The following is a 144179-nucleotide window of genomic DNA, read 5'->3' on the forward strand; positions in this document are numbered from 1 at the left end:
TGGATGGATGGATGGATAGATGGATAGCCTGTTGAACTTTTTCAGTCCAATTCATCAAAGGACATCCAGTCTAAAACAAGTAAACATCAAAATGAGTATTAATAATGTTTCGCTTTTACCAAAATCACATCTTCACTGTCGCTGGCGAGTCTTCCACCACTGACACTTTGTTATTTTTTTCTAAGTTTAAAGCTGCGATTCCTCTTCCTAGTCTTATAGGCTTTGTAGAATTTAGTCATGTCTGACAGCATAGGAATTGCGAACACGGTAGAAATAATAATAATCGCAACGGTTCCCATCGACACCGACGATGTTCGTCCTTCGTACACGCTCTTAAGTCGGCTCTGGTACATGACCGTAGACTTCTTTAAGACTGTAAGATTATCGATGATCTCATTCACTTGTGCAGTAAGTTCTGATTCGGTGAGCTTCTGAGTGTAAGAGGAATTTGGTGCCTCACTGCACGGGCAATAATTAGGTGGGATTGGAGACAGATCGCATTCGGGTAGACCATTTACGTTGGCAGCGTTGGACTGAAGGCCTGATATGACCGAAGCATTGCACCCTGTTAACACGCCGTATATTAGTGTGTCGGCTTTCCTTGCAAGATTGTGCTTTACGATTCCTGCAGCTCCAATTAATGTGTTAATGTGGCATCTACTATATGCGGTGTCTACGAGGTAAGAGACACATGCAGAGTTGTCATAACAGAACTCAGCACAATCCCACGTCAGATTGTTAAATGAAACTGGCTCATTTCTTTTCAGCATAGCTGGAGCGCTTTGCCAGTCAAACCCATGATAAAGTTCGACATTGATCCTGCCATTACTTTTCAAACATACATAAGGATACTTTTCGTTGCAGTCGGATGCCACGAACTTTTTATTTCTGAAATCGCGCGTGTCCATCTGTACTAGCGCGCACATTTCTGAGGCGTGGTATTGGCCGATATGGTCGACACCGTCAAACATCCTACATTGTCCAGATTTCTTTTCATACCATGCGTCAACGTGAAAATATGGGCGAAAGCGACCGTCCCAAAACGTCACCGGACCTGATACGCCGTAATCTTCAAGAGCAGAAAGTATATGATTGTACTTTTTCCACATTATATTTTCCGTGTAGATTCCTAAAGGATATCCGTTTTCTTTACAAGCGGCTTCGGCCTCATGCCGTGACAAATTCTGCTTGAGAATTATTCCAAGTTTATACTGACCATGTACGGAACATCCGGTCACATTCACGAAATCTTCAACGAGTGTTTGATTTGTTAATCGAATGATCTGTGCACGACAAGAAAAACTATGCAAAAAGCAGAACATTGCTTTAAGGAGAAAAACTTGTGTCTGAAATTCTCCCATTTTTCTTGATGCACACACCTCTGTTGTCACTATTTCTTTCAAAGCAGTTTCAATCCATTTGTCTGTCGCTAGCCTCTCCAACCGGAATCGTGTCTCAATATGTAAACAATGTTATAATTGGGGAAATCACATCTATCGACTTACAAATAATACCTTTTTAAATTTCAGATCTATTTTTATCTGTCTAATTGATTTGCGCATGAAAGTCATTATCTCAAGACAAAAGAACACTTCTATTATGCGTTGAACCATAGAAACGAACGATTTTTGTTGACAGTTCTGCGTGTCATGTGAATGTACATCCTTAACCTATTTATGCCTAGTGGACTCTCCCATCCTTCTAAATTGGATAAATTTATTTCCAAAATTAGGGATGTCTGGTACATTTATTTCTATATTTAGAATATTTCTTACAGAAATTCCTTTAAGCAAACAGCGCAGACCCTGATGAGACGCCGCATCATGCGGCGTCTCAGAAGGGTATACGCTGTTTGCAAAGGCCTTTTTTCTAGACGCTAGGCATAAATGGGTTAAATATACGTCTATTAAATATTTTCACGATGTTAAATTTATTCGCGGAATGTTTTTATTGTCGAAATAATTTATTTTACTTGTTATTTTGTTTCAAGTTTCATTATTCAGTTTTCGTCTATGAAAATCGTCCGTGAAGTTTACGCGAAGTTTAAAAGAGAAGTTAAAACATTTAGATACATCTATGAAAATTGGATAGTTATGCTTGAAAATTGGTCAATATTAAGTATATACTTTCATTTAAATCTAACTGTCTTTTTTGAAATTGCGAACGAAAACAACCCAGCAGAGCAAATATCGTCTGAAATTCACCGTGCAAACATGTGTTATGACTTTTAATTATTGATATTGCTTTGTGTTACCACGGACTCTAGATGAGACAATATGCTCCGTTGTGTTACCTACATGTATATGCCAAAGTTGTTAAGTTGAATTATTTCATGGAAATTGATTGATGGCTGTAAAACTATCGAAAATATTTGAGTTCAAACCCCTTTTACTTTTATTATATATGACTTTGTTCTTTTTGCATTTTAGGTCCAAACACGACATATTTTACCAACACTACACCGTTGCAGCCACGTTTTTTTCATACTCCATGATTCAGTGTTTACAATAGATGTAAATGGTGCTCTGTCGTGTGGCTTGAACGACAAAGCAAGATACGAAAAAAGTCTTAGCTTTTCTAACAAAAAACGTGTCAATATCGGCAGTAGGGATACTTTATGGAATGCGAAACGGCGCGACTATAATTTTCTTAAACGATATAATATCAAACATGCAGATTCAATATTAAGTATGTATCCAAACTTGAAATGTTCGATGTATGCACGTTTCAAACACTAATAAAATGGCATAGATTGTTGTTAATACTTTTAATGGTGTCCTTTTGCATAGAAACCGGTTACCAGGATTATATAAACACACATATATATATATATATATATATATATATATATATATATATATATATATATATATATATATATATATATATATATATATCTATATATATATATATATATATATCTATATATATTTATATTTATATATATATATTATATATATATATATATATATTCATTCCTTTGTTTGTATTTAAATCAGTCAATATCGTATTCAGAACTTGTTGTTGAGTCTAGTTATATACAACAAACAACAACAACAACAACATTTATTTCAGCAAATAAAGCTTATACAAGCTCTTAGCCTACACATATACATTTTATATATACAAGTAATACAAGTCATGGCAGATGTGGATTAAGTGTTAAATTGAACACATGGTGTTAGTGCAAAAAATATATAATATATTCGTTTGAAAAAAATATATTCAACATTGACAACAATGTAATGTTAAGAAGTACAGTATTCATTCATTGAAAATTAAGTTAGTATCCAGCAACAAGTTATAGAAATAATTAAAAATCAAATTACATTGTATTTCAATACGAGGATTATGGTTATAGTTATTTATAAAAAATAACAATTTCTGAAAGTTTATATAATATCATAAATTATTAATAGCTTAGCCGTTAAAAAAATCAAAATGAAACAACAAGTTGAGCTGAAACAAATTAGCATTGTTTATAATATTATTTTCTATAAAGTCATGGACCTGACTAACGTTTGCCGCGTTGAACATACGATTGAACCACTCTGGATCAGCAGACGATTTATGTCATAAATCAATCTTACGGAGGAATCTGAGATAGCCGATGTATCACGATTGCCTATCTTACGGAGGAATCCGAGATAGCCGATGTATCACGATTGACGATTGAACGAGTAGCGGTGATCTGACTTATATGTTAATAATTGCTTATGCTGCCACAAGTTATATCTTTGCAGATCTGGAATAATTTATAAAAAATTCTTTATATTTAATAAAAAGCATTTCCATAATCGTCATAATTTCACGTTATCTAAAGTGCTTTCAATTTTAACCGAAAGATGAAAAAGAAAATAATTAATGAATCAGCAAATAGAAAAAGTAGTCTTTAATTTGATCAGCAATACATGGCTTGTTAAGGGACTTGTTAATAGATTTTCACATTTTATGAAAGTCATGCAATGAATTTGCTAACAAAACTGTTATGTTTGATTACAGTTAAATGCTTGAAATAATTTTAAGTAATAATAACAAGAAATTAAGTAGAGAAATTGTGCTTTTGTATGAAATCTCTTGAAGCAAAATATCCCGCGCTACCACGTCACAACGCATGCTATTTAATGTGGAGGGTAATTAAACGCTACAAACATTTAAACGCTTTTCTATGTTTCCTCTTTAGTTTAAACATATTAAATGGTTCAGAACAATACATTATAATAGTCATGTGTATAATAAGAAGTAATTAAACCTTTCATGGATAAGAAGACAAGCATCTTCGATGCTTATTTTAGTTCTCTTCCATGCTGGAGTTACAATAAAAAAATGCAATATGGATTCAAAGTGTATAAACCAATTGTATCATACCCGGGTGTTGCAATGTGATTGTCATGGCGAAATGAATATTTGGCATACGTGCGTTGCTAGAAAGGTAAATTATTTTCCTTTTTTGTCATTATGATGGTCTTCAAACAGTTATTAATATTCATATTTGAATGCATATTTCATAGGCATGCTGTTATGCATTGTATGTATTGAAAAAAGGAAGAAATGCGTTACTGATCACCGAACATCTCGTCAAATTGTTATGATCTAGTTTTGAAATATTTGTTGTACTGGCGTTTTAACAAATAACAAGAACTATTTAAAAATTAGATGTTAGATTAAGAATGTGCACTTTCGATCAGTACCACGTATTTTTGTAGGGGTTCTTTCTTACACCAGATATATGCATTTAATACTACAGTACACACGTGTGCTTCTACTTCTGTATAAATTCTTGCATAAACTGAATCGATCACTTGTATGATTATAGCGATTATGTATCAATTATTGGGATTTTCAATATGTGATTGAGGTTAACATTTTATTATTTCGTCCTCCTAAATGTTTTAAACAACTACTAAACAGTTCCATTCACTTCATTGATTAGATATGTTAAACACTGACGGTTAGTCTTGGTAAGAAAAAACGTTAGAATGTGTTATCTATAAATAGAAAGCTGGCACACACATGCATGTTCAAGTGTTGGTTAATAAAAGTGAAGAGACTGTGGAGATTTTGTAATACTCTTTTCGGTTTAAGAAATATAATTTGCAGGTATTTCTGTCCATTATTTATTTTAAATTTAATTTAGCTGAAACGTCATTCTAATAATATGCATTCATGATATAGCCACTGTTGCATGGCCTATAGTAATACGGGATTTCAGTTATTTGCACACGTAAGTGTACATTATATTAATGTGCCTATGTTTTGGAAAATAATTCAAATTCTAAATCATCCAAAATCAAGGTTACCCTTTCATTATAAAGTTGAATTCTAAATCATCAAACATCATGGTTACCCTTTCATTTTAAAGTTGAAGAAAATATCGTTTCTTGTTTCTCTCTCAGGTCAAACGTAATTTAACACAGATTGCCAGTACGAACAGTTTATGCTACTGCTGGTGGTGTTGCTGTTGCTAATGATGATACCAACTTTACTGATGATAACGATGATGGTGATCATCATGATGGGAGTGATAGTAATGATTATTGTGGTGATTTATATTAAATCTCTGCATTTCTTGGGAAACATTAATATAGAACTAAATTATTGTTATTTTACAGAAACATGGCGTACGAGTCAATAGAAGTTTTCGGCTTGGACGGTAGTTTTGCTATGGTAAATAGCACGTCAATCCCTATAAAAACTATCTCTGCTGAAACACCACTTGACACGAGTGAAAACATGTCCCCCATCAGCCAACCAAAGGACAGCAATAACAATGTGCTGGACATGAGTTACAACGAAGATGTATCTGGAATAAGTTTAAGCTCTTCTGTTAACCATTTTTGTGACATATGTGAATATTCGACCAATCAATGATAAAAAAATCTGCAAAATCGGCATAGATTTATCGCAATAATTGATACAGAATGCATATAATGTAATCGCAATCAATGATACAGCATCGCTGCAATATATGATACAGTCATTTTAAAAACCATCTTGTTTATTTTGTCCAATATCTTAGTATATCCAAAATGCAGATAGATTATATGTATCATAACAGTTATTTGACTAAAATTGCAATATATTACAAACAAAAATATGTATATTTCGAAACAGATTTCGGACAAAAAAGGATATTTTGACATAGAGTAACATGTGTTTTCCAGTTTTCTTCGGTGATTTTCAATGTTTTCATAAACAACAACTTCTTCGAAGCGGATTTATACGTTCTCAAGGGAAACTTCATTCTCTACGACATCTAAAGTACAGAGTTTACTTACTTGTTTGCAGTATTAATCCATTGATTTGTATCAAAATTAACAGCGGTATGTAAATATTGCCGTTACGCCATGGCAATCACATCGCAACATCCGGGTATGATAGAATTTGTTTATACACTGTGAATCAGTGGTAGAAGAAATAAAATTTTACGAATGAAATTAAAAAATTAATATAGCAGCACAGTCGTAAAAATGTGCGAAAATGATAATTACATATAATATTATGTTTATATCTTTTTTTAAAAGGTTAATTGGTATTTACAATGTGCAATTTAGGCCTAAATTTTGTGTTGAAAAATGCATGTTCTTTTATGAAAGCTCTTACAATGAATAGATAAAGTGTAGTATATAGTGTAATAGTTTGTTTATTTTTATTCCCCCGGATCGAATGATCTGGGGTATATTGTTTTTGGCCTGTCTGTCTGCCATTGTATGTGTCTGTCATTGTATGTGTGTGTCCCAAAACTTTAACCTTGGTCATATTACTTTTGCAATATTGAAGATAGCAACTTGATATTTGGCATGCATGTGTATCTCATGGAGCTGCATATTTTGAGTGGTGAAAGGTCAAGGTCATCTTTCAAGGTCAAAGGTCATTTTTTCTAAAATAGCTGCCATGCGGCTTCAAAACGCAGTAGGGAGTATTGTGTTTCACAAACACAGCTATTGTTTATTTACCTAAAATACATTATTGTGCCAACTGGTTAAAGACAGTTGTTTATTTTCCTGTCTGTTAAGATTCCCTTCCTTTCAGTTGCAATAAGGTTGTATATGTACATTCTTTTTAAAACTAAGCTTCATATTTTAATCACAAGTGGAGTTTGTGTGAATTTTCTATAAAATCATAAGACATTATAATCAATGTCATTTTCCTACTTGATGTTTTTGCAAAATCTCATCTCTGTAGACAATACAATTTAAATGACATAGGTACATAGAGGATATTTGTTGGATTCGGTGGAATATCGAATTTATTTCACGAGTGATCATAGAAAACAATATTTTATATGATCACGAGTGAAATAAAATCGATATTCCATCGAATTCAACAAATTTTCTTTTTATTTTATGCTTTTTTGACCGTTTATTTACATTGTCAATGAGTTTAACTGGATAATTTCGATGGATTAATGACGTCATTTCGTCAAAAAAATGACGTCATTTCACAGTAAAACAGTGAAAAATATCGATATTTGTCGCTGTTATTTTTCACTGTTTAAAACAGTGGAATACCAATTTTATTTCACTGATATTTCTCTATAAACCACCGGAAAGCATAAAATAAGTGTTTGTATTTTTTGTGGCCCCTCGATGGCCAATATTAAAACATCGAACTTCATTTCCTGTGAATGTAATATTGAATAGATTCAAAGAGCGAACAACTGCTGTGCCTTCAGTGCTTTGATTAAAGGGGACTTTAAACAGAGTTTGGCATGTATTGAATTTTATAATTAAATGCTTTATATTGATAAAAGTAAAAATTGGATCTAAAAAGCTCTAGTAAAAATAAGCTTACAATAAAAGGAAGAAAAAGTAACCCTCAACTGGGCTCGAACCACTGACCCCTGGAGTAAAAGTCTATCGCTTAGACCAATCGGCCATCCTTGCTCATACTAGTCTATGATTGGTGTATTTTACTTAATATAAGAAATCATCGTTGTGTCACAAAATTTAACGACAACAACAATACTCTCCAAATTATTAAAATTTAAATGTTTCGCGTTGCAACGCTTTATATTTTTCAGGTTTTTAAATCTTCAAAAGATGCATATAATGGATATTTTAGAGCATGGTAAATGATCAGTATTACTGTTTCCTCACAAATATCATAACTACAACACAATTGAGTGAATCTGAAATAATAAAAAAAAAGTTGTCAATTTACCAAAACGTGAAAAGATCCCTTAAATACTTCTACGCAACTATACTTCTACAACTTCTTCAATATTACTGCAACTAATACTGCAACAACTACCACATCTACAAATACCTTGTACAACTACTAAAGCTACTATAACAATTTCAACTACAAATGGCGCGGCAGAGGCCGACGCGTATCCCCACGCCGCAAGCTACCATGTGTTTAAGTTTCAAGGTTCTAGTGATGATAGTGAAAAAGGAGATAGTGGCCTGGACGGACGGAGAAAAAAGGCAATTTTTGGTGGGTATGGTCTATGTGGGCGGGGCCCTGGGTTGGAAAATGTGACTTGGATTTTAATTATGCTGAAATAGCTCGGGATCTTGACCACCAAACTGGCTTAGATTTTAATTAGGTTGAAATAGCTCAGGATCTTGACCACCAAACTGGCTTGGATTTTAATAAGGCTGAATCGCTTGGGGTGTTGACCACAAAACTGGCTTAGATTTTAATATATGCTGAAATAGCTCGGTATCTTGACCACCATACTGGCTTGGATTTTAATGATAATGAAATAGCTTGGGATCTTGTTCACCAAACTGGCATGTATTTTGAAAATGCTGAAATAGCCCGGGGTCTTGGCCGCCAATATGTATTGGGTTTTAATAATACTGAAATAGCTTGGGATCTTGACCACCAAACTGGCTTGGATTTGAATTATACTGAAATAGTCTGGGGTCAGGCCACCAATCTGGCTTGGATTTTAATTATGCTGAAATAGCTCGGGGTCTTGACCACCAAACTGGCTTTGATTTAAATTATGCTGATATAGCTTGGGGTCTTGGCCGCTAATCTGGCTTGGATTTTAATTATGCTGAAATAGCTCGGGATCTTGACCGCCAATCTGGCTTGGATTTTAATTATGCCGGAATAGCTCGGGGTTTTGACATCCAAAATGGCTTGGGTTTCAATAATGCTAAAATAGCTTGGGATCTTGACCACCAAACTGGCTTGAATTTTAATTCTGCTGAAATAGCTTGGGGTATTGACTGCCAATATGGCTTGGATTTTTATATGGGCCGAAATAGCTCGGGATCTTGACCACCAAACTGGCTTGGATTTTAATTATGCTAAAATCGCTAGGGGTCTTGACCGCCAATCTGGTTTGGATTTGCTGAAATAGCACTGGATCTTGACTACTGAACTGGCTTGGATTTTAATTATGCTGAAATAGCTCGGGGTCTTGACCGCCAATCTGGATTGGATTTAATTATGCTGAAATAGCTCAGTATCTTGACCACCAAACTGGCTTGGATTTTAATAAGCTTTGATTTAAATTATGCTGAAATAGCTTGTAGTCTTGACCACAAAATGGCTCAGATTTTAATTATGCTGGAATAGCTTGCGGTCTTGACCGCCAAAATGGCTTGGGTTTTAATAATACTGAAATAGCTTGGGATCTTGACCACCAAACCGGCTTGGATTTAAATTATGCTGAAATAGTTACGGGTCTTGGCCGCCAATCTGGCTTGGATTTTAATTATGCTAAAATAGCTTGGGGTCTTGACCGCCAATCTGGCTTGGATTTTAATTATGCCGGAATAGCTCAGGGTCTTCACATCCAAAATGGCTTGGGTTTCAATAATGCTGAAATAGATTGGGATCTTGACCACCAAACTGGCTTGGATTTTAATTATGCTGAAATAGCTTGGGGTCTTGACTGCCAATCTGGCTTGGATTTTAATTATGAATAAGCTCGGGGTCTTGACAGCCAATCTTGCTTTGATTTTAATTATGCTGAAGTAGCTCGGGATCTTGACCATGAGATATTCCGTATTAATTTGAAGTCAATTGATGAATAAATGAAGAAGATATGTTAAAACAATTTTTTGGGTGGGCGTGGTCTATGTGGGCGGGGCACCCCAGGGTTGGTAATGGGGCCATGCATAGTTGAGATTGACCGTATTGTCATAAGAGAGTCTCAGTATTTATTTGAAGTTAATAAGTGAAGAAATGAAGAAGTTAATGTAAAATAACCTTAAAAAAATGAGTGAAAATCTCTGACCCGACCCCACCCCAACCCCCATAACTTTGGACCCAGGGGTTAAATTCCAACTAGTGAAAAGTCGCACATATGCTCATAGCTACCATATGTGTAAGTTTCAAGGATCTAGTGCTAATAGTGTAGGAGGAGATAGTGGCCAGGACGGACAGACAGACGGCGGAGATAACCACAATATCCCCACGCTTTTCAAAAAGGGTGGGGATAATTTCTTTTGGAAAATGGCCATTCTCTAAGCAGGAAAAAAAAGTACTACTATTACTACTACTACTACTACTACTACTACTACTACTACTACTACTTAGTGTTTTTCCCAGGCCATTTTAGCGTGGCAAAAAGCCACGCCGCCCTCCCGGATCGCCACTCTGTCCTTTTCAAAGGCAAATTTCGCCACGCGCCCTTCTTTTCAAAGGCAAATTTCGCCACGCGCCCTTATCGATAACATCTTTATTGCCTTACGATCTAACTTGGTCCGCAAAATCAGCTTCCTTGACTGTCTGTGACGCTCCGACTGTGCTTGATTTAATCGAAAAACGTCAACGTCTAATCGATTACATTAATTTATAGGTAGTCAAACTGACTGCTCCAAAGCTGTGAATTAGTCATGCGTGAATAACCCCGTGTCAGTATCAATCGATAATGCCGGAGACTATGTTATACCAAGCGCACTTTTTGGTCGTTAATGTGTACTCCTCCAAAATCATTACTTCGGAGACTTTTGATGAAAAACTCGATGTTATTCTCGTGGCAATTGTGCATTGCATGCATTATTCAGTTATATCAAACATATATTTTTACGCATAATTACATTTAAAATCACAAACAAATTTATTCTTTATCGTTTTTGTCTTTAAGATAAGTAGATCTAATTATTAAAATAATTACTGAGACGTATACTAATTTAACAAAATGCGAATCGCGTATACGATTTAACGTTGCTATGCGCTCCTCTCGCTTACATCATTTGACATTTTATCCTAAAGTTAGAACGTTATCAGAGGAAAGTCTTAAAACAAATACAAGGTCTACCAGAACGAACATCAACATCAGCCTTATACATACTCATCGGTGGAAAACCAATTGAACTCCTACTAGACAGGAATTATTTGGCTCTGTTTATGAATATTGCACGTCTACCGGAATCTGTTGAATATAAAATCCTCAGACGACAGCTGCTCATGGCAGAACAAGATAGTAAAACACTCGCATCAAACGCCAGAAAAATTTTGGAAAAATACAATTTACCAACTCCCAAAGAGCTTTTAGAGGAGGTCCCAACAAAAGATAAATGGAAGAAAATGTTCAAAAAAGCTTCGAATGACTACTGGGAAAACACTTGGCGACAAGAACTGGCCACCCAATCCACTATGAAGTATTTACAGGTTCAACACCCAGTGGTTGACAATCCACACAACCTGTGGAAGTCCACTTGCCCAAAGCAACATGAAGTACAACGTGCTGAAATTAAAGCTCGGCTAATCACTGGTACCTTCATCCTTCAAACTAATGCTATGAAGTTCAACAAGAGCGAAGTGTCAGCAACCTGCAAACTGTGTGGATCAGATGATGAAACAAGGGAACACCTACTGGGGAGCTGCTCGGCCCTTAGCCAAATCAGAGAAGAAAACTTAACACGATTGAATGTAATTCTATCAAATGACAACATATTCACAACTATCACACAAGATTCTGGTATGTTAATTCAGATTATTCTTGACTGTACCCACTCATCGCTAAAGGACCACGTCATATTGTCACGAGATCAAGAGACAGACATAGAAAGATGGTCCCAAGCCTACTGCGAAAGACTCATCACGCACAGAGCTCAAATAATAAGTAGCAAATAATGGGTATCCAAACGGTACATAATATCCCCTTGAATAATATAACATAATTATAATGGTCCTCTCGCGTTTTTCGTTTTTTCGATACTATGTACTAGACCTAGTTAACTAAATTGATGGCCGACCGCGTTTTTCGCTGTTTTTCTTGTAAATACTACTCTGGTTATGCGCACCAGTTAACGTTGAAAAAGTTACGCTTGAAAAAGCTGAAAATTATGTGTGAATGAATGGAAAAACCCATCCTCTACAGGGGAGTGCCCCCATGCCAAAGGGAGGAAAATCCACGAAACATGGCGGACTATACAGAATTAAATTGTGACTCGGCAAAATGGCAAATAACGTCGTAAACGATCGAATTAACGATGGAGATTATACATTAAGATGAAATGTCTGTGATAATCAACGATGCATAAAAATGTTTTAGATAGCAACAACATTATTTATTTATTTGTAATCTACTCGGTGCATGTATCCGTATGTCACGGAAACGAGTGTTTGCATATTGTAAGCGATCAATTTACTCGCAATGTTATTTTAAACATCTGTCAAGATTATTGTTAGAAAATGGGATAAGACAAACATGGTTTCATTTATATGTTAGTGGATCTGTGTATAATCAGATTCATATGCATATATTGCTTTATTATGTTTGTCGTGCTGTACAGTTGATTGAAACAGCATGGAACTTAAATGTACATTGCAAGGTAAATATATTAATATAAATCATAGTAAGTTAAATACCTCTATTACCAATAAATGTGCTTGTTTATATGTTATTTTTTCCACAACTGCTTCTGATGCGATTACATGTTTCCCCGTAATTCAGGTATTCCGGGAACGTTTTTGCCCTTTTATGCCTAAACTGCGCGCTAAAATGCCCTTTTTGAAAGTAATGCGCCATGCCCCTTTGCCCTCCTGGGAAAAACACTACTACTACTACTACTACTACTACTACTACTACTACTACTACTACTAAGTTCTACTACTACTACTACTACTACTACTACTACTACTACTACTACTACTACTACTACTACTACTACTACTACTACTACATTACTACTACTACTACTACTACTACTACTACTACTACTTCTACTACTACTACTACTACTACTACTACTACTACTACTACTACTACTACTTAATTCTACTTAATTCTACTACTACTTACATACTACTACTACTACTACTACTACTATACTACTACTACAACTACTACTAATTGTTGTTTTTCTTACGTGCGTTCATCAAGCCTCCGTGGCCCAATGGATAAGGCACCGGCCTCCTAAGCCGGGGATTGCGGGTTCGAGTCCCGCCGGAGGTTGTCTTTTTTTAGCTGGAAATCGTATGATATACTTGTTTGTTCACCACTGAAAATATTCGAACGCATGTAAAAATTTGCGTTGTGTTCGAAGGAAATACTGCCCTTTGTTAAAAAACAGATACTTGCTCAATTCCTAGTAGATTTTGCCTGCGATTTTTTTTATAATTCCTACATAATAATTATTGCCAATTGCTACAGCGATTGTTGTTAATGTTTTGCGTTTTCGTTAGCTTTAATAACATATTGTTATTGTGTATTTAATTACATATAAAAACATATGTGCGCAAATCTTACTAAATTCCCCATGTACGATTTCCGTCAAACGTTTACGGAATAATCACCAAGGGTTTTAAAAGCGCGTTGCCGACGTTTTACGTTCGCGTTATTTTTAAAGGGGCCTTTTCACAGATTTTGGCATTTTTTAACTTATTCATTAAGTGCTTTATATTGATAAATGTAAACATTGGATCGTAAAAGCTCCAGTAAAAAATCAAGAATAAAATTTAAAAAAGGAAAAGAACATTGCCCGGAGCAGGTTTCGAACCAGTGACCCCTAGAGTCCTGCCAGAGTCCTGAAGTAAAAACGCTTTAGCCTACTGAGCTATTCCGCCAAGTACACTTACTACAAGTATTTTATACCTTATATAAGCAATCTTCGTAGTTTCACAAAATTTAACGACAAAAACAGAACTCTCCAAATTATTCAATCGTTTCGCGTTGCAACGCTTTATAATTTTTAGGTTTTAAAATCGTCAAAAGATGCATATAATCGCTATATTAGACCATGGTAAATGTTCAGTATTACTGTTTCCTCACAAATATCATAACTAAAACGAAAATTTGCGAATCTGAAACAACTTTTTTCAATTTTGTCAATTTACCAAAGCGTGAAAAGATCCCTTTAAGGCGTATTGCCATACCTTTTAAAATACATACAGCAGATTTCTTTTGACAATCTTCTTAAATTTTGAATGACATTTTCTTTAAATTTTACAGAATAATTATCCCCAATGCTACATTTATCGAAGTACCATTCACATTAAAATGATCCGTGTAATCAACCTGTCACATCAGGTGTCCCCCAGGGCTCTGTTCTCGGCCCTCTCCTCTTCTTGCTCTACATAAACGATCTGCCAGAAAACTTAGTGTCACAGGTCCGGTTATTTGCTGATGACACTGCTGTCTACATCACGGTCAACAATCCCACTGAACAAAATACCCTGCAAGAAGATCTAGATCGGCTACAAAAATGGGAACACACTTGGGATATGGAATTTAATCCTTCCAAGTGTACGGTTATGAACATCACCAGGTCAAAACGTCCCTACAAATCCACTTACACACTCCACGGTCATATTCTAGAAACAGTTAGTGATGCTAAATACTTGGGTGTTAGCATCACATCTGACCTCAGCTGGAATAAACACATAAACCAGGTTACTGCAACAGCCAGTCAAACACTAAACTTCATCAAACGAAACATTCCCATAAAACACCCACGCATTAGAGAATTTGCCTTCAAAACCCTGGTCCGCCCACAACTTGAGTATAGTAGCTCAGTGTGGAGCCCACACACACAACACAACATAAACAAGATCGAGATGGTCCAACGCAGGGCCGCTCGATGGGTTACAAATGATTACTCATATCACAACAGTGTCACACACATGCTAGACAAATTAGGGTGGCGTTCACTCGAGGACAGAAGGTATGACTCCCGGCTACTGATGTTCTATAAAATTGTCCACGGACTGGTTGCTGTACCAATGCCTCCCTATGTCACTCCTCCGACCCGGCTCACTAGACATTTGCACCCTCTTTCATTCAGACAAATCCCTACTCCAAGCAACTACTATAAATTCTCCTTCTATCCAGCCACTATTGTCTTATGGAACTCTCTACCAGCCAATATTGTACAGGCACCTACCCTGGACCAGTTTAGGCTGGGGGTGACCAAACTAGACCACAGTTTCTAAGCAGGTTGGCTGTTTTTAACCTTTTATCTGTATATTCCTTCTTTTAACTAACACTATCACCTTTGTTTCTATGTCTCACAAATACATTTTGTATTACTTTTATCTCCTATACACTTCTTCCTTAATTTCCTAGCACTGACACGCACCTGCTTGTAATGCTAATTGTTGGCGACTAGCAGTATATATAGATAAACCTGATGATCAGTTTGACAGTTAATCTATATCTTGAACCAACCCCTAAAGTCTGCGATTGATGCGGAAGTTGACAAATTTTCCCAGCATGCTTAAATAAAAACACGAACATTAGCCTAAAGAATGTGCTGTACTTCGTAATTGCAGTTTTCTTAGTTGTTTACTTTTAGGGCATTGTCTGAATTATGACATTGCTACGAGGTTTACAAGGCATTTATTGAGAGATATTTACGTGAGTCTCAATTTTGTCTGAGTTCACAGAGCTGCACAATGGCTTTTGTACTCGTATGCATACACTTCCTTTGTTGTTGTTACAATTTCTTTGTTATGATTGCCCAAAGTCAGTGCAAAACACGTAAACAAATTAATTACATATATGTTATTACATTTAAGGGGATTATATTATATACACTACAAAGTGCGTTTTCTTTGTCCACATTTACATTTATTTCATGCTTATCAATTACGGAATCAATAAACGAAAGTAATTAATTATCAATTAAAATACTTTTTTGTTCAAATTATGATGACTAACATTTTATATTAATAACTAAGATTTAGTTGGCCTTTTATTAAATAATTTTTATTATTAGGCACGATACTATGAGGAGGGCAGATACTATGAAAGTAAGGGATGTGCTTTTTTTTTGTAAGAGTCATCATTTTCATTCTTTTTTTCAAACGTCAACAAAAAGGAGTAAGAAGCAACACTTGAACATCTTATGACATCATACAAGATACAAATGAAGTCACTATATTACATGTGTTATGTGGTATTAAACAATTTTGAATGCATCAACCTTTATCAGATGGGGTGTTATTTCATTAACCAAGGTTAAAACTCTCTTATACTTTGGGTTCATATGGATAAGTCAAGATGTCGGACATAAATTACTTAATTAGAATGTTTAGACAGCGTGTTATCAATTGCTGTATGCTAAACTGGTACCCTTCTGTTGAACATTTGAGTAGATGTAGGCACTTTAAAAGTCTTTTAAACATTGAGAAATCCTTGTCATTAGACATTCATTTCAAATACCGTGCAGCCATGTCCAGGTTTAGATTATCAAATCATAAATTAAATATTGAACTCAGTAGACATAGTGGTATATTGAAAAAAACAACGTATATGTAGTTATTGTCTACAAAATTTATACACATTAGTTATTGATTGTGAATTTCAGGCCTTTTTTAAATGCCATAAATATGAAGATGTTAGAAATTCATATTTCTTTAACTGGTAAACACATGGTACTGATCCTCAAGATTTCTATGTACTGATGTCATCTCAGGATGCGGATATTGTTAGGAAAGTCTCTCTTTATGTGTACCACTTGATGTTATTGATGTCTCATGAACATTGAAATTTGACACAACTCAAACTCTTACAACTGTATTAATCACATGTATTTTGGGCCAGAGGACTTTATTTACAAATAAAGAATTCTGTTAAAAAAAAAGTAAAAAATTAACGATAATGGGATCAAAATATTTACCAGGAATAAAACACTACTAACACTAGTATACTGTCTTTTTTATCAGAACCATTTATTGTCGTTTTGGTGGCAGCATTTCATGTTCAGTTGGAAAAGCACTTGTCTAGTATGCAAGGGTCCTGGAGCCGTATTCACCAATAATAGAAATATTCTTAGGCTTAGACTCAGACTTAACAAAGACAGACTCAGAATTTGTATTCACGAAACGAAAATAAACTTGACTTATGTAAGTACACTTACACCTATGACGTTATAAAAATAACTCTTCAAATTGTAGAGGATACTGTAAACTAGAATTCAAACATGCATAAATCTAGTTTATTTGAAAGAATTGAAACTTTTAAAAATATCAATAGCGTTTGGAGGCTATATATATCAATGTTTGTAAACAAAAACAGAACGCTAGCTAACTGAACGGATGACCACTAAAATGTTTTTTTCTTTCACATACCGGCTATGGCTCCAAGCCCTTGCTTCACACGGGCGGCCTCTATTCCAGTCGGGAACTTGACGAAGTCCGCCACTTTTGCGGCCAATATAGCACTGACCTGTGCACAGACCCTACAAACTGTAGCCTGTGACAGACCAGTGCTGTCAGCCACGGTGAGCTTCAGGTCCCCGCTAGCAACGTACCGCAGGTAGATGCACACCGATAGTGCCACGAAGATCGGCAAACTTCGATTTGTGTGTCTCTCTATGTCAAAGCAAATTTCGCATATGAATTGGAGAGTGTCTCTCGTAAAATGAAACCGCTTGTAAAGTTTGACATCTCTGTATATTTCTAGCGGATTTGTACGATCTAAAAACACTCTCCACTTGCAAGCGCCGATTATTTTTACACCGACGTAGATTTCTATGGGCAGCGGCCATGTTGGTTTAGCTACGTGCTTAGAACGTTACGTCGCGACTACACGTACGTAAGTCTACAAATTGTAGACTCAGAATTTTAGACTCAGGCTTATGAGTCTGAGTTTAAAACTGGGATGATTTCAGTTTCATGAATTAACTTTTTTAAAACTGAGTCTTAGTCTGAAACTAAGCGTAAGTCTAAAAAATAGACTTACGGATATTGGTGAATACGGCGCCTGGGTTTGAGTGCCATTTTAATATGATGGTTAAACTAATATGCTTATGGTGGTTTTATAAGCTAGCTCAGTTGTTAATAAAAAAAAATCGCAGACCACTGTAGTGTCAAGCAGTTCAAAAACAAAAACAGCAACATGACAACAGTAGTTAATTCAGGTCATTAAAATACAACTACGACCAGTTTTTACATACTTGTAAGTTATTTGCAATTACTAGCATGAATACATGTCCTTTGTACTGGTAAGTACTGAAGCATTTACCACTTAGATACGTATTTTGACGCATTTGTAGTTCCTTAGAAAGTTACATTTAATTTAAGAACTTTCATTCTTGATTCAAGTTTTAAAGGCTTTGTTTCCAACACTTAGATACTAATGAGCAGCAAACAGCATAAAACCTGAACAGGCTGCAAGAAACTCGCAGGCTGTTCTGCTTTTATGCTGGTTGCAAAGGGCATTTTCACTTTGGTTCTTATACGGGAAAGGATTAAATAATAATGTTACTTGTACAGAGCGTGTAATCATTATATATGAAGCTTTAATGCTGCACATAATATTTTATTGCATTGGCAACTTATTTGAGAAATTTTCACCTCATTATAAATTTCAGGTGAATCGTTCAAACACTTTCCGGAAAAGGGCCAGAATTTACCATAATTATGATATTCTGATCTTAGGGCAGACACATGTGACCATTCATGGGCATAACTTTAAATTTAACAATTCTTATTTCAGATTTATCAATAGATACCAATAGAGGCACCACCATGAAATTCAGCCCATGTTAAAAGTTTTGCTATCAAAACATGGGCAGCTCTTCCTCGAAATTCCGCAAGCATCTTCAGACTGGGGATGAAGTGGCAGCCCTTAAGGTCTACAATGACCACAGTGACCTCCGTAAGGGGCTGGACCCTAATTCTTCCTACGGGGACAACCACCAGCATGAGACACCCCTGCATCTGGCAGCAAGGCATGGCATGAAGAGTTTGCTGAGGTATAGTTCAGGGCTCTTTTCAATCTTTGTGAAGAACAGGTTTTGGGCATGTGGCCAATTCACTGAAACACTATCAATACTATCATAATCATTTTTCATCACTTTGCCAAAAAAGAATCTGATATAATATATATATTTTTTTTGTCAAAGTGATTACAATATGTTGTTTTATCACATATTGATAGCATTGCAGTGAATTGGCCATGTGCCCAACACCTGTGTTGTAAAGCAGCCTTGGCCCTCTCATTTAGTGAAAAAATGTATCGCAAGCTGTTCAAAACTGTGAAAAAAATGAGTCTTGATTTGTTTTAAACTGTAAAAAATTGTGGTGCAAACTTCATAAAATTGTGAAAATTTCAGTCGCAAGCTTAAACTAAAAATGGCGTGGCAGAGTCCAACACGTATCCCCACACCACATCTTTGACCCAGGGGCGCCCCAGGGTTGGTAATGGGGCCATGCATAGTTGAGATTGACCGAATTGTCATAAGAGAAGTTCAGTATCAATTAGAAGTGAATCAGTGTAAACATGAAGAAGTTATAGTAAAAGGCAATTTTTGGTGGGTGTCGCCTATGTGGGCGGGGCGCACCAGGGTTGGTTAAGGGGGCCATGGATACCGTAGGTTTCCACGTATAGCGCGCTCCCATGTATAGCGCGCAGGCTGTTTTTTTAATGCAAAAATGGAACAAAAATATTTAAAGACAATAAAACCACCAAATCAAACCGAAAATGGCCGCCATTTTACTATTGCACAATCCAATAATCCGGGACATTGGAAAACTTAATTAAGCATTCAAAATAGGAAGCGTCATTATGATTAGGAGCATGGGTTGCATAGCACTAAACTTTTCTGACAATTTTGTAATTTTCTAGCAAAAGATTAACAGTCCACGTGCATTTCGTGAAAAACGTGAGAAAATAAGAATTAGTGTACATCGTGTGATTTTTCCTCGGGGAAAGCATGGGCATTACAGGTAAATTTGAATGTCGCATGGGAGACAGGGATACAATTGTTGAGGTACACCACTGTTGAACGTTCAATATTTATACACACAAAATGCAAGTGTCAATTAGTGTCTCAAATGTCAATTAGCGTCTTAACAAGTTGTGGCACATATTACTCAATAACATCTGCCAATTACGAAGTGCAAAATGACCCCCTTTCACACCTACCGTTACCCGCAAAAAAGACCTCATTCGCATCTACCCTTGCCTGCTCTCCGGAATGTCGACAACAATCCCCATCGGAATTCATCAATAAAGAAGTGTAAAAACACATACAAAGAAATGTCCGCAAGTTTATTCAAACAAATTTATTTTTGACCAAAACTTTTTCTACCGCATTCGTATCTACCATTAGCGACTTCTTGTTGTTTCGCCAATGGCCCCTCAGTCTTTACGATTATAGGGTGGTAGTTTTCTGGAAAAAACATGGCAGCCATTTTGATTATTTACGATTACACAACATATTTTTTACCAATTTAGCAGCCAGGATAGCGTTGTATCAATGTATAGCCCGCACCAGCTTTTTAATTTGAATTTTGGAGGTAAAACACTGCGCGCTATACGTGGAAACCTACGGTAGTTGAGATTGACCATATTGTCATAAGAGAGGTTCAGTATCAATTTGAAGTGAATCAGTGTAAACATGAAGAAATTATAGTAAAGGGCAATTTTGGGTGGGTGTTGCCTATGTGGGCAGGGCGCCCCAGGGTTGGTAAAGGGGCCATGCATAGTTGAGATTGACCGTATTGTCATAAGAGAGTCTCAGTATTTATTTGAAGTTAATTAGTGAAGAAATGAAGAAGTTAATGTAAAATAACCTTAAAAAAATGAGTGAAAATCTCTGACCCGACCCCACCCCAACCCCCATAACTTTGGACCCAGGGGTTAAATTCCAACTAGTGAAAAGTCGCACATATGCTCATAGCTACCATATGTGTAAGTTTCAAGGATCTAGTGCTAATAGTGTAGGAGGAGATAGTGGCCAGGACGGACGGACAGACAGACGGCGGAGATAACCACAATATCCCCACGCTTTTCAAAAAGGGTGGGGATAATTTCTTTTGGAAAATGGCCATTCTCTAAGCAGGAAAAAAATCCTTTTAAGTTTAACTGTCGTTGCCACATGTGTTTGAACCCTTAACCTCTCAGATACAAACTAAATGTTTATAGTTCTTTAGAAAATCCAATTTAATTTGAGATCTTTCTTAATAGTTTCATGTTTTAAAGGCTTCATTTCAAACCCAATGGTACTGATGAGCGGAAAACAGAAAACCTGAACAAATTACGCTGGCCGTTCTGGTTTTTTGGTGGTTGCATATTGCCATTTTCACTTTACTTCGAAGCTGAAAAGGGTTAAAAAGCTACGTTAAATGTCATTTTGAATAGCAAGATTATTAAATATGGTGCACGTTTTTATTTGAATGATGTCTGTTAAGGAAGCTTGTAAATTTGGAAGGATTATAATTATTAAAATACTAAGTAAATATAATAGTAGTAATCAATACAGCTGCATATTTATGCCCCCCTTCAAAGAAGAGGGGGTATATTGCTTTGCTCATGTCGGTCGGTCGGTCTGTCGGTCGGTCCGTCCACCAGGTGGTTGTCAGATGATAACTCAAGAACGCTTGGGCCTAGGATCATGAAACTTCATAGGTACATTGATCATGACTTGCAGATGACCCCTATTGATTTTGAGGTAACTAGGTCAAAGGTCAAGGTCACGGTGACCCGAAATAGTAAAATGATTTTCGGATGATAACTCAAGCACGCTTTTGCTTAGGATCATGACACTTCATAGGTACATTGATCGTGACTCTCAGATGACCCCTATTGATTTTTAGGTCACTAGGTCAAAGGTCAAGGTCACAGTGACAAAAACGTATTTACACAATGGCTGCCACTACAACGGACAGCCGATATGGGGGGCATGCATGTTTTACAAACAGCCCTTGCCATATTTTTAACAGTTTGCTTATCATGAGAATTGCTGCTGAGTCATTGAACGCAAGTCCTTATTGTAGGTAATAACCTGATGTAATTGGCTAAATTACACTGTTTTTGGATGTTAATAATAACTTTTTGCTTTATGCCCACATTGTTTGGTTGAATGTTGGTTTCTTCAAACCCACTACATTTTTCCTCTATTCTAGCATGCTGTGAATTAAAAAAAACAACAGTTGTGTACTGAAACTTTTGAAGTTATTAAATGATCAAAACCAAAGCCTTTGGGGTAAAATAGCTCAATCAGCCTAAAAATGTATTGTCATTTCTATCATGATAGGAACATAAATAAGCAAAATATATTATACATGTACAATCAGTGATTCAAGCTAAATGTGAAGAATGGAAAATAGATTTCATGGCTAATGCAGTCCATTGGTATTTTGTTCTCTAGGATATTTCTTTTTGAACATGGCGGAAACCCTAACAAGACCAATGGCAAAAAGGAGACAGCGCTTCACTGCGTGTGCATGGAAAAACACCACCAGTACTTTCCTGTGCAGCGGCGCAGGCTAGAGTGCCTTAGCATGATCCTCCAGTGGAAAGGGGCGGAGCTAAAAGACGGTGTGGTCGAGAAAGTGGATTTGTCCGCCCTTGACGAGGTAACAAGTTGGTACTGTGTCTACAGAATACAAGACAAATATTTAAGACACCTTCTGGCCTGAATACATTTGCGTAAAGTGTTGTACCAAATAAGCTGCACTCTCAAAACGGGGCTCAATACATGTGCATAAAGTGTTGTACCAAATAAGCTGTTCTCTGAAAACGGGGCTCAATGCATGTGCGTAAAGTGTTGTACCAAATAAGCTGCTCTCTGAAAACGGGGCTCAATGCATGTGCGTAAAGTGTTGTACCAAATAAGCTGCTCTCTGAAAACGGGGCTCAATACATTTGCGTAAAGTGTTGTACCAAATAAGCTGCACTCTGAAAACGGGGCTCAATACATGTGCATAAAGTGTTGTACCAAATAAGCTGTTCTCTGAAAACGGGGCTCAATACATGTGTGTAAAGTGTTGTACCAAATAAGCTGCTCTCTGAAAACGGGGCTCAATACATGTGTGTAAATTGTTGTACCAAATAAGCTGCTCTTTGAAAACGGGGCTCAATACATGTGCGAAAAGTCTTGTACCAAATAACTGCTCTTTGAAAACGGAGCTCAATACATTTGCGTAAAGTATTGTACCAAATAAGCTGCTCTCTGAAAACTGGGCTCAATACATGTGCATAAAGTGTTGTACCAAATAAGCTGTTCTCTGAAAACGGGGCTCAATACATTTGTGAAAAGTGTTGTACCAAATAAGCTGCGCTCTGAAAACGGAGCTCAATACATTTGCGTAAAGTGTTGTACCAAATAAGCTGCTCTCTGAAATCGAGGATCAATACATTTGCGTAAAGTGTTGTACCAAATAAGCTGCACTCTGAAAACGGGGCTCAATACATGTGCGTAGTGTTGTACCAAATAAGCTGCTCTCTGAAAACGGGGCTCAATACATTTGCGTAAAGTGTTGTACCAAATAAGCTGCACTCTGAAAACGGGGCTCAATACATGTGCATAAAGTGTTGCCCAAATAAGCTGCGCTCTGAAAACGGGGCTCAATACATTTGCGTAGTGTTGTACCAAATAAGCTGCTCTCTGAAAACAGGGCTCAATACATTTGCGTAAAGTGTTGTACCAAATAAGCTGCTCTCTGAAAACGGGGCTCAATACATGTGCACAAAGTGTTGTACCAAATAAGCTGTTCTCTGAAAACGGGGCTCAATACATTTGCGTAGTGTTGTACCAAATAAGCTGCTCTCTGAAAACAGGGCTCAATACATTTGCGTAAAGTGTTGTACCAAATAAGCTGCTCTCTGAAAACGGGGCTCAATACATGTGCATAAAGTGTTGTACCAAATAAGCTGCTCTCTGAAAACGGGGCTCAATACATTTGCATAAAGTGTTGTACCAAATAAGCTGCTCTCTGAAAACGAGGCTCAATACATTTGCGTAAAGTGTTGTACCAAATAAGTTGCTCTCTGAAAATGGGGCTCAATACATGTGCGTTAAGTGTTGTACCAAATAAGCTGCTCTCTGAAAACAGGGCTCAATACATTTGCGTAAAGTGTTGTACCAAATAAGTTGCTCTCTGAAAACGGGGCTCAATACATTTGCGTAAAGTGTTGTACCAAATAAGTTGCTCTCTGAAAATGGGGCTCAATACATGTGCGTTAAGTGTTGTACCAAATAAGCTGCTCTCTGAAAACAGGGCTCAATACATTTGCGTAAAGTGTTGTACCAAATAAGCTGCTCTCTGAAAACGGGGCTTAATACATTTGCGTAAAGTGTTGTACCAAATAAGCTGCGCTCTGAAAATGGAGCTCAATACATTTGCGTAAAGTGTTGTACCAAATAAGCTGCTCTCTGAAAATGGGGCTCAATACATTTGCGTAAAGTGTTGTACCAAATAAGCTGCTCTCTGAAAACGGGGCTCAATACATGTGCGTCAAGTGTTGTACCAAATAAGCTGCTCTCTGAAAACGGAGCTCAATACATTTGCGTAAAGTGTTGTACCAAATAAGCTGCTCTCTGAAAACTGGGCTCAATACATGTGCATAAAGTGTTGTACCAAATAAGCTGTTCTCTGAAAACGGGGCTCAATACATTTGCGTAAAGTGTTGTACCAAATAAGCTGCGCTCTGAAAACGGGGCTCAGTACATTTGCGTAAAGTGTTGTACCAAATAAGCTGCTCTCTGAAAACGAGGCTCAATACATGTGCGTAAAGTGTTGTACCAAATAAGCTGCACTCTGAAAACGGGGCTCAATACATGTGCGTAGTGTTGTACCAAATAAGCTGCTCTCTGAAAACGGGGCTCAATACATTTGCGTAAAGTGTTGTACCAAATAAGCTGCACTCTGAAAATGGGGCTCAATACATGTGCATAAAGTGTTGTACCAAATAAGCTGCTCTCTGAAAATGGGGCTCAATACATGTGAATAAAGTGTTGACCAAATAAGCTGCGCTCTGAAAACGGGGCTCAATACATTTGCGTAGTGTTGTACCAAATAAGCTGCTCTCTGAAAACAGGGCTCAATACATTTGCGGAAAGTGTTGTACCAAATAAGCTGCTCTCTGAAAACGGGGCTCAATACATTTGCGTAAAGTGTTGTACCAAATAAGCTGCTCTCTGAAAACGGGGCTCAATACATTTGTGTAAAGTGTTGTACCAAATAAGCTGTGCTCTGAAAACGGAGCTCAATACATTTGCGTAAAGTGTTGTACCAAATAAGCTGCACTCTGAAAACGGGGCTCCATACATTTGCGTAAAGTGTTGTACCAAATAAGCTGCACTTTGAAAACGGGGCTCAATACATTTGCGTAAAGTGTTGTACCAAATAAGCTGCTCTCTGAAAACGAGGCTCAATACATTTGCGTGAAGTGTTGTACCAAATAAGCTGCACTCTGAAAACGGAGCTCAATACATTTGCGTAAAGTGTTGTACCAAATAAGCTGCACTCTGAAAACGGGGCTCAATACATGTGCATAAAGTGTTGTACCAAATAAGCTGCACTCTGAAAACAGGGCTCAATACATTTGCGTAAAGTGTTGTACCAAATAAGCTGCTCTCTGAAACCGGGGCTCAATACATTTGCGTAAAGTGTTGTACCAAATAAGCTGCTCTCTGAAAACGGGGATCAATACATGTGAATAAAGTGTTGACCAACTAAGCTGCGCTCTGAAAACGGGGCTCAATACATTTGCGTAGTGTTGTACCAAATAAGCTGCTCTCTGAAAACGAGGCTCAATACATTTGCGTAAAGTGTTGTACCAAATAAGCTGCACTCTGAAATTGGGGCTCAATACATTTGCGTAAAGTGTTGTAACAAATAAGCTGCACTCTGAAAACGGGGCTCAATACATGTGCGTAGTGTTGTACCAAATAAGCTGCTCTCTGAAAACGGGGCTCAATATATTTGCATAAAGTGTTGTACCAAATAAGCTGCGCTCTGAAAACGGGGCTCAATACATTTGTGTAAAGTGTTGTACCAAATAAGCTGTTCTCTGAAAACGGGGCTCAATACATGTGAATAAAGTGTTGACCAAATAAGCTGCGCTCTGAAAACGGGACTCAATACATTTGCGTAGTGTTGTACCAAATAAGCTGCTCTCTGAAAACAGGGCTCAATACATTTGCGGGAAGTGTTGTATCAAATAAGCTGCTCTCTGAAAACGGGGCTCAATACATTTGCGTAAAGTGTTGTACCAAATAAGCTGCTCTCTGAAAACGGGGCTCAATACATTTGTGTAAAGTGTTGTACCAAATAAGCTGCGCTCTGAAAACGGAGCTCAATACATTTGTGTAAAGTGTTGTACCAAATAAGCTGCACTCTGAAAACGGGGATCAATACATGTGCATAAAGTGTTGTACCAAATAAGCTGCTCTCTGAAAACGGGGCTCAATACATTTGCGTAAAGTGTTGTACCAAATAAGCTGCACTCTGAAAACGGGGCTCCATACATTTGCGTAAAGTGTTGTACCAAATAAGCTGCACTCTGAAAACGGGGCTCCATACATTTGCGTAAAGTGTTGTATCAAATAAGCTGCTCTCTGAAAACGGGGCTCAATACATTTGCGTAAAGTGTCATCCAAGATTAGCCTTTGAAGTCCGCACAGGCTTATCAGGGACGAAACTCTCCATCTAAAATGAATTATTGTTAAGAAGAGACTTGTTTTAAAAAGAAAAATACTACAGTCCAACCCCTCTTAAGCAGCCAGTCAAGGGAAACAGCCAAATTGGCTGCTTAAGCGGGGTGGCCTCTTAATAGGGGGTTGGGTCATAGGGAGTCTGGAAACAGTTGTGAATCAGTTATGCGTGAATAACTCCCGTGTCACTATAAATCGATAATTTAATCGGTTTATTGCAGCTTTGAATACCTACCGCACGAAATGGTCCCGACAGTGATCTCCTTCACGATAAAATCGTGGACAGTTACTTAAGAGACTGATAATAGCAACAGGGTGTAATCCTCCTGGTAATCGTGCTTTTCATGCATAATATTATAAAAACATTTTTTTCGCCGCATAAAGGGTTTTATGAATATTAATATTGAAATCATTGTAAATATAAAACAAATATAGATGTTTTGTTTTATTCCCAAATGAGAATAATAATTTGTAATCCGAAACACACTCCCGATTGTTTACTGTTAACGAGACGTTTACAAATTCTAGCATCGTGTATTTCCTTTGTCCCTACAAAAGCGCGCGAAAATTATGCACCAATGTACAATGTCACGCCATACCCATGGTTCGAAAGCATGCGTGTATTGATTTTTGGATAAAAACTTTGTAGCGCAGATAACATGTAGATAAGTTGATTTCGGTTAAAAGTTTTGCTGTTCTTTTTAACTTTTAATTAGCCGATAATTGTCATAAATGTGTGCTTGAAATAGTATGAGCTACAACTAATAAATTATAAATTAAGAATCTCCTTTCCAGTAATAATAGGTGATATTCGCACGTTCGGAAACAAGAAGATCAAACGGTCGCATATTGCTTTTAACCCGATAATCCGCCGCTAATTAATTGCAATTTGCAAACTGGCTGTCAAAATGTTCATCACACATCATGCTTCAGTACTACAGAGCCTAAACCGCAGACTGGAAGTACGTATCAATTTTTTCGCCGTTGCGTCTGTGTTATTTTGCCAATGTACATGACTGACTTACTTGCGCGTGACCACTCATATGGGGGGAATTTAACATTTGGGATGCAAAATTGCTGGCCGCTGGCCGGAGAAACGGGGTTACCGCTTAAGAGGGGTGCATTATATAGTGTTTATCGACGGTCGCGGCACAGACCGGCCGCTTACACGGGGTGACCGGCGATGAGGGGTGACCGGAAGTAGGGGTTGGACTGTATACAAGTGGAAAGTGTCCCACCTGAATAATCTGAGATGACACTATGCATTTGCATTAAGTTCCATTTTCCTAGACTGGGGCTAAAATATTTTGTTAAGTTTCAATTATGTCTATTCTAGTTTAGCAACATGGCTCTGTGCTGTTACAGGTTCATACAAGCCCAGTTTTGTATTTTTAATCCTTTCTTGAAAGTAAAACATGTCATGGCAAATTTGCTCTTTGTCACACACAGTCCATGTTTTATTATCTCAACATAAATTATTGGCCAAATTTAAAGAGATACCAGTATATAACACTTAGAATAAATAAAAGTCACATGACACCAAAAGACTCAAATATTGTGTTCATTTTGATGAAAAGGAAAAAGGTAAATATAATCTGAAATTGTGAATATCTGTTTCAACTCTTTGAAATTGTGAATATCTGTTTCAACTCTTTGAAATTGTGAATATCTGTTTCAACTCTTTGAAATTGTGAATATCTGTTTCAACTCTTTGAAATTGTGAATACTGTTGCAACTCTTTGAAATTGTGAATATCTGTTTCAACTCTTTGAAATTGTGAATATCTGTTGCAACTCTTTGAAATTGTGAATATTTGTTTCAATTCTTTGAAATTGTGAATATCTGTTTCAGCTCTTTGAAATTGTGAATATCTGTTTCAATTCTTTGAAATTGTGAATATCTGTTTCAACTCTTTAAAATTGTGAATATTTGTTTCAACTCTTTGAAATTGTGAATATTTGTTTCAACTCATTGAAATTGTGAATATCTGTTTCAACTCTTTGAAATTGTGAATATCTGTTTCAACTCTTTGAAATTGTGAATAACTGTTTCAACTCTTTGAAATTGTGAATATCTGTTTCAACTCTTTGAAATTGTGAATAACTGTTTCAACTCTTTGAAATTGTGAATATCTGTTTCAACTCTTTGAAATTGTGAATATCTGTTTCAACTCTTTGAAATTGTGAATATTTGTTTAAACTGTTTGAAATTGTGAATATCTGTTTCAATTCTTTGAAATTGTGAATATTTGTTTAAACTCTTTGAAATTGTGAATATCTGTTTCAATTCTTTGAAATTGTGAATATTTGTTTCAACTCTTTGAAATTGTGAATATTTGTTTCAACTCTTTGAAATTGTGAATATCTGTTTAAACTCTTTGAAATTGTGAATATCTGTTGCAACTCTTTGAAATTGTGAATATCTGTTTCAACACTTTGAAATTGTGAATATCTGTTTCAACTCTTTGAAATTGTGAATATCTGTTTCAACTCTTTGAAATTGTGAATATTTGTTTCAACTGTTTGAAATTGTAAATATCTGTTGCAAGTCTTTGAAATGTCAATATCTGTTTCAACTCTTTTGAAATTGTGAATATCTGTTTCAACTGTTTGAAATTGTAAATATCTGTTGCAAGTCTTTTGAAATTGTGAATATCTGTTTCAACTCTTTGAAATTGTGAATATCTGTTTCAAGTCTAACAAAAAGATAAACAAAAGTCACATGACCCCAAAAAGAAGGCTTAATCTTAACTCTTGTGGACATGTGTTGTTGTTGTTTTTGTTTAGTCCAATGATTTATTAGTTGATAAAAACTTGTGTTCATTTTGATTTAAAAAATAGTGCCTCTCTGTTTGCAGTCTAACAACACTGCCTTGCACTACGCAGCCCAGAGCGGGCTGAAGGCGTGTGTAGAGCAGCTGGTAAACCACTCGTGCCCGTTGTTTATCGAGAACAAGGACAATCAGACGCCCTGCGACAGCGCAGAGAGCAGCGGCTTCAACGATATAGCTCTATTCTTGGAGTCCAAAATGGTCTTCTCAGTAGGTATTTTTTCACGGGGCTATCTTAATTGTTTCTGATTTGTGTGTGATTGTTTTATATATTCAGTGATTTTTACAGTCCATCAGTCTGCTGTAACATTTTCGTGTCCGCTCATATTTCCTTTACCAATATATGGATTTTCATGAAACATGGTCAAGGTCATAAGTCAAAGTCAAAGGATAGAGCCTCCCTTTTCACGCTGTATCTTCTATCAAATTTAAAGGATTTTCATGATCAAGGCTAAGGGTCAAGGTCATACTTCAAGGTCAAGGTTTGAGCTTCCATTCTAGTGTCAACTCCATTTCTCTTAAACCCTGATAATGATTTTCCTGCCTCTTGTCTAAAATGTTTGGGTCATTTAGACGCTGTGCAGCTGATGTGAGTCAGCCAAGACAGGTCAAGGTAACACTTAAAGGTCAAAAGTTTGAGCCTCTATTTTCATGTCCTGTCCATATCTTTCCTGAACCATTGAAGGATTTCCCTAACACTTGATCCCAATTTTAAGGTGATTTGGACGATGAATAAAGGCATGAGTTAGTCACACTGACTCAAAATCAAGGTCATCACTTCAAAGTTTAAAAAATCTGAGTGGATGATGTAGTTGGACTCATTTTACTCATACCAAATGTGAATTTACATGAGTGGCGCATTTTCAATGACAATACAAGAACTAAAATATAATATTGATGTTAATGTTTCCCCAAAGTTCTATTGTGTTCCTGGGACTCAATGCATACAGAAATGTTGAGCTCTGGCAGATTTGGTTGAGATCCAATATTTTCATCCCATAAGTAAAAAACATATATGTCTGTATTTTAGTTGTTTAACAACTCGCTTGGTAAATATACCTTTTATCAGTAAACAAGTCTTTCTAAAAATATTGTTATATATCCCATGGCAAAATCATTTCTTAATTATATGTGGCATGCACGCAAATATTGATAATGTAATAGAATACAATTAACAAATATCCTGTATGTATCCCGTGGTTCTTAACACTTTACTTTGAATAGAAGAAATTCAATGTATTCTAAGCAGTTCTTGGTGTTATTTATTGAGGGAATATTAACTAAAATGAATTTTGTCACTTTAAGAATGGAGAAATCTTTTGTTTATGATTCGAGCATCCTTTTACAACTTCAAAATGAGACATAATCTGATTCAGTAAAGTAAATCTGTCTAAAGAACATAATGACACAGGAGGAACCCTCGGGTCCATGGAAATTCTTTGGACAACTTGGCTAACATGGGTTATTTTACTGATGGGCAAGTCGATTGTCCTACATGGGTAATTTTGCTGATGGGTAAATCAATTGTCCTACATGGGTAATTTTACTGATGGGCAAGTCAATTGTCCTACATGGGTAATTTTACTGATGGGCAAGTCAATTGTCCTAAATGGGTAAGTTTACTGATGGGCAAGTCAATTGTCCTACATGGGTAATTTTACTGATGGGCAATTCAATACATGGGTAATTTTACTGATGGGCAAGTCAATTGTCCTACATGGGTAAGTTTACTGATGGGCAAGTCAATTGTTCTACATGGGTAAGTTTACTGATGGGCAAGTCAATTGTTCTACATTGGTAATTTTACTGATGGGCAAGTCAATTGTCCTACATGGGTAAGTTTACTGATGGGCAAGTCAATTGTTCTACATGGGTAAGTTTACTGATGGGCAATTCAATTTTCCTACATGGGTAATTTTACTGATGGGCATGTCAATTTTTTCAGTCAACAGACTAATGGAATATAATAAAAAGAAATTAATTTCTTTTAGTAAAATGTTTCTCTATTTACCTACCAGAACGATGGAGCAGGTGGTGACATTGATGAGGTGCCCCCGGAGATCGACTCGGAGGAGTATAGTGGCCTGCGCGCGCAGGACCTCCAGGAGGCCAAGGACCAGCTGCTGGTGGAGACCGCAGACATGCTCAGTATACCGCTGTTCACAGCCGAGGCACTTCTGCGTAACCATGGTAATCATAGGCAACCTGTGTTTTCATTTTAAGGGTTAACCCTTTAACACTCAGATACACATTTTGACCTGTTTGTAGTCCCTTAGGAAAGCAAATTAAATTAATGGCCTTTCTTTATAGATTTAAGTTTTAAAGGATTTATATATCTAACCCAAAGATACGGACAAGCAGCAAACAGGATAAAACCTGAACCGCCTGGGAGTTATTTGCAAGATGTTCTGGTTTTATGACAGATGCATATAGCCATTTTAGCTCGACTATTATATATGAAATATATATAGTGGAGCTATCCTACTCCCCGGCGTCGGCTTTAGCGTTCCCGTTAGCGTGCAAATGTTAAAGTTTGTGTACCACCTCAAATATTTTCTATGTCCTTTGACATATTGCTTTTATATTTTGTATGCTTCTTTACCAACATGACCCCAATCTATAAACAAGAGCAGACAACTGTATCAAGCGTTTTGACAGAATTATTGCCCCTTTTATACTTAGAATATGCATATTATTGATAAATCTATGTTAAAGTGTGCGTACCACCTCAAATATTTTCTATGTCCTTTGACATATTGCTTTCATATTTTGCATACTTCTTTACCAACATGATCCCGATCTATAAACAAGAGCAGACAACTGTATCAAGCATTTTGACAGAATTATTGCCCCTTTTATACTTAGATAATTGAACTTTTGCTTAAATTGCCATAAACTTCTTTATTTATGATCACATTTTATTCATACTTTGACAAAACAACACTTTCCTGACAAACCCACAATGCACTCTACCTAAAAAGTAAAACATGAACAAGGCAACATCTATCAACTCTCTCTACTATCTCTCTCTCTATCGTCTATATATCTATATATATCTCGATCGTCTTTTTCGCTGAGTCTCTTCTTGTCTCTCTATCTTCTATCTATCTCGCTCTGCGCGCTGATATCTATCTATCTCATTCTCTCGAACTATATATGTCTATCTCTCTCTATCTCTCTCTCTATCTCTCTCTGCTCTCTCTCTATATCTCTCTCTCTCTCTGTCTCTCTCTCTATCTCTCTACTCTATCTTCGATACATCCTCTCGTCTCCGCTCTCTCTCTCCTCTCTCTTCCTCTCTCTCTATCTCTCCTCTGTCTCTCTCTCTCCTTCTCTCTCTCTCTCCTCTCTCCTCTCTCCTCTCTCTCTCCCTCTCTCTCTCTCAGAACATTTGCTTCCTTGATATGAGAGTTGAGTTCGAAAATGGTTCCGGTCAGTTCAATAACAAGGCTGCCGGGGGGGGGCAGTTTTCCTTATTTGGCATTAGAGAAACCTTGTAAACACTCTTAAAGTCACAATTTTTGCGCATTTATCATGAAAGTTGGTTGAAACATTGGGTTTATTGATATCTCGGACAAGTTCGGAAATGGTCCAGATCGGTGAAAAAACATGGCTGCCAGTGGGCGGAGCATTTTCGTTCTATGTATATAGTGAAAACATGTGAACACTCTAGAAATCACATTTTTGGCGCAATTTTCATGAAATTTGGTCAGAGCATTTGTTTCCTTAATATAAGAGTTGAGTTAGAAAATGGTTCCGGTCAGATTAATAACATGGCTGCCAGGGGGGGGGGAAGCAGTTTTCTTATATTTATATAGTAAAAAAGGCTTATGAACACTCAAGAAGTCACATTTTTTGCCCAATCATCAGGAAACTTGGTGAAAAGATTGGTTTTATATATATCACATAATTAATGTCATAATCATTGCCCTTAGATTGTCCAAATTTTCATTATATTATGCAAAATCCTTGTAAACACTCTAGAGGTCACAATTTTGTTTCAGATTTTATGAATCTTGGTCATAATATTTATTTTTGTAAGCCAAGTTTGATGTTTTGTAAGGGGGGTCTACTCAAAATATAGGTCACCAGGTCAAATCTTACAAAAACAAAATCACTCCATATGCCAGAGTTTTGGTTCAATAATGATGAAACTTGACCAGGATGTTTGTCTGGACAATATCTAGGTCAAGTTTGACGTTTGGTAAAGATTAAATGAACCGACTCCTCTCAGGTGAGCGAACTAGGGCCATCTTGGCCCTCTTGTTTAAAAATCTTTCCAAAATTTCCCCCAAAAAGGCCAAACTTGTCCAATAAAGTAATTAATTGGTTTGTTGAGTTTATGATACAATGCTGTCTCAAATTTACTTTGCAGTTTTACATGCACTTGTAAACAATTTGAATATTTTATATCATATTTATAATGTTAAACTTTTCCTAATTTCATGGTTTTATTGCACTATTTTTCCTAATCCAAGAGGCACAGACTGTAAAATATAAAGCAAACAAAATAATGCGATGTTTTTCTGTCAATATTTTCAAAGAATGGTCGAGGGAGATGCTGCTGGATGCCTGGATGGCTGACCCGGTCTCCTGCTGCGAGAAGAGCGGAGTGACTGCCCCTGCAAGCCTCTTCAGTGACAAACCAATTGTTGCTGAGTCATTGAGTTCACCAACTGTATCCCACCCACCTTGTTCACTAGCTGAGGTAATATTAACCCGTTCCTAGACAAAGTCAAAGTAAAAATGGCTATATGTAAACTACATAAAACCAAAAACAGACTGTTACTCGCAGTCTGCTAATGTTTTATGCTGTTTGTTGCTCATTAGTATCTTAAAGTTGGCAATGAAGTCTTTCAAACTTGAAATTATTAAAAAAAGAAAGGTCTTAAATTAAAATTTATTTTTTAAGGGACCATAAACATGTCAAAGTGTGTTAAAGTGCAGTGAAGGTTTCAAAGATTGCGTCATGGCTGTTGCACCTTATATTATTTTTTATGATAAGGGCATACATATAAATAGTTTTAATTTTAAACAACATTTTTATGTCAGTTAATCTTTATACAGATAAATATCAGTATTGTTGTACATAATTATTGAAATTTACCTGCTAATAATTTTTAGCTAATCTATTTTTTGAAAAAAAAAGAGCTATTGTCATAACCTTGGCGTCGGCGTCCGGTTAAGTTTTGCGTTTAGGTCCACTTTTCTCATAAAGTATTAATGCTATTGCATTTAAACTTGGTACACTTGCTAACTATCATTAGGGGACTGGGCAGGTTAAGTTAGATAACTCTGGCTTGCATTTGGCAGAATTATGTGCCCTTTTTATACTTAGAAAATTAAAAATTTTGGTTAAGTTTTGTGTATAGGTCCATTTTATTCCTTAAGTATCAAAGCTATTGCTTTCATACTTGCAGCACTTACTAACTATCATAAGGGTACTGTGCCGGCAAAGTTATGTAACTCTGACTGGCATTTTGACAGAATTATGTGCCCTTTTTATACTTAGAAAATTGAAAATTTGGTTAAGTTTTGTGTTTAGGTCCATTTTTTTCCTAAAGTATCAAAGCTATTGCTTTCATACATGCAACACTTACTTACTATCGTAAGGGGACTGTGCAGGCAAAGTTATGTAACTCTGACTGGCATTTTGATGGAATTATGGGCCCTTTATACTTGAAAATTTGGTTAAGTTTTGTGATTTGGTCCACTTTACCCCTGAAGTATCATAGATATTGCTTTCATACTTGGAACACTTGCAAACTATCATAAGGGGACAGTAAAGGACAAGTTGCATAACTCTGGTTGTCATTTTTACGGAATTATGACCCTTTTTGACTTAGTAACTTTGAATATATGGTTACATTTTGTGTTTAGATCCACTTTACTTCTAAAGTATCAAGGCTATTGCTTTTAAACTTCAAATACTTTCATGCTACCATTAGGGTACAGTACCTGGCAAGTTGAATTTTACCTTGACCTTTGAATGACCTTGACTCTCAAGGTCAAATTATTAAATTTTGCTAAAATTGCCATAACTTCTTTATTTATGATTAGATTCGATTGATACTTTGACAAAACAACTCTTACCTGACATACCACAATTGACTCCAACCAAAAACCATCCCCCCCCCCCGAATCCCCCCTCAATCCCCCCCATATGTTTTTTTTAAATTAAAGATCATCTAATAAATGACCACCACACCCTCACACTAAACCCCCCCCCAAAAAAAAAAAATAATTTTTATGCCCCGGTAGGGTGGCATATAGCAGTTGAACTGTCCATCAGTATGTCAGTCAGTCTGTCTGACCGTCCGAAAAAACGGTGCTCTTGTTATAAACATAGCAGTCAGATTTACAAAAAGGAATTCATCAAATAGCAGTTCTGTTTGATTGATCTGCTGTCTGAGTTAGATTATGTTGTATTTTATCCAGCAGGCTTGATAAGTTTTCAGAGTGCTGGACTATAAATATTAGCATATATGGTTCTATTCCGGACCCGGCCACATATCTCATGTGGTCATTGGTATTGAAATTATTTCTATGGCCAGAACTTCCATTTTCCACTGATTCAAAAAGAGCAGTTGTCAGTTATAGGCATAAGTATATGCACTACTTAAGCTGTTAACTGACCGCCATAACATGACTGAAGTAGTGCAGCAAAACAGCAAACCATCTATATAAAGAAACAAACCAACTTCCTTTCCAGTTCCACTTTTGATATCAAGCATTCTGTTAAATGACAACAACATGACTTGCTAATGCTGAAAACAGCAACAAAATCTATCTGAAATATATGTCAACAAACAAACCGACTTCCATTCCAGTGTGACATCTGCACGCAGACGTTCCAGCTGAGCCAGGAACCAGTGCACATGTCCTGTCATCAGTTCTGCAGGGAATGCTGGGAAGGGTAGGCACAAATAATCTCCAAAAAGATAATCTCTAAACCAAAAGAAATGCACTACTTGTCATTGAATTTATAGTTAGGAATAAATAGCAGTGGAGAAAAATCTCCAAACCAAAAGAAATTCACAACTTTTGCCATTGAATGAAGAGTTAGGAAAAATGTCAGGGTAAATAGTCTCTAAATCTAAAGAACTTGTGTCATTGAATTTATAGTAAGGAACAATAGCAGTTGAAAATAAACAGGAATTCACAACTTGTGTCGTTGAAGAAATAATAGAGACAAAATAGCAAGGGGAAATACATGTAAGCTCCAAACCAAAAGAAGTGAAAACTTATAAAATTAAGTTAAACTGTCAAAGCCAAACAATCAGGTAATTATTATCAGGTAACAATTAGGTATTATTGATTAGAATTTTACAACAAGAATTCTGTAAAGGCAAAATGCAGTTTTGAATTTCTAGTTTAAAATTGTAAGCTATTTGAATAAAAAATCATCAAGCCAATAGAAATCAAATTCAATGCCATTTAAAAATATCTAAATGAATTTAAATTGTAATCCAAAATTAAACATTTTAACACAAGCTTCAAGTCAAAATACCGTTGACTTTTTTGCTCAAGACCCCATGAGTTATAGACCCTATCTTCATATAACTATTTCAAACTTTCCCCATCAGAAGCAAATAAAAATGGCTTTTGCAAGAAGCATAAAACCAGAACAGCCTGCGAGAAACTCACAGTTTATTCAGGTTTTATGCTGTTTGCTGCTCATCAGTAACTAAGGTTTGGAAATGAAGCCTTTAAAACTTGAATCTAGTTAGAAAGGTCTTTAACTAAATTCAACTTTCTATGTGACTACAAATGCGTCAAAATACTTATCTAAGTGGTAAAAGGGTTAATACTAAAGCTTCAAGTCAAAATGCTGTTGACACTTTTGCTCAAGACCCCATGAGGTAAAGACGATATCTTCATATAGCTATTTGAGTTGTCATTTAACCCTTTACGACTCAGATTCGTATTTTTAAGCATTTGTAGTCCATAAGAAAGTTCAATTTAATTTAAGACCTTTCTTACTTAAGTCAAGTTTTAAAACTTGATTTCCAACCCTTAGATGCTGATGAGCAGCAAACAGCATAAAATCAGAATAAACTGCTTGTTACTCGCAGGCTGTTCTGGTTTGATGCTTTTTGCACATAGCCATTTTCACTTTGCTTCTGAATGGGAAAGGGTTAATCATTGAATGATATTCCATTGCAGCTACTTGAATGTGAAGATCAAGGAGGGCGGAGTGCATGACATCACCTGTCCAGGGTATGGTTGTAACATCCTGGTGCCCGTCGAGGTGATTGAGAGTGTGGTCTCCAGGGATATGGCTAGGCGATACCTGCAGTTTGACATCAAGGTAACCTGCTGCAGTATTGGATATTCGTTGGACACTAAATGTGTGGTATAATTAACCAGGTTTTCCGAAGGAAAAAACTGGTTATTAGATTGGGGTATGTCGGCGGGCAGGCTGGTGGGCTGGCTGGTGGGCAAGCAGGCGGAACAAGCTTGTCCGGGCCATAACTTTGTCATTCATTGTGAGATTTTAAAATCAGTTGGCATATTTGTTCACCATCATTGGATGGTGTGTTGCGCGAAAGAGTTACGTCGATATCTCAAAGGTCAAGGTCACACTTTGAGTTCAAAGGTCAAAAATGGCCATAAATTAGCTTGTCTGGGCCGTTACTATGTCGTTCATTATGAGATTTTAAAATCATTTGGCACATTTGTTCAACATCATTGGACAGTGTGTCAAGGTCAAAGTCGCCAAAACTAAAAATAGATTTATTTTAAAACAAAGGGGGTAACTATAACCAATCAGTAACAATGCACATTTTGAGCTTGAGTTGTCTCTTGTTATCAGACTTTTTATGCCCCCGGTAGGGTGGCATATAGCAGTTGAATTGTCCGTCAGTATGTCAGTCCGTCCGTCTGAAAACTTTAATGGTCATAACTTTTTCAATATTGAAGATAGCAACTTGATATTTGGCATGCATGTGTATGTCATAGAGCTGCACATTTTGAGATCGGAAAAGTGAAGGTCAAGGTCATCCTTCAAGGTCAAATGTCAAATATATGGCCTCTGTCCATTCGTCCAAAAACTTAAACATTGGCCATAACTTTTTCAATATTGAAGGTAGAAACTTGATATTTGGCATGCATAAGTATCTCATGGAGCTGCACATTTTTAATGGTGAAAGGTCAAGGTCATCCTTCAAGGTCGAGGTCAATAGTCAAATTTTGTAATATTGAAGATAGCAACTCGATATTTGGCATGCATGCGTATCTCATGGAGCTGCACATTTTGAGTGGTGAAATATCAAAGTCAAGGTCATCCTTCAAGGTCAAGGTCAAAGGTCAAAATTTTGCAATATTGAAGATAGCAACTTGATATTTGGCATGCATGTGTATTATATGGACCTGTACATTTTGAGTGGTGAAAGGTCAAGGTCGTCCTTCAAGGTCAAATGTCAAATTTGGCAATATTGAAGATAGTAACTCGATATTTGGCATGCATGCGTATCTCGTGGAGCTGCACATTTTGAGAAGTTAAAGGTCGAGGTCATCCTTCAAGGTCAAAGGTCAAATATATGGCTTTAAAGCAGCGCAGTAGGGGGCATTGTGTTTCACGAACACAGCTATTTTTTTATCAAATTTAAATCAAGGTTGCCACGAGTTAAAATAGATTGAATGTGAAACAAGGGGGTAACAATTCACATTTTGGATTGTCTCACTTGATCAGACTTTTTTTTTTTTTTTTTGAAAACCTGGTTTTGTGACAATTTTGTCCCTTATTTATTCTGTGTGAGCATCAAAATGATGTTCCATTGTAGTGAAGCTTTGCCTTTAGAGACAACATTCTTGTGTTTACTGTACAATCATTATTATTTGTCAGACATTAATTTACTTTTGGGATAGACAAATCCACAAATTTATAACAAATGCATGTGAAAATCTTCATTCTACTGGGGTAAATTTGTTTGTGATTTTTCTTCTTTCAAATTTTTTATTTTGTCCACGATTTAAAAAACAAACAAACTGGAGTTCATGGCAACAAATATAAATTATCTTGCAGTATTGAGCCACATTGTTCGAGGGCTTTCTGATCATTTGTCTTCCAAACATGATTACTGATGCTCATTATTTAGCCACATTGTTCGAGGGCTTTCTGATCATTTGTCTTCCAAACATGATTACTGATGCTCATTATTTAGCCACATTGTTCGAGGGCTTTCTGATCATTTGTCTTCCAAACATGATTACTGATGCTCATATTGATCTGTTTTGCACAATCAGGCTAAGACTAAAACACCCAACAATATTTTTCAGGCATTCGTTGACAGCAACCCGAACATCAAGTGGTGCCCATTTCCTGGCTGTGGTCGGGCAGTGCGGCTTCCAGAGGTGATACAGGGAGGGGCTGGGGGATCAAGAAACTCGCCCGGTCACAAGATCCCGGCAGACACCTCCAGAGCTGTTGACTGCGGGAATGGCCACTACTTCTGTTGGTAAGTATACAATGTGGAAATGGCCACTACTTCTGTTGGTAAGTATACAATGTGGAAATGGCCACTACTTCTGTTGGTAAGTATACAATGTGGAAATGGCCACTACTTCTGTTGGTAAGTATACAATGTGGAAATGGCCACTACTTCTGTTGGTAAGTATACAATGTGGAAATGGCCACTACTTCTGTTGGTAAGTATACAGTGTGGAAATGGCCACAACTTCTGTTGGAAAGTATACAGTCACACGTGGCTGAACTCTCATAGGAAATTTTTGTGTTTGACTGATTATCATCTCTAGATTTCAAACAATCTTTCATAATGAGCATCCTATTTATAAATTAAACATTGTGTTGCAACAAGATTACCCTATTAATATCAGTCCTTAATAAAAAATCTCCTCTTTTAATATAAAACATTTCTGCCCTGAAAATTGTCCACTTTCAATTTCAAACATTTAGTTGTAATGACACTTTAAATATCAAACAATTAAATGTAAGGAGGCACAACTTCATCAAATATTGCGTGAGGAGGCATAGATTTTTTAAATCCTTGTAAAAACTATTTGAAAACACTTTTATAACCAACTTTCCTGTTGTTATGATGTAAATGTCTTATCAAAAATCCTGCTTTGAGTTGTCGCTTAATTTGATAAAACTTTCCTGTTGAAATTGATTCAGTTAAGGAAATTCAAATATATGTAAACATGTATTCAGTTAAAATTTGTATAAAATTATCAATGACTCTTGTCATTTTAAGTCTAAATGTTGTTGCTTATGTTGGCTGGTATTTCACAGAATGTTTGTTTAAATGAGGTTTAGATTTCTCAAACACATTATTGTAAAATGCTTGATTTTATATAACTTTCTGGATTGAATGATGTTAATGTCTCAACTTGATTGCCCATGTTTGCTGGTATTTCAGAGAATGTTGCCCATGTTTGCTTGTATTTCAGGGAAATATTGCCCTGTTTGCTGGTATATCAGGGAATGTTTCCTATGTTTGCTGGTATTTCATGGAATGTTACCCATGCTTGCTGGTATTTCAGGAAATATTGTCCTGTTTGCTGGTACTTCAGGGAATGTTTCCCATGTTTGCTGGTATTTCATGGAATGTTACCCATGTTTGCTGGTATTTCATGGAATGTTTCCCATGTTTGCTGGTATATCAGGAAAGTTTGCTCATATTTGCTGGTATTTCATGGATTTATGTCCATGTTTGCTGGTATTTCAGAGGATTCTGCTCATGTTTGCTGGTATTTCAAGGCATGTTGACCATGTTTGCTGGTATTTCAGTGAAGGTTGTCCATGTTTGCTGGTATTTCAGGAAATTATGTCCATGTTTGCTGGTATTTCAAGGAATTATGTCCATGTTTGCTGGTATTAGAGGATTCTGCTCATGTTTGCTGATTTTTCATGGAATGTTGACCATGTTTGCTGGTATTTCAGTGAAGGCTGTCCATGTTTGCTGGTATTTCATGGAATTATGTCCATGTTTGCTGGTATTTCAGGGTATTATGTCCATGTTTGCTGGTATTTTAGGGAATTTAGGGAATTTTGCTCATGTTTGCTGGTATTTCAGGGACTGTTTCCCATGTTTGCTGGTATTTCAGAGAATGTTGCCCATGTTTGCTGGTATTTTAGGGAATTTTGCCCATGTTTGCTGGTATTTCAGGGCATGTTGCCCATGTTTGCTGGTATTTCAGGAAATGTTTCCCATGTTTGCTGGTATTTCAGGGAATTTTGCTAATGTTTGCTGGTATTTCAGGGCATGTTGCCCATGTTTGCTGGTATTTCAGGGAATTATGTCCATGTTTGCTGGTATTTTAGGGTATGTTGCTGTTTGCTAGTATTTCATGGAATGCTGCTCATATTTGCTGATATTTCAGGGAATGTTCAGGGGAGGCCCATGAGCCTTGTAGCTGTGACAGCCTGCGCAGGTGGCTGGCTGAGGTCGCAGAGATCAAACCAGAAACTTGTGAGTCATCATCTGTGTGAAGTTTTTGTAATTTGGATGAATTCAAAGTATTGATTTGAACATGTCTGTTAGTGGGTGGGATTGTCTGTCCAAAGTCCGTTTGTTTACACGCAAAATGTAGAGAACCCTGACCTACATTGAGTAAATTTTGCAGATAATTGTGAGCGTATTGGACTACTTTGCTGAAAATGGATGTTTAACACTGTAAAGAAGCACACAAAGTCATAGAATGTGATTAATTTGTGAAAACAAAACAGTTAATTTACAAATGACTTGAACAAAAGTGATGTTGCAATTTGTAGAGGCACCTGACAGGTTTCATTTGGTGGGGATTTTTAAAACTAAAGTCTGCTGGAATTGCTATGAGCAAGCTTGGCCATTACCTCATTAGTTACCTCCCTTATTGGTTCATGCTACCATTACCTCATTAGTTACCTCCCTTATGGGTTCATGCTACCATTACCTCATTAGTTATGGAAGTCTCGGTCTATATTCTTGTTACTATTATTACTTATGTTGACAAGTATTAAATTAAATAACCGTGGTCATTATTTACATGTACCAGCAATTTGAGTGAACTTATATATACTTAGGTATTTTCTGGTCTACATTGTGAACTATTTTTTTTTAACTGCTTATAAAGTTACAATATTGTGAAACTGATTCTCATTATTGGTAGCAGTTTTGTTACCATCTGAGAAGTCTCTATTTTTTCACAATTTGAATTCTCTCCTGGGTATATAAACAACATTTATTTTGGCTACCTGACAAATATTGATGACTGATAAATGCAAACTAGTCTGTTTATGTTTTACAAAGTGCACAACACCCACCAAGTTTAGCACAACAACTCATCCAAATGACCGCTAAATCTCTTTTCCGGTCTGTTTTATGTTTCGGGGGTGTCTGTGTTTCCAGTGCACAACACCCTCCAAGCTTGGCCAAATGACTCATTTAAATGAGTGATAATCCATACAAGTCTGTTATTGTGTTGCAAAGTGCACACCACCCATGTTTCCACATATTGTCTGTGTCTGGTTCCAGTACACAACACGGAGCAGGAGACTGAGACTGCTGCCAACTGCCTGTGGCTTGTGACCAACTCCAAGTTATGCCCACAATGCAAGTCACCCATACAGAAGAACGAGGGGTGCAACCACATGAAGTGCTCCAAGGTAATGCCAGAGTTTTTATGAGACGAGCTTTGCAATATTTTATGCGATGAGCTATTGAACATTTTATGAGAAGAGCTATGGAAAATTTTATGAGATGAGCTATGGAAAATTTTATGTGATTAGCTGTGGAAAATTATATGAGATGAGCTATTGAACATTTTATGAGATGAGTTATGGAACATTTAATGAGACGAGCTATGGAAAGTTTTATTATATTAGCTATGGAAAATTTTATGAGATGAGCAATTGAAAATTTTACGAGATGAGCTATGGAACATTTTATGAGATGAGCTATGGAAAATTTTATGAGATGAGCCATTGAAAATTTTACCAGATGAGCTATGGAACATTTTATGAGATAAGCTATGGAAAATTTTATGAGATGAGCTGTGGAACATTTTTTTTATATGAGCTATGGAAAATTATTATGAGATGAGCTATGGAAAATTATTATGAGATGAGCTATGGAAAATGGGGTTTAATGCATGTGGGAAAAGTGTCATCCCAAAATTCCAAAACCCATGAAATGTTTTATTCTTGATAAGTGATTAATTTTACAGTGCATGATCTCTGCTGGTTTTGTCTTCAACAATTGGAACAGTAATGACATGTTTATCAAAGTTTTCATTCAGAACATTTAATGTTTGCTTTTCCTTTAATAGTTTAATTATTGATAATTGATTCTTTTTGCAGTGCAAACATGACTTCTGCTGGGGTTGTTTTGATTAATAGAAACAGAAATGACATGTTTATCATAGATTTCATACAGCATGACCAATTTCCGTTACAGTGCAAGCATGACTTCTGCTGGGTGTGTTTGGACCAATGGAAACGTCACAACTCCTCCACAGGTGGCTACTTCAAGTGCAATCGTTACGAGGTCTCCAAGAAAGTGGAAGACACCACTAAAATGTCCATCACAGAGGTTGGGAAGTTTTGTGTTTTATTTGTTATTTACATTTTATGTTTTTTGCAAAACTGTATAGAATTTAAAGCCTGAGGCTTTAAGAGACACTTACGTCTTTTTATTGTAAGAACAATTATTTTAGCTTTATAGCATTATAAGCTGTTGTCTTATGGAGACTTAAGTCTGTTTTAATGGTACAACTAGTGCTTGATGTATTACTTGAGTCTGATTCCTGGGTAGAATCAGTACTTTGTGTCTTTATGAAGATCTTGACAGAGCACAGTCTGAGTGGGGACCAGTCCAGAACCTTTCATTGTGTTCACTTCACTATGTTGTTGTGGTGCTTTGTTCTAACTAACGTGTAGTTTGCTTGGTTTGTAAAGCCCCACAACAAAAAGACGTCCGCTATTTAACGAACATCTTTCAAACTTGTATGATGGGAATGCACTTTTTATCATCCACCAAAGGGGGGATATAGAATTGGCGTTGTCCTTCCTTCAGTCCGACTGTCAGTCCGTCCGTCTGTCAGTAGGTCTGTCCATGCGTCCGTTCAAATTTATGTTTGGCAGGGGATGTTGATTCAACGAATTTGCTTGTACAACTAAGAATATCTGTAACAAGATTATTTTAGCTCTACATATTATCAAGCAGTCTATGGAGTTAGTTTTCTTTAGTTGAGTCTCCATTGTCCAGTTGAGTCTCCATTGTCCAGTTGTGTCTCCATTGTCCAGTTGAGTCTCCATTGTCCAGTTGAGTCTCTATTGTCCAGTTGAGTCTCCATTGTCCAGTTGAGTCTCCATTGTCCAGTTGAGTCTCCATTGTCCAGTTGAGTCTCCATTGTCCAGTTGAGTGACCTTTGTGGCTCTGGAGCTCATGCTCATCCTATGAGGTTGCCATGGCATAGTTTCTATGGTGTCTGCTTAGCGACCAAAAGGTCATGGGTTTAATCCCCACTGTAGGAGCATTCTTTATATGTCCCCTTAAAAACACCAAGTGCTTCTACCCAGGAAATGGATTCGAGAGCGTTTCAATAAGCTGTAGACTTTTGATGCCATTGATCTAAAATACATTGGTTTTAACTAAATTAAATGGTTTAAACTAACTTCATGCTGTGATTTTGTTTTCCTGCCCATAAAGGCTGAGTCAAAGAACAGCAAGATGCAGGAGCTGAATAAGTTTGTGCACTACTACACGCGCTACAAGAACCACGAAAACAGCTACAAGTTTGAAGAACCGCTGATGAAAACAGCGAAGGAAAAAATGCTAAAGCTGGCAGAAGCTGTCAATGACCTTGGTAAATATCAATGATCTTAGAAAGGACTATATGTGACACTCATTATTTTGAATGGAAAATCACAAATATTTATAGACGGCATTTGACCTAATTTCTAATTTTCTGCAAGTTATTTGTATGTTAACGTTAGCTTCAAAATCTACACTTTTCCATTGTCTGAAGTTTAATATTTTTGGAAGTTTTATGATTGTATTCAGGTATTTGAGAGCATTGTACTTAGTAGTGTGCCTGTTTGGTGAGCATATTACTAGTAAACGTTCTGATAAAAGTTGTCATCTACTAAAGACCTTTCTTAAACAGATCTGGAAGAATTTTGGCAAGAGTCACATTCGCTCTTACATATTTCTAAGATTTTGCGATCCTGTTTAATGATCTATCTTTGTTGAATATGAAAATTGGGTTTCGCTTTCTTTAATAGAATTTCAAAACTGAACCATAAAATCCTAGATTTAGTCCATTAAGTGAGGAAAACAAAGGGATTTAGCTATGTTTGTTTATTTATAAGGAACAAATGCAATTACAAATTTTTAACCAAAACTTGTGATAATAAAGATCAGTATGGTACAATCTACTTTTTGCATATAATTTCTCTACAAGACTGTTGTTTCTTCATACAATTTCTCTACAAGACTGTTGTTTCTGCATAAGATTTATCTCTGAAAATGTTTGTTTATGCATACAATTTCTCTATGAGATACAATTGTTTTGAGCTAAATACGCAATATTTTACATGGCATTTTATAGGAGTCGTGCTCTGTGGATAAAAGTGGTTTAATGCATGTGCGTAAAGTGTCGTCCCTAATTAGGGACGACACGCAAAAACTTTATTTTTGCTAAGAAGAGACTTTCTTGAAACGAAAAATATCATAAAAGGGGGAAGGTGTTGTCCTTGATTGGCCTGTGCAAACTGTTCAGTGTTCAGGCTAATTTGGGACAACACTTTACACACATGCATTAAACTTTTGCATGCTGGGAAATTTGTCGTCTGCAGAATTTTAAAAATTAGCATTTTCTTCGATTTTTTTCAAAGAATACTATCAGAATAGCAAACAGTTTGGATCCTGATGAGACGCCACGTTCTGTGGCGTCTCATCTGGTTCCAAACTGTTTGCAAAGGCCTTCAAAATTTGGTTCCCGCACTGAAAGGGTAAAACCCCCTTTTCACAGAACAGCTCATATTTTTACCCTCAGCCACAGCCAAGGATGAGACCAAGTTTGTTGAGGAGGCCGTTCACAAACTACTCAAGTCCCGACGGGTCCTCAAGTACTCCTATGTGTATGGCTACTATTTGGACGGCCCTGCTTATCGCAAAATAGTCTTTGAATTCATGCAGGTAATAATGTTGAAAATTAAAAAAGATTTTAATGTGATTTGACAATAAATCACTGATCAGGTGTCAAAAACAACACTGGTGCACTTGAGTAGTAGTAATTGTTTGTTAAAAAGAGGCAATAAAGGCATAAGCCATAGTAAATTTAAGCAAGACTGAGGTTGAATAGTGAATTTTATTGTGAACTTATAGAATCTAGGACGTTTTGTTTTTTTTAATCAATAACATTAAGTATTACACCACACGAGTTATGCAGCCAGGCAATATATATCAAATCCTAGAATGGCTTTTAGATTTCTGGCCATCACAATGTTTTTTTATGGTGATAAGTCATGAAAAATGCCTTTGACTTTTACCCCTACCTCTTATTCAAGTTGGGCATTTGTATGTTGCTGGTACATAGTACAAGAAGGCATTTGTCTGTTGCTGGTACATAGTACAAGAAGGCATTTGTCTGTTGCTGGTACATAGTACAAGAAGGCATTTGTCTGTTGCTGGTACATAGTACAAGAAGGCATTTGTCTGTTGCTGGTACATAGTACAAGAAGGCATTTGTCTGTTGCTGGTACATAGTACAAGAAGGTATTTGTCTGTTGCGGGTACATAGTACAGAAAAAGTGTGACTGGGTTAAGTGACCTCTGTGAAGTACTGTTGAAACAGCAAACAATCCAAACAAACTCGTGTATAGTTTTAGACTGGGTTTGAAAAGTGTTCCATTCTTTTATATTTGTTTCTTGTTTGTTATTATGTTTAATTGATTACATTTGAGCCTCGCACTATGAAAACAGGGTTTAATGCATGTGCGTACAGGCTTATCAGGGATGACAGTACAGGCTTATCAGGGATGACACTTCGTACAGGCTTATCAGGGATGACACTTAGTACAGGCTTATCAGGGATGACACTTCGTACAGGCTTATCAGGGATGACACTTCGTACAGGCTTATCAGGGATGACACTTCGTACAGGCTTATCAGGGATGACACTTCGTACAGGCTTATCAGGGATGACACTTCGTACAGGCTTATCAGGGATGACACTTCGTACAGGCTTATCAGGGATGACAGTACAGGCTTATCAGGGATGACACTTCGTACAGGCTTATCAGGGATGACAGTACAGGCTTATCAGGGATGACACTTCGTACAGGCTTATCAGGGATGACAGTACAGGCTTATCAGGGATGACACTGCGTACAGGCTTATCAGGGATGACAGTACAGGCTTATCAGGGATGACACTGCGTACAGGCTTATCAGGGATGACAGTACAGGCTTATCAGGGATGACACTTCGTACAGGCTTATCAGGGATGACAGTACAGGCTTTTCAGGGATGACACTTCGTACAGGCTTATCAGGGATGACACTTTGTACAGGCTTATCAGGGATGACACTTCGTACAGGCTTATCAGGGATGACACTTCGTACAGGCTTATCAGGGATGACACTTTCCGGCTTATCAGGGATGACACTTCGTACAGGCTTATCAGGGATGACACTTCGTACAGGCTTATCAGGGATGACACTTTCCGGCTTATCAGGGATGACACTTCGTACAGGCTTATCAGGGATGACACTTTCCGGCTTTACTGGATAAGATGAGACTTGCTTTGAATGAAAAATATCATAACAGCGGAAAATGTCCTCCCTGAATGCATAGGCTAATCTGGGACAACACTTTAAGCACATGCATTAAACCCAGTTTAACAGAGTGAAGCTCATATAAATGATCCTTTCAGTCCTTTGATTGACGAGTTTTTGTGAATCATTTTAAACAACTTACATAATGTGAAAAGTTAACTTTGCTTCTTGTATAAAATTATTCCTCAAAGTAGATTTGAAACCTTAATTGTACAATATGTTTAATCTATTACATTTGTCTGAGGTGGAGCTGGAGGAATGTACAGAGATCTTATCTCAGATGGTGAACCGGTTGTACCTGAGCACGCCTCGCTACAAGATAATAGAGCAGGCTGAGGTCTTTTGTGTGCGCTTGTTTATTCCTTTTATTTAATCCATTACATTTGTTTCAGACGGAGCTGGAGGAATGTACAGAGATCCTTTCCCAGATGGTGAACCGGTTGTACCTGAGGACGCCTCGCAAGAAGATAATAGAGCAGGCCCAGCTTTGTCACAGGAAGCGCCATGATTTTCTCACTGCAATATCCAAGGGTCTTGTTCCACCAGAAACACCGCCGGGCTTGCGGAAAAAGCGACGGAAGTACAGCATGGATGTAGATGATGTAAGCATATTTTGTGGTCTTGAGTTCACACATTCATGGGAAAACCAGTTATGGGTCTGGATAATCATTTAATGAGGCTTCGTTTGAGGTAATATTACTTGTATTTTGTTAAATTTTGATGAAATATTACTGAAAAAAGAAGTGAATGCAATTATGGTCAACTTTCTAGTTTAAAACCCTGTCTTCAAAAGAAGTGAATGCAATTATGCTAAACTTTCTAGTTTAAAACCCTGTCTTCACAATTTACTCAGAGACCATATTTATAAAAAATTCTTAAAATCTTTGTAATCCTACTTTGCAAGAAGTAATAAACGAATTTGTTATTTTTTAAGTGCTATGCTTTGGTAAAAAAGCTAATACAAATTTTGTTTTAATTTTAAAGTCCCATATACACTCAAAATCAACAAACATTTTGTAAAATGTTTCATAAAATAAAGTTAGCACTGAAAAAATCAGTGTTACTAATAGCAATTTTCAAAATTTCAACACTAGATGTGGTCTAGTAACATAGATTTAACAAGATACAAACTGTTCGTTTTTATTTTGTGTGTGACAATATATGCCATGTGAATTTTGCATGATGATACACATAATTGGCAGTGTGTTAAGACCAATATATTTTATTTAATGCCAGACATAGGAAATATATTGGTTGATAAAAATACAGAAGTTTTGAAGAAAAAAAACATGCTTGTTTTTTGTTTTTGAATATAGATAGATGATAAAAATATGCAAAGGTTTAAAAAAAACTTGCTTGTTATGTTAGTAAATATGGATGATACTTATGAGCAAAGGTTTTCAAATAAAAAGCTTGCTTGTTTTGTTAGGAGGATATGAGGAAGGCAATTCTGGCTTCTATCGAAGACTTTGATCCAGAAAACCCCTGGATAGTGGATGCCTCTGGTCGGCACACTAACATAGCGGCCATCTTGGATTGGCCTAGCGATGACTCAGATGATGAGACTCCATCAAGGGCAAACAAAGGTATGGGAAATAAATCCATCAAGGTTAAACAAAGGTATGGGTAAATAGATCCATCAAGGTCAAACAAAGGTATGGGGAAATAGATCCATCAAGGTCAAACAAGGGTATGGGAAAATAGATCCATCAAGGGCAAACAAAGGTATGGGAAAATAGATACATCAAGGTCAAACAAAGGTATGGGGAAATAGATCCATCAAGTTCAAACAAAGGTATGGGGAAATATATCCATCAAGGTCAAACAAAGGTATGGGGAAATAGATCCATCAAGGTCAAACAAAGGTATGGGGAAATAGATCCATCAAGGTCAAACAAAGGTATGGGGAAATAGATACATCAAGGTCAAACAAAGGTATGGGGAAATAGATCCATCAAGGTCAAACAAAGGTATGGGGAAATAGATCCATCAAGGGCAAACAAATGTATGGGAAAATAGATCCATCAAGGTCAAACAAAGGTATGGGGAAATAGATACATCAATGTCAAACAAAGGTGTGGGGAAATAGATCCATCAAGGTCAAACAAAGGAATGGGGAAATAGATCCATCAAGGCCAAACAAAGGTATATGAAAATAGATCCATCAAGGTCAAACAAAGGTATGGGGAATTAGATCCATCAAGGTGAAACAAAGGTATGGGGAAATATATACATCAAGGGCAAAAAAAGGTATGGGGAAATAGATCCATCAAGGGCAAAAAAGGTATGGGGAAATAGATTCATCAAGGTAAAACAAAGGTATGGGAAAAGAGATCCATCAAGGTCAAACAAAGTTATGGGAAAAGAGATCCATCAAGGTCAAACAAAGGTATGGGGGAAATAGATCCATCAAGGTCAAACACAGGTGTGGGGAAATAGAGCCATCAAGAGCAAAAAAGGCATGGGAAAATAGATCCATAAAAATAAAACAAATGTGTTTTGAAAATAAATCCATTAAGGGCAAACAATGGTATGTGAAAATAGATCCATCAACAACACAAAGTATGGGTAAATATATCCAGCTCTCTGGATACAAGGGAAAACAAAGGATTGGTAAATAGACCCATCAAGTGAAAACAGTTTTATGAGAAAATAGATCAAGCTGTCTGAATACAAGATTTATCTACAGGAAATGCCAGACATAAATACTAGGGTCAGCTTTACACCAGGTCTATCAAGGTACAAACATTGGTGTAAGGTTTATCCACATCAAGAACATCTCAACCCTAGACAACTCAATCTGAACCCTTGCTCCATCACAATTCAAATGTGTCCAAAAAATTGCCAATCCCCAAATTATACCCATTTTGACATTTGGGCCACGTCTTATCAAGACTTATAACGGTTTTAGAGTTGCAGAGGGATATTTTTAGTTGACAGTAAACAGCTATTTATGACGAACATCTTCCTCAAGTAAAGAAAATGTGAAAGATACCCTAAAAAACAATATAATACCGGAATAACTATGATAGATGTTGGTAGCAAGCAATGATGCATAAGTTAAAATATACACAAATGTATATACCTACTAAATTCAGTAATATGGCAATCTGGGCATGGGGTTGAAATTTCTTTAAAGACACATCAAGTCCCATATTTAGACCAGAAATACAGGTAAAGACCTGGGTCCAAGTCCCATATTTAGACCAGAAATACAGGTAAAGACCTGGGTCATATTAGACCAGAAATACAGGTAAAGACCTGTGTCATATTAGACCAGAAATACAGGTAAAGACCTGGGTCATATTAGACCAGAAATACAGGTAAAGACCTGGGTCATATTAGACCAGAAATACAGGTAAAGACCTGGGTCATATTAGACCAGAAATACAGGTAAAGACCTGGGTCATATTAGACCAGAAATGCAGGTAAAGACCTGGGTCATATTAGACCAGAAATACAGGTAAAGACCTGGGTCATATTAGACCAGAAATACAGGTAAAGACCTGGGTCATATTAGACCAGAAATACAGGTAAAGACCTGGGTCATATTAGACCAGAAATACAGGTAAAGACCTGGGTCATATATTCATCAACCCATTCTTAGAGTTAGACTTAAGAATAAATTATAGACTTAGAACCAAGAAAAATACATTGAGGGTTTGAATATATACAGGCTACCACTGGTAAAATTATGTCATTAAGAAAATGTTCTACATAAAGAATGATGTGGATAGAGGCCATTAATTATGTGGATAGAGGAGGTTAATGATGTGGATAGAGGAGGTTAATGTTGTGGATAGAGGAGGTTAATGATGTGGATAGAGGAGGTGGATAGAGGAGGTTCATGATGTGGATAGATGAGGTTAATGATGTGGATAGAGGAGGTTAATGTTGTGGATAGACGAGGTTAATGTTGTGGATAGAGGAGGTTAATGATGTGGATAGAGGAGGTTAATGTTGTGGATAGAGGAGGTTAATGATGTGAATATAGGAGGTTAATGATGTGGATAGAGGAGGTTAATGATGTGGATAGAGGAGGTTAATGTTGTGGATAGAGGAGGTTAATGATGTGGATAGAGGAGGTTAACGTTGTGGATAGAGGAGGTTAATGATGTGGATAGAGGAGGTTAATGATGTGGATAGAGGAGGTTAATGATGTGGATAGAGGAGGTTAATGTTGTGGATAGAGGAGGTTAATGTTGTGGATAGAGGAGGTTAATGATGTGGATAGAGGAGATTAATGTTGTGGATAGAGGAGGTTAATGATGTGGATAGAGGAGGTTAATGTTGTGGATAGAGGAGGTTAATGATGTGGATAGAGGAGGTTAATGTTGTGGATAGAGGAGGTTAATGATGTTGATACAGGAGGTGGATAGAGGAGGTTCATGATGTGGATAGATGAGGTTAATGATGTTGATAGAGGAGGTGGATAGAGGACATTCATGATGTGGATAGATGAGGTTAATGATGTGGATAGAGGAGGTTAATGATGTGGATAGATGAGGTTAATGTTGTGGATAGAGGAGGTTAATGTTGTGGATAGAGGAGGTTAATGATGTTGATAGAGGAGGTGGATAGAGGAGGTTCATGATGTGGATAGAGGAGGTTTATGTTATGGATAGAGGATGTTAATGATGTGGATAGAGGAGGTTAATGATAGGCCTTACACAAAATTAAAGCAATCATTAAACATTTTAATTAAAATAATATTCTTTATTTTGAGACTATCTTTAAAGAATCATTAAATATAAATATGAGCCCTGTACCTATTTCAGCCATGTCCATGATGGACCCAATGCCTGAGATGTGCACGCGTGAATGCTGTGCCAGACCCTGCGCCAAGAACCCCCGCACGGGCGAGTACCACAAGTTCTGTAGTCTCCGGTGCTCTCGTATGCACAAGCAGCGCCTGGACGACGAACCGTTGCCGAGTAAGGAACACTCGTTTGCTTTTTTTATTGTTTTGTATGCAAAACTTTCTAAATCAGGGACTAGAAAAGAAAGAGATAATTAAAGAGTGTTAAAAAAATTCAGGCATTATTTCTACTGCTTTTGGAGTCTGAACGTAAGACCCTTCCCAATGCCAACTATTCTTATTTGTCCTATTTGTGACATTATCTGCAAAATTAAAAAGAAGAAATGAAATATGCAGATCGTAGTGTACTTATGTCAGCAAAAATTCAGCACCATTTCCCTGCTAAAAGATTCTTTCCCCTATTAACCCTTTCCCACTCAGAAGCAACGTGAAAATAGCTTTTGCAACCAGCATTAAACCAGAATAGCCTGCAAGTAACTCGCAGTCTTTCAGGTTTTATGCTGTTTGCTGCTCATCAATAACTAAGGGTTGAAAATGAAGCCTTTAAAGAAAGGTATTTAATAAAATTTAACTTTCTATGGGACTACAAATGTGTCAAAGTAGGTATCTAAGTGGTAACGGGTTAAACTTTAAAATTCCCCTCTCAATGTTAGTTTTACATGTAGAAAAACTTAAATTGGGCAACAATTTACTTAGTTAAGACAAGCAATTTTTATAAAACCAAGTTTCAGCACATTTTGATGTAATACTTTTAGCGAAGAATTAAATAATATTTTATTTCAATGAAGGGAGCAAACATGGTAACATGCTTATCTGAAAAAATTTGCCTGCTTTTTTGTACAACATCCCTTCTAAAGGGCCCTTCTCCAAAGCGTGAAAAAACACAGGGTTTCAATACATCAACTTTAATGAAAATAGATACAAAAGTAGTTTTTTTTCAGCAAATCCCGGAGAAAATATGTTACTGGCCAATATAACGCTTCTAATTGTAGCTGGAGTAAGTCTGTTACTCCCCAAGATATCACTTCTAATTCAGCAATACTGCACAATCCATGTATGTCAGAGATGTACATGGATGTTAGTTGCCAATATATAACTTCTTACTCAGAGATGTTACATTGTTCAGGCATGTCTGAGATGCACATGGATGAGAGAATGGACATACTGCGGGCGCTGGAGATGTCTCGCATACAGTTCCTCCAGGACCAGGGCATACTCAGCCAGGCTGAGAGGTCAGTTAACAACATTCTGAAAAGTATTTGTTTATGTCCCCAGCATAACTGATGGTACCCAGCATTTACTGATGGTACCCAGCATTTACTGGTGGTACCCAGCATTAACTGATGGTACCCAGCATTAACTGATGGTACCCATATTTTTTAACTGATGGTAACCAAGATTTACTGATGCAGAGGGCATATAGTGATCAGCCTGTCCGTCCAAATTTGTTCATCCGCCTTTAAGATTTTAACTCAAAATGGCAGGTTTGGTATTACATCACTCATTCTTTTGACAATGCTTGATTCTTGCATGGATGTTGTATTTAAACATAATCAGCATACCCTCATCACCTGACCTTAGTTCGACCTTCACATTGAGATACTATTAGACCAATTATGAAGGTCAAATCATGATTTACCCAAATTGACCGTTTCGTCCAGCATCTATCCAAATTGACCGTTTCGTTTAGCATCTATCCAAATTGATCGTTTCGTCCAGCATCTATCCAAATTGACCGTTTCGTCCAGGAACTATACTGCTACCTACAAAGCTTTGATTCGTGCATGTTTGTTATTATATGTGAACAAATTTCAACACACATCACCTGACCACATCTTGACATTGACTATTTTTGGCGTAAGACTTCATTTAAATGAGCCAAAAAATCAATACTGACCACTCTTGCACCAGGGGCATCTGCAGTTAATTAAATTCCGCATTTTCATTTGAAGTAATCTGGAAGTGATTATTCAACATTTCTATAAGGTTCAATAGTTCCACAATAATTGCATTGTAACTGTAGACAAATATGGGGGATAAAGGTATGTATTATCAGTAATCAATAAACAAATTGTAAATGGTTTTGGTAATTGACTAGTAATTGAAAGGTTAATGTACTTAAAACAAATGAATGCTTGATATAGCGTTACTTAATATTGCAATAAGAATGTATCTATTTCTGTGTGCGTAGATATGAATGCTTCAATTTGTAAATTGCAATAGTGTTATTTAATTTTACACTAAGAATTTAACTTTACCTGTGTGTGTAGATCTGAAGAACCCTCAAGTAGCAGCAATAACAGGCAGGCATCAAGGGAGGCAACTTACACGCCAAGTGAAACCCTCGATATAGAGATAAGACGTTTGCTGGAGTTGACCTCCCTTTTGGATGGTGAGTGTAAAAGAGCGAATAACTGGGGAACATTTCTTTTATCTGAAACCTTTTCTGCAGTTGTTTGATTGCCTTGGACTGATTGCGTTTTCAGCTTGTCTGCATGAATGTTTTTCTTGTTCCAAGATGAACAATACCAAATAACAGTTTTTAACTAGTCATTTTTTAAATAAGCTTTTTACTTATGATAAAGAAATGTCTTTTACAGACAATTTTAAAAAATGCAGAAAACAAGAGTAAAACCTGATATCAAACAATTTCAAAACTATAATATAATAATATTGTTACTTTTTGCAGCATCATTTGCCTTTTTTTATAAGAAAATGCTCTTAATGTCCTAAAACAAATTCTCCTGTACGTTAAATAATTATAATGATAATTTAGAAAATCATCCAGATTAAAAAAATAATAAACCAGTTTCATAATCATGTCCTTGCATGCTTGTTTTGATTCAGACAATGAGGAGACTGACCTGAAGACCAGTCTAGACCAGTCTGGAGCAGATGATAATGACAGGCCATTCAGTCTGAGTAGATTCGGTGAGAACCAGTCCACAGTTGTGAGCAGGGTACCAAACAAGAGCGTGGAAGACTTGTACCATCCAGATTGCTCAAGTTGTCAGGCAGCGACCAGTCTATCACCATTGGTTACCAACAAGTACCTGCATACCGGGGAACCAGACTTGCCAAGCTCCGAATGCCCGCCGTTCGATGATCTTGAAGTGCTGGGTGCTTGTGGTGGCGTCTCAGTTTCTAGTATTGGTGAGGAAAGTGAAAACCAGTCTGTGGACGATTTCAGTTTGGGCGGTCCAATTTTGCAGAAACTCTTAAATATGGACGCGATTGACAAGTCCAATGGTGAACCGATAGCCTCTTGTAGAAGTTTTGGTCCCATTAAAGATATTTCTGTTTCAAATATTCATATTGATGAGGATGATAAAACGAAGAATTTCATGAAGAAAGACTTCAGTAATTTGTCGAGGAGCAAGCCAAAGGTCGTGGAACACGGAAACGGACGTCTGTTTTCTGCCAACACCCCGGGTGAAGATGAGAAAGTGTTTACTCTCCTTAGCCCAGAGTCAGACTTTTCTGAGTCAAGCTCTAGTGAAGTTTGGGGCTACAGACCCCAACTTGTGCATGAGCCGAAACACATGCATACGCCGGAGACCGATTCCAGCGTCGAAGGTTGCTCATGTGCCGATCTGCCTAATCAAAACAGCTATTACAGACACGATGACACTCTGAGTGAAACAAGCCCTTTGACTGGTGAGGAGGAAAATAAACTGTTGAATCTGATTGGTCAGTCTGAACACGCCTCCACCAATCAGCGATCATTTATCGAACTGACTGAGACCATGTTAAAAATGACTCTAGACATGCAGAATGAGTTAGAATTGGATTCATATACTCAAGTACCGCCTGCTCAATTTTCAAAAGGGTCAGAGGTTATGACTTTTCCAGATGACATCATATCTATAAATAGACAAGTCAGTTTGGCATCTCTTACGGGCATATGCAGTGAAGCAGAAAAAACAGACGACAAACAAGCGGCTGGTCATGGTTGCTCCAAGGAGAATGTCTGTGAATATGTCAATGGAGAAACTCAACAAAATGAAAAAATGGTAGATATTGAAGTTACTCTAGAAAGTGAGGAAAATGAAAATGCTAATGGAATAACTCTAGAAAGTGATCATTTAAGTAGAGTTTTGACAGATTGTGAAGTAATAGATCTTGAATCCCCAGATGCCTTAATGAATGTTGACCCAATAACCATGTACAAAGAGGAAGAGGAAAATTCCTTGCAAAATTCAGGAGATATTTCTCTACTTGAAACTGTTGACGAGGGAACCACTGTTGCTGAAAGTCGGTCAACATATGTTTAATGAGCTTCTCGATGGTTTTAAGTAAACTAAATGTCAATGGTTGAGTGAATAACTTTCAGTAACTTTGAGTTAATATTGAGTTTGTCAATGTACAACATTTACAAACTCAGTTGTCGATAATCATGATGGGCACTTTATCACCATGTTATGTTGGAAAAGCATCCAAAAGAAATTAGTAATACTTATTTTAATTTTTATGGTTATTTAAGGATTATTTTAACTGATTTTTCATTTACACTTGATATATCTAGGGTGTTATAGACCCATGTTTTATTGAAATTTAAAAAAAAACATTATGTACAAACATTTTTATGCCCCCGGTAGGGTGGCATATAGCAGTTGAACTGTCCGTCAGTCTGTCCGTCCATCCTTCCATCTGAAAACATTAACATTGCCCATAACTTTTGCAATATTGAAGATAGCAACTTGATATTTGGCATGCATGTGTATCTCATGGAGCTGCACAGTTTGAGAGGTGCAAAGTCAAGGTTAAGGTAATCCTTCAAGGTCAATGGTCAAAAATAAAAATTCAAGGGATGTAACAAGCTTTAAAGAGAGATAATTTCTATTTATCATTTGGCAGGTTCAGATCATTTTCACAAGGGAAGTAATATTTTATATTACCACCCTTGTTAAAATGATCTGTACCTGCCAAATGATATAATTCAAAGAGATATATTTAAAAAGATATATATAGATCAAAGTGGCGCAGTAGGGGGCGATGTGTTTCTGACAAACACATCTCTTGTTAACACCAGTACATGTGTAGATATTTCATGAAAGTGATCAGGATTTAAAAATCTTAATCTGAACAAGTTGTCATTTTGTTGTTATTGATCTATTTGCAATGATGAGCTTTGGAATATTTGATTCTTGTTCTGATAAAACTGGGCATAATACATGTGCGTAAAGTGTCATCCCAGATTAGCCTGTGCAGTCCGCACAGGCTAATCAGGGACGACACTTTCCGCCTAAACTTGATTTTCTGTAAGGAGGGACTTCCTTGAAACTAAAAATACCATTAAAGCGGAAAGTGTCGTCCCTGATTAGCCTGTGCGGACTGCACAGGCTAATCTTGGACGACACTTTATGCACATGCATTATGCCCAGTTTTCTGAGAACAAGACACATTTGATTCTTGCTTTTATATTTAGGCATGGTTTTGTGTTTCTTAAAAATGAAGTGTTTTTTTTTAATAGCATTTACATTTTAAAGAACACCATTGGTGTAGCTACTGTACCTGATCATAAGTGTTATTTGAACATTGACTGCAAAACTTTAGTTTCTGTATCAGATAAAGAAAGAATTTTAACCCTTTGCATGCTGGGAAATTTGTTGTCTGGTAAAATGTCTTCTGCTGAATTTCTAAAATTAGCATTTTCTTCGATTTTTTTTCCGATACTATCAGAATAGCAAACAGTTTGGATCCATTCTGTGGCATCTCATCGGGATCCACACTGTTTGCAAAGGCCTTCAAAATGCGGTTCCAGCACTGAAAGAGTTAAATAGTAACAACTAATATCGTGAACTTATATTACATATGAGAATATGTGCCATTTAATGCAGGATTATAAGACATAATGGTTATTGCGAGAAATGTAATTTCACATAAATGTGACATGTTAACTCTTTCAGTGCTGGAACCGAATTTTGAAGACCTTTGCAAACAGTTTGGATCCAGATGAGACGCCACTGAACGTGGCATCTCATCAGGATCCAAACTGTTTGCTATTTTGATAGTATTCTTTGAAAAAAATCTAAGAAAATGCTAATTTTACAAAGTCAGCAGACAACATTTTAGCAGAAGACAAATTTCCCAGCATGCAAAGGGTTAAGCGTGTTCTATAGATGGATTTCCTATATATGTATATAGGTTTAGGGTAAGGATGAGGTAAATTTCTAAGAAAAAATATTTTTAATTATACCCCCACAAACAAAGTTTAGGGGGGTATATAGGAGTGAGCTTGTCTGTCGGTCTGTATTAATTGTCCACTCTCTAATTCAAGTTGTTTTCATCCGATCTTCACCAAACTTGTCAGATGTTGTATCTAGATGATGTCTAGGTAAAAAACTAGTTAACTGGGTCACTTAGTGCGTTCTAAACATTGAGCATGGTGTCCGCTCTCTAATTCAAGTAGTTTTGATCCGAGATTCACCAAACTTGGTCAGAAGTTGTATCTAGATGATGTCTAAGCCAATTTCGAACATGGGTCATGGCAGGTAAAAAACTAGGTTACCGGGTCAGTTAGTGCGTTTTAAACATTGCGCATGGTATCCGCTCTCTAATTCAAGTAGTTTTCATCCAATCTTCACCACGCTTGGTCAGAAGTTTTATCTAGATGATGTGTAGATCAAGTTGAACATGGGCCATGCCGGGTCAAAAACTACAAAAACTAGGTCACGGGGTCACTTAGTGCGTTTTAAACATTGAGCATAGTGTCTGCTGTTTTTTGTGAGGACAACATGCAAAATATTCTGTGTCAATGCGGCATGTGGGGGATTTAGTCACGTCTGTGACAAAGCTCTAGTTGAAATTTATTCTTATGTAAATACATGTGTATATTCATATTGTAATATATTCCCATATTCATAAGAATGTATTTTAATTAAACATATTTTATCTTAGAAATTAACTGGACATTCCCTGACCCATAGGTACTGCGCTTAAAGTAGGGATCACCTATAATGGCCATCACTATATTGACATTTGCATAAACTTTACATTACGTTTCAAGGATTGCATACATGTATGTGATAAGACCTTAAATGAGCCTCCCTATGTGAGAAGGGGATTTAATGCATGTGCGTTAGTGTCGTCCCTGATTAGCCTGTGCGGACATTTTCCGCCTTAACTAGATTTTTGCAAAGAAGAGACTTTTGTAAAACAAAAATATAATTAAAGCGGAAAGTGATGTCCCTGATTAGCCTGTGCAGACTGTACAGGCTAATCTGGGACAACACTTTATGATAATCAACAGCTCCAAGAGGATTGATCTCCAATCTGTGATTGTACTTCTGGCAGCAAGATAATCAACAGCTCCAAGTGCTTGTTCTATCCCGAAAACGGTTATAAGGGTGTCTCAATTAGTCTCAATTATCTCAAGGCTTGGGGATTTGAGGCATTTCAGCTAAAATGAAAAGGTTTAACTCCCAAAGGTTTAAACCTAAGATCTGTCCAATGACCACAAATTCTGATGTATTGCTCCTTTCTAGAAAATGAAAGTGTTTGTATTATCTGTGGACTTTTCAATCAGTTGTGTTTGACATTTTTATTTTTACCCTTTCCCACTTGGAAGCAAAGTAAAAATAGCTTTTGCAACCAGCATAAAACCAGAACAGCCTGCAAGTAACTTGCAGTCTTTCAGGTTATATGCTGTGTGCTACGCATCAGTATCTAAGGGTTGAAAATGAAGCCTTAAAAACTTGAATCTAGTAAGAAAGATCTTTAATTTAATTTGATTTTCTTGGCCCTGATATTGGTTCAACGGAATGGGAATACATGTATGCTAGATGTCTCCGTATTGTTTGGGGAATAAAGTGCAATGTCTTTTGTTGTTATGTGTGGTAAGAATTCAAACATGGAATGAATCTGAAATGTCTTATTCATGTTGTTAATGTAGCTGTTTTTATATTTTGTTAATAATGATTATACCATTTACATTATTCTATAACTATGTCATTTTCAGATTTCAGTTCCAAAGGGACATTTTCATTAAGTTTGAATGTATTAAGGCAAAATACAAAAATAGGATACTAAATCCCTTTGTTAATTCATCAAGATAAAATGTATGGGGAATAATACATGTTGTAAGTTTCACTTGAAATATTGTTTCATATATTCTGTTTGGTTTTTAAGTATGTGTGATGTATCGACTGTATCAATATTGTTTTTCCCACATTATTTGTATGTGCCCATTGCTTATGGAACCATTACAACTTGTTGTGTACCTTTTTTGTTCAGTGGTACAATCATGTGGTCAAGTAAAGACGAAAATATTTAACAATAAAAATTGCATTCTATGTTTGATGTTGTATCATAACTTTTATGCATTTTAATTTGTTAAGTATTGTTGTTTGTTTATATGTTCTGACATTTTATATATGCACATAGTATGATGAAACAACTGGCAGATGAATATTAACTACACATTAAACAAGTTATTTATTTGTGTAGTGAAAGTCTCAACTCATATTTGTGGATGTGTTCATTTGTTCTTCTTGAATGGACATACTATGAACTCTACTTGTAACAATATAGCATGTAGTGTTAGATTGCAATTAACAATGCAGAGTCAAAGTGCCTGGCCAGATTCCAGTATATTTCACTTCAACCAGTATATTCCCTTCAGATATTTTGAGCTCAGACATGCATATGCCCTCCAGCACAATTGCCCACCGGGACATTTACAAACCCGCAAATTCACCTTTATATCAGGTGTTAGACTCTTGGTTAAATGCGCATTTTCACTCTCATCATGATTGTTTTGAACTATATTAAATATTATATTTATGTTGCAGCCTATAATTATATTCAACTTTTTTGATGGTATAAAGGTGTAAACCGTTGAACATAGTATTTAGTAAATTTATAAATGCCGTAAAAATCTTGTGGATGTTCACTTTTTTTACTTTTGGTGGTCTACTCTATATCCCTTTGCATGCTGGGAAATTTGTCTTCTGCTAAAATGTCGTCTGCTGAATTTATAAAATAAGCATTTTCTTCGATTTTTTTCAAAGAATACTATCAGAATAGCAAACAGTTTGGATCCAAACTGTTTGCAAAGGCCTTTAAAATTCAGCTCCAGCGCTTTAAGGGTTAAAAAACGCAATTTTGACGGCGTGTTAAGAGTCTGAAACTTAGTTTATGTACAAAATACACTGTTTAAAAGTCCGAATAATTTTCTGCAGATTTGTTCATAGCATGCAAAAACACAAATGTTGATTCTGCAACAAATACAAGTATAAGTGTCAGTAAACTTGTATGTTATTAATTTCATCAAAGGAAACAACAGAAGATTTATGGTCCATTTAAAGATAGTTAATTAATTTTATTAAGTATTGTTAGTTCATATTCATGTGTCGGTTTAAGATAGAGTAAATAAAATATTTATATTAAAATCTTATATCCTTGCTTGAAGAAACTACCAAGTAAATGCCCTTCGATGCAATAAATGTTGCCTTTTTAGCAAAATATGGGTACATGTTCTATTAAAAAATCTAGTTTGAACAAGATTAATATTCTAAATATGGTGTTCAACATACAGCCGGCATAACATTTTGTATAGCTGCTTTTGTTTATTCATATTTATGTACATTCTGTTGAATTTACGTCCCTATGGGAATAACAATGACTTATTTAATTATGTATGCATAATTGTTTGACATTGTGATGATATGTCTGTCTGTCTCTCTCTTTAATTTATATTTTTCTTATCTGACATTATTTGTGTTTGTTGGTATGTATTGAAAGAGTGGAAAACATTCAAATAAATTTGTAATCTCAGTCTTTTCAAGTTATCATCATAAGTATTATAAACAGCATAATTGTCAGCAACATCATTACCATCATCATCGTGATCATAATAAGACACTTAGCATCAGTTTCACAACCTCTATCATCTTTGACTCAATCATCTATATACTTAGCGTAATTATAAGTCTGTCAACAGACTGATAATATTATTTTTTTTCTTTTCTAATTTCACAATTTCTTCTTGAGATGTATTGCAAAACAATATCAAAGCTCCTTTTCTCTTCTGGCTTAATTCTCCCCCGTCATCGGCGGAGGGTTATTGTTTTGGCTTTGTACGTGAGTCTGTCTTTCCGTCAGTCCGGAGCCATATCTTGGAAGTGCTTTGACGCATTTCATTGGAACTTGGTATAAGTATTGTTCCGCCGCCGGCCACCCCTGCCGTGGTGGTACGGTAACGGGACAAGGCTCCAGGCATATGCACGCAGGACCGTTGTTGCACAACAACGATATTTTATATTTGTATGGAAGGATGACGAAGTCCGAGTTCCGGTTAAAACAATTATTTTTCTATTGGGTTCGCATGGTATTCATATAATGGCATTGGTAATTACATAATACAAGTACATAGGTTATATACATTTGATGAATTATAATATTGTCATATCTAGGCATAACTGTCTCTGAGCTCCGTACCCATCATAACAATGGACAAACATGGCCGCTGTTTATTATTATTGTTGTCAGGCAAGTAACTGGTTATTTATTATAACATATACGGAGCAGCTCCGGGTGGAAAAGTGTTAGGAAAGATTGGCCAATGCTCCGGAAAAGTCTGGGTTTATATACCCTATGAATCGCTCCAGATGACTTCATCAAAATTATGACGTGTACGGAGCTCTGTAGAATAAGAATTTTCGGTCATAACCGAGCAACGTTTCGGCGATGTTCATAGCGCACGGAACATGCCGAAGCATATAGTTTGAAGTCAACATGTATATTCAAGGATAATATATTCTTAACAATTATTTATATAACTATAGTAAACCAACATAAACTCCGACATCTTGCTAGTTAGAGTGAAAACAATAGAATATAATTTAACATCCATTATACTGCAAAAGAGGGCGGGAACGCCCATGACGACAATTCGATTCGTCTCGGAATTAGTACTATATTTAGATCGAGGTCTCCCGGACATGCAGGTTGTTTAGCAAATAAAACTACAATTGATTATGCGTAGTAGCATTTCATGACGAAAGCTTTCTAACAGTATATATATGGATACTAGGATGATGCACGCCAAATGGCAGTGTACACCATCTGTTAATAACGGAGTTATGGCCCTTTGTATCTTGAAAAAAAAATGCTTTTTTGAGTATCAAATATAACACTTTTGTGTCCAGAAGCATATTGGCGGGGGATATCAATTCAACGAATTTGCATTTTAAGCAGATAAGAAAACGTAACTCTGTATTGTATAAGTACAGTACAAGAAGAAGAAGAGTTATCTCTATAAAAATGATAAAGCAGGGCTGTAAACAGTCTACGTAATTATGACAACCACTTTTATCATCAACTTCATCATCATAAGGTAATAGTTATCACTGCTACATCTGTCATCAACATCGTCATCATAAAGTGATATATATCACTGCTACTTCTGTCATCAACACCGTCATCATAAGTTGAAAGATATCACTGCTACTTCTATCATCAACATCATCAGCATAGGGTGAAAGATATCACTGCTACTTCTGTAATCAACATCATCAGCATAGGGTGAAAGATATCACTGCTACTTCTGTAATCAACATCATCAGCATAGGGTGAAAGAATCACTGCTACTTCTGTAATCAACATCATCAGCATAGGGTGAAAGATATCACTGCTACTTCTGTAATCAAAATCATCAGCATAGGGTGAAAGATATCACTGCTACTTCTGTAATCAACATCATCAGCATAGGGTGAAAGATATCACTGCTACTTCTGTAATCAACATCATCAGCATAGGGTAAAAGATATCATTGCTACTTCTGTAATCAACATCATCAGCATAGGGTGAAAGATATCACTGCTACTTCTGTAATCAACATCATCAGCATAGGGTGAAAGATATTCACTGCTACTTCTGTAATCAACATCATCAGCATAGGGTGAAAGATATCACTGCTACTTCTGTAATCAACATCATCAGCATAGGGTGAAAGATATCACTGCTACTTCTGTAATTAACATCATCAGCATAGGGTGAAATATATCACTGCTACTTCTGTAATCAACATCATCAGCATAGGGTGAAAGATATCACTGCTACTTCTGTAATCAACATCATCAGCATAGGGTGAAAGATATCACTGCTACTTCTGTAATTAACATCATCAGCATAGGGTGAAATATATCACTGCTACTTCTGTAATCAACATCATCAGCATAGGGTGAAAGATATCACTGCTACTTCTGTAATCAACATCATCAGCATAGGGTGAAAGATATCACTGCTACTTCTGTAATCAACATCATCAGCATAGGGTGAAAGATATCACTGCTACTTCTATAATCAACATCATCAGCATAGGGTGAAAGATATCACTGCTACTTCTGTAATCAACATCATCAGCATAGGGTGAAAGATATCACTGCTACTTCTGTAATCAATATCATCAGCATAGGGTGAAAGATATCACTGCTACTTCTGTAATCAACATCATCAGCATAGGGTGAAAGATATCACTGCTACTTCTGTAATCAACATCATCAGCATAGGGTGAAAGATATCACTGCTACTTCTGTAATCAACATCATCAGCATAGGGTGAAAGAATCACTGCTACTTCTGTAATCAACATCATCAGCATAGGGTGAAAGATATCACTGCTACTTCTGTAATCAACATCATCAGCATAGGGTGAAAGATATCACTGCTACTTCTGTAATCAACATCATCAGCATAGGGTGAAAGATATCACTGCTACTTCTATCATCAACATCATCAGCATAGGGTGAAAGATATCACTGCTACTTCTGTAATCAACATCATCAGCATAGGGTGAAAGATATCACTGCTACTTCTATCATCGCTTGCATAGTCTGGACCAGGATATTGGTAATTAAAGACATATGTGAGTAATGCCTCAGTCACAAATAATCCGGTCGCCGCCCGATGTGTCCGATCTCCAGGCATCGGGAAGACTGGACACGTCCGAGCCGTCCGCCGTCCTATGAGTGACAAAGTTTAAAACCTCAGTCACAAATAGACACCGATCAGCGGCCGACGTTTTTTTCCGCTCATCGGGCAGGCGCCGGCCGATGATCTCACGCACATCGGGTCATTTTGTAGCATCGGGCGGCGTCCGGATTAATTTTGTATGTCACAGTTTGTTTTACCCGACATCGGGCCCGGGAAGGAATCGAGTTGAGATCGAAAAAAGATCGGACGATCAACGAACGGTTATCGCCCGGCATGCGCCTGACATTGGATTACAATTTTAATCAGGTCGCCAGCCCGATGAGCGGAAAAATACGTCGGCCGCTGATCGGACGATGATCGGTGTCTATTTTTGACTGATGTATTAGGTCTGTTTTGTAGCATTTGTTACAAAGACTGGAACATGCATGGGTATTGATTGTTCACATTATGGTTGGCAAACAACTCTTGTTTTTGTGTCAAGTGAAATAAAGCAGGAACACCCATGCCATGCAGGGACATTACTCATTTCTAAATTATTTCTTAGTAAAAAAACAGCAATCTGGAGCACTGCAACCAATTTCATAAATCTGGATATAACTCTTGTTTGGTTAGCGATTGTATTAACAAATAGATATTCAAACAGGTGAGCATTTTGGTTACGTTTTGGATAAGATTTAGCCAAGGTCTTTGACTTTGGTTATCTTTATAGTTTATACGAATTATGGTTATCTTTTGGATTAGCTCAAATTATTCATATTTATACAATAGTCAGGAATCAGCAGCGGCTCTATGCTAAATGATGTCATGAGTTTGAACTAAGTCATAGTCAGAATCAGCAGCGGCTCTATGCTAAATGATGTCATAAGTGTGAACCAAGTCATAGTCAGAATCAGCAGCGGCTCTTTGCTAAATGATGTCATAAGTGTGAACCAAGTCATAGTCAGAATCAGCAGCGGCTCTATGCTAAATGATGTCATAAGTGTGAACCAAGTCATAGTCAGAATCAGCAGCGGCTCTATGCTAAATGATGTCATAAGTGTGAACCAAGTCATAGTCAGAATCAGCAGCGGCTCTATGCTAAATGATGTCATAAGTGTGAACCAAGTCATAGTCAGAATCAGCAGCGGCTCTTTGCTTAAGGATGTCGTGAGTATGAACTAAGTTATAGTCAGTATGAGCATCTGCTCCATGCTAAATGATGTCATGAGTTTGAACTTACTGATAGTCAGAATCGCAAGCGGCTCTATGCTTAAAGATGCCATTGTAACCTTTATCATAACTAATGATCTTATATTGCTAAAATTGATTTTTTAAAAGTATGATTTTTTTTCTCATTTTAACAAATGTGTTCATTAATCATTCTGATTGCAAATTGAACGCCAATTGAAACACAAACTATATTTGTGTCACTCATTAATTATATATGGGTGTATTTATTTATACAAGAATTATAGATACTAACACATGAAGTCTCTGAGGATGACTATAGATCTTTCTTGTTAATAAAAATATTTATTGGCAGATTGATATCTCGTTGTTAACTAGATTTTTTTATCTATGTTTTGGTGAAAATAACAATCACTCATTTCCATTATTAAAATTATTATAATTATCTATAAATAAATCATGTAAAATCGCTCCTCTATAAGATGTTCTCAAATTGTGTAACTATGTTGCAAACAAATAAAAAACAACAACATGCAATTGAATTAAATAATTGTCTTGTGGTGATTTTTTCTTCGTTCAAATTTACTATTTCTTTGGGTTACATAAACCGCTTTTCTTTCCTAACATATAGTCCGCGATCTACGTTATGGTTTTTAATTGTATTTTCAACATTATGGCAATATTTAAATTTTATTTAAAATAAATACAAATTATGAAAAAAATTCATGACAAGCGTTCAGTTTAACTTGATTATTTTGGTGAGGCCCCAGTTTTTGTCTACATGCGCTTCCTTTTCCGGTTGAAGTCGTCAAAATGGTGAGAGCATGTTTTCGATGTCTATAAGTTTTAACAAATTGCGTTCATTTTTCAACATGATTTAAAGTTACAAAATGCTATATACATACGCTATGTAATATTTAACGCGAGTGACATTTATTTAAATTAATGAAACTGCTCCATAATTTTGTTTGTTGAGAAGAAATACTCACGTGGGTCTGTTTACAGCAACAAGTTGTGGGTGGGGTAAGATTTAATATAAATCGTTTGTACGTTTGAATACAGACTCAGAAGAGACGAAACAACGGTCGCAACAAGAAAGGGCGCGGTCATGTGCAGGCCGTCAGGTGCACCAACTGTGCCAGATGTGTACCTAAAGACAAGGCAATAAAGAAATTTGTCATCCGCAACATTGTCGAAGCAGCGGCCGTGCGAGATATTTCTGATGCCAGTGTTTATGATGGTATGCCTTATTGCATTTTTTATTATTAAATTTGGTTAGATAAATTAATAACTAGCCAGTTTTCATTCTAAAATGAAAATATATGAATATCAATTGAAACATTAACAATTTTACCAGGCCTCATTCATATCCAATTATCCACACATGCGAAATGTCCTGGACTTGGTGGGACCAACAGTCCCACTTTTGGGGTATATGTCCCACCACCCAGATGAGGCCAAAAAGAAAAATAGTTGTGTTTCAGGTCACCTCCTGAAAAAAAGTAGGGTCGGTAGGTAGGAAAAACTTATTATTATTTAAAATTCTTTTTATTTTTCATGTTTTCCATAAATCAGTGTACAGTGTTGAACACTGTTCTAATATCTAAATATAGCAGTTTGGATCAGTTATATCAAATATTTGTTGTTAGATATTTCACACAATGTTAACTCTTTAACATCTGAAGGTGAACATTTTCATTTTGCTGCAGACTACTTTTAGTTCTTTAAAATTGTGAAAAACCTTTTATATGTAAATAGTTCTAAAAAGTAATGTTGCAAAAGGAGGTAGTACTTTTGATAAGCAATTTCTTCAATAAGAATTTAAAGACTTTGTTCCGGCATGATGAAAACATTTGTTCAAATTGACGGACAAAATGGACGACGCCATGTTTACAATCAAACGGAACGCCGGATATCAATTTTGCGGGAAAAACAGGCTGGTCCCCCGATTGCACAATGTGTATAATATAAAGTGTTCGCGGCGACAGGATGTTATTTTGCAGGTCACAATACAATTATTCTGGTAATCGCCGAATTCGACCGGACGGAGATGGACAAAAATCGCCGAACTCGGAACTCCACGGGGAAAAAATTAACAAAAAAGGCAAATATTGGAAAATAAGTTTTTGGGTCGGCCCCAAAAAGATAGGGTCGGTCGGGTGACCTGAAACACAGCTATTTTTCTTTTTGGCCTGAGACAATTTGTCCCAACATTTGTAAAAAAGCTACATAATTATTAATTCAAAATATAATTCACTGTTACTCACTACTACCTTGTGTCTTCTAGGGACTTTCAATGGCTCTTACAGCTAGTTGACACCTCTAAACTTCTTCAATTTTAATATCTCCGGTCTGATTTTTGTTTGTTGTAAATGTCACAAGTTATTTAAATTTGCTTTAATTAATACACTTTTGATATGTCGAAATGCTAGTCCAACCATAAATTCATAATGTCAAGTTGAGTCTTGAAAGAATTTACAGTATCACATTTCACAATGTCTTGTGGTAAGTTGTTCCAAACTGAGATTGTGCGATGTCTGAAAGAATGGAGGCGAACTCACAGGAGGGAATCCCGTATTTTTTATATATATATTTTTTGTATATATGCTATAATAGAAACAAGATGTGCAACTTCATTTGCCGAAAAACTACACCATCTTAACTGTAAACCATGTAACTCAACAATTTTTAACGAATCAACTACACACCGGTTGTTTCCAGATGATTACTTAAGAATGCTTACGCCTAGGTTCATGAAACTTCGTAGGTACATTGATCATGACTGGCAGATGACCCCTATTGATTTTCAGGTCACTAGGTCAAAGGTCAAGGTCACAGTTACTTGAAACAGTAAAATGGTTTCCTGATGATAACTCAAGAATAATTAGGCCTAGGATCATGAAACTTCATAGGTACATTGATCATGACTGGCAGATGACCCGTTATGATTTTCAGGTCACTATGTCAAAGGTCAAGGTCACAGTGACAAAAAATGTATTCTTACAATGGCTGCCACTACAACTGACAGCCCATATGGGGGGCATGCATGTTTTACAAACAGCCCTTGTAAGAAAATATTTTGTCATTATTGCATCAACTTAATTTTGAAGTTAGTTGATGATTTACTGAATAAAAACAGTGCTCGATGCGCACACATTGCATAACACGATTTACACATGTTCAATTTGGGCCTCTGTACAGATAGGATGTCAAATAGAGGAATGCCCCACATTTCAGTTTGTGGAGTCATCAGCTTAGTGCAACTATATGTTTACTTCTGAATGTGGAGAACGTTTGTGTTAATCAAGTATTAAACACATTTATCGTCAATATTGGCCAGAAATTGAGAGGTTTGTTTTATGTAAAATACTGATTACTGACTACAGTGAAGGTGGTATGATTGATTGTTTTATGTGTCGCGCTTTTTGGTCAAATGTCTAGACATTTTTATGGAATGTCCACATTTGGACCTGAAAAATTCAGGCATGTACGTCATATCTGTTATTGTGAAGTATATTTTTATGCCTCCACAAAGGTTGAAGTCATAACGCATTTATTTTCCATCCATACCACTATAACATTCAGAAGCATGTGTTTTAAACTCCTTAATTGTTGTTTGACTCACAAATATGCAATGTGGGGAAAGAAAAATAAAGATCCAACATTCTGTAAGTAATTGTAAGTAATTGCTGCTGAACAGACCTTTGAAAAATCCTTTGGCAAATGCTACATGGCAGATTGTTGAGGTATATTTAAATGTAAATTCCTTTTTTCTCAACTGAAGGTAACTAACAGGATATGAACACACAAAAACATGAAAATATGGCTTTTATGCCCTGGATCGAATGATCGGGGGTATAATGTTTTTTGCCTGTCTGTCATTGTATGTATCACAAAACTTTAACCTTTGTCATAACTTTTGCAATATTGATGATACCAACTTGATATTTGGTATGTATGTGTATTTCATGGAGCTAGCCTGCACATTTAGAGTGGTGAAAGGTCAAGGTCATCCTTCAAGGTAAAAAAATAAAATAATTTCAAAGCGGCGCATTAGGGGGCATTGTGTTTCTGACAAACACATCTCTTGTTAAACAACTTGAAAAGTTGTTAATTTTACACAGCAAAAGAGTAATCTTGTCAGCCTTTAAAACAGTAGCCTTTGTTTGTTTAAAAATACAACTTCTTAAAATGATGACAATAAAAGAAGGAATCGGTTTAGTTTTAATTTGAGAATCAAGATGTCCTGTTACCCCCAGAGTGTTTTATCTTTAATTTTTCTTCAAAATAGGTGTCTAAACAACATTCAGTGTCCCAGATAATTATTTGGGAAATAGGGTTTTCACCCATTGATTTTGAAAAATAGGGTGATTTCATACTTGAAATAGGGTGAAATGAGTAATACAAATTTGTATCTTACAATCATTGCTTCTTTACTTATGTTGAAACTGTACACCTGTATTGCTGCAATAAAACTGTAAACTATCATAATTAACTGATTCTGCACTTACTGGCTATTGCTTTCTTGGTTCCAAAAAGTTTGCCATCAACTGATATTTTGGCGCAACAATCGCGGACGTCTTTCGACTGCTCGTATATATACATTTGTATTACGAATCGTAATAGAAACTGAAAAAACAGATGCTTTATAAATACATGCACAATGAGCGACGGATAATAAGTCTGATTGAAAACGCATGTATGTCGTCGTAAATAATTTGGTCAGGCGCAAATTTAACTATGAAATCTAGTCTGCACGGTGTTTGAGTAACTTTGACTGTTTTCCTGCTCCGTCATCCAGGCCCTTGCTAAATGAAAGCCTCGCAGCATTACGATTATAATTCCATAGAGAAAATACCGAAAATGAGCACAGCATTTTCAATAGAAGCTATTGTATCCTACACATGTGATTTGACGAATTTGCATACAAGTCAAATTGGTTGAATTTTCAATACGCATGATATTGTATTTCTTTGCCTTTTTAAACATTTTCATAAGGTGAAAGACGCAGATACGCAGCTTATCTGGGGCACTGACCATTGTCAACTTGTTGTCCCCTACCGGTTTTACCGGAGGAGACTTATGGTTTGCGCTCTGTGCGTCTGTCTGTGAGTCTGTCTGTCTCACTTTTCTGGATCTTGCAATAACTTAAAAGTTCTTAATATTTGTTCATGAAACTTGCAACATGGATAGATGGCAATATGGACATTATGCACGTCATTTAATTTTGTTCCTACGTCAAAAATTTTGGTTGCTATGGCAACAAAAAAAATCTGAAAATGGTGGAATTTCTGACAATGGTGGAGCCGGTAGGGGATCATATTGCTTGACAATAGCCTTGTCTTTAATATGACTGGTATGCATCTCATTATGAGTTTTCTTTTTTCAGTTTATGCCCTGCCTAAGCTGTATGCCAAGCTGTTGTACTGTATCTCGTGTGCAATTCACTCCAAGGTAGTGAGGAACAGGTCCAGGGAAGCCCGTAAAGACAGAACTCCACCCATCCGATTCAGGCCAATCAGGGTATGCATACAAATTCAACTGATTCCAAATGATATATTAATTTACCTTCCAATACCAAAGGACCCTGTCTGTTTGAGAAGACTATTGCTCTGCATGCTCTGCTCAGTTTATGTTCATCATTTTTGGGCTTCTGTGAGGAGTAATTTTGGATATCTCTTAATTCAATCAAATGAATGACAAGAAAATAAATTCAAAATAATTGATCTGGTTTTCCGCAGCTGAGCTTCTTTTCTTTATTAATGAGTTATTATAAAAAATAACAGAATTGTGCTTAGACTCATTTAACTGAGCTTTTGTGATCGCTTTTTGTCCGTCGTCTGTTGTGCGTTGTGCGGCGTCAACATTTGTCTTGTTAATTTTCTAGAGACCACATTTATTGTCCAATCTTCATGAAATTTGGTCTGAACATTGGTTTCAATAATGAGTTCGAAAATGGTTAAGTTTGCTTGAAAAACATGACTGCCAATGGGCGGGGCATTTTTCCTTATATGGCTATAGTAAAATCTTATTAACACTAGAGGCCACATTTATTGTCTGATCTTCATAAAACTTGGTCAGAAGATTCATCCCAATAATATCTTGGACGAGTTTGAAAATGATGCCGGTTGGTTGAAAAACATGGCCGCCAGGGGGCGGGGCATTTTTCCTTATATGTCTTTAGTAAAACCTTGTTAACACTCTATAGAGGCCACATTTATTGTCCAATATTGATGAAATATGGTCAGAAGATGTGTCTTAATGATATCTTGGATGAGTTCGAAAATGGTTACGTTTGCTTGAAAAACATGGCTGCCAAGGGGCGGGGCATTTTTCCTTATATGGCTATATAAGGCTAAAGTCAAATCTTGTTAACACTCTAAAGGCCACATTTATCGTCAGATCTTCATGAAACTCGGTCAGAAGATTCATCCCAATAATATCTTGGACGAGTTCAAAAATGATGCCGGTTGGTTGAAAAACATTGCCACCACGGGGGCGGTGCTATTTTCCTTTTATGGCTTTAGTAAAACCTTGTTAACACTCTAGAGGTCACATTTATTTTCCGATCATCATGAAACTTTGTCAGAAGATTTGTCCCAATGATATCTTGGATGAGCTTGAAAATGGTTGCTTTAAAAACATGGCCACCAGGGGCAGGGCATTTTTCCTTATATGGCTATATATGGCTATAGTAAAACCTTGTTAACACTCTAGAGGCCACATTTATAGTCCAATCTTCATGAAATTTGATCAGAAGATTGGTCTCAATGGTATCTTGGATGAGTTTGAAAATAATTATGTTTGCTTGAAAAAAATGGCTTCCTAGGGGCGGGGCATTTTTCCTTATATGGCTATAGCAAAATCTTGTTAACACTCTTAGAGGCCACATTTACTGTCCGATCTTCATGAAACTTGGTCAGAAGATTCATCCCGATAATATCTTGGACGAGTTAAAAAATGATGCCAGTTGGTTGAAAAACATGGCTGCCAGGGGGCGGGGCATTTTTCCTTATATGGCTATAGTAAAACCTTGTTAACACTATAGAGGCCACATTTATTTTCTGATCTTCGTGAAACTTGGTCAGAAGATTTGTCCCAATAATATCTTGTTATCTCAGGTGAGCGACTTTGGGCCTTTCAGGCCCTCTTGTTCAATTACTTTGTAACAACTGTACAGTTACTTTGTACTTAGCCTGTCAGGGTTTTACACTCATGACAAATTTTAGGGGTCCCTAGGACTCTAGTTAATAATTTTCAGGGGTCCTGTCAATAAAAATGGGAGTCCCAATATAACTTGAGTTACAAGCAGTGAATGTATGCTAAATATGCTGGCTGTGTCAAAGTCAATTAGTTAAAAGTATAGTAATAAATTATTTATGTAAACAACAGCCGAGATTTAACATACACCTATTAAATTAAAAATTGTATTTATTTTTATAGTTTAATCTTGCTTGCCAGATAATAAGCTATCGTAACCTCAGTAAGCTTTTCTTTCATAGCGTCATTAATAGCTTTCATTTACGGAACGTAATATCAATTCGGGACTTTGCACCTAGCAACAGCAGGTGCGCGATAACTCGTTTGGTCGATAAATCAACAAGCGAGACAACTCGTACATCCTTCTAGAAAATTACGTACTGCAGTTGTCTTTCAGAGCGTCTTGTTAAAATTACAAGAAAGAATACGTCAAAATGAGTGTGCGTCCCATGGGACGCAAATTAACAAATATGATGGGTCCTGACTGGCATTTTATGCGTATTTGACGCAGAATATCGCGTCCCGTAAAACCCTGGCCTGTAACAACAATTAAGTTTAAGATAACGGTATTTTTATGCCTTACACATCTATTTACCTGTCCCTCTCTATGAAGGTAACCAAAAAATTGAATTATATAAAATCAAAAACACTTAATTTTGACATTGACATACTTTTAGACTTGGACTAATTCAGATGGTTCAAATTCTTGGTTAACCCAAAATGAGTTGTTACTTCAGATGTAAATAATGTTTCCACAAAGCTTTCATACTTGCATAGATGATGCTCAAAACATTTGTCAACAGACACACGTCACCTTACCACACTTCAACCAATGGCATTTACCTATGTTCGGGCTTTTTAATAAAAAACTTGTTACCGCAAAATGTCTAGCTTCAATATGCCATGTTAAAAAGCTTCTATACTTTCATGGATGTAATCTATCTATTAATGCTCAAAACCAAAATAGAAGGGTAAACAAGTCTGAGATAAAAATTCACTTTTGTAAAAAAAAAAATTCACACACATTTTGATAATTATTTGTAAACAAAACTGCTATGAGTTATTATGTTCATATACGAAGCACCTATGCCCCTGATTTAATGAGCATTTGTTTTATTTCCTAATTATAACAAACATATGTATGTGTATTATAATAATTATATGTAAACAAAGTAAGCTGCTATGATTTATTATGCTCAAGTTGGTTGCTTTCCTGTTCACAGCAGGATGGACCCGGAGGGCCCACCAAGCCAGGCACCCAGGGTGAGCGAGGTGCACCGCGCACATAGGACACGGGACACCAACGTCTTCTTTCTCTGTACAGACTGTGCTACACAATAAATTAACACACACCTGTGCAGTTGATGGCTCTGTTGTTAATTATTATGTTGCAATTTGTATTAACAGGACTCACAATGACAAGATAGGTTTTAAGCCCGGGGGGGGGGGGGGACTTCCCAACTTTAAGGCTAGGGATGTCCTGCTAAGACTTCGGAAATGTGACCCATTTTTATACTGGAACTTTGATAAAGTAGACCCATTTTGATACAAGATTTTTTTTTAAGCATACCCCTTTGTATACGATATCATTGAGAAAGTGGACCCATTTGAATACAAGAATTTTTATAAACTGGACCCATTTCAATTCTAGAATTTGATAAAGTGGACACAGTCAAGTTTCTGCATCTTTCCCGCTACTGAAATTTACTGTTTGATACCAATTTATATACAAGAATGACATTTATCATACCCATTTTGATACTGATACTTTCAAATCTATATGCATTTATATACAAGCAATTTCTGATTTCAATACCCATATCTATACTTAGATGCTCAAATACCCATATCTATAATTTCAGTCGAAAAACACACCCCATATAATCGGCACACCCGTATATAGGAAGTTACCACCCAGTGGAGAAGTTAATTTTTAGCTCACCTGAGCATAACGTGCTCATGTCGAGCTTGTGTGATCGCCTTTTGTAAGTCGTGCGTCGTCAACATTTTGCCTTGTGAACACTAGAGGCCACATTTATTGTCTGATCTTCATGAAATTTAGTCAGAACATTTGTCCCATTGATACCTCGACTGAGTTCGAAACTGGGTCATGCTGGGTCAAAAACAAGTTTTGAAAATTGCATAAGTGCACTTATTTTCAACTGATTTTCAAACAAAATAGATTTTTAGCTCGACTATTATATATGAAATATATATTGTGGAGCTATCCTAGTCACCCCTGCGTCAACGTTAGCGTGCAAGTGTTAAAGTTTTCGTACTACCCCAAATATTTTCTTTGTCCCTATACATATTGCTTTCATAATATGCATACTTGTTTACCAACACGACCCCAACCTATAAACAAGAGCAGACAACTCTATCAAGCATTTTGTCATAATTATGGCCCCTTTTCCACTTAGAATATGCAGCAAATGTTAAAGTTTTTCGTACTACCCCATTTATTTTCATTGTCCCTTGACAAATTGCTTTTATATTTTGCATTCTTGTTTACCAACATCACCCCAGCCTATAAACAAGAGCAGACAACTCTATCAAGCATTTTGTCATAATTATTGCCCCTTTTATACTTAGAATATGCATATTATTGATAAATCTATGTTTGCGTACTACCCCAAATATTTCCTATATCCTTTGACATATGGCTTTTATATGTTGCATACTTGTTTACCAACATGACCCCGACTTATAAACAAGAGCAGACCACTGTGTCAAGCATTTTGACATAATTATGGCCCTTTTTACACTTAGATAATTGAACATTTTGCTTAAATTGCCATAACTTCTTTATTTATGATCACATTTTATTATGACTTTGACAAAACAACTCTTACCTGAATACCACAATGGATTCCAACCAAACAATAACCCACGCCCCTTCCCAGAATCCCTCCGCCCCAACCTCCCCCCCCATTTTTTATGTCCCCCAGTCTTAACTGGGGGACATATTGTTTTAGCCCTGTTGGTTTGTTTGTTGGTTTGTTTCCGTCAAACTTTAACATTTGCCATAACTTTTTGCAATATTGACGATAGCAACTTGATATTTGACATGCATGTGTATCTCATGGAGCTGCACATTTTGAGTGGTGAAAGGTCAAGGTCATCCTTCAAAGTCAAAGGTAAAAAAACTTTGGGGGGGGGACATAGTGTTTTACAAACACATCTTGTGTTCAATTAAGCTGATAATGATTGCCTCCATTAAATGACATTGAAAACTACTAATGCACACATTGAATTGTATGATTAAATCATTTATGCCTAGTGTCTAGAAAAAAGGCCTTGGCAAACAGTCAAAACCCAGATGAGACGCCGCATCGGTCTACGCTGTTTGCTTAAAGGAATTTCTGTAAGAAATATTTTAAATATAGAAAAAAATATACTACCACATCCCTAATTTTAGAAATAAATTGATCCAATTTAGGATGGGAGAGTCCACTAGGCATAAATGGGTTAAATATTGAAAGGAAGACATTTTGTTATGCAAACATGGTGACGGATTCAGACTTATATAGTTTTACACTATTTATATACTTGAATTCTGTAATAAATAGTTGCGGATTGTCTCACATACTGCATTCATAGGCGCGGCAGGACCTTATAAACTTCGAAATGCACACATTTGTTTCATTAGAAATAATTTTTAAAAATGCACGTGTTTATGTTAAACTCATAAACAACATAACAAACACGATTAGTTGTTCCCATATTAAGGGAAACATAATCGAATGTAGTACTCATGATTATTGCATTATTTACGGTTAACACATGTCTTGAGTTATAGCATAAGTAACAGTTCTACTTTACGCTGAATAACAATCTCTGAAAAACACATCCCAAGCCACGCTCTGGGAAAACGGGGTTTAATGCATGTGCGCAAATCGTCCGAAATACGCTCTAGGCTTATGAGGGGCGACTCTATCCACCTAAACTGGATTTTCGTTTGAAAGAAACCTCTTTAAAACGAAACAGTCCATACAAACGGTGTTCAGTGATCGAAACCAATTAACAGTTGAGTAATCGAACATAGTTAACTGTGCACGTTTAATTTACCGGTATTCAATACAAAGCGGACATTAAATACATATCGTGTAACATTATAAATGCTGTAAGTCAATTGTGGTATTTAACTGCAAATGACAAAATTCTGCAAGTAACCCGTTTTCTTTAGTAATTACCATGACCAAGTCAGTTCAGTTTTTAGAAGGGTGTGTTCAAATAAAGTATTATTTATTTAAACTATCATTGCCAATATTACTACGCTGTTGATGGACATATGTATGCATGTGACGTCAGTCGAGGTTTCTCATATAATTACCATAAAATATACGTTGGAATACATGGTTATGTCGTTGTCTTTTAAAGTGTACACTAAATAAGAACATGCGGCTAACGTATTCGTGTTATATATTCAACGGTGTTTAAACCGTCCGTACAGATTTCACAGGCTAACAGCTTATCCTTGCGTCGCGACCATGGACCGATGTCCACTTTGTTGCGGAACCTTCCACAAGCCGAAGCTTCTTCCGTGCCTGGATACCATGTGTTTCACGTGCCGTGATGAGTACGTGCTAAGGCGCGAGCGCATCAGGGACCTTCCCGTGCCTTTTGTGTGGCTTGGAACTTTCGGTACAGGAAGGCGGCCTTTGCAAATTCAACGTTAACCAGAACATCAAGGTGGAACAGACAATCGAGCCAGCCCTGGCGGCCCCGGACAGTTCCGTGCCGTGCGAGTTGAAAATGAGCTAAGGGCCGCTTAGTATGTATTATATAGAAGTATTTGTTATGTATTTTTGTTTATCGGCAGACCATGAACAACGATTCGGATGTTTCTGATGTGTAGAAATGTAACCGTCTTTGCTGCTTGAACTTCATTGTGTGATAGATTATGCGATTTCAAAATGCGCGTGGTTAAATCAAACAATATACATGCATACACAATTTATGCCAAAGAGCAGTTCTCACACAGTTTGTGATTCGTTATAATATGAGCCGTTCTGGGGAAACTGAGCTTAATGCATGTGCAGTCCGCATGGTTAATCAGGGACGACACTTTCCGCTTTTATGGAAACTTTCGTTATAAGGAAGTCACTTCTTAAAGAAAATCAAGCTTAGACGAAAAGTGTCTTCACTAATTAGCCTGTGTGGGCTGCACAATCTTATCTGGCAAGACACTTGACGCACATGCATTAAGTCCAGTTTTCATAAAACGCGACCCCTATATTGCCTAGTGCATATTTATTGGTAATATAATTATCGAGATATTCATTCATGCTACTACTTTTGAATACAATCTTATTAAAGTGGTTTCTTATAACCATATAATAAGGATGTTTTTTAATTACAGTCGGAAACGGTAAACTACTCCTAAATAGTTTCCATACCATAAAAAGCACATTATATCAACGGTTATCGTCAGAACCCATACGCTAGACAAGTATTTCCCATACGTCCGTGTTTCCAAAAATACCAGTGTTTCCTAAACGCAAGTGTTTCCCATACGTCAGTGCGTCCCATACGCCAGTGTTTCCCTCTCCACAATACCCATACGCCCGTATTCCCCCATAACCCATACCATAGTGTTACCCATACGTCTGTGTTTCCCATTGGCAAGTTTTTCACATTCATCCAGGTTTCCCACCCCCAGATGTGCGAAGAGAAAAAGGACGCCAACCAGCGCTGCCTTGACTGCGAGCAGAACTTCTGTGGAGCCTGTAGCCGGGCACCCCTGCGCCTGAACATGGTTTGAAATCACGCCCTGGTCAACCTTTCCGGGAGAGAGGGAAGGCACTTCATAATGACCACTGGTGGGCGGTCGGTTTCACAGTTGCAGGTCTTCTCTCCAAAGATTGTGTTTATGTACAGGGGCATAGAACAGCTGTTGGGTGCATGTATGCACGGGAGTAGTACCATCAAATATCTCTTTTTAAGTGTGAGCACGTGCAAATCCAACTATTGACATATAACAAGTTTTAACCTCACATTTACTCTGATCACGGACTCTAGACGACAATATACGCTCCGTGATCTGATAGAATATGCCGTTTCTGAGACAATTCTATTTAAACATTTTATAGTAAGAAGTGCATGCAGAGTATAGTGCGTTCAATTTATTCATATACGACACATGATTACATATATAATCAGATAAACAAATAAAGGGAAGTTTATAATGAATATTAACTACATATACTACATAAAAACAACACACTTTATTGTCACATTGGGTAGGTTACTTAAACACTGAAAAACAGAATATATGGACAATAATTGTAGTGACGTAGTTAAGTTGCGTATACAACTCTAGAAGGACGAGTAACAAGAATTAATCCGTGAGAGAAAAAAGACCAAAACACGAATTCGTTAACAATAAACTCTTCACCCGTGTTTCGATAAGTATATACGTCATGAAGTTGTATAAATTCATGATAATAATTATACAGTAAGGTAAAAGCTCATTTTTTACATTAAAGGGTGTTGTATACAGCTTTTGCATTTGTTAAATCTAGCGAGAATCATTTAATAATTTATATAAGCGAATTTGGCGTCAGCACAAAATTTTAAGAAAACGAAAGAAAAGAACAATTCCAAATTGTTCATTTTTTCGTGTTTATAACTCAACATAGCTCTGAATAATTATATCAATTTCAAATGATGAATCGAATGTCACTTGTCAATTTTGTAAACGTCCTTAGTATTATAGCTCTCCAGAGTTATTTTCATATTGAATCTGTGAAAACCTGTTTGATTATTGTCACTTTGATAAAATGGTGCTCCAGGAAAGAGAGATTTGACCGTTACTGCTTAATTGCTTGATTTCGCATTGCGTAATGTCAATGCCGTCCTGCTGCTTCATCCAGTGACAAATCTCCATCGCATTGTCAAATATATCACACTCCAACAATTTGCAACACACACACGCGTCCCGTGACTTTGACCATTCCACCATTGACTTTATATCTTGAGTGGAAACCTTAATGCGTTGATAAACTAACTTTCTGATCGATTCAGAAAGTTGGTAATGCTGTGTAACCTTAAGTGGTGTATATTTTAATATAAAAGTGTGTAGACTTGTCAGGTTTGGAAGAGCTGCACAGAGAAGGTCCATTGAATTTGGAAAACTAAGTTCTAGTCTTCTAATGTTTTTACCTGTGACAGACATCGATTGTAAAATGCGGTCCTCTGATAATCGTGATAGAAACGTTATCTCACACGCACGCATAAAGGTGCAGTCTAAATTACTTATATCGGTATTTCCGCTACATGATAAGTACTTGAGTTTTAGACCCTGTAGATCTAATTGATCGGTGTTTTTAAGCCACAGACGCAGATACGACAGTGTTTCTCTTGATTGCGAAATGATTTCCTGTAAACGATGTGGTGATTCCTGTTGAGAAGTGTGAAAAAACACAGCTTCAATGCTAATGATGTTTGATATGTTCATATCTATTAACGTATTTAAAGCGTATTTGTATTTCTCGTTCTTCCAATTAAAAAAGTCTATATGACTGATCGTCAGTCGTAAGCACGACTGCTTATTTGCCAGCCCTTCAATAAAGCCATCCACTATAATGTTTTGTGCTGTTGTGTTTTGAAATAAGATTGTGTCGCGGTCTGAATAAGAAGTCGGCTTGCTTTCCAAGACGCATGTTATTACATCCGTGATATGCTTTGATATTCTTTCAGCCGCTGGGGCACACATTCCACACGTGAAAATAAATAACTGACCAATGTCCAGAATAGACCTATAATCACAATACACCGACTGTATGGTGTTCAGGGTGTTTTCAATGTCCGGCTGATTCATTGCAATATACAACGATGCTAGAAACTCCTGAATTGTTTTGTGTAAGAACATGTATGGAACATTCTTTCGCGAGCTAAGCGCCAACGATTTTTTCTTTGTGATAATTCCTGTCTGAAGTAAGTAATAAAGTTTAGTTTTTGTCATGTGATTAGTGATAGTGTTTTCCGCAAAGACTAGCGACGATTCTTTACTAGTGTCTGTTAGTGTTTTAAACGCAAGCGCACACGCAGAGTGAACCAGCGACCAATTATCTCGCAGATACTCGGTTGATTCAGTTCCAATGATTTGTTTTATTTCATTAACACACATTTCTTCAGTGTCAAAATTTTCAATTTGAAGTTTTTGCAACCCCTTGGCTATGTGCATATCAAGCATATTCATGTATACAGAACACCGTGAACCTTCCACTAAACGTCCAACGTAAAACTGATGAACTAACTGCACACAAACAGCTGGTACTGTGATGAGATTGCCCAAGCTTTGAGCCTCTATTATATCAATGCATTTGCATTGTTGATCATTTTTAGAAATACCGTCCTTCTCAGCTAAAACAGTAATGACATTTTCCGCCAAGGTTGTGTAGTTTGTAACGCCGGAAATTTCGAACAAACGCGTTAAAGTATCACTCATGATTAGGTTGGCAAGTTTCCATGGGCGTGCAGTGATAATGTTGGATATGTTGTTTCGCTGTAAATACTGCGGCATACTTCGATATTTATGACAATTGCACGCAGAGTCGCGTGGCGGAGGAAAGGCTATTTCGGGGTGGTACCATTCGTCTGCAGCGTCTGTCAGAACAATACATTTATGTTCCCAGACAGAGTCATCCCAAGGTAGTTTGATGCTTTTTATGGCATCCTCGACCATCTGACTGACGTTACACATGGTTCCACTGTAGTCACGTAATGACACAAAAAAGAGAAATGTGTAGTCTCTCAAAGTGTCAAGATCGCTGAAATATGTTGGGTTTGACGTCTTACCTGTGGTAGTGGCTGTTCTCGTGAGCGTTTCCAAACAGCTTGCACCATTTTTAGAATGGGCTTTACACCAATCTAGAACCAGCTTTGTTGAAAACGTCGTTTTTCCGCAACCTGGATCGCCTTGGATATAAATGGTATTCACCGGATCCCCATAACGATGCAGCAGCTCTCTGTAGCAACTCACATCTGGTTCCGCCCGTGAAGTCGTGTCCATCTCACCCCTGCCAGGTCTGTCTTTCCGGCCTCTCTTAAGTTCCTTGATCGACGGGGGAACATAGATCCGTTCTAAAGGTACATCTATGTCAGGATCCAGCATCGACACCGGCACAACACACCTTTCCCGGTAAAGTTCGATTAACCACGTTTGGATGTCTGCAAATTAAATTGTTGTGATTTAAAACTCTTAAGAAACCTACTAAGTGTGGTTATCATTGTTAACAGTGGGAAAATGATGATGTTGATGGTGATGACTATGACAAGGATTAGGAAAATGATAAAGATGATGATATGATGATTTTAGTAAGTTGCAGCATATGGTCGTTCTCAGCAAAATTGTGAAGAATAATTAACTTTAATACTTTTACATGATTATATTCTTTTTCAGACATATCATAGCATAGCATTCCTAGATATACTAGATATTGTTCAATCACGTTTAACCTACACATTTTAGATAAATAAACACAAACTAGAAACAGATTCAACATAATGCACTACAAAAAAACTCACACATTTCGCTAAATTAAAAACATTGCGATATACTTATTTCGTTTTTAGATTGTTCACTCGTGTATTTATAACACGATTGCAACATAATAGATTACCCTCGGTCTTTACCGTTGCAAAACATGCTTGTTCGTACAAATATACAAGGTTTAATGAGAGGTTTAAATAAACAAAGTTAATATGTTAACATACATCAGTAAACATAAGAAACAAGTAACACATGATAATAAAGACATACACATGACAGGTAATGCGTTCTTTTTGCTGCTTTAATCGTGTTCTATTTTATCATAATGACAGTTATGACGAGGATTGGATGAGGCACGGATTAAAGACAAGATATCAACGTTTAAGTATTTTACATAAATCAACTTTCAAATTCTAGCTAATAAGAGCTGTTAAAGACAACGCATTCGACATTTCTTTCGCCTTGATAGTACAATGTTCGTTTCTGATATTCGCCTGATATATATTGGTCATTAAGACATAATTGATGTTGAATATCCGTAGTAGTTATAAATTACAGGTCAATTAAAGCTGTATATGTAAACATTTAAATGTGTTCCTACGCATAGAGTACAAACATTCCGACTCGATACTTTCATACAAAATCAAGGTAACGAACACCATTTTTTTTGTTAGTAAAACTGACAATGACCCAACTAGCTACAACAGCAATCCTACTCTAGGTCTGAATGAAAACTACCTACAAATAAATTGAAGAACATTACCCTCATCTATACTGAAGTTTTTGACGGGGAATTCGTTTTCTATTTTATTATCACTGATATTGACCTAAATTGCTTAATATGCAAGATGATGGTGTAACAATTATACACAATTTCAGCACAATAGCTACATTCCAGCTGAAGTTATTTAGCATTTTTTTATAATTTTAAGCAACAGTGACCTTGACCCTTGTGGTCCCACATGCAACCCGATGCAGGTCAGAGTTATGGCCCTTGGTTTGAGACCGAGCATGATGATCATGTAGACATGTACATGTATGATGTTTAAATGAACATCTTATGTATTCACTGAGCTATGTACTTGTTGCATGTAAACTTAAACCTTTCTATCAACTTGCACACAAACCTTAACATAAGTCATTCAGTTAACAAGAGACCCTGAGGCCCACGGTCGCTTGCTCACCGGAGACTTCAGGGAACTGAAATGCTCTCAGCAACTTTTGAGATGTTTTAAAACCATTTTCAAACTTGGCCCGAATATCAACGTGAGAGTTAACACCGTTTTACAATAGCCATATTAGAAAAAGATTGCCCCGACTTCTGGCGGCCATATTTTGCGACGAACCATTGCCATTTTTTTAACTCGGCCAAGGTTTTATTAAAAAAATGTTCGGGCCAAGTTTCATTACTATTCGAATATAAATGTGACTACTATTGAGTTAACAAAGGTTTACTATAGCCATATAAGGAAAAATGCCCCGTCCCATGGCGGCCATGTTTTTCAGCAGACCGTAACCGTTACTCGTCCAAGATATAATTAGAACAAATGTTCTGACAAAGTTTCACGAAAATCACGAAGTATTAATACGGTTTTACTATAGCCATATGAGGAAACATGACCTAACCCATGGGGGCCATGTTATTCAATCAACCGGAAGCCATTTTTGACCTCGTCCAAGATATCATTGCGACATATCTTCTGACCAAGTTTTAGGAAGATTAGAAAATAAATGTGGCCTCTGGAGTTTAAACATGGCCAATGTTGACGACGCACAACAGACCACGGACTAAAGGCGATAACAAAAGCTCACCATGAGCACACTGAGCTTAAAAGATGGGACATTATCATGCTGAAAGGCTGGTTTGAGTTACACGTAGAGTTAAATGCCTTGATCAGTGAATGTTCATAAGGATACAGTACACACATGCCATTTGTTTTCAATATCTATAATTAATATCAAGATATGGAGTTGTTGCAACAAATAATTTACCATTCTTTTCTAAGTATAAATGGGGAATAATTCTGCTTAATTGCAAGTCGGACTTTTTCTCCCAAAATGACCATGAACACATTCTATTAAAATGAATACGTGTAGTAGAAACAGTTATATGGGAATGTTGCTTTAATCTACTTTAATTTATTTCACCACATTTTTAACCTCACACAATGACCCCGAACACATTTGCATAGTTTCGTTTGAATAACTGAAGTGGATAAAAGCTACATCGAGAAGTTGCAAGTTCACCATAACCGAAATTCAAAATAGGACAATTCTATCTACAACAAGAGATCTGTTTGTCAGAAACAATGCCCCTACTGCGTCGCGTTGAAGCCATATATTTTACCTTTGACCTTGAAGGATGACCGTGACCTTTCACCACTCAAAAATGTGCAGCTCCATGAGATACACCTGCATGCCAAATATAAAGTTGCTATCTTCAATATTGCAAAAGTTATCGGCAATGTTAAAAGTTTTCGGACAGACGCACAGACTGACGGACAGTTCAGCTGCTATATGCCACCCTACCGGGGGCAAAAAAACAAATTCTCAACACCTTATTATTTGTTTACTCACAGCGGGCCGCTTTTATAATATCAAAGGCAATTACCGCTATCAGATGCTTTACCCGCAAAATAAACTGACAAATGATGTGCTGTGTTTTTAATTTTCGCGACTCGTAACGACTTACGCGTGACCGTTATTTTCAGTTCAAACATGACTTTTGGAGGGGAATATATTGGCCGTTGGCCGTTATTGACAAGTGACCGTTATTCTCAAGTATAATAAAGAGTGATTTTCGTCAGGGGGAAACCAGACTGACCGTTGCCTGCAGGTGACCTTTATTCTCAGGTGGCCGTTAGGTCAGTTTCGACTGTAATTGCATTTTTAAATCACTTTACTCTAAGGTAAGCTTATTATAATTGCTTAGCATGTTTCTAACCTAAATCCGCTTTCATTTATGCGTACTGCCCGAACCAAAAGTCCTCTTATTAGTAATTTTTATTTGTAAAAGGTACAGAAACGCTGAACATTTCTTAAATCAGTGTAGTCTTTGTTTAAATTCAGAAAATGCAGTATCCCCTGTTCGATAATGTGATTGAGTCACGACCACATTATTCAGTTGACTTGTTTGCATACTTAAGTTCGAGTGCGTGTGAATTTGAATTCAATATGCATGAATACGTGTTGGTGTGTTTTTGGATGGATTCGAATAAATGGCATCGAATTCAATGGGTGAGAATAATTCGATATTATATTTCTTTTCCAGAATGAACTCCAACACTGACGTTCACTGATCATAAATGCGAGAAGAACATCTTTCACACATTCAATTAATAAAACACCTTTATAGATATGTGACATATTGATAGGAGCATTAAATCTCCGTACGAGTTATTTCTTTGTCGTATAAACTGCATCTTTTATCTCAAGGGATATCCCACTTGCATAAAGTGTTTTTGAATTGTAAGGATAGAACATATGTACTGAACATCATACTTCAGTCGCGACGTCTACATTCTTGAAAACTTCGGTTTAGAAGAGGTTACTTGAATTTAATAATGTGTTAGTCTGTTACCGGCACGTACCAATACACTTCTAATGGGAAAAACATGTCACATGGGAGATAAGAATATTGCTCTGGTCACCAATTTTAAATTCATCTTTGCATGAAGAAATATAATAAAATTGCGGCAACAACATGGTAGATAGAAGTGTTTCTGGTTATTTCCATCGACTATGTTAACGTCTGAATAGATAATATTTTTTATACGCGCTGGAACAAATAAGAATGTGTTATTTTATTTAAATTACTCAAATATAATTGTTCATGAACATACATAGTACCTACCGATTAATGCTCTGTTCATTGTGGCATTGCCTTTTTTTTCAGCACTTGATGTTTTTGCCTCCGTATTGTTTCAAGTACATCATCTCTTTTTCCGTCTATCGTTTCAAGTACATCATATATTTTCCCGTCTATAGTTTCAAGTACATCATCTCTTTTCCCGTCTATCGTTTCAAGCACATCATATTTTTCCCGTCTAGCGTGTCAAGCGCATCGTCTCTTTTCCCGTCTACCTTTTCAAGTACGTCTTCTCCTTTCCTTTGTATTGTTTCAAGAACTTTACTTAGCTTTTCAGTAAAGGCATCGACCATTTCATTTACAAGTTTATCCTTTTCTTTTTCAAGAGCCTCTTTAATTGTTGTAATCAAATTTTGTTTCAAGAGCTCAAAGGTGGCTGCAACATCTTCATTAGTTATTGCTAGCGTTCCACTCTTCAGCTGTGTAATAGGAAGTGTGCAATAATTCTATAATTGATTATCAAATGCTGCATCTCTTTTAAACATGTTTTACCATTTTGAAAATAATTTTTAAAAGCCAGTATATAATTTACATAGATAAACATGTTCACCTACATAAACTGCTATACATTTTAAAACAAGAGTTCAAAGATGTTAAGTTTAATCCTATTTATTTTAGCTCGATTGCATCGAAAGCCTAGGGATTATATAAACGCTCTCGAGTCCGTTTCCTGGGCCTAGAACCAGTACTTGGTGTCTTTAGAGGATATCTAAAGAACGCTCCCACGGTGGGGATCGAACCCGTGACCTCCCGTTCGCTAGGCGGACACCATATCCATTACACCACGGCGACAAAGATGTTTATGATCGGTAAACTGTGCACTGGGGTAGATCAGTTTCAAACAGTGGCATGATTTGAACAAGAATTTTAAAAGATCACAATCTGATGTCACAGGCCAAGCATAATAGCTTTGTGCGCAATTGTTTCAGAGAAGATTTGTTAAAGTTATCGTGCTATATGATTCACTGTCATATATTTCATTACAACACATCCAGACTGGGTCCATTTTGACTCCGATGATGTAGTAGAGGACCGACCACTATATGATTTTACATGCCAAACTTTACAACTTTTTGTCTTATTTGTTTTTGGAGATTTTAACACATATTTAACCATATGCATACGTCTATATCAGTGATTTTTCTTCGCTTTATATTTTACAGCCTGTGCCTTTTTGATTGGGAAAAAGGCGCGATAGACCAGGAAATTGGGAAAAATTATACATTTTTAATATGATTATAAACAACAGTTTAACCATTGTTCATAAGTGCATGTTCAAATGCTTTCTAAAATTCACATTTTATGTACTAAGTGCTAGGGAATTAAATTGCTGTATAATAAACTCAATAAACTAATTATTGTTTTTATTGTAAAAGTTTGGCATATTTTTTGGGAAATTTTGGTAAGATATTAGGGAAACAATGTTACTTTTTACCATTGGGAAACAGCCTTTTTTACTTTTGCAATTGGTAAACTGCCTGCAAGAGGCTGTAATTTTGGGCAAAAAATATCACTGGTCTATATAGATCATGTGACCACAGGGGTCGGTTTTGATCTCAGGGGCGATATTTAAGCAAACTTTGAACAGGACAAATTTCTTATGTTTATTACAAATATTAGAGGAATCTGGCACTAGTGGTTTCAAAGAATAGGGCTTTTACATCACATGACCCATTTTCAAATTCGACTGAGAGATCATAAGGACAAGTGTTGAGACCAAGTTTCATAAAGGTTTAATTTAAATGTGACATCTAGAGAGTAAACTTCACTATATCCATACAAGGAAAACTTCCCCATCCCAAGGCAGCCTCAATATATCTCAACGGACTGGAATTATTTTCGAACTAAGCAGAGCTTTGATTAGAACAAGTGTGGCTGACATGTTTAACGGCAATCCACAACCAAATTGAAAATCGGCCAAGCTTTTATTAGAATACAGTGGTGACTAAGTGACAAGTTAATTATGCTAACAACGAACGACGAACAAAAGGTAATCAAAAGAGAGAGGGAGAGGGGGAGAGAGACAGATAGAGAGAGAGAGAGAGAGAGAGAGGAGAGAGAGAGAGAGAGAGAGAGAGAGAGAGAGAGAGAGAGAGAGAGAGAGAGGACAAGAGAGAGAGAGTATAGAAGAGAGCGAGAAGAGAGAGACGGATATGGCAGAATCAGTATTGATAGAGATGAGATAGAGACAGAGGAATCGAGAGACAGAGAGACAGAGAAGAAGAAGAGTAGGAGCTAGAGAAAGATAGAGAGAGAGTAAGAGATAGAGAGAGAGGATCTCTCTTCTCGAGATACTTCTAACACATATATAGACTACAGACCCACATAGACATAGATAGAGAGACAGAGAAGAGAGGGAAAAAGATAGAGAGCGAGACAGAGAGAGAAAGAGCGAGAGACAGGAACAGACCAGACAGGGCAGACATACCGTAAGACAGAGAGACATATAGAGACAGTGAGAGAAAAAGAGAGACAGAGAGATGTACGGTACCCATGCGTCATACCTGTTTTAACTTGTCAACTGCAGTCTTCGCCGTCACTTGGTGGTTTACACGTTACAGGCTCTGCAACAGCGCTACTAGAGTGTCGATGGCTCTGTCACTATCCTGGCTGATCATGGACATTGCGGGCGCATGTCGTACTTCACGACCCACATCTCTAGCCTGAAATGTAATCTTGTTATAACGTTGTTTGCATTGTGTGAGTGGATGCATGTCTTTGTTAAAATTGGTGCATACATCCTTTTTTATTTAGTATAAACTTAATCATGTACAAACGAGTATTCATAACATGGTAGAGAACGTCCATTTAAACTGATCATAAAGTGTTTGAATCATTTAGACATAACATTAGTATCATAAAAAACAAGTAAAACTGTTTATATTCTGCTAAAGTATTGTTCGAATAATAGTTCGTCGATGTTTTTATCGAATTATATGTTTATTCCGTAAATAAAGTTACCATTTCTCTACCATACTTGAGTGTATTTGTCATATAATAAGGTCATTCATTTTAAATGAAGTAATCAATTTGTTTAAAATAAATGTTCAATAATATATATTGCATAGATTTGGCAGATTATATATAAAAAAGACCTATACTGAATCACATGCAGTAGTATCATAACAAATCAAAGCCTCTACCCAATTGGGGTCGGAACCAACCTTCTCTGACCGAATCCTGATCTCCTGGCCCAGGGATTAACAGTAATGGCAATGTGGTCGATAATCTCCCAAGGGACTTACATAAAGGGAAAGTGACTTCTATTCCATTTAAGAACTTACCTTGTGCCAGATATTGACCGATTAAAATTAATTAGATTTGGAGAATAGCTGTCTCTTCCATTAGATACCCCATTTACAGGTCGCGCAAAGTTGAACATTGAAATGGGCCGTCAAGAGCCATTAGATTTCTTGAAATTGTTTATAGATGATGCCTTTATTTATTGCCGTGTGCTATTTAACTAAGCTTCTGCAATGTCACATGGCCCATTAAAACAAAACTCAAGATTTTCTAAGAAATGAAACTGCACTGTACAGTGTACAGGTAAACTAAATCAAAATTGTTAAAAATTAAAGAACCATCATGCATAGCAGGTTAAGGGTAAATAAAGTAACTTAACGCGGCTAAATACATCAATAAAGCACCATTTACACTTAATTGTACTTGATTATATATAAAAATGTTTTTCCAAAACTGTCAAAATGTGCGTTTTTTCTGATTTGTGGTAATGGTCATATTGCAAGTGGGTGGTTGAGTTTTTTTCAAATTGTATTTTCTTGTCAAGAGCATCATATAATATTGGCTAAAACAATTATAAAAATCCATAAGACTTGACTTAGTAGTTGGGTGAGCGGGGATTTTGTCCAAAGAGAGGGGTGATTTTTATGACCCCTTGCTTGTTGACTGAACATGTATTTATAATTTACAAATGCATAATATATTAACATAAATATGTTTTAATTGCAGTTGTAATGATTGCCACACATTGATTACTAGACATTCTGCAGTAATAGTACCTTGGTGCAGACATTCTCCTTTTGTGTCAGGTCGTCCTTGAAATACATTTGAAAGAATTCACAGTTTATAAGTACATTAACCATGCCATTAAAATCGGCATCGTCTGCTTTATTAACATCCTTGTATCCGTCTTTTGAGAGATAGCATTTTGCAATATTCCAGGGGTCGGCGCACCATTTACGCGCATCTGTGTTTTCCCAGGTAGGGCCTTGAAAACTTTTTGATTTTGAACGGTTGCGAAATCGGTGATGGTATACAATTTCCTTACACATTTCATTGCATAAATTAGCGCGGCAATGTTGAGACTTATGAATGTCATGAAATGCGCAACTACCATATTTATAATGGCAGCATTTATTATCGGTATCGCAGGGCAGCACGTTTGGAGTGTGACACTGACTGCAGACAACGTGCTCCAGGATACCGTATTTTCTATTGATTTCTTTACGAATAGTGTCATACAATTCCTGAGTAGCGTCTTTTACAATGTCGAGCAGGCAGTGACGTGTAATATTCATACCCATGGCCGCCTTAAACCAGTTGAGGGTTTCCGGCTTGCGAATGATGTCCTTGTAATCTGACATTTTCCTTCACAATTATATTTTGTCTGTAAAAAGATATAGTTATTATAACTAAATATATAATACCATTGATACGCTTAATTTTATTTGATTAAGTACTCTGTAATTTATATATTCTTAAAGTTTAATGATATTGAAATGTAAATATTTCTTATAAGAAAATGGAGGTTTACAAAACGAAAGTGCATAAATTCAAGTCGACCAATGAAAATGTACTTAAATCACATTAACAATCTATGCCTAACCTACTTACAACTTACTTGGATAAACCCTAAACAGCACTATATCTCCAGATCTCTTTATATTATGATAATATGCATTTAAAACGAATTTTAATAAAGATGACCTGTTAACTGTTCGTGTTTATTTTACAATGCGGAATTATTAACTATCACAGGTAGTTGCAATAATTCAACTATCAGCTTTATAACCCAATGGGTTGCTGATAGTTGCAATCAAAGTCCTATAGATAACATTAATGTTATCTATAGGTCTTTGTTGCAATTCGCTCTCTCTTCGCCATGGGTGCAAAATGTTATCAACAATGCAAGGGTTAAGGAACACTGAAACTGCAAGAACTTATACAAGTTTACCTATCTAAACCACAAACTCATCCAAATGGTACCATTAAAGCAAGAAATAATTGATTTTATTGACTTAGGTTTTGTTTTGTACGCTGTATCCGCCATATTGGAAAATTGACCCAATATTGGTTAGGTCGCAGTACACCAATATTTTGCACGTCGGGTTATGTGCTCCAGCCTTAAAAGTCGATAACGATGTAGTATTCGATACAGAATACACTGTTTCAAATTTAAACATAAACATGTCAGCGAGAAAAGTGTGTTGAAACATCGTAGTGTTTTGATAGGGTGCATGCAAAGGATGACATCCGTAGGTTGCCATTCAGGTAAATTTAACATGTTTATGAAGGTTTATTCATTATTTTCCTCAATTTGTCTCAAACGACGACTGTTTAGTGAAGCGCACGGATTCGCTGCGCTGAACTACACCCATGTTCATGAAGGGGTGCATATGGACTGCCAGAGCCACCATAGCAAAAATTATCAAAGGCTCTGGGATTCCGTTTATATGGACTACTATCACAGGTAGACTATTCAAGATTGTCCAACTCATCACAGCGGTTACCTCTCCTATTGTGCTGAAAACTTTTCATTCTATCGATTTAGTACATTTTTTTTTCGGAGTTTAAGCTATTTCAAGGCATCAAACTAAGTTTCAAATAATATTATTGATTAGACCTAATATTTTTAGACATAACAGTCCAAACATTTATATCTTAAAGCAATGTTTTAACTTACTAGAGTTAGAATCTTTCATACATAATAAAAATGGTTGTGTTTTTGATTATTCATGTGAATTAATTACACATTCCCAATTTGTTAACAAGATTTATCATACGCATTTACATTTCAATCTCCGTACAATCCAGTTACTACTATCAGAGAAGGCTTATCATGTAAATGGTTATTCAAGTTTTTGTGTATGTCCCCCAGTCTATACTGGGGACATATTGTTTTTGCCCTGTCTGTTTGTTGGTTTGTTTGCGTCAAACTTTAACATTTTCCATAACTTTTGCAATATTGAAGATAGCAACTTCATATTTAGCATGCATGTGTATCTCATGGAGTTTGCCATTTTGAGTGGTGAAAGATCAATGTCATCCTTCAAGGTCAAAGGTCAAATATATGGGGGACATAGTGTTTCACAAACACATCTTGTTTTTTTAAACATCATCTAATTATTTACCACACCCCACATTATACCCCCCTCTCACCCCACCCCCCCCCCCATTTTTTTTTAAACATCATCTAATAAATTACCACACCCCGCATTTTACCCCTCTCTCACCCCCCACCCCACCTACCTCCCCACCCCCATTTTTTTTAAACATCATTTAATAAATTACCACACCCCACATTATACCCCCCTCTCACCCCCTATTTTTTTTTAAACATCATCTCATTAATTACCACGCCCCACATTATACCTCCCTCTCACCCCTACCCCCCCCCGCCAATTTTTTTTTTATTTTGTTATTTTTGAAAGATCGTCTAATAAATTATTGAATATGAACAATTTCCCCATGATGGCTTACGTTATACTGTCAAGCACTCGAATAGTCGAGCGTGCTGTCCTCTGACAGCTCTTGTTTTTTGTCATATTCCTTTCAAATGATTTTTAACGTCAATTGGTTATAAGAAAGAACAATTTCACTGAAGTCGAAATTGTTTGGCATATTTTATCATGTTTTCACTAAGTTGAAAAAACTTGTAATTATTAAATTGGGGTTTGGCGTGTGTGAGGCGTAAAACAAGTGTTTTCAGGTCAATAGCTTCTGTTTGAAATGGCCAATAGTTATGAAACTTCGGATGTAGCAAGCTTGCGTGGAAACGTTGCTTGGTATTGCTTTGAGGTCAGACATAGGTCCAGGTCATTGTTCCTAAAACAAACAAAAATACATTAAGAACTTCATTTTGGGTATTGTCTAGGGCCCCAATTCACCAACGTTTTAAGTATAAACAAGATAAGTATTGATGCAAAGCATCAAAGGGCGTCGGGAATTTCAGTGTAAAAGGCACTCAATGAAGTTACATGGAACGATTTTTTTCTAATGCAAATATTAAGATATTGGCCGATTATTTTAAACAAAATAGTAAGAGATACTGGTATAATCATTATCTATGATTTTGTGTTATAACCCCAAAATAACCATTATCTATGATGTTGTGTTATAACCCCCAAATAACCATTATCTATGATTTTGTGTTGTAACCCCCAAATATTTCATAGTTCATTTTATTTACATTGGTTTACTTTTTTTACTGGCATCCGTGTGCAGTTTTCATTAATGGAACAGAACTGTGTAGGTTTTAAAAAATCTGCTTCATCTTTGTAAGCGTAATTTCATATTTTTCTCAACTTCAAGGGGAGATGATTCTGAACGTATTCTTATGTTGCTCATTTACGATAGGGGTTGATTACTCGTTGATATGAAAACACTGTAAAAGTTTTTATGTGTTTACGAACCCCCCCCCCACCCTCTCACACATATATTTCATGGTCATAATATAAACAAAAAATGGTTACATAAAACAGCATATTTATTTATACTAAAATGTCTACATCAAAACAAAAAGTTAACATAGAAAACAAATAAAATAATTTGATTCTACTGGGGCTCGAACCTTGGACCTCTCACATGAGAAGCGAGCGTGTAACCACTACATTACGGAACCGCTTGAAAAATCACCCAACTAAGATATTAATAAGCTATTAATAGTCGGTTTAAATGTAAACCCGGAAGTTTAAACGCTGGATAGTGAGCGGGGTTAAAGGTCCATACCAAAGGGTCCATACCACTGGCAAGATACGGGTCAGGCCTGAGGCCTTCTATATGTGGTTCTTAAAAAAACAACCTGTAGGAGTACTTGATAGTAATGAGACTGGGGTGCTGTGATGGTGCTCCTCATTGATAAGCGGCTGCTTCCTTTATCAAGACTCATTATTACAATTAATAATACGTGTCGCGCTTCTCGCTCTTTAGCGCCTTTATTAGTAACTAGGTAGTTGCTATGATAGTGGAACAAAGAAGTTTTGTTTTTATACAAAACCAGAAAGTTTCACCGGTTCGCGTATTTGCCCAGTCCCTGTGATCTTTTATTATTGCCTAGTCCCTGTGATCAGTTATTAATTAAAAGAATTAGCTTTGCATTATTGGCAATATATGTTGTAGTAAATGTAATAGGCACAAATGCAGTACTTATTTACAATAATTTACACAAAAAATCACCACTATGCAAGGTATTTTGACAACAAAAATATATACATTGATCAGTAAAATAACTTCTTCCATAAGCGGAAAAAAAAGTATTACATACAAGTCGCGGCACTTCAGGTCATAATACACTAAATAGTTTCCCGATATAATTCAATGTAAAAGCGACAACTTTGAGCGAAAATAAATGCAACATTTTGCACATAGAGACCCCCATAACCATACCTTTTCTTAAAGGCCATTCTAAGCGGAATCGATTTATGCAATAAAAAAGATATGTCATGTACAATGCAAGAAAGAACTTGACACAAATCAAAATCGACTGTTTTTGCAACTTTTTTTTTCGGCCGTTTCTTAGGGGAATGTAACCTTTTCTAGTGCAATGGTTTACAATAGTCTTCACGTGTATCATATTTTAGGGATTCAGTAGTGAACACCTATTCATGCCCTACCATTATCTCCGCAAGATAACACCCGAATAATGGTAAAAAGTGTAAAACATGCCTTCCTGTCAACTATGATATTTTTTTAGAGAGTACAGCCCTACATGAAGCGATCATTTAGTGTATTGTAACCTATAAGACAACGTTTACTGTTAACATCGCGAAAAATAAGCACTTCTCGATACTTATAAACCTATTTTCTATGTGCATGCCAATTTTCAGACCGATCTTTCACGTAGAAATGCTTGAAAATACATTTTATTATAACGCCTGATAAGCCATGTGGCTTTCGCGTTCGGAGCTTTGATTTATAACGGGCGTTCAGGCGTAAAATGATTACCCTAAATAATTACAATCGGTCAAAATACTGGAATATTGTTACAAGCTATGTAGAAAAAGAAGTAAACAACTATTAAAACGTGTTCATGAGCTCTTTCAGCACAAATTGTTGCGATTTGAGATGCTCAAGACGAGTTTTTGTACGTTTTTTTCCTTATTTTCCTCTGAAAACGTATTTTCTTCTTAAAAACTCACGTTGCTCCTTAAATTCGCGAAACAAACGCATTTATTCCGCGAAATTTGCCAAAACGCGTCATATCCCACTAAAAAAATGATGATTTTCTGTAAATACAGCTCCTTTGTGACTAGGCCTGGTTTTGCGTTTAGGTCATAATACACTAAATAGTTTCCCTATATAATTCAATGTAAAAGCGACAACTTTGAGCGAAAATAAATGCAACATTTTGCACATAGAGACCCCCATAACCATACCTTTTCTTAAAGGCCATTCGAAGCGGAATCGATTTATGCAATAAAAAAGATATGTCATGTACAATGCAAGAAAGAACTTGACACAAATCAAAATCGACTGTTTTTGCAACTTTTTTTTTCGGCCGTTTCTTAGTGGAATGTAACCTTTTCTAGTGCAATGGTTTACTATAGTCTTCACGTGTATCATATTTCAGGGATTCAGTAGTGAACACCTATTCATGCCCTACCATTATCTCCGCAAGATAACACCCGAATAATGGTAAAAAGTGTAAAACATGCCTTCCTGTCAACTATGATATTTTTTTAGAGAGTACAGCCCCACATGAAGCGATCATTTAGTGTATTGTAACCTTCAGTGCGTCGCCAATTAAATAGACTCAGACTTAAGAAAGGAATCAAAATATTGTTTCATCCATTATTCGTATTATAAAAACAATCACATTCAATATGATGAGAACTGCACAAAGATCTCTTTATGCCCCAAGTAGGGTGGCATATAGCAGTTGAATTGTCAGTCTGTCTGTGCGTCCATCCGAAAACTTGAACAATGGCCATAACTTTTGCAATATTGAAGATAGCAACTTGATATTTGACATACATGTGTATCTAATGGAGCTGCACAATTTTGAGTGGTGAAAGTTGAAGATCCTTCAAGATCAAAGGTCAAAAATCAAATTCCATGGGGAGTAACAAGCTTTAAAGGGAGATAATTTCAATTTAAATCATTTGGCATGTACAGATCATTTTCACAAGGGAAGTAATATTTTTTAAAGGGATCTAATAAAAAACAAGATGTGTTTGTGAAACACAATGTCCCCCTATATGATGTTTGACCTTGAAGGATGACCTTGACCTTGTGAAGGATAACCTTGACCTTTCACCACACAAAATGTGCAGCTCCATGAGATACACATGCATGCCAAATATCAAGTTGCTATCTTCAATATTGCAAAAGTATTAATAAAATAAGTGATTTGGGCCACATATATTTGACCTCTGACCTTGAAGGATGACCTTGACCTTTCACCACTCAAAATGTGCAGCTCCATGAGATGCACATGCATGCCAAATATCAAGTTGCTATCTTCAATATTGCAAAAGTATTTATAAAATAAGCGATTTGGGCCACATATATTTGACCTCTGACCTTGAAGGATGACCTTGACCTTGACCTTTCACCACTCAAAATGTGCAGCTCCATGAGATACACATGCATGCCAAATATCAAGTTGCTATCATCAATATTGCAAAAGTATTCATAAAATGAGCGATTTTGGCCACATTTATTTGACCTCTGACATTGAAGGATGACCTTGACCTTGACCCTTCACCACTCAAAATGTGCAGCTTTATAAGATACACATGCATGCCAAATATGAAATTGCTAACTTCAATATAGCAAAAGTTATTGCAAAATGTTAAAGTTGGCGCAAACAAACCAACAGACAGGGCAAAAACAATATGTCCCCCACTACTATAGTGGGGGACATAAAAACAATTATAGTTCAAAGCGGCGCAGTACCATTGTGTATCTGACAAACATGTCTCTTGTTATTCATTTAAGATGATTTGATATCTCTAGATTTTAAAACTTTGGGAAAATCCTCAACACTCAAGGTCAACATGCCACATGCTTTATGAAACTTGATCAGTACTAATATGTTTGCAAAATTGAGGTCATCTTTGGATCAAGGTCAAAGACTAGGTCAGCAGGTAAAAACGTCAAGAATTGATTGCCATGACCTTAGGTGAGATGTTAAGGGTCATCATGGCCCACTTCTTTCGTATTGTCCCATTTCCTGGTATATTTTTTTATGCCCCCCTTCGAAGAAGAGGGGGTATTTTGTTTTGCGCATGTCAGTCTGTCCGTATGTCCGTCCGTCCACCAGATGGTTTCCGGATGATAACTCAAGACCGCTTACGCCTAGGTTCATGAAACTTCATAGGTACATTGATCATGACTGGCAGATGACCCCTATTGATTTTGAAGTCACTAGGTCAAAGGTCAAGGTCACAGTGACTCGTTCTTGGATGCAGTTTAGGACCACATTTGCAGATTATATAATGTACTGGTGTCGTGGGGTCTCCGTCCCCACCAGATGGTTTCCGGAAGATTACTCAAGAACGCTTACGCCTAGGTTCATGAAACTTCATAGGTACATTGATCAAGACTGGCAGATGACCCCTATTGATTTTCTGGTCACTAGGTCAAAGGTCAAGGTCACAGTGACTCAAAGTAGTAAAATTGTTTCCGGATGATAACTCAACAATACTTACGCCTAGGATCATGAAACTTCATAGGTACATTGATCATGACTGGCATATGACCCCTATTAATTTTCAGGTCACTAGGTCAAAGGTCAAGGTCACAGTGACTTGAATCAGTAAAATGGTTTCCGGATGATAACTCAAGAATGCTTAGGCCTAGGATCATGAAACTCCATAGGGACATTGATCATGACTGGCAGATGACCCCTATTGATTTTCAGGTAACTAGGTCAAAGGTCAAGGTCATAGTGACTCGAAAGAGTAAAATGGTTTCTGGGTGATAACTCAAGAATGCTAAGCCTAGGATCATGAATCTTCATAAGTACATTGATCATGACTGGCAGATGACCCCTATTGATTTTCAGGTCACAAGGTCAAAGGTCACGGTCACAGTGACAAAAAACGTAATCACACAATGGCTGCCACTACAACTGACAGCCCATATGGGGGGCATGCATGTTTTACAAACAGCCCTTGTTTAAGAATTGATCACACTATATAATGGCATGCAAAACAAAACTTTAGATAAATTCATTTAATTGTATGCCCTTTTATAACCACATAGGTATGTTTCAAGACAAAATTCTTCAAATGTTTAACAATAACTATTTAAATTTAATATCACTCTAAAACAACGCAAGGAACATCCAAGTAGTGTACTTACAAAAATGCTCTAGTAACATAAAATATTTCATTCTTACAAATCATAAAAGTTCATAGCTGTGCTATATTTGATACAATTAAATAATCACAATAAATGTTTTTATGTTATGATAGCAAAGATACTTCATTAAAGTACAGTGATTTTTAATTGCGTTTAAAAAACTGACATACAATTAATGCCAGGCTGTAAAATAATAAAACAACTTCAATTGCAAAATGAGAATTATCCATTTTAAATATGGGAAAGCAAAAGCGTTTAGAAGCTTTTTTAATCAGCAGCCAGTTGCACTTGACTATGAAAATCGTGTATTTAAAAGAGAAGTTCAAAGAAAAATTGACGCAAATCTTCAAATAAAGTGGTTAATGCTACTACTTGTACACTAAATGCAAATTTTGATTTCAAGTTTTTTAGCTCACCTGAGCACAACGTGCTCATGGTGAGCTATTGTGATCGCCTTTTGTCCGTCGTGCGTCGTCAACATTTACCTTGTTAACACTCTAAAGGTCACATTTATTGTCCAATCTTCATGAAACTTGGTTAGAACTTGTGTCTCAATAATATCTTGGACGAGTTCGAAAATGGTTCGGTTTGTTGAAAAACATGGCTGCCAGGGGGCGTGGCAGTTTTCCTTATATGGCTATAGTAAAACCTTGTTAACACTCTAAACATACATGCCATAATTTTTCAGACCAATTCCGGTACATTGAGTTAAATTGTCCGGGACTTTTGCCGATTTTCCAGGACATGTATAAAATGTAGCGATATTCATAGACATATGCATTTTTGGTACGTTTTTTTTTTTTGTTTCGCATCGTAAATTGCAAAAGTTCGAAAGCCTATCCGAAATACACTTGATCTATTAACGTCAAATTAAACATTACTACTTCCGTTACTAGATACAAGATACGTGTTTTCAGTGTAAGCGTTCTAAACATAGATGGTGACGTCACTGCGTTATTGTTATTAAAATTCACTTATTACTATAACGTTATGTTTACTGGGGGTTTAGAACAAGACAATAATAAACCTAGTGAGGATGACGTTTTTATATGCTTACTTTTTTACTCAACTTCTTTGTCGGTTAAACGTGCTCACATAAACTGCTTTTAATTTTTTACTCAGCGATGTTGGACTTGAGATGTGTGAACAACTATCCTTTGCCCTTACGCAGCAGGATATAATGACGTAGTAGATTAAAGTCAATTAACAACCACATTAAACAATGCCGCCTTTTCGGTTTGACCGCGAACGTGAGACAATCGATATGATAACAGGACCCCCGTTAATTGATCGATTTTGACACGTAGCGTAGTCTGCCTATTCGGGTAGGCATTGTCATGGAGACGCTGCAGATATACACAGATTCGAGGTGCAGTTCAGCCTAAGATAAGGTACATGTATATATGGATTTTGTAAATTCCGGGACATTTGACAGATTTCCGGGACAGCGGGACAAGTTCTTCATTTCCGGGACTGTCCCGGACAATCCGGGACGTATAGACGAGTTAATTGTTATTGTTTACATTCGGGATTTTCCGCGCATGCGCACTGACTGGTTGGCAAAAACACTGGTAACAGTAACGTAAAACATGTATAAAGGGCTTTTGTTTAGTCAATAAATTGATAATAAATACGAAATAAACATTAAAACTCTTTAAAAAAAAGTGCAAATATAGCATATTTAGTACCAAATAAATGTATATTCACAAATAAAATTTCCTCTTCATAAAAATACGAAGTAGTTATTAGCATAGAGTAAACGTGATCGGAAGACTTAATACTGACAATTCCACAAAACAAAACAATAAATTAGCCGTATTCTTTCTGATAATAAGACTTGAATAAATTATATTTAAACACTAATAAAACATATTTTAATTGTATTATAATTTTAAGTGGTGTGGATAGTGTTTTATTTCATCAGCGATCAATAGAGTCAGAGGTGCATTTAATCAATTATAAAAAAAGCCCTAAAAAGCGGAATACAGTACTATTTTTAAATATTGTGGTAATTTTCTTTTACATTGAATGAATTTACGTTTCGTTTACATTGAATGAATATAAATTCAATTTACCATAAAAACGGAAAAACCCTGCATATTAATTACCCAAATGTAACTGTCTTTGCATGTTTATTGAAATCTCTATTAGTAATAAGGAGTGATAAAAATATAGCATTTTATGATAGATGCATATATTTAATTTATCTAACGGCCCCTTTTGTGACTGCTTATGTTCATGATCGTGTTTCGGACCCTGCAGTAATGTACAAACTTTACACATAATAGCGGAGTTAACTTTTGCCGGTACCGTTAAATACCTTAATTGCATAGCAGTAAAATTGCACAATATTTAAATGTATAGTTATTAAACAATGTATTATTAAGTTTAACTGGCTAATAAATATATACACTCGTTCCCGTTAATACATTTTCGACAAATATCTTCATTTTTGTTAAAATATTTCATAAAAAATTAACTTATCAGTATTTTTAGCTTTAAAATGTGGCTTAAATGATTGCTCAATATGCCAAGAGATGACATAGAGGTATCGTGACTTATGTTTACTGACCAGACACTCGTCTGCAACATGTGGTTTATGCAGGGGTCCAAGTGTAGGTCCCTGGGTTTATGACACCATGTGTTCTTTGTAATTGTCTGGACAGTATCCGATCATAACGAGATAATCGGTTTGTGACAACAAAGGTGCAATTATACACCGGGATATAAATGCTGCAACAAAGAGTGCCAACATTAGTGTGAACAATAAAATAAAACAATTACATTAAATAAAAGAATTTATTGAATGTGTAAGAAGGTAAGTTTTTCCAGACACATAAAGGTTCAAATCAGTTACCCTATGTCGCGTACATACAATTGACCTATTCGTTGTTTGTTTTTATCCTTATTTGTTTTCGTTCATTAAATTTAATTCATTCTAAAAGAATTTTAATTTCTGAGAAGTTTTTAACTAAAAATGGTCGCGATGAAGTGCCAAGTAGAGAGATTTTTGTTTAACCACATACCGAGCTCTTAGATTGTGTTCCACTCCCGAGTTCGTTGTCAGTAAAAACAAATAATAATAAAAACAATAAAATCGTTCCAAAGATGCATTTCCTTGCATGCTAATGTTTTATTCAGACATAATTAGTAAAATTATATTCGATATTGTGCATGATTATCATTAAAAACGAAGATTTCGTCAACCTTCTCTATATGCGCTTATATAAATTGCACCTCTTTTGCCAACCAGTGGGCGGAGTCTAAACTTTGCAGGTGCGTGTGACGTCACGCGTTAACTCGTCTATAGCATGTATGCTCTAGAAGTCACATTTTTAGTCCAATCTGCATGAAAGTTGGTGGGAACATGTGTCCCAATAAAATCTTGGACAAGTTCAAAAATTGTTCCGGTTGGATGAAAAACATGGCCACCAGGGGGCGGGGCAGTTTTCCTAATATGGCTATAGTAAAACCTTGTTAACACTCTAGAAGTCACATTTATTGTCCAATCTTCATGAAACTTGGTCAGAACATTAGTCCCAATAATATCTTGGACGAGTTCGAAAATGGTTCCGGTTGGTTGAAAAACATGGCCGCCAGGGGGCATGGCAGTTTTCCTTATACGTCTATAGTAAAACCTTGTTAACACTCTAGAAGTCACATTTTTAGTCCAATCTTCATGAAACTTGGTCAGAACATGTGTCCCAATAATATCTTGGACGAGTTTGAAAATAGTTCCAGTTGAATGAAAAACATGGCCGCCATGGGGCAGGGCAGTTTTCCTTATATGGCTTTACTGTATGGTAAAACCTTGTTAACACTCTAGAAGTCACATTTGTGGTCCAATGCTCATGAAACTTGGTCGGAATATTTGAACTAATAATATCTGGGCTAAGTTCAAAAACGGTTGAGATCCGTTAAAAACATGGCCGCAAGGGGGCGTGGCATTTTTCCTTAAATGGCTATTTACTACAAAACCTTGTTAACACTCTAGAAGTCACATTTATTATCCGATCTTTATGAAACTTGATCAGAACATTTGTTCTAACAATAGCTCGAGTGAGTTTGAAAATGGTTATGGTTCGTTGAAAAGTTGAAAAACATGGCCGCCAGGGGGGGGGGGCAGTTGTCCTTATATGGCTTTAGTGAAAACTTGTTGACACTATATTAGCAACATTTATTGGCCAATCTTCATGAAACTTGGTCAGAACATTTGTCCCAATGAAATTTTGCCAGAGATTGAAGCTGGGTCATATAAGCTCAAAAACTAGGTCACAAGGTCAAATATAAAAAAAAACATGTTAAAAGTCACTTTTTTTGTCCAAAATAATCTTCATGAATCAGCTTGCATTTTTTTCAGAATTGTCTAGTTCCTTTGGCTTTCAGGTGAGCGCCTTAGGGCTTGATGGCCCTCTTGTATGCTAAATACAATGTACATGAGAAGTCTTAAATCATTTTCAAATTATAATTGATACTCTTTAGTCATACACATTGTATACAACCTGAAGATGCTTTTAAAAAGCATGTAACACACTATAGTTCTAACCTTGTATACACATTCATATTTATAAAAGTATTGTAAAAAGGTTTCTTAAAAATTTAAACAGTACATAAAATGTATAGAAAACACAAGAAAATAACAAATTTTGCAAGTTTAAAAGATAAAAAAGTTTAAAGTAGAGCTGTCACTTTTGCCTGAAATACCTCCATCAGGCCACTTCAACAAATAGTATTGCCAGTATAGTTGTAAGACCTGGTTTCAAAACAATACACCCTTTTAAGATTTTGCCTGAACCCTCTAGTAGAAATATTTCATGGACACAATTTTCAGCATGAACATTAACAAGGAAAATAATTGTGAAACGATGAAAGCTGGAGTTATGATTACAGCGCACTGCACCTCCTGAACATGGAGGAATGTGGAGCTGACACCACATACAGTTTGTAAGAAATGCCCGTTCAAAATGGCAATAATATGAGCCAAATATGTGGAAAGTGGGTTTAATGCAGTCCACACAGGCTAATCAGGGACAACAGTTTCGGCCTAAACTTGATTTTTGCTAAGAAGATACGTTCTTGAAACAGAAAATATAAAAGCGTAAAGTGCTGTTCCTGAAGCAGACTACATTAAACACCTTTTTCCCAGAGCATGGTCGACATAAGCAAAAGTTTTGGGTTTTGTGCATACACATACAGTCTACCTACGAACCTCTAAGGTTTCAAAAGTAGTTTAATACAGTTTTAAGATATGCGAGAATGTTCAGTGCAAGCTTCATGATTATCCGTCAAAATATGGTACTTGCACTTGGTAGTTATGTTTATTTCTCTTACAATAGTGTTTTTTGATTGCCATTGATTATGTGGCCTTTCAGACTGGTGTTCACCAGTCCAGCAATGGCGTGAAGAAGGGATACGCTAGCTTGTACTAAGGTTGTTTCACACTAGATCTTGCCCTATAAGAAAAACCTTTCATGTACTTTCATGTACTGAGACTATCATATATCAGATATTATTCAACACTGTTTTCATCAGACATATGCAGGTGGCTAAAACGTAAATCGCCTGAACTTAAACCAATGTGTGAAATGTTGCAGGAAGAGAAAATAAAAACTTCATGTACTGTGACTATAGGGCAGAAAAAATGCAACGCTGTTTTCATCACACATCTGTGAGTGGCTGAGAGGCTAATGGCCTAAAGTAAACCCTTCACCACTTTTATATTTAATTACGGTAAACACCTTTATTACTAGATTCAAGTTTTTAAGGCCTCATTTCCAATCCTAAGATACTGATGAACAGCAAACAGCATAAAACCTGCACAGGTTGCGAGTTACTTGAAGGCTGTTCTTGTTTTATCCTGTTTGCACATAGTAATTTTCACTTTCGCTCTGAGTGGGAAAGGGTTAAACCAAAGTGTGAAATTTTCCAGGAAATGTCGTACATCCACATCATTAGTGTCTCATTTCGAGTCATTGTATTGATAAACTGTATTGTAAATATTTAAGAAATCTCATCATTAAAGTAAATTTAATTTATCACTATGGAATTCTGTCAGAAATTTAAGTTGTAATGTCAAACCAAACTATAATACTACTTTATGGCAGCTATGTATTTTGTATGTCATAAATTGTATTGATATTCTAACTTAAAACTTGGAAGAATTTGCCTGTTCAAAAATTAAATGCGCTAGTTTCAAGTATGTAAAACAAAAATATAGTTTGAAGTAGCATCAATTGTGAACCTGGTGTGTCATTACTCTAAGCTACTGTTATTATTGTCAATCAGCATTAACAAGGCTCCCAAATATATTGAATGTGTAGCTCCTCCTAGTGAAGACTATATTGCTGGCACATTCTGGAAGACTATATATTGCTGGCACATTCTGGAAGACTATATATTGCTGGCACATTCTGGAAGACTATATATTGCTGGCACATTCTGGAAGACCATATATTGCTGGCCCATTCTGAGTTAGTTTTTTAATAGAAAGACTTCCATGACTTCATCCAGCATTACATGAACAACAAAATGGAGATTTTTCATAAATTAAATTACAATATACCTGTATAATTGATGTTTAAATTCAAAGTCATTTAAAATCACATTCCGAAACCAGGAGCATTTATTTGCTTGTTTGAATACCATGCATACAATCACTTTTAAATCTGTGACATATTTTTTTATTGTAATTTTGCCAAACTCAGAACAAGTACCTTCAAATTTTTATACAAACACTGAAACAAATACATATCTTATGTACTTTTTTTTTTTAACCATTATCAAACAAAAACATTCAACATTTGATATGACTGTAATAAATAAATATTTTTACACTGTACACAAACATTTACAACTGTTAAACGGGTAATGTACCAGTGATCAAATATTAGGTTTGTTACTCAAACACATACTTGTACATTCATTGCCAAGAATTGGGGTCTAAATTTAAATCATACAGGTTCAGTAACTACAGTAGCCACTTCTAGTAATAAGTAAGAGTAAACTAGAGCTTTGTCACGTGACGAATACCCCTACATGCCACATTGACACATATTTTGCATGTTGTCTTCCCAAAAAACAGCCAACACCATGTTCAATGTTTAAAACGCACTAAGTGACTCCATGACCTAGTATTTGACACGGCACGGCCCATGTTTGAAATTGGCCTACACATCATCTAGATACAACTTCTGACCACGTGTGGTGAAGATCCGATGAAAACAACTTGAAATAGAGTGCGGACACCATGCTGAATGTGTAAAACGTACTTAGTGAACCCGTGACCTAGTTTTTGACCCGGCATGACCCATATTCGATCTTGACATAGACATCATCTAGATACAACATCTGACCAAGTTTGGTGAAGTTCGGATGAAAACAACTTCAATAAGAGAGTGGATACGGACCGACCAACAGACAGACAGACAGACAGACAAGTTTACTCCTATATACCCCCTTAAATTTGGTTTGTGGGGGTATAATAATGTTACAGTAATGAAGTTAATCGACCCAAGACATCGTCAGTTGTTGATCCTGCATCCATTTCTTTGATAGCCAGATGACATCTTGATTGATTGTTTTAGTGGATTGTCTCTGCAGTCATGTATGGTTATTTTATACATTTCACATCACAGCAATAACCTTATTCCATGTATTGGCAGGGTTGGAAGCCAGCATATGACCTCGAATGAACCACAGCACAAAAATTCCACTCATCCTATGGAGTGGTTTTTGTTCTAGGAAGGTCTGAAAATTCTACTTGATTAAAAAAAAAATGTTTGTAACCATTGATTTCTAAAATATAAACAAGAGGGCCATGATGGCCCTAGGTCACTCACCTGAGTAGTATATAGGCTAACCAAGGTCTGTTACAGTTGTTTTATGAAAAAAAGGGGTTGTTGTTTCGGCAGATATATAAATAGATACATCATAAGAAGGTTTTTGTGTGTGTTTATGTTTGAAATAGACATTTGTTACAAATTGTGACAAAGCTATATTTTGGATAAGTCATATCAGGACAGTAATTTAATATTGAGCATACTCTGCAAATAAATAGAAATATGTTTTTCCATAATTTGGAAGAATCTGCTGACCACATTTCATGAAAATCAGACAATCAATGTGGCCTACGGATTGTTAACAAGGGTTTTACGAAAACCATATTGGAAAAAATACCCTGCTCCCTGATGGACATGTTTTTCCCCATGAAGGACTTTTTTTTTCAACCAACTGAAACTATTTTTTAATTTGTCCAAGATATAATTTTGACTAATTTTTTCATAAAAATCAGACAATAAAAGTGGCCTCTATAGAGTGTTAACAATGTTTTACTATAGCCATATAAAGAAAAATGCCCCCTGGCGGCCATGTTTTTCAAGCAACCGGAACCATTGTTAAACTTGTCAAAGATATCACCGGGACAAATCTTCTGACAAAGTTTCATGAACATTGGACAATTAATGTGGCCTCTAGAGTGTTAACAAGGCAAATATTGACGATGCATCACAGACAAAAGGCTACCACAAAAGCTCACTATGAGCACATTGTGCTCAGGTGAGCTAAAAATAAAGGTACATTAGGTTTAAATCTTGTTTGAAGGAGTAGAAAATCAGTGGAAATTTTCCTACAGGATAAGTGCCTGACAATATCATTTTCGTTGTCTGAATTGTTCACCTTTAAAGTTATTTTTTTGCATCCACTAAAAAGCTAATTTTTGCACCATAAAATATATTTTCTGATACTTCTTATCTTAACAGTTTGGTTTTTAAAGCTAACATATTAAACAAGAGATTGCCAAGCAATATTGTCCCCTACCGGTGAAACTCCACCATTGTCAGATTTTTTATTATTTGTTGCCATAGCAACCAGAATTCTTGACGTAGGAACAAATTGAAATGACGCACAGTCGCACATAATCTCCATATTACTATCTATCCATGTTTCAAGTTTCATGAAAAAAAATATGAAGAACTTTTCAAGTTATCGCAGGATCCAGACAAGTGTGACAGACTGATGGACTGACAGAGCGCAAACCATAAGTCCCCTCCGGTTTCACCAGTAGGGGACAATAAACAGTTTACATGCCGAATGTTAAGGCTAGATTTAATACAGTATTCGGTAGACAAAACAGCGTCAGTTTAACAGGATGTGAATATATGTCTGAACGTCTTATTATGCGACACCTATTAGAAGTGGACGCCAGCCAATTAAGAGCCAAATACAGTACCAATTTGTGCTTTATTTTATATATTAACCAACAATCATAATGGTGCTTTCCACTGGCATTTTGCAAGATCAGACATTACATCAATATATTTCATGATTTTTTATTCAAAATGACATTGCTCAAATTAAAAACAACACAAAAATATGTCAACAACTAAAATTGCACAAAATTTGTACCATGGGTTTTAATGTTACTAACAGAATTGTGGAAAATATGACACAAGGCTGAATTTCAATACTAGTTGTCACGAACAAAATTTCTGCATTAATGATTTCCTACAGAGTATGTATATTGAGCTGTTGAAGCAATGCCTATAAGTTGAAGAGAATTTAGTGCACACAGTACGGCAACAGACAACCAAATGCAACTTTAATGCTTCCCATGTATTTGCTGCATTAAAATTACAATTTTGACTCTCATATATTAATTCAACCAAAGTCAACACATTTACACATTACGTAAGATTTAGCAAAATAATAAATACCTCTCAAAACATGTACAAGAAAAAGTTAATAAACATAAATAATACACATTTTCAGTCTTTACCAATAATTTTTAAGCATATAAACAACATGTATGTTACGTTTATAAGAAAATACAACATGCAATAACTCCCATTTAAAGCAATCAAATCAAAACATTTCGCATTAACCTTCCAGGTTAAAATGACATTCACAATTTTAAAATGCATTATGACATAAAATACGAAAGTTAAACTCCAATGGTAAAATGATATCTGCTAAATATTTTAGCTTTAAATAGTGCGAGTACGGCCAAAATGACACTTATTTTCAAATGACTTTATAGAGACATGCTCTGTGTTACATAATTAATATTATAAAAATATATTAAAAGTTGTATCAATACAAAAAGCGAGCACTAAAACTGCAAAAGTCATAAATAATTAATTAAATAACTGTATGTCAGTAACAAAAACAACAACCAAAAAATATACAAATCTGACCAGCTTTCACACAAAGTTTTGTATTTACTGAGCATTAATTAATTAATGTTCACAGATTTTTCTTCCCATTTATTTGAGATCTGTCTGCTTTTTATTCATTACTTCCATCCTATTTCTATCCACCTTTTACTCATCTTTAAGACGTTTTCCCAATTTACGCTTGCATTTATTTTCAGTTCTTTCCTTTTCTGTTCGTATGTAATATTTGTTTGTTTGGTAATTTCTATTTATATCTACATTATGCTACATATCACTTAATGTACATGTTATTGTATCACTTTACTGCCTTAAATATAACCATGATTTCACTCTATATCACTAACATAAATAACCATTTCTGTACAGAACTTTTATAACATTTAATCTCACTGTGTTAAATATAAATTGTTGGTCTTTCAACTGCCTGCCAAAAGTATAATTTAGAACAATCATAAATAATTCTTAAACAAGACTATTGCCAAGCAATATATGTCCCCTACCGGCTCCACCATTGTCAGATTTTTTTTATTTTTTATATATATATATATATATATTTGTTGCCAAAGCAACCAGAATTTTTGATGTAAGAACAAATGAAATGACGTGCATATTGTCCGTATTGCCATCTGTACATGTTTCAAGTTTCATGAAAAAATATGAAGAACTTTTTAAGTTATCGCAGGACCCAGAAAAGTGTGACAGATTCACAGACTGACGGACACACAGAGCGCAAACCATAAGTCCCCTCCCGTGAAACCGGTAGGGGACAATAAAAGAATATACAAAAGATTGTCAAAACATCTTTTGAGAAGCTTAATTAATTTAAAACAAGGGACAAAATTGTCACAAAACCAGGTTTTCATTGTGAAAAAAAAATCTGATAAAGGGAGAAAACTCAAACTGAACTTTTGAAATGACCAAAAAAAATTAACCCCCTTTGTAAGTTTTTTTTTTTTTTTTAATCTATTTTTAGTCGTGGCGACCTTGACATTGGAGATATTGACGTGATTCTTTCGTGGGACACACCGTCCCATGATGGTGAACAAATGTGCCAAATGATTTTAAAATCTCACAATGAATGACATAGTTATGGCCAGGACAAGCTCATTTATGGCCATTTTTGACCTTTGAACTCAAAGTGTGACCTTGACCTTGGAGATATCGACGTAATTATTTCGCGCGACACACCGTCCAATGATGGTGAACAAATGTGCCAAATGATTTTAAAATCTGACGATGAACGACATAGTTATGGCTCGGACAAGCTCATTTATGGCCATTTTTGACCTTTGAACTCAAAGTGTGACCTTGACCTTGGAGATATCGACGTAATTATTTCGCGCGACACACCGTCCAATGATGGTGAACAAATGTGCCAAATGATTTTAAAATCTGACAATGAACGACATAGTTATGGCCCGGACAAGCTTATTCCGCCAGCCCGCCAGCCAGCCCGCCAGCCAGCCAGCCCGCCCGCATTCGCCAATCTAATAACCAGTTTTTTCCTTCGGAAAACCTGGTTAAAAATACATCATACACATTATAAATCAGTTTTGATGATAAGTCATTTAATTATCAGTTTGATGATAAGTCATTTAATTATCAGTTTGATGATAAGTCATTTAATTATCAGTTTGATGATAAGTCATTTAATTATCAGTTTGATGATAAGTCATTTAATTAACAGTTTGATGATAAGTCATTTAATTATCAGTTTGATGATAAGTCATTTAATTATCAGTTTGATGATAAGTCATTTAATTAAGTGTGACGAGTATACTTTTTTTATTTTAAGAAACAATACTTGGCAGAATGACATAATTTGCGAACTAAAATAAACTATGATTTTAAAATAACTGTTTCTTATCAGTGATAAACTTTTTGCAGCTGCCAAATCTGTAACACTACATTGAGTATCCCGCTGTTTTGGACCACAATAAGTATTTTGTCTTTCAAAACTTGTTCCACTTTCACACATGCAGAACATTGAAAATGACAGTTTCTCCCTTTGCAATCAAAACAGCTCCAAAGTTTCTCATTAGAATTACAACTGTATGCCTCTTAATTGTTTACCATCTATGTCAAACACCACAAAAGTGATTTAGTCTTTGCTGACATTTCGATCTTTAAAAAATTCCTATAACAAAGGGAAGTTACTAAGACTGCACTTCTTCCTTGATCTTCATAATCATTTCAGTTGCCTCCTCTGGACTATGATTTGCCGCTGACACTTGAGATAGATTAAGTGGAAGGTCACCGCCACTGCTTCTGGAAAAGACATAAACAAATGTTCAATCTATATATAATTTTCACAATATATTTCAAGCAGTAAATGAGGAAATATCCATAACTTAAAATTGGTAATTTTCCGTTTTCACAATTGATTGATTTAAGAAATAATCCAGGTAAAAGAAATTGATTTTTAAGGACACCCGTGACGCTGATTTGAACTTAGCCTATGTGTTATCAATAGAAACATTCTGACAAAATCCTCAAGATCGAGTCATAAATGTAGCCTCTAGAGAGGGTACAAGGTTTGACCTGGTGAGAATTTTTAGCTGAAATAGGGGTAAAAAGTATACTATTTTAAGGGGGGAATGGGGCCGAATTTTCAGCCCGAAAAACGACCAAACGACGGCCCTGAAGTATTTCCCAAAATGTTGCATTACCTGCGCATTATTGCTGGATTTCCCCCATAGACCATCTGCTGCATACTGGCCAGGTGTTTGTTGTAGGCCGCCATCCCAGACTGCATTTGCTGGGGATCAATCTGCGGATACATGTGTTGGTACAGGAGATACTGATTCACCAACCCCTGGGAAGGTGGGTGACCCTCCATGGGTGGTCGAGGCCCTAAACGGACCCCAAACATTCCACTTTGAGCATGCCCGTTCCTAAAACTATTGCCATCATCATTCCCAGCTTTGTTCGCGGCGGAAGATTGTGAATGCGAAGCCATCCCTTCAGAGTTTGGAACTTTTCGTTGCATCTCGCCCCCTTTGACAGTAATTGCGGTCGTCAGCAGAAGTTTCTCTTGGGGAAAGTGCACATCCCCGGATCTGTTCTGTAGGCTGCCACTGTCAGAGTGGAGAATGTTTTGCAGGCAAGGGTGGCTACTCATCAGAGATTGTCCAGTGGGCGGAGCGTTGCTATGGTGATTGCTATGGGCGTTGCTTGTGGGACTGTGGACCGGGTAGGGCTTCTGTGGAACAGACAAAACTACGCTACCACCAGGGGTGAAACTGCCACTCCCATTCAACTTCATTACCATATCTGTTTCCATTGCACTGGGACTGGCAGAAGATGATTCGTGTTTGATTAATGTAGCCGACATATGATTCTGCTGAACATTCTGGAACGGGGACGGACCAGCCGTCATCGTTGGAAATGCTGAATGAATCACTGCAGGCATAAAGTGAGGACCAGATTTCAGCTGGGCAAGAAGCTGGGGGTGAGACTCACCAGCCGACTTCAGCTGGGCAAGAAGCTGGGGGTGAGACTCACCAGCCGACTTCCGGATTTGCTCAGCTGTGGAACCTCTAAAACTGCTCCCCTTCATCTCTCCTTCGTCCTCCCCATCTACAACCATCACCTCGCCATGCATCCTGTCATCGTTCAGGCTCAGATTCTCCATCTGTTTCGTCTCTTCAGTGCCGGCCTGCGGGGGCATCAATTTTCTGAACTTGTCAAACTTTTTGTGGAAAATCTCCTCACTTGGAGGTGCCTCCGGCGACTTGGACGCTCTGTTACTATAAGGGCAAGTAACTCTGTCGTTCATCCTAGCCCGGTCCCACACGGAGTTGTCTCCCTGTATAGGTAGGGAATCCTCAGCCGGGGCGGTGACAGAGAGTTTTGGGGGCTCCATGGCCTCTTGTCGACTCCCCAGGTTGTGGCCCCAGGGGGTAGCCAGGGGCACACGCAGATGGGACACAGGGTCAAAGGCACTTCCGTTACTCATTGGAAGTTTCTGCCTCTGAAGAAAGAACATCATGTTATATTTGAAGATGTTACAGTATATTCAAAGATGTTATGGTATATTCAAAGATGTTATAGTAAATTTAAAGATGTTATAGTACTGCACATTTAAAGATATAACAGTATATAAAAACATGTTACAATATGTTCCAGGATATTACAGTATATTTAAAGATGTTATAGCATATTCATTGATGTAACTGTATATTCAAAGACGATATGGTATAATCAATGGTGTTACAGTATATTCAAAGATGTAATTGTATTTTCAAAGATGTTATGGTATATTTAAAGATGATACAGTATGCTCATAGATGTTATGGTATATTGAAAGATGATATCGTATATTAAAAGATGTGACGGTATACTAAAAGATGTTGGCTTTATTAATAGATGGTACTCTATATATAACTAGAGCTTTATCACAGACGTGACGAATACCCCCACATGCCGCATTGACACATAATATTTTGCATGTTGTCTTCACAAAAAAACAGCGGACACCATGCTCAATTTTTACAACGCACTAAGTGACCCCTTGACCTAGTTTTTGACCTAGAAAGGCCCATGTTCTAACTTGGCCTTAAGATCATCTCCATAAAACTTGTGACCAAGTTTGGTGAAGATCGGATGTAAACTACTTGAATTAGAGAGCGGACAACATGCTGAATGTTAAAAAACGCACTAAGTGACCACGTAACCTAGTTTTAGGCCCAGAATGGCCCATGTTCAAACTTGTCCTAGAGATCATTTAGATAAAACTTGTGACCAAGTTTGGTGAGGATTGGATGAAAACTACTTGAATTAGAGAACGGACAACATGGTGAGGTTTAAAAGGCACTAAGATACCCCATGACCTAGTTTTTGACCCGGCATGACCCATATTCAAACTTGACCTAGACATTATCTAGATACAACTTCTGACCTAGTTTAGTGAAGATTGGATGAAACTACTTGAATTAGAGAGCGGACAACATTGTGATGTTTAAAACGCACTAAGTGACCCAGTGACCTTGTTTTTGACCCGGCATGACCCATATTCAATCTTGCCCTAGACATTATCAAGACACAACTTCTGACCAATTTTGGTGAAGATTGGATAAAAACTACCGTAATTACTCAATGTTTTCGGACACTCTAAGTTTTCGGACACCCCGTTTTTTAGCAAAAATAATTATTTTTCGTGACTTAATTTTCGGACACACGAGTTTTCTTCCATAATTAATGTCTCTAAGTTTTCGGACGGTCTATTTTACAGCGCTATTTTACCAAATTTCGGTCCTGTTTTCGATATCTAATGACACTTCGATCATGGGGTTTTAAAACAACCAGATTAACATCATAAAACATGACAGGTGCATGCCTGAGGGCAACGGACCATTACATTTGTGTTATAGGGTAAATAACCTTGTAAACCGGTATGAATCAATGGTTTCGCCCTATAGCATACGCGTTATGACAATTACCAGGGGTAGTGCCAATTAACATGAGTGAATCCACATGAGTGAATCCTTTGTCTGTGGTTAAACCACGTGACCTATATATCGGTCAGCTTAGCAATAAGTGACGTCACAGCAGAACTGTGCTATTATTTACCGCAATGGTACTTCTCCTTCTCAGTAAAATAACTGACAAATACTAAACGTTTCAAAGTGTGATGCTCCCTATTGCAAGTTTGACGAACAATGGAAGGTGTAAGACAACAACTATCGGAAATGAACAAACAAAGAATTCATTGTTTGCTTTTTTGCGTTACAGGTTCATACTAGCGAGTATCGGTACATCACATGCTCATCTTTGAACTCGTTGGTCAAAGAAATACCTTGTAGTAACGATCTGTCAAATAAATTAAGCATTTAAAATTATTTAAAATGCAATGCAAACACATATAACTGTAATTTATACTATACAGCATGGTATTTTACAAGCGCGTGCTATTACCCGTAGTCGTTGATACAATTGACGCTATTTCGGACACTTAAATTTTCAACTCTAAGTTTTCGGACACCTGTATTTTGTGAATACTTTTAGTATCTAAGTTTTCGGACACGAAAAAAAATAATTATTTTTAAGTGTCCGAAAACATAGAGCAATTACGGTACTTGAATTAGAGAGCGGACAACATGGTGAGGTTTAAAACACACTAAGTGACCTCGTGACCTAGTTTTTGACAAGTCATAGCCCATGTTCGAACTTGACCTACACATCATCTAGTTACAACTTTTGACCAAGTGTGGTGAAGATCGGATTTAAACTACTTGAAATAGAGAGCGGACACCATGCTCAATGTGTAAAACGTACTAAGTGACCCTGTGACCTAGTTTTTGATCTGGCATGGCCCATGTTCGAACTTGGCCTTCAGATCATCTAGATAAAACTTCTGACCAAGTTTGGTGAAGATCGGTTGAAAACTACTTGAATAACAGAGAGGACACCATGCTGAATGTTAAAAAAAGCACTAAGTGACGCCGTTATTTAGTTTTTGACCCAGCAAGGCCCATGTTCGAACTTGGCCTTAAGATCATCTAGATACAACTTCTGACCAAGTTTGGTGAAGATCGGATGAAAACTACTTGAATTAAGAGCGGACAACATGCTGAATGTTTAAAACGCACTAAGTGACCCCGTGACCTTGTTTTTGACCCCGCAAGGCCCATGTTCGAACTTGGCCTAGACATCATGTAGATACAACTTCTGAACAAGTTTGGTGAAGATAGGATGAAAAGTACTTGAATTAGAGAGCGGACACTTAATACGGACCGACAGACAGACCGACCGACCGACAAGTTCACTCCTATATACCCCCCTAAACTTCGTTTGTGGGGGTATAATAATGTTACAGTATATTCAAATTTGTTGTAGTATATTGAAATATTTTACGGTATATTGAAATATTTTATTGTATATAAATAGATATTAAGTTACTTTCAAAGATGTTACATTAAAAATATAGAGGATCAAGACTTTCATGACATATAGTGTTGCAAGGGCAGCTATTTTAACATTTAAGTTACATACACTTCTAAATTAAATTAGTGAATTGGACGATTCAACAAAACATTTACAATTCCAAATTGTATGACATTTGCATGCACTATAATATGGTGTTTGGTGTTTCATTTTCAACCCTGATTTTAAATCACCAGATTTGTGCAATATCAAGCAAATTTTGACTGTGAAGGAACAGTTGATTGATAATAGTCATTAGACACAAAGCCTCTGATACAGAGTGTTAATATGTGTCTGAAAAAAGGCAGGTTTTATCAGCCTAAAGAAGTTATCCTTTGAAACTGACTTTATGTCTTAAACACTGGTTTCCAATAGACTGGTCAAATCAGCTGTTCAATACCTGGGCTACAAGAAGTATTTACGTTTCTACAATTATTAAACCTTCCCATCACCACCAATTGAACAGATAAACCAAGTCCAATTGAATGACAATATGTCCTACTTTACACTCGGGTTTAAATTAAACAGACCTTTGCCTTAAATTTAACAACCTTAAAATAATTGTTTCTAATTCAAAATATCTTCAATTTATTTTCATCACTGAAAACCTGCATACACATTTTGCTCTCAAATTATTTTCAGGTCAAATGTCAGGTCAATTATCAAATTGTTCTTCGAAACTGCTTGTCTCATTCATTCTGAAAACTGCACCCAACTGTCTGAAATCTCTTAAAGCAAATGAAATCTGTAGAAACAGATTTTTTTCTCCATACATTATGGAAAAGATCCCAGTCTGCTATTTGAACACTTCCAACCATGAACATGTCATATGAATAACATTATATTGTTTGTGCAAATTTGAAGTTATTACCTGCATGTCTTCATGAGCCAGGGGTGACCTCTGCTTATCCATCTTTCTGAACAAGGCTGCATCGGGGAGCTGAGATAGGTAGGCTGGATGCCTGTCAACCAGAAGGGACTTCTTCTTCGCGTGAAGATTATAAGACGCCCCCACGCTCCCGCGCCGCATTTCTGCCGGCATTTGATATGTCTGTCCATCCGGGCTGAGGTACTCGTGTTCCATGGTTCCATATTGCCGCGAATGCACTCCATTCACAGTATCCGTGTTGACGTGGAAACTGGCACAGCGCGGTCGCATTTGAGACGCATCCTCCGCTCCGAAGGAATCAGACCTGGGCCGGGACGGTGAATTTGGCGAGGAAACAAACGGCTGAAGCATGTCTTTATGTATTGGGTGTGACGGACTCGTCCTTGAACTGCATGCACTGGAATCTGGCGTGGAAATCGGGATGAAGTTTCTGTTGATGAACGAGTATTGCTCTTCCAGGATAGGCAAGGGAGATGAAGCGTTTGAGTTATTCACAGAGCATGGCATGCTATTCACGTGAGTACGTGACTCGAGCCTGTCACTCAACTTGCCAACAACTTTTGATATATAATCTCGGTCCATGGTGTAGCGTCTACGTGAGCCTTCCTCGATAGTGTGAAGTCGAGGGCGTGAGATCTGCGAGTCTCGGTCCAACGTATGGCACCTGCGCCGCGGCTGGTCTGATACCATGCCGTAGTAGCCTGTGTCCTCGCGATAGAAAGTTCCATACGGCGTCTTCAGAACAACCTGCGCAGGCTGACTGCCGCTTGCGTCGGGGTATCTCACAGATGGGTGGATTAGAGAGTTGTTGCTGTCGTACATGGAAATGTCTTGTGTGGAACACGAGTTGTATGTTGTCACTGACGACATCGAGTCTGTAGGCGTGGAATCACCTGATCTGAAGAGGCAAGAATAAATGTTATAAATAATAATAAGAAGAAGATACTAAAGATAAGATTAACAAGATAATATTAATCCTTTACTACTCACATTTGACGACTTGTTGCCATAAAACAAACAAATTAGATCTAAGACCTTACTTACTAGTGTCGATTCTCCCAAATTTAAAATCCCTAAAATTGAGCCGGGTGGCTGGGTCCACAGACCTCTTAATGAGAAAACCCAGAGCTTTAGCTTTATGTATTTTTTTATAGTCTTTCTAGTTGCAATTTCTGGTGATTTCAGTGCGATTTATTATAAACCAGACCATCCGTATCACAGCATGTTTATTTATCATTCTATAAAATTGTTAAAAAGAACATCCAAAATAAATTAAAATTGACAAACAATTTTGTATCTGAAAATGACAGTCCGAAAACATGTACATGTTTTTCACATGAAATAGAATAAGTATGCATGTTGATTGACTGCAAAAAATGAAAACGCGAAAATTACCTAATCAATTTATAATATGGTTGACATATTGCTTTACAATATGTTATTGCAGTGCTTTACATTGCTTATTGATCACTTAAAATTGCAAGATGGCGGACATTTGCAACATTCGCAGGCTGTATCTGTTAAAGTTGTTTGCATATAGCCATTTTCACTTTGCCCTTCTGTGACATACATTATGTGAGTCTAGGGATGCAAGAGGTTACAAAAATCATTAACCAGTTAACCTTTTTCCGTAACCGGTTATTAACCGGTTAACTGAAACGCCTTAAGTAGTTAAAATGATTTATAGTACGTAACAAAAGTCATACCGTTCGAATCGCGCTGTAGAAACAAAAGTAATTTCAAATTTGAAATCGCTTGCGTTGATAACATGCCAGTTTCATAAGAACATGTACTATACAATTTATTTTAATAATTGTGTAAATGTATGCAATATATTTAATTTATTTTTCCTGTGCAAATGCATAGGAGAAAAAAAATAAAGAAATAAACAATGTTTATTTTCACGTGTTATTAACTTATTTTTGGTTTGGCCGCTTATATTATGTTCGCGTCGTATCGCTCACAAAAATGGTGTGTTCCTTTGTTCATTCTGTTTAATTTATAAAACTCAAATTGGCTTAATATAAAAATGTGTTTTCCCTTTCCGACGTTAAGTGGGTAATGTGTGTTCAGCGAATCCGCATCTCTTCTTATTCGATAATTGCATATTTTGTTGTTTGCATTTTATCGTTTGTAGCCGAAGTAGTATCGTTTGATTTTTATTATACAATGAAAAAATGTGGGTAAAATAAAGGACACAAATGCAAATTAAATTAATTTTGAAAGAAATGTAAGTTGAAAATCTAAGATAATTAGTACATTTATTTAATAGCGAAGTAACTAAGTATTATGATCTCAAATACTGATATGTTTGTTTACGTTCCAAAGCGCACACATTTTAAGCATTTACACAAATACTTAAGTTAACGGTTTTACTTTTTAAATATTTTTAATTGATCTTTAATTTTTAATTAGTTAATAATTTGATTTCTTAAATAAAACTTCGGACGGAAACGGTGGAATCGTTCCACGTAAATTATCATAATGATATTAATTTTTGATAAACAAAAACAACGTTAACTGGTCAAGATTTTAACTACAAATGCAATTCTTGATAAAATTGTTACTTTTAAACATGGTATTTTTGCGAGCAATCAGTGTTGGATATTGGTTAACAAAAAATCAAAATACGCCGTCCAATGTATCAAATGTTTTTTATCTCGAGTTCATTAAACGTATTAATTACGTATTCGAGTTCCGACTCACCGCACTTTGCTAGTTAAATTTTAGCGAGTCAAAAAACAATAGTGTAAGTTATCAAAACGTACCCCCTATTTGTATCACAAAGGTATTGATTAATTACTTTATTACCTTGTTGACACGTTATTTATTACCGTCGATGGTGCGGCATGTTGTTCTAACTAGTCACCAGCGCAAGTAAGCAGTATGTCACACGAAAAATGTGAAATCATACGAATCATTCTTTGAAAAAAAAAACATAATTAAATATTTTTCCAGGTTAACCTTTTCCCGAAAATGTAACCGGTTAACTGGTCATTTTGGTAGGTTAACCGGTTAACCTCTTGCATCCCTAGTTAATAGTAACCGATGTGTATCTCGTATTTCTCCTGAGGCATGACAGTACACAAAGTCACAAAGAGTATGTTCATATGTGTTTTGTTCTGAGAAAACTGGGCTTAACGCATGTGCGTAAAGTGTCGTCCCAGATTAGCCTGTGCAGTCCGCACAGGCTAATCAGGGACGACACTTTGCGCTTTTGTGGCATTTTTAGTTTCAAGGAAGTCCCTCCTTACCGAAAATCAAGTTTAGGCGGAAAGTGTCGTCCCTGATTAGCCTGTGCGGACTGCACAGGCTAATCTGGAACGACACTTTACCCACATGCATTATGACCAGCTTTCACAGAACAAGACACATATCTTTGAAATCAAGAAATCGTCGGAGACGGGTGATGCTCCCCAAAGTTTTTTTTGTCACAATATTGCACTATATATTCAGATAAAAGGAAACGTTTTGAGGGGCATAACTTTGGACAAAATAATACAATGGATGGTTTAGCAACTTAAAAATTTCAAAGGGCCATAACTCTCTAAATAAATCATCTAACCAGAACCCACAAATAACATGCGCATCTCCTCAAAGTAGTTAAGCTTCCCATAAAGCTTCATTGAATTCCAGTCAGTAGTTGGGGGACAAGAATTGCACTATATGTACAGTTAATGGAAAATTTCAAAGGGCCATAACTCTGTGAAAATCATCCGACCAGAACCGGCTGATAATATGCACATCTCCTCTTGGTAGTGAAGCTTCCCATAAAGTTTAATTGAATTCCAGTCATTAATTGCTGAGAAATAGCCCGGACAAAAATTGTGCACGGACAGACGCACACACACGCACGGACAGACGAAGCGGCGACTATATGCTCCACCCAAAAATTTGTTGGGGGAGCATAAAAATCATCTGACTAGAACCCCCTGATAATATGCACATGTCCTCTTAGTAGTAAAGCTTCCCATACCATAAAGTTTCATTGAATTCCGGTCATTAGTTGCTGAGAAATAGCCCAGACAAGAATTGCACTCAGGCTTGGCGAAATTGCCGGTCCGCCGGTCCTGACCGGCAGATTTCAATTTGGTCCGGCAGGTTTAACAAGAATGTCGGTCCTGGTGACCGGCAAAATGTGAAATGATTGCAAACAAATCTTTTTTTTTCAAGTTGAAAATTCGAAGAGCAAATCGCTTACTACATCATGAAAATGAAATCGCTCGTTGTTTTGATGTTTGCTGTAGGTTTGTTACGTACAATTAGCAAATCCAACTTGTTACACAACACCTACTTTAAACTCGTTTGCAAAATCGCCAACTGCGTTCTAACAAAAAAGATCTTGATAGCTTTTACATATTTTTCGAGTAGGATAAGGACAATAAAATATGGTATCGTGATCAACACAACCATATGCATACGCCATTTTTCATAAGTGTAAAGAGTACAGTGCATTATGGGGCAGAGCTTTCATTGGACGAGCGAATTTAAATTTAGATTGAATGCAATACGATACATGTACAAAGAAATGTTTTTATTGCATCATATGCAGTGCCATGTAAAAAAACGTGCTTCCCGGGGACTTTCTGATACTGGTCAAAAATGAAAATGAATCCCTGTTAACAATTACACTGCGTTAGCATGTAAATAAATCGTCTTTTTTATTTAATTAATTACTAGTAAACGTTCTGAAAAATGAAATGCCTTAATCATTAAATGTCAGGTAACGTGTTTTGTACTGTGCGCAGTATATTTTAACAGCCGCTCCAAACTGCAATCATATTAAAGTAAGAATGTTTAAATCGTTTCGAATAACTTAAATTTGATAATTATTCGGCTTGCACATACGTTATTGAAATTATCGCACCGAACCGTTCTAATAGGGAATACATGTAATAAAAACTGACACGCGAATTTTTCACAACATGATTGACATTACACAACCGATTAACACCAATTAGCTGCCAGTGTAACCTCTAAGCGATTAAAATCAATTTAAGGGCCGGTTGAATAAAGAGATCAAGATGTGATCGCTGCCATTTTTGAATTTTCTAGTTAAGTTGTTGTTGCTTTACGGTCCGGCTAAATTTTCTCCGGACCGGCACATTTTCTGAAATGCCTGTCCGGATGACCGGCAGATTTTTTCTAATTTCGCCATGCCTGTGCACTATATGTACAGTTAATGGAAAATTTCAAAGGGCCATAACTCTGTAAAAAAATTATCCGACCAGAACTGGCTGATAACATGCACATCTCCTCTTGGTAGTGAAGCTTTCTATCAAGTTTAATTGAATTCCGGTCATTAATTGCTGAGAAATAGCCCGGACAAAAATTGTGCACAGACGGACACACGCACGGACAGACGAAGCGGCGACTATATGCTTCCACCAAACAGTTTGGGGGAGCATAAAAACTAACTAAGCATAACTTGCTTAATTAGTTTTTGGATAAATACACGAGAGTCTTAAACCTCTGAATACTATTGAATAAGTTATTTGAAATACTTATTTCAAACAAACTGGCAGTTCATTTGATTTTTGAACATATCAGATCATGCAATTGAATGAACATCATTATTTCAGCTAGCAAGTCTGTTAATGAGCTCTGTCCTACTGACCTGCCGTCCCCCTCCCCCTGGTCTAAATCTTCTCCCTTGTCACCCTGGCCTGAAACAGAAAACATTCACTCCAATGAGAAGCAAACCATAAACAGCAAGTTTGTTACCGAAACTGACAAACTATGAAAACTAAATTAAAAGGATCATATCTGCTTAAAGGACGACAAATCACATCCTAAGCAATTTGAATCAGTCACTGACAGGGGTGTGATTTCTAACAACCACAGGTACAAAAATCCCCCTACCCCTCTCAGAGCTACCGTTTCACACTCACTAAACTCTTCATTTGTATATGTACAGAGAGTAAATAACTTTTTTTAAAATTATTTAATATTAAAAGGGAGGAAAAAGAGTGAAAGGACAAGTAATAACACTCCTAGTGATATACGCACCGACGGTCTTCTCTGAATGCAGAGTATTAAGTGTCCGTAGGTCGGTAGTCTTCATGAGTAGCTTGGCAAACAGAGTGTTGTCCTCAGGGTGGTTGGTGTTCACCATGTTCTGAAGGCTCTCTGTCAACTTGCTCTGGATCCTCTCCACCTGATCTAGCTGGCGCAGGCCAGGACGATCTACAAGAATAGGACACCATTCTTATTAACCCTTTCACCCATAAGAAGCAAAGCGAAAATGGCTTTTGCAACCAGCATAAAACCAGCAACTCGCAGTCAGTTCAGGTTTTATGCTGTTTGCTGCTCATCAGTAACTAAGGGTTCGAAATGAAGCCGTTAAAACTTGAATTTAGTAAGAAAGGTTTTTAATTAAATGTAACTTTCTAATGGACTACAAATGCATAAAAACATCTATGTGGGAAAGGGTTAAAGTCGATGCTTTAAGGTGAACATTCCCATAACGAAAATGAAAAAAAATATTCAAAGTGTCTTCATGGAAAACTTCATTTTGTGTGCTTAACCTTTACCTCTTAGATACGCATTTTACGAGCTTTGTAGTCCCTTAGAAAATCAATTATATGAAATACTTTAGAAACAAATAAAATAATTAAGGCTTCATATCAAATCTTAATATACTGATGAGCGGCAAACAGCATAAAACCTAAGCAAGTGACTGCAAGCCTGTTCTGGTTTTATGCTGGTTGCATATAGCCATGTTCACTTTTTTTTGAGTGGGAAAGGGTTTAAATCAATGCTTAAACGTTAATATTTGAATTTAGAAAATGATGACAATTAAGAGTCAGAACTTTTTGTCAATTCGCTGAGTGCTTATTAAAATAAGTCACCATATTTGTCTACTGCAACAGGTAAAGATATGCACTTGATAGAAATGCAAAAAATATAAGTTTGTAGCTCCATTATTTATGAAAAATTGCCGGCACCATAAGCACTGCCAGAAGGCTCATTGAGTCGCCTTCTGAGAACACTGGGCATAATGCTTGTGCGTAAAGTGTCGTCCCAGATTAGCCTGTGCAGTCCGCACAGGCTAATCAGGGACGCCGCTTTCTGCTTTCATGTTATTTTTAGTTTCAAGGAAGTCCCTCCTTACCGAAAATCAAGTTAAGGCGGAAAGTGTCGTCCCTGATTAGCCTGTGCGGACTGCACAGGCTAATCTGGGACGACACTTTACGCACATGCATTTTGCCCAATTTTCACAGAACAAGACACAATTGAGCAAGCACTCACCTGGGGACAGTAGAACTACAGCAGAGAAGAGAGCCAGCTCCTCGTCGGTCAGGTTGAACTTGTTGAAGCGCTCGGCAAAGTCAAACATGGAATCGAGAAGGAAGCCGACGCTGGTAGACAGCTGAAATGAGGTTAAAATCTGGGTCAAGCTAACTTGCACAATAATACATTGAAGCCTCATTTTGGGAAAACCGGTCTTAATGCATGATCGTACAGTGTCATCCGAGAATAACCTGAATCCATACACGGTAATAAGGTACAACACTTTATGCCTTGAATGGATTAGCCTGAATCCACACACAGCAATAAGGTACAACACTTTATGCCTTGAATGGATTAGCCTGAATCCACACACAGTAATAAGGTACAACACTTTATGCCTTGAATGGATTAGCCTGAATCCACACACAGTAATAAGGTACAAAACTTTATGCCTTGAATGGATTAGCCTGAATCCACACACAGTAATAAGGTACAACACTTTATGCCTTGAATGGATTAGCCTGAATCCACACACAGTAATAAGGTACAACACTTTATGCCTTGAATGGATTAGCCTGAATCCATACACGGTAATAAGGTTCAACACTTTATGCCTTGAATGGATTAGCCTGAATCCACACACAGCAATAAGGTACAACACTTTATGCCTTGAATGGATTAGCCTGAATCCACACACAGTAATAAGGTACAACACTTTATGCCTTGAATGGAATAGCCTGAATCCACACACAGTAATAAGGTACAACACTTTATGCCTTGAATGGATTAGCCTGAATCCATACACGGTAATAAGGTACAACACTTTATGCCTTGAATGGATTAGCCTGAATCCACACACAGTAATAAGGTACAACACTTTATGCCTTGAATGAGATTAGCCTGAATCCATACACGGTAATAAGGTACAACACTTTATGCCTTGAATGGATTAGCCTGAATCCACACACAGCAATAAGGTACAACACTTTATGCCTTGAATGGATTAGCCTGAATCCACACACAGCAATAAGGTACAACACTTTATGCCTTGAATGGATTAGCCTGAATCCATACACGGTAATAAGGTACAACACTTTATGCCTTGAATGGATTAGCCTGAATCCACACACAGTAATAAGGTACAACACTTTATGCCTTGAATGAGATTAGCCTGAATCCATACACGGTAATAAGGTACAACACTTTATGCCTTGAATGGATTAGCCTGAATCCACACACAGTAATAAGGTACAACAATTTATGCCTTGAATGGATTAGCCTGAATCCACACACAGTAATAAGGTACAACACTTTATGCCTTGAATGGATTAGCCTGAATCCACACACAGTAATAAGGTACAACACTTTATGCCTTGAATGGAATAGCCTGAATCCACACACAGTAATAAGGTACAACACTTTATGCCTTGAATGGATTAGCCTGAATCCACACACAGTTATAAGGTACAACACTTTATGCCTTGAATGGATTAGCCTGAATCCACACACGGTAATAAGGTACAACACTTAATGCCTTGAATGGATTAGCCTGAATCCACACACGGTAATAAGGTACAACACTTTATGCCTTGAATGGATTAGCCTGAATCCACACACAGTAATAAGGTACAACACTTTATGCCTTGAATGGATTAGCCTGAATCCACACACAGCAATAAGGTACAACACTTTATGCCTTGAATGGATTAGCCTGAATCCACACACAGTAATAAGGTACAACACTTAATGCCTTGAATGGATTAGCCTGAATCCACACACGGTAATAAGGTACAACACTTTATGCCTTGAATGGAATAGCCTGAATCCACACACAGTAATAAGGTACAACACTTTATGCCTTGAATGGATTAGCCTGAATCCACACACAGCAATAAGGTACAACACTTTATGCCTTGAATGGATTAGCCTGAATCCACACACAGCAATAAGGTACAACACTTTATGCCTTGAATGGATTAGCCTGAATCCACACACAGCAATAAGGTACAACACTTTATGCCTTGAATGGATAAGCCTGAATCCACACACAGCAATAAGGTACAACACTTTATGCCTTGAATGGATTAGCCTGAATCCACACACAGTAATAAGGTACAACACTTTATGCCTTGAATGGATTAGCCTGAATCCACACACAGTAATAAGGTACAACACTTTATGCCTTGAATGGATTAGCCTGAATCCACACACAGCAATAAGGTACAACACTTTATGCCTTGAATGGATTAGCCTGAATCCACACACAGTAATAAGGTACAACACTTTATGCCTTGAATGGAATAGCCTGAATCCACACACAGTAATAAGGTACAACACTTTATGCCTTGAATGGAATAGCCTGAATCCACACACAGTAATAAGGTACAACACTTTATGCCTTGAATGGAATAGCCTGAATCCACACACAGTAATAAGGTACAACACTTTATGCCTTGAATAGATTAGCCTGAATCCACACACAGTAATAAGGTACAACACTTTATGCCTTGAATGGATTAGCCTGAATCCACACACAGTAATAAGGTACAACACTTTATGCCTTGAATGGATTAGCCTGAATCCACACACAGTAATAAGGTACAACACTTAATGCCTTGAATGGATTAGCCTGAATCCACACACAGTAATAAGGTACAACACTTTATGCCTTGAATGGAATAGCCTGAATCCACACACAGTAATAAGGTACAACACTTTATGCCTTGAATGGAATAGCCTGAATCCACACACAGTAATAAGGTACAACACTTTATGCCTTGAATGGATTAGCCTGAATCCACACACAGTAATAAGGTACAACACTTTATGCCTTGAATGGATTAGCCTGAATCCACACACAGTAATAAGGTACAACACTTTATGCCTTGAATGGATTAGCCTGAATCCACACACAGTAATAAGGTACAACACTTTATGCCTTGAATGGATTAGCCTGAATCCACACACAGCAATAAGGTACAACACTTTATGCCTTGAATGGAATAGCCTGAATCCACACACAGTAATAAGGTACAACACTTTATGCCTTGAATGGATTAGCCTGAATCCACACACAGTAATAAGGTACAACACTTTATGCCTTGAATGGATTAGCCTGGATCCACACACAGTAATAAGGTACAACACTTTATGCCTTGAATGGATTAGCCTGAATCCACACACAGTAATAAGGTACAACACTTTATGCCTTGAATGGATTAGCCTGAATCCACACACAGTAATAAGGTACAACACTTTATGCCTTGAATGGATTAGCCTGAATCCACACACAGTAATAAGGTACAACACTTTATGCCTTGAATGGATTAGCCTGAATCCACACACGGTAATAAGGTACAACACTTTATGCCTTGAATGGAATAGCCTGAATCCACACAAAGCAATAAGGTACAACACTTTATGCCTTGAATGGAATAGCCTGAATCCACACACAGCAATAAGGTACAACACTTTATGCCTTGAATGGAATAGCCTGAATCCACACACAGCAATAAGGTACAACACTTTATGCCTTGAATGGAATAGCCTGAATCCACACACAGTAATAAGGTACAACACTTTATGCCTTGAATGGATTAGCCTGAATCCACACACAGTAATAAGGTACAACACTTTATGCCTTGAATGGAATAGCCTGAATCCTCACACAGTAATAAGGTACAACACTTTATGCCTTGAATGGATTAGCCTGAATCCACACACAGTAATAAGGTACAACACTTTATGCCTTGAATGGATTAGCCTGAATCCACACACAGTAATAAGGTACAACACTTTATGCCTTGAATGGATTAGCCTGAATCCACACACAGTAATAAAGTACAACACTTTATGCCTTGAATGGATTAGCCTGAATCCACACACGGTAATAAGGTACAACACTTTTTGCCTTGAATGAGATTAGCCTGAATCCATACACGGTAATAAGGTACAACACTTTATGCCTTGAATGGATTTTCATTTAAGAGACTTTCTTTCAATGTAAACTTTCATAAAAGCGGAAAAGGTTGTCCGTTATCAGCCTATGCGGACTGCACAAGTTAATCTGGGATGAACCTTTACACACATACATTAATTTTTTAGGCAACATTTCCCAGAATGCGACATGTTTTGTCATTTGAATTACAAACTAGGCTTAAAGCTGTTTAAGAATGCGACATGTTTTGTCTATTGAATTACAAACTAGGCTTAAAGCTGTCTAAGCGTAAATGCTGTTTTGCCCTTCTGGGACTAGTCTTATTTAGAAGACACGCAAATAATTTAGAGATACTATTTATATTGGCTAAATTCTTTGGAAGTTTTATCGGGGAAAAGTCAATTATGTGGTGGACACCAGAAAGTTTAAATTTTCATCAATTTGCGTAAAATTGCAAAATAACATTACCAACTCATAATGTTTTAGTTCAGAAGTCCATTTTTATCTCAAAAATATCTTCGAATTGAAGTAAGAAAGGCATAAATTCTTCAGTTAAACTTCTGCTTAAATCGCAAAATCACTGCCCTGTTGCCATGTCATGAAACTGATTTAAAATATGAACCAATCAGAAGAAGGCATTACAGTGTAACATGTACGCGTAATTTTATTTAACACAGACTTTTACCTAAGTAGATCTAGTATGCTCATCTTTGTCGATTTAATAAGCAAAACAGATAAACATCCAATTTCACAATCACTAGCATGGTAATCTTTTTATTATCTGTTTAGACTGCTGATCTCACAAGAGCTTGCAGGCAACCATCGTTTATAAGTAAATGCTAACAAACAGCTCCTTATGTTTTGACAAGTTGTTTAAAACCTGCTAATAAATACAAAACAAACATGGCAGAAGTGCTAGACTTGTTATTGGAATTTAGTCGTTGCATTACAGAAACTACGTTCTGTGCATCGACCTGTCTGTACAAAATGCCTAGATTTGTACTTAAAACTTTGTAATGAAAGACAAAGTTGAAGTTGTGCATTTTATCAAATTAAAACTTTCTTAGGACATTCTCACCATTTCTGAAAATGACTAAATTGACGACAGCCTGATCCCGGACAATAGTTCAAGAGGAATATGAGCATTGTTTAGCAAACATCAGTCTGTCTATTATAATGATGGGTGGATGTATGGTTAGGAATTACCACTGCCCCGACGACTATTGTTCAAAGTTAAGTAACAGGTCCTTCCTTGTCAAAACAGCAAGTTAGGCCAGAAAGTAGGCCAAACTCGATCCTCGATCCTGGGTTCATGCCGAACAGATGATGCTCCTAGTCTCATTTATTTACAGCAAAAAAGATAGTAATCAAACACAGATGACAAAACTTTACTTTTAACCCTTTGCATGCTGGGAAATTTGTCATCTGCTAAAATGTTGTCTGCTAAATTTCTAATTTCGATTTTTTTTTCAAAGAATACTATCGGAATAGCAAACAGTTTGGATCCTGAGAACGTGGCGTCTCATCTGGATCCAAACTGTTTGCACAGGCCTTCAAAATTCGGTTCCCGCACTGAAAGGGTTAAATCCAGTAAGCAAGGTCATAATTTGTTTTCTCAAAAGACTCATACATGCATTTCCTTATTTTTGGTCTAAGTAAAATGACACAAGCAGACAAATACACATACCATCTCATGTAATAAAAAAACCCATATGATTTAACCATACACATACATGTAGACACACTAACAATAGCTTACCCCAGTTGTTTGTCGTCTGAACAGTTTTCCATTTGCAAACATCATCGTGTTTGATTCCGTGTCAAACAAACAGGCCAGTCTAACAAGCAGAACTTCAAATGTGGCAGCCTGTGGATGAACACATTGTAATATAAACGGACATAAAAAATTATAAAAACACTATAAAAAGATAATTGGATACGAAGATTTACATAAAGTTAAATGTTATATGAAACAAGAGTCGAACCTGCAACCCCTGGTTTTTGACCCCATTGGACGAACACAAGACCGAGGATCTGCTACAAATTCTTTTGGACCTCAAACATTCATGTTGAAGTACATGTAAAAGTTGTTTGTTAAACGCTTTCCCACTCAGAGGCAACATAAAAATGGCTATGTGCAAACAGCATAAAACCAGAACAGTCTGTTCAGGTTTTATGCTGTTTGCTGCTCTTCAGTATCTAAGGGTTGGAAATGAAGCCTTAAAAACTTGAATTTAGTAAGAAAGATCTTTGATTAAATTTAACTTTCTAAGGAACTACAAGTGCATCAAAATACATACCTAAGTGGTAAAAGGTTATTGATGAAAGAATTTTCAAGTCATGGAAGTGTACCTCCCATTGATGAAAGAATGTTCAAGTCATGGAAGTGTACCTCCCATTGATGAAAGAATGTTCAAGTCATGGAAGTGTACCTCCCATTGATGAAAGTGTCTAAGTGGTAAAGGGTTTATATCTTGGCTCGGCTAGGCACATACACGAGATGAAAATTAGGGCTTTATTACAAACATGACTACAAATATACTCACATAGATTTTTGGTAGGCATAACAGCCATGCCTGTGGCTGACTTCATGGGCAGATAACTTAGGAATCTATTAACTTGCACATCTACACTTCATGGCGACAACACATTTCAAGTTTACAGTCTATATCTTGAGAAATGTGGAAGTAATACCCACCACAAACTAAGAACATGTCATGCTGCTGTCATAGAAATAGTTAAAGGGTACATAACCCAAGAACATAATTTTTGTTCGTTTCAAATGTCAAATGTGTCTCATACTGAATTTTAGATATCCATGGCATCCAGCTTAAAGCGGCTAATGAGCAACAAACCAAGGTGTCTTGTAGCATTAGCACCATAGCTACAATAGTTGTTTCAGATTCAGAAGACTTACTAAGAAGTTGGGATAGAAAAGTCACCATCTTGCTCTACATTAACCCATTTATGCCTAGTGGACTCTCCCATTCCTTCTGAATTGGATCAATTTATTTCCAAAATTAGGGATGTCTAGTATATTTATTTCTATATTTATGATATTTCTTATAAAAATTCCTTGTAGCAAACAGCGCAGACCCTGTGAGACGCCGCATGATTCGGCGTCTCATCTGGGTCTACTTTGTTTGCCAAGGGTCTTTTTTCTAGATGCTAGGCATAAATGGGTTTAGTACACAGGTATTATTGTTAGTTTGACGTTGACGCTTCATTTCCTTTAGTCAGATATCTTTGTGAAAAATTTAAATCACAAGTGCTATTACATGTTTTCCAGACCCCCTTTAAGAGCAAACTTGCCATGTTGGACCTGGATGTCTGTGACTGAGACACTTAAGTATGATAAAATGGAGATGACAGATGCCTTAAGACCTTGTGTTAAATTTATTGTCAGACATTCACTCTGATTAAAACAATAAACACGTGATTATTTTTTTATCTTTATTGTTCTTTATTTCTTCAATACAAAATAGTTACACATGTTGCAAAGATAATTACTTTAATTCGGGCTAGTTAAAATGTATTCAGGCTGGTGAAATTTCCAACTGGGCTAGTGCCTTAAAAAAATAAGGCAAAGACTGTATTAAGTTTCATAATGACAGGCAGAAAACAGGGCCTAGTTCAAGACATAAAGTACACAAGTCAGGTGCACCAGGACAAACAAACATTGCAGCATGACAGACCGAATTAGAGACCAGCCTACAAACCAATTGACATGGTGCTTTTAGTAAACACCCACAAACTTTGCTTGCGATGTACAATATTAATCAACTTCTGACAACTAATCGTACATTTCTTCAACTGCTATAATTTTTATATTAACGACAGCCATCCTATACTATTACCATGATATTCTGAATTAATACTGAAATCAAGTTTTCCAAATACTGAACTCAAAGTGTTCACTATAGTTTCTGTAGGACATAAAGATACTGAACTCAGTAAGTATTTCAGAGTTTACCTACAGGTGCTGCTGTCTCTTCACAACTACATCTATAAAAAGACCAGCTCCTGTGACCTTTCAGAGGAAAATGAAAACCTAAATGTTGTGCCAAAATAGGTCAAATTTATCCCCACTGCCCGGGTATTCGCCAAAGATATAATGTTGGAAGATACTGAACACAATATCATAACAGTGTTTGTGAAGGACACACAAATACTAACTTCAGTTTACATTCATAGAATTATGAATACTTCATACTTTACAAAATTATGAATCAATATTAACCCTTTGCATGTTGGGAAATTTGTTGTCTGCTAAAATGTCGTCTGCTGAATTTCTAAAATTAGCATTTTCTTCGATTTTTTCAAAGAATACTATCAGAATAGCAAACAGTTTGGATCCTAATGAGACACCACGTTCTGTGGCGTCTCATCTGGATCCAAACTGTTTGCAAAGGCCTTCAAAATTTGGTTCCAGCACTGAAAGAGTTAATTGGTTTAGTTCACCTTTAGCAGAGTAATTTGGTCGTCCTGGTTCAGTAGCAGGAATCCTGGGATAGCCTTCGCAAAGTCCACCACCGATTTAATGGCAGGGGCAAAGAACTCTGAGAAATCTGTCCAATCCTGATTATCCGTGTTATCAGATCCCGCGTTGAAATTCAAGGGACAGGCCTGCAAATAGAGAACAAGGTGAGAACAAACAAGCAAATTCATTGAATTGATATCCCCGCCAATATGCTTCTGGACACTAAAGTGATATATTTGACACTCAAACAAGAGATATGTTTGTCAGAAACACAATGCCCCCTAATGCACCGCTTTGATTTTTTTTTTACCTTTGACCTTGAAGGATGACCTTGACCTTTCACCACTCAAAATGTGCAGCTCCATGAGATACACATGCATGCCACATATCAAGTTGATATCTTCAATATTGCAAAAGTTATGACCAAGGTTAAAGTTTTGGTTAAAGTTTTGGGACACACACACACACATACAATGACAGACAGACCCAAAACAATATACCCCCGATCTTTCGATCCGGGGGCATAAAAAGCATTTTTTCAAGATACAAAGGGCCATAACTCCGTTATTAACAGATGGTGTACAATGCCATCATCCTAGTATCCATATATATACTCATACCAAGTTTCAATAAAATCCGTCAAAGCACTTCCAAGACATGGCTCCGGACGGACGGTAAGACGGACGGACAACGCCAAAACAATATCCCTCCGCCGATGGCGGGAGATAATAAAGTATAAACCAGTGCTCAGACAGTGAAAGTTAAGTTGGAAACTTTTGAAAATGACGCTGAAATTTTCAGCAACTCCTACACTTTAAATTTCGGCAAATGAATGATAAAAATCGACCTCCAATGTAGACAACCATACTTTTGTAATGCCTACAAACAAAGGCTTGGTAACCATGTGCACTCCAGTTTAAACATAATGCCTACAGGAAAAATAGCACTCTGCAGCAATCTGTGCACAAGTTAGACCTATTAACAACAAGGAATTATGTAGTTACATAAAATAAATGGTTACCAGATCACTAGTATTGATAGCAGTTGTTTGCTTCTTAACTAGTGGAAGCAAATGGTCTTAAGAAAAGCCATTTCAACAAGATGTGTTTGTGAAACACAATGTCCCCCTATATGATGTTTGACCTTGAAGGATGACCCTTGACCTTGTGAAGGATGACCTTGACCTTTCACCACTCAAAATGTGCAGCTCCATGAGATATAAAAATCAAATGCAGGTCGTTAGAACATGTATGCGGCCATTTGCAATGTACGAAAAGTGTTATCGTAAAATTCTTATGCGTGATTGGCTGTTGCTATACACATGTGTGCTGGTTTCTCTATTAAAACAGGGACATAGGTCCCTGATTAAAATTGTTTTCTTATGCGTGATTGGCTGTTGCTATATATACTCGTGGACTGGTTTACCACATTAAATAATTATTATCGGAAAATAACATACCTCCAGTTAAAAAAGTGTGCTAGTCCGCAGATTAATCATAACTATTTATATAAACTTTGTTTTTTATTTTCGAAAAATATTAAAGTTTCGTTCTCGAAACAAATTTTACCACGGAAATTTTACTTGTCCCCGGACAAGCCAGCTTTCAAAAACTGCTTGCCCGGAAGGGTAAATTGACGACTCGGACAACTCGGACAGCATATTTCAGAACCCCTGCTAAAAATGTGTCCACTTCATAGTGCTAAGTAGCCTATGTTCATGATAATAAAACGCATTATTTGTTAATCCTTTGTATTTTCTTTGGTGAATATACTTGGTAAATCTCCAATTACAAATTAAAGAAATCCCGTCAACATGTGACATTAAACCCAGAACAACAAATGGGTCACAATGACCTTAGCTGACAAAGAAATTTTAGCAAAGATTAATATGTTGACCTAGAACTTTGTCAATATTTATAATTGACAGTTATGTCTGAAGATTGCGCATGTATGTACAAGTTTATGGATACGGTTATTAGGGTAAAATATAACTGTACACTGGGAGGTATACTTCCATAACTTGAACATTCTTTCATCAATGGGAGGTACACTTCCATGACTTGAACATTCTTTCATCAATGGGAGGTACACTTCCATGACTTGAACAGTCTTTCATCAATGGGAGGTACACTTCCATGACTTTAACATTCTTTCATCAATAACCTTTTACCACTTAGGTATGTACTTTGATGCATTTGTAGTCCCATAGAAAGTTACATTTAATAAACACCTTTCTTACTATATTCAAGTTTTCAAAGCTTCATTACCAACCCTTAAATACTGATGAGCAGCAAACAGCATAAAACCTGAACAGACTGAGAGTATCACGCAGGCTGTTCTGGTTTTATGCTGTTTGCACATAGCCATCTTCACTTTGCTTCTGAGTGGTTAAGGGATAAATAGAAGTGGCAATGTACAGACATTCAGACATAAAAAAATCTAGATCTAGAGGAAACAAGAATGATATTGATTAACTCACAGCATGTTACCACATTAATATGTGTAGTTCATTAAAATCGATTCAGTTTTGATTCATTTACTAACTATTGTTTCAATCCTCCATGTAAAACTTGTAAATCCATTGGTGTAGATACAAAACAGTATATCTTGGATAAATCAAGCAACACTGAGGAAATATTGAATGAAAGTAAAAGGAATGATTAAGTCAAACAAGAAATGTCAAACTATAATACTAAAAGGAGTATTTGACTCTCTATAACCTTGTTAAATTTTTGGAAACAAATCTATTAACAAACAAGATGTGTTTTTGAAACACAATGTCCCCCTATATGATGTTTGACATTGTAGGATGACCTTGACCTTGTGAAGGATGACCTTGACCTTGACCTTTCACCACTCAAAATGTGCAGCTCCATGAGATACACATGCATGCCAAATATCAAGTTGCTATCTTCAATATTGCAAAAGTATAAATAAAATAAGCGATTTCGGCCACATATATTTGACCTCTGACCTTGAAGGATGACCTTGACCTTGACCTTTCACCACTCAAAATGAGCAGCTCCATGAGATGCACATGCATGCCAAATATCAAGTTGCTATCTTCAATATTGCAAAAGTATTCATAAAATGAGCGATTTTGGCCACATATAATTGACCTCTGACCTTGAAGGATGACCTTGACCTTGACCTTTCACCACTCAAAATGTGCAGCTCCATGAGATACACATGCATGCCAAATATCAAGTTGCTATCTTCAATATTGCAAAAGTATTCATAAAATGAGCGATTTTAGCCACATATATTTGACCTCTGACCTTGAAGGATGACCTTGACCTTGACCTTTCACCACTCAAAATGTGCAGCTTCATGAGATACACATGCATGCCAAATATGAAGTTGCTATCTTCAATATAGCAAAAGTTATTGCAAAATGTTAAAGTTGGCGCAAACAGACAGACCAACAGACAGACCAACAGACAGACCAACAGACAGGGCAAAAACAATATGTCCCCCACTACTATAGTGGGGGACATAAAAAGTGTACTCTACTATAATAATAGTAGTCCAGGTCTCGATACAGGCCTTTCTTTGTTCAGTCCTTCATTCAGTTGCTGTATGTGACAGATTTTACATATATTTTTGCAATTACTTTGCTTTCAACTTAACTGTTTAATTTTCTATTTTTTAATATTGTTTGATATAATAATGGTGAGGAATTGGTTTAAACACAAATCTGCCTGTACTCATTCCTCCGGATGAAGAACAACAAATAAATGACATTTAGAATACATCATTCAAAAACAAAAAACAAAATACACCTCCTTAAATATAACAATCAATAAGCTATCAAACATTACACACAACATGTTTACTGCTTATACTTCTAGTACAAAAAAAGCCTGAACATGCCTATTTCAACTCAATGATTGTTTTTTCATCTTATCGTGCCTGGCATTCTTTTCCTGCTGCCACAAATGGTAATTTAATACAAAGTACAAAGGCTAGCTTGATGCCAAACTGTCAATGACACACCATGTTTTCAATGTAGAAGTGCTCACACACAAACACACTACATGAGTAGGAGTCCTGTATTAACAGATAAAGGAAAATTCAGTATTAAAGCACAAACAAGTTACAAAAATAGTCCTTTATTCACACAATTTGCGTCATTGACCAGTTCAAGGAGGGTGTTGATCTTACGATTAATAGCAAACTGTGAATTTTGTTGCAATAACACATAATATAAAGTTGAGTCAGAGATATAAACAAACATGTTTCCAAGATACAGTAAATACCATATCACCAACGTGATAATGTATGATATGTGTTTTCCAGAGCTTAAACCTCAACTATATGTCAACTGAACTTTAGAGCATTGGACTTCTTAACTGTAAAAATAAAAATGAACAAGAGTTGTGTTTGTAAGAAACACAATGCCCACTTATGCACCGCTTTTTTTGTTGACCTTTGACCTTGAAGGATGACCTTGACCTTTCACCACTCAAAATGTGCAACTCCATGAGATACACATGCATGCCAAATATCAAGTTGCTATGTTCAATATTTCAAAAGTTATTGCAAAACTTAACTATATTAAAGTTTTAAATTTTCGACCTTTGACCTTGAATCTTTCACCACTCAAAATGTGCAGCTCCATGAGATACACATGCATGCCAAATATCAAGTTGCTATGTTCAATATTTCTAAACTTTTTGCAAAACTTTAATATATTAAAGTTTAAAATGTTTGGCCTTTGACCTTGAAGGATGACATTGACCACGACCTTTCACCACTTAAAATGTGCAACTCCATGAGATACACATGCATGCCAAATATCAAGTTGCTATGTTCAATATTTCAAAGTTATTGCAAAACTTTACTAAATTAAAGTTTAAAATTTTCAATCTTTGACCTTGAATGATGGCCTTGACCTTGACCTTTCACCACTCAAAATGTGCAGCTCCATGAGATACACATGCATGCCAAATATCAAGTTGCTATGTTCAATATTTCAAAAGTTATTGCAAAACTTAAATAAATAAAGTTTTAATTTTTTTATTTTGACCTTGAAATATGACCTTGACCTTTCACCACTCAAAATGTGCAGCTCCATGAGATACACATGCATGCCAAATATCAAGTTGCTATGTTCAATATTTCAAAAGTTATTGCAAAACTTTACTATATTAAAGTTTTAAATTTTCGACCTTTGACCTTGAAGGATGACCTTGACCTTTCACCACTTAAAATGTGCAGCTCCATGAGATACACATGCATGCCACATATCAAGTTGCTATGTTCAATATTTTAAAAGTTATTGCAAAACTTTAATATATTAAATTTTTAAATTTTTGACCTTTGACCTTGAAGGATGACCTTGGCCTTTCACCACTCAAAATGTGCAGCTCCATGAGATACACATGCATGCCAAATATCAAGTTGCTATGTTCAATATTTCAAAAGTTATTGCAAAACTTTACTTTAACCTTAAAGTTTTGGGACAGAATGACAGACAGGCCAAAAACAATATATCCCCGATCTATTGATCCGGGGGCATAAAAAATAGTTTGTAATTAAAATAGAAGCCAGTCGGACTTGTGTTGGTTATAATTAATAATTATTTACTTCAATATAAAATCAATGCCTAGTGCTAACTCTAATAGGTGATTGTTTTTGTTTTATTTTAATTCAATGTTTACAGCAAGATTGTTCATATAATGCTTAACTTTTCCCACGCAGAAGCAAAGTTTACTACAACCAGCATAAAATCAGAACAGCCTGCTGTTTGCTGCTCGTCTGGCAGTGCCTCAAGGTTGGAAATGAAGCCTTTAATACTTAATTATATAACAAAAAGTCTTCGATTTTATTTGCTTTTCTAAGGGGCTAAAACATGTCAAAGTGTGAATGGGGAAAAGGTTGAAATATATGACAGACAACAGAGTTTACCATTTTGAAATGAGGAAAGAGTTCAAATATATGACCGACAACATAGTTTACTGTCTGAAAAGGGGAAAGGGTTCAAATATATGATAGAGAGTTTATCGTCTAAAAAGGGGAAAGTGTTTCAATATATGACATGCAAGAGTTAACAATCTAACAAGAGATGTGTTTGTCAGAAACACAATGCCCCCTACTGCGACACTTTGAAGCCATATATTTGACCTTTGACCTTGAAAGATGACCTTGACCTTTCACCACTCAAAATGTGCAGCTCCATGAGATACACATGCATGCCAAATATCAAGTTGCTATCTTCAATAATGCAAAAGTTATGACCAAGGTTAAAGTTTTGGGACAGAATGATAGACACATACAAAGACAGACAGGCCAAAAACAATATACCCCCGATCATTCGATCCGGGGGCATAAAAAGAGGAAAGGGTTTGAATATATGACATGCAAGAGTTTACCATCTGAGCCGGGCAGTCGACGTAGTCATTCTGCAGCAGAGATATATCCCTCATGACCTTGACCTTCTGTGGCCCAAGGTCGCAGGTCTGGTGGTGAGCAAGGATGACTGACTGGACAAGATCTTGCTGACTCAGCACTGACGTCATCGCCGTGGCAACCATTGCCAGATTGGACTTCTGCATCTGTTCAATGATGCGCGCCTTCTCTTTCTTTGGTACTCTTCCAAATCTCACCGCTGCAATGAATGTTGATATAGATTGATAAATTCAGTTTGATTTGGCTTTCTATCAATGATGGTGTGCACCGCTGCAATTAATGTTGATATAGATTGATAAATTCAGTTTGATTTGGCTTTCTATCAATGATGGTGTGCACCGCTGCAATGAATGTTGATATAGATTGATAAATTCAGTTTGATTTGGCTTTCTATCAATGATGGTGTGCACCGCTGCAATGAATGTTGATATAGATTGATAAATTCAGTTTGATTTGGCTTTCTATCAATGATGGTGTGCGCTGCAATGAATGTTGATATAGATTGATAAATTCAGTTTGATTTGGCTTTCTATCAATGATGGTGTGCACCGCTGCAATGAATGTTGATATAGATTGATAAATTCAGTTTGATTTGGCTTTCTATCAATGATGGTGTGCACCGCTGCAATGAATGTTGATATAGATTGATAAATTCAGTTTGATTTGGCTTTCTATCAATGATGGTGTGCACCGCTGCAATGAATGTTGATATAGATTGATAAATTCAGTTTGATTTGGCTTTCTATCAATGATGGTGTGCACCGCTGCAATGAATGTTGATATAGATTGATAAATTCAGTTTGATTTGGCTTTCTATCAATGATGGTGTGCACCGCTGCAATGAATGTTGATATAGATTGATAAATTCAGTTTGATTTGGCTTTCTATCAATGATGGTGTGCGCTGCAATGAATGTTGATATAGATTGATAAATTCAGTTTGATTTGGCTTTCTATCAATGATGGTGTGCACCGCTGCAATGAATGTTGATATAGATTGATAAATTCAGTTTGATTTGGCTTTCTATCAATGATGGTGTGCACCGCTGCAATGAATGTTGATATAGATTGATAAATTCAGTTTGATTTGGCTTTCTATCAATGATGGTGTGCGCTGCAATGAATGTTGATATAGATTGATAAATTCAGTTTGATTTGGCTTTCTATCAATGATGGTGTGCGCTGCAATGAATGTTGATATAGATTGATAAATTCAGTTTGATTTGGCTTTCTATCAATGATGGTGTGCGCTGCAATGAATGTTGATATAGATTGATAAATTCAGTTTGATATGGCTTTCTATCAATGATGGTGTGCGCTGCAATGAATGTTGATATAGATTGATAAATTCAGTTTGATATGGCTTTCTATCAATGATGGTGTGCGCTGCAATGAATGTTGATATAGATTGATAAATTCAGTTTGATATGGCTTTCTATCAATGATGGTGTGCGCTGCAATGAATGTTGATATAGATTGATAAATTCAGTTTGATATGGCTTTCTATCAATGATGGTGTGCGCTGCAATGAATGTTGATATAGATTGATAAATTCAGTTTGATATGGCTTTCTATCAATGATGGTGTGCACCGCTGCAATGAATGTTGATATAGATTGATAAATTCAGTTTGATTTGGCTTTCTATCAATGATGGTGTGCGCTGCAATGAATGTTGATATAGATTGATAAATTCAGTTTGATTTGGCTTTCTATCAATGATGGTGTGCACCGCTGCAATGAATGTTGATATAGATTGATAAATTCAGTTTGATTTGGCTTTCTATCAATGATGGTGTGCACCGCTGCAATGAATGTTGATATAGATTGATAAATTCAGTTTGATTTGGCTTTCTATCAATGATGGTGTGCGCTGCAATGAATGTTGATATAGATTGATAAATTCAGTTTGATTTGGCTTTCTATCAATGATGGTGTGCACCGCTGCAATGAATGTTGATATAGATTGATAAATTCAGTTTGATTTGGCTTTCTATCAATGATGGTGTGCGCTGCAATGAATGTTGATATAGATTGATAAATTCAGTTTGATTTGGCTTTCTATCAATGATGGTGTGCACCGCTGCAATGAATGTTGATATAGATTGATAAATTCAGTTTGATTTGGCTTTCTATCAATGATGGTGTGCACCGCTGCAATGAATGTTGATATAGATTGATAAATTCAGTTTGATTTGGCTTTCTATCAATGATGGTGTGCGCCGCTGCAATGAATGTTGATATAGATTGATAAATTCAGTTTGATTTGGCTTTCTATCAATGATGGTGTGCACCGCTGCAATGAATGTTGATATAGATTGATAAATTCAGTTTGATTTGGCTTTCTATCAATGCTGGTGTGCGCTGCAATGAATGTTGATATAGATTGATAAATTCAGTTTGATTTGGCTTTCTATCAATGATGGTGTGCACCGCTGCAATGAATGTTGATATAGATTGATAAATTCAGTTTGATTTGGCTTTCTATCAATGATGGTGTGCGCTGCAATGAATGTTGATATAGATTGATAAATTCAGTTTGATTTGGCTTTCTATCAATGATGGTGTGCACCGCTGCAATGAATGTTGATATAGATTGATAAATTCAGTTTGATTTGGCTTTCTATCAATGATGGTGTGCACCGCTGCAATGAATGTTGATATAGATTGATAAATTCAGTTTGATTTGGCTTTCTATCAATGATGGTGTGCACCGCTGCAATGAATGTTGATATAGATTGATAAATTCAGTTTGATTTGGCTTTCTATCAATGATGGTGTGCACCGCTGCAATGAATGTTGATATAGATTGATAAATTCAGTTTGATATGGCTTTCTATCAATGATGGTGTGCACCGCTGCAATGAATGTTGATATAGATTGATAAATTCAGTTTGATTTGGCTTTCTATCAATGATGGTGTGCACCGCTGCAATGAATGTTGATATAGATTGATAAATTCAGTTTGATTTGGCTTTCTATCAATGATGGTGTGCACCGCTGCAATGAATGTTGATATAGATTGATAAATTCAGTTTGATATGGCTTTCTATCAATGATGGTGTGCACCGCTGCAATGAATGTTGATATAGATTGATAAATTCAGTTTGATATGGCTTTCTATCAATGATGGTGTGCACCGCTGCAATGAATGTTGATATAGATTGATAAATTCAGTTTGATTTGGCTTTCTATCAATGATGGTGTGCACCGCTGCAATGAATGTTGATATAGATTGATAAATTCAGTTTGATTTGGCTTTCTATCAATGATGGTGTGCACCGCTGCAATGAATGTTGATATAGATTGATAAATTCAGTTTGATTTGGCTTTCTATCAATGATGGTGTGCGCTGCAATGAATGTTGATATAGATTGATAAATTCAGTTTGATTTGGCTTTCTATCAATGATGGTGTGCACCGCTGCAATGAATGTTGAAATAGATTGATAAATTCAGTTTGATTTGGCTTTCTATCAATGATGGTGTGCGCTGCAATGAATGTTGATATAGATTGATAAATTCAGTTTGATATGGCTTTCTATCAATGATGGTGTGCACCGCTGCAATGAATGTTGATATAGATTGATAAATTCAGTTTGATATGGCTTTCTATCAATGATGGTGTGCACCGC

General features: G+C 36.6%; 3 protein-coding genes, 1 long non-coding RNA gene and 1 other non-coding gene across 21 annotated transcripts in view; 3 read left to right on the forward strand and 2 right to left on the reverse strand.

The window, feature by feature from the left end:
- Nucleotides 1-13296: 13296 nt before the first annotated feature.
- On the forward strand, nucleotides 13297-13369 carry Trnar-ccu (transfer RNA arginine (anticodon CCU)). The gene has a single exon. It is a non-coding gene; the product is annotated as a tRNA-Arg (tRNA).
- A 2252-nt stretch (nucleotides 13370-15621) lies between these two features.
- Nucleotides 15622-63010, forward strand: LOC127847934 (ankyrin repeat and IBR domain-containing protein 1-like). The gene is made up of 20 exons (XM_052380166.1): nucleotides 15622-15769; nucleotides 18854-19112; nucleotides 22512-22719; nucleotides 29659-29841; nucleotides 31650-31821; nucleotides 34176-34339; nucleotides 36462-36547; nucleotides 37798-37942; nucleotides 39913-40091; nucleotides 41977-42065; nucleotides 43110-43240; nucleotides 44031-44165; nucleotides 45285-45441; nucleotides 46633-46775; nucleotides 48807-49016; nucleotides 49844-50000; nucleotides 53193-53348; nucleotides 54360-54465; nucleotides 55504-55625; nucleotides 56081-63010. Exons 2-20 carry the CDS (start codon nucleotides 18925-18927, stop codon nucleotides 57505-57507), a joined length of 4158 nt encoding a protein of 1385 aa, XP_052236126.1. The 5' UTR covers nucleotides 15622-15769; nucleotides 18854-18924; the 3' UTR covers nucleotides 57508-63010.
- Nucleotides 63011-68050: 5040 nt separating this feature from the next.
- LOC127848674 (40S ribosomal protein S26-like) lies at nucleotides 68051-75955 on the forward strand. Its single transcript, XM_052381263.1, has 4 exons — nucleotides 68051-68151; nucleotides 68398-68575; nucleotides 72725-72858; nucleotides 75819-75955. The coding sequence occupies exons 1-4, from the start codon at nucleotides 68149-68151 to the stop codon at nucleotides 75882-75884; spliced, it is 381 nt and encodes a 126-aa protein (XP_052237223.1). The 5' UTR covers nucleotides 68051-68148; the 3' UTR covers nucleotides 75885-75955.
- A 6963-nt stretch (nucleotides 75956-82918) lies between these two features.
- On the reverse strand, nucleotides 82919-93273 carry LOC127848535 (uncharacterized). 2 transcript variants are annotated; one of them, XR_008034571.1, is made up of 5 exons: nucleotides 93154-93273; nucleotides 91979-92586; nucleotides 90464-90622; nucleotides 87945-88378; nucleotides 82919-83769 (listed from the first exon to the last, which is right to left on the reverse strand). It is a non-coding gene; the product is annotated as an uncharacterized LOC127848535 (long non-coding RNA). The 2 variants fall into 2 exon arrangements; XR_008034570.1 differs by lacking the exon at nucleotides 93154-93273 and adding an exon at nucleotides 92821-93017.
- Nucleotides 93274-112202: 18929 nt separating this feature from the next.
- Nucleotides 112203-144179, reverse strand: part of LOC127848902 (uncharacterized) — a 54783-nt gene continuing 22806 nt past the window's right edge. For 15 of the 16 annotated variants that reach the window (XM_052381576.1, XM_052381592.1, XM_052381589.1 and 12 more), the window contains 9 exons: nucleotides 140512-140747; nucleotides 134119-134283; nucleotides 131417-131524; nucleotides 125739-125859; nucleotides 124497-124673; nucleotides 124105-124153; nucleotides 118470-119385; nucleotides 113344-114647; nucleotides 112203-112942 (listed from right to left, as the gene is read on the reverse strand). In XM_052381576.1, the coding sequence (XP_052237536.1) occupies nucleotides 112831-112942; nucleotides 113344-114647; nucleotides 118470-119385; nucleotides 124105-124153; nucleotides 124497-124673; nucleotides 125739-125859; nucleotides 131417-131524; nucleotides 134119-134283; nucleotides 140512-140747 (3188 nt within the window). In that variant the 3' untranslated portion in view covers nucleotides 112203-112830. The remainder of the gene's footprint in view (nucleotides 112943-113343; nucleotides 114648-118469; nucleotides 119386-124104; nucleotides 124154-124496; nucleotides 124674-125738; nucleotides 125860-131416; nucleotides 131525-134118; nucleotides 134284-140511; nucleotides 140748-144179) is intronic. The other variant, XM_052381577.1, reaches the window with a different exon arrangement.

The sequence above is a fragment of the Dreissena polymorpha genome, chromosome 10 (assembly GCF_020536995.1).
Source record: "Dreissena polymorpha isolate Duluth1 chromosome 10, UMN_Dpol_1.0, whole genome shotgun sequence".
Classification (NCBI taxonomy): domain Eukaryota; kingdom Metazoa; phylum Mollusca; class Bivalvia; order Myida; family Dreissenidae; genus Dreissena; species Dreissena polymorpha.

Excerpts from the sequence above, each read along its gene's own strand:
- LOC127847934 (XM_052380166.1), top strand. The coding sequence starts at position 18,925 with ATGGGCAGCTCTTCCTCGAAATTCCGCAAGCATCTTCAGACTGGGGAT. Across the intron at positions 31,822-34,175 it reads GGCACTTCTGCGTAACCATG|AATGGTCGAGGGAGATGCTG; the intron begins GTAATCATAGGC and ends ATATTTTCAAAG. Across the intron at positions 36,548-37,797 it reads TGCAGGGAATGCTGGGAAGG|CTACTTGAATGTGAAGATCA; the intron begins GTAGGCACAAAT and ends ATTCCATTGCAG.
- LOC127848674 (XM_052381263.1), top strand. Across the intron at positions 68,576-72,724 it reads TGATGCCAGTGTTTATGATG|TTTATGCCCTGCCTAAGCTG; the intron begins GTATGCCTTATT and ends TTCTTTTTTCAG. Across the intron at positions 72,859-75,818 it reads TCCGATTCAGGCCAATCAGG|CAGGATGGACCCGGAGGGCC; the intron begins GTATGCATACAA and ends TCCTGTTCACAG.